The following is a 144,179-nucleotide window of genomic DNA, read 5'->3' on the forward strand; positions in this document are numbered from 1 at the left end:
GGGTAAGAAGTAGGACAATACATGAAGCTCAGTTTAACTTGGCCTCTTTATCTAAAAAGTTAACCAGTTGAGTGTTTTCCTAGTTTTCCCATAGCTTTGGAATCTACTCAGTGGTTAAGGGGACAAGAACAAGTCAGGATGTCTTGTGGAAGAGAAAAGGCAAGGGTCTAGATTGGTAATCAAGGAACTGCATATAAAGGGTACTGGATATCTGAGCAAAATATAATCTAGTGGACAAACCCCGTTTTGATGCCATTGTCATGTAAGGAGACCTTGGGATTTACTTAACCTTTTTTTTTTTTTTTGCGGTACGTGGGCCTCTCACTGTTGTGGCCTCTCCCGCTGCGGAGCACAGGCTCCGGACGCGCAGGCTCAGTGGCCATGGCTCATGGGCCCAGCCACTCCGCAGCATGTGGGATCTTCCCGGACCGGGTCATGAACCCGTGTCCCCTGCGTCGGCAGGCGGACTCTCAACCACTGCGCCACCAGGGAAGCCCTACTTAACCTCTTTTAAAGATTTCCTTATCCCTAAAAAAAAAAAGGCTGTCTTTTAAATCTACCTACCTATCTTTAAGGAATGCTCATCCAAATGACCATCTTAAAAAATAAGGCCTAATATAAAACAAGGCAGAGCAAGAACTTATGTTAAATAATCCTCTTTTCTTGTGTGACACACTTTAAGCATAGCTTAGAATTCTAGATGGATGGAGATTCGATTGATTTTAGCTAACCTCAACTAGGAGATGTGGTCATCTACAATAGTTTTTAAGAATTTAAAAGCAGCAAAACTTTGTGTCCCCTCAAACACCTTATCTGTAAGTGCTATGAACCAAATTGTGCCCCTGCCACCCTAATCCGTGTTTAAGTCCTCACCTGCAACATGATGGTATTTGGAGATGGGGCCTTTATGATGGGATTAGTGTCTGTATAAAAGGGGACAACTGAGAGCTTGCTTCTCTCTCCACATGGGAGGAAACAGTGAGGAGCCGTCTGCAAGCCAGGAAGAGCTCTCATCGAAACTGAGAACTGAACTAGCTAGCGCCTTGATCGTGGACTTCCTAGCTTCCAGAACCATAAGAATTTATACTGTTTAAGCCACCCAGTCTATGATATTTTGTTATGGCAGCCCAAACTGCCATACAGTGGAACTGCTCTAGAGAAAGCAGAGAGGAACTAAGCTGAACCTGCTTTGTCTCCTCCTCATTCTGGGAATCCCAGAGAACTGCAAGATACAGTATGAAAAGAAATTATTTAATGCATCAACATAAAAACCTGCCCTCATTGAGAATACTGTTCAAATGCGATAGGAACAAACTCTATGAGAAGGCCCAAATTCTCTTCTGGTATTAGAATTCTATTGCCTTGTCTTATCTAAAATAAATGAGCTTATAGTTAGGATTCTATTTTGCAAAAGGACTGTTGCAAAAGGACTAGTGCTAAGTTTTAAAATGGTGGTAAAAAAAGAACTTGCTTGTGTCAGGTACCCAGGCAAGAATGTGTTGGTCAAAGGAATGTCATTTCACGATGGGAAACCCCCAGCCCTGCTCCAGAGTGATCTTATATTTCAATACCTATTTCACAGCTCCACTTTAGGTGGGTACTTTTAGGAGATACGTTAAGACATCAAATGCAACTTTAAAAATTTATGTTTTTTTTGTCCAAAGGCAAAAAGCAGAAATCCTTTCCGAAAACAGAATATACCACAAATTATTCACTTGTTTATAGCCCCACGCACAATGGGTTTCAAGAAAGGCTAGCAAACCTTTTCCTGTGGAAAGAAAACAGCAACTATATACCAAGTTTAATAATGTGGTTATTTTCTTTCATAAAAGAAAGCGGGGTGGTGGCAGCAGGGGCAGATAGGGAAAGGTCCCTGACTTCATGTGTAGATAACTTGGTTACAAAGCAAGGCTAGCTTTGAAGGGAGAAAAGGAAATCCTCACAGTGGACAATGTGTTGCTGAAAGATGGTTTGTGGAGGAGGGGTTGTTCCCAGGCAGCCTGTTTAAATGCCTTAGTGAATGGCAGATCACATACAGAGGGATGTCTCGGGCTGTTTTTCTTTCTCTCTTTATGACAACAAATTTGCAGTTAATCAAGCTTTGGACTTGCTCTGGGAAGCCCAGAATTGGGCTTAAAGATTAAAAGAAATGGAAAAACTGTGAAACCATGAAAATACATTTAAAAAAAAAACTTTTCAGGTGTAATACACAAAAGCAAACAAGTTTATCTTAAAAAATATCAAGTATCACATCCATAGACTATTCCTAATTATAATTACGTCTTAAAGCAACATTTGTCTTTGTTTACAAATACAGCAGCAGGTGATAAAACCTAACATCTCAAACAGATTGCTTACAATTCATAATACAAACAAATGTGTATGTGTCAAATCACATTTTAGGCAGTTTAACTTAAAATGCATAGACAATTACATACATTAAATTTGTCATTATTAAGTCAATGAAAAAAATCACAATATCAAGAAAAAATACAAAAATATCAAGGGAAAAAAATGCTTTATAGAACACGCATAAGAAGTCAAGTTTACTTAATGGCAATAAATCAGGATCTACTAATCAGTGACAGGCAGTGAAAGTGCCTTTATCCAGGGGAAAATTACAGGAAAAACATCCCATTACTTTGCACTCTTGATAGTTGCACTGACAAACTCTACAGTCTTGAAAGCATTTTCTTACTTTAAAAAAAGGTATGCCCTACTTTGTTCTTTAAATGCTCAAAGGCTAGTCTATAAATTCCACCAGCGGCAATACTAAAATATGTTTGTCCAGGTAAACTAATACTGGATGTACTCATCAATTCTGTAATGCCTCCCCCTAGGCTGTAAGCCTCTGAAAGACAGGCATTCTCTTCGTCTCTGTATCTCTGGCATCTGGCAAAGCACCTGGATCATTGACATCTGAGTGTCTGCTGAATGAATGCAGTTTTCAGATGCTGTCTATTGCCAGAAGCTTGCATGGCCATTTCTTTAATACTGATTATTTTATTGGCAATTTTTGTTATACTTGGCAGAATTCTGAAAATAAAACAGTGTCTGTCTTCAATACTAAATATTGCTTTATTAAGATAAAATTATAGTCTTCCCTGAAAGCCACCCACCACTTTCTATGCACAGTACAGTGGATCAGTGTGATTCATCTGAAGCAAGCCTTACGCTTTTCAAAAACTTGAACACTTGAAGGTCTGTGCTTAGGTTGAATTTCCAAGGTTTATAAACCAGGCATTTTATAAATCTAGCACTAGATTATTCAGGGTGAGGAAGGAAGACATTGGCATGAATCTTTTGGAAGTGTAGGCAACTGATTGATATGCAAACTAGGCACAGTATTTTAACTGAAACTCTGAGTAGAGCTATGTTGATACACACGAATAATTTCAAAAGCTGTACATCTGACTACAACAGGTAGCACTAATAACTGTGAGGTAAAAACAGCAGGGGAAAAACTGACTTCTTTCCTAGAAAATATTCTAGTATCCCATTGTAGTGGTATGACAGACCAAGGCCCAAAATTCACCGCCTTTCTTCTCTGCCCTTTTATTATTCTCTACTGAAAACAATAAACAGTAAAACTGACAAAGAATGAAGGAGGCCCTTGGGTAATTAAAAAAAATGTATTGTCTATTCCCAAATAATCAATATATCACTTTACAGAAAACAGGGCTATGGAGTCACAGCTGTAAACAGCCATCTTCAAAAGCATGAAAAAGTGTCAGGCCGGGTCCAGTTCAGACAACCCAAGGCATTGTAAGCACTCCTTTAAGGAGCCTTCATTCTCGAGGACTGAGTGTGTGAATGAGGACCTAAGGTCTATACTTTAATTTTTCATTGTCATTTTTAGGCTCAAAATTTCAAAATCTAAGATTCTAACTTCAGAGACACTATTTCTCAACACATCTCAACTATCTCCATCAAATTTATCTTAAAATTCCTGCTCTGAAAGTCCAAATGGCAGCATATTCCGTACTTCATATCCCTTTAAGACCAAACATACTTTCTAACAAGCAGTCTCTTCCACAAACCAATCTCAGCCTAGCATAACTTGTTTTAAAAGCAACATTATTCCCTTGTAAAGACAAAAACCTTCTTAGATGCTTTCCTCCATTCCTCCCTTGAAACAACTTCTGCTTTTCTTAACTCCACCCTGAACCTAAAAATACCTTTTGCCCCCAAGTACCCACAAGAATTGAGATGCCCCTCCCTCAAGTTGAGAAATGATGCTTGAAAATTAAAAAGAATGTAAAAGTAAATTCTATTCCCTTTGATTTCAATTCTTATATTTAAAAAAAATTTCCCAAAAATCAGTTGGAAAATCCTCAAAAAGCCAAGTTTAAAACGGCAGTATCATCTAGGACACACTGGGCAGTATGGGTCACCAGCAGTTGATATACTTATAAGGGGTAATAATTCCAAATCTTGTATTCATGGCCCTTTAAATCCTTTAGCATAAGATTTTCTCTGATAGTAAATGGTCTCCACAATAAGAGATTCCCAAACTTGCTACCTATTCTTCTTGTAGTCAAACGTTATCCTCTCTAGTGTTAAATATTTTATCTAAAGCCAGAGTTGTCAACTTATTCCAAGGTAGGACAACCAAAATAACCAAAAGGAGAGATATCTTTGCTGCCATCTCACTTTGCCTTTCATCCCTCCAGAGTTAGCTGACATTATGATATTGATTGATAAGTTAAGCTATGACACCTTCTAAGGCTACTGCCTTATAAACTGAAGGCTACAACAGATTCCAAGAGTGTTGCAGATAGCTGCCACTTGTCCCTGCAAAGAAGTGAAAGAAAGACTGTGCCACTATGAAAGGGCTGTCTAACATTCCCCAGTCTGAAAATATCTAAACAGATTAGTTTCAATTCTGAAAGCCTGAATCTATCATCTACTTAAGGGAGGCCTAAAGACTGAATGTTCCTCTCAAAGGTGACAATCTTGCTTTCTTAAAAGGAGGTAGCTATCAAACCATTAAATTGGCAGCATTTGGCATTCTTGACATTTTAACTGTAAGAGAAATAAACTACTAAATATTTTATTTCTAAGCAAAGGTAAGAGCTCCAGCATAAATCTCTCATATACTGGTCAAGAAAGTCACAATACATTTTAGGAACCTAATGAATACATTCAAAATTTGACAAATAACATGGTCAGTTCTATCCCAAATCTAAAAATCGGATTTAAAGATAAGGTGCCAAAAAGCTATTCTGGAGGTTACAAACACCACTTATTTTTAAGTAACACAGTCACACTGCTTTAAACTCAATTGCAGAGATCTACACTTTATGATTATCCTCAGTGTCACAGCTAGAGAATAATTTTTGAGGATGGCACTCATTCTTCTACCTATTTACCTGTCTTACCTGTCAACAAATACAGAACTGAACTGTCAGCCATAAGCACGTTACAAACAGATCCAGGAAAACTATGCAAGAGACGATGACATAGCTTAACCAGACTCTGAAAGACGTAATGTGTTTCGATCACGCTTGTACAAAGAGAACAGTCATGTCTGTATGACTAAGGTTCTCTAAACATAACTTCTGTGTTTGTGATAGACCCCTAGAGTGTGCCAGTTTTCTGCATCAGGATGGAATGAAGGGAAGTGCTCCTTCTAAAGAACCGAGGGGGAGGGGACTACAGGAAGACTCCTGTAGAAGAGTGTTTTGTAGGACTGCAAATTACTTGTTACTATGAAGCAGTTCCTAGGGTCTCTTCTAGTTTGAGGTTCAAGACAAAGGAGAGAAATATTTCCGTCCTTGAGCTCTTTCCGAAGTAATATGGACACATCATAATCTATTCTACAAGTACAAAGAGATCACCAATTCTCTAAGAATATAATTTACATATACATGTTAGCCTGCATTAAAAAGAAAACAGTTTCCATAAAGGGCAGATTTTAGAGCTGTATGACCCATATGGCTAAAAATAAATCAGGTGGAACTCAAAATGAAGTTTTTACTAAAAGCTCAAGGATAAAAATGAACTCAACATCTGACAATAATTACCAAGTTTTAAAATGTATATCCAAAAGATAACCTCAGAAGGACCAGGTTTATTTATCCTATAGATAGAGCAGCTCAAGATGTTGAGAGGCATCATTTGTTTAAATTATGACAATGTGATTGTTTTCAAAGTGTGTTTATTTAGGGGAAAAAGTGATAAGTATTTAGTTTCATAATTTAAACAAATCGAAAATTTGTTTTAAACAAATTGTATCAAAGAGCTATTCAATATACTTAATTACTTTAACTTTCCATAAAAACCGAATAAAAATCACATTTGAATGATTTACTTTTACATTTTTATCTGATTGTTTCCATCAGATGTACTATACATCCAAGCACAAGAGGCAGATATCTTCTGAGAGGTGCAAGAGTTGTTCTTTCATGAATGCCCTCTAAGAATAGTGAAACAGCAATTTTTATATATGCATTCAAGTGCATATATATATATGTACTTCAAAAAGCAAAGCGTCATCTCTTCATCCATTGTTAACTTAATGGTAAGACTGCAATAGAAAAAAGAAAAAGTAAACTTCTAGATTTTGTAAATGGAGTTGATTAACTCCTTGCTGTGGCTTAAAATAAACTTATTGCTTAATAAAGCCAAACAGCTAATCATCTTATTCTGGCATACAATTTACAAAAATAATTTTTTAAGACAATATATAGAGAGCAAAAAGTTACACTAATGAAAAGAAGTTTTAGGGGCACTTTATTAAGGTATTTCTCCTTTACAATTGAGGTGGATGTTTGATTAATCTGGCTGGAGATCTGATTAGTACTTTGTTAAGAATAAATAGATTTTTTCGCCCCTATGGAGCATCTGACTTGGCTCAGTTCATAGGGAAACAGGGTGCTTTTCTATTTGGTCATACGCCCAAGAAAGGGTCCTCAACTAAGATGTCAACCCTACTCCAGCCTGGCTGACAGTAAAGCACACAGCATTACATATAATTGGCAATGCAGAGATTGGTATAATCTTGAGATCAGTACTGTTAAGGATCTAACAAAACGTTGGCTGAGAAACACTATGGACAGTTGCGTGAAAGATGGGCAATGTTACACATTCACTGCCCTGGATTCTCTAAAAATCTACCTCTATATCTAGCCAGACTGGCAGAGATTACTTTTAGTGAACTTGTGCTTTGGTGTGATGCTATAAAACAGTACTGAGAAATGTTAAAAAAAAAAAAAAAATCCAATGAAACACATCTTTGAGTTTACCTCAAGGATGCTGTTGAGGACACTGCTTACTACATTACAAAGTCTTTGGGGATATTTGGGGAATTTTTCTATTTTTAGTACCAGGAATATTGTTTTCATCCTTTTAAATGCTTTACCTAAGTTTACCTGAAGTTTGAAAGTTACTCTTTTTTAATATACACACACCTTTTTAAAAAAGGTTTAAAAGCTTTCTAATCTTCCATCCGAAAGTGGAGACAATCTTTCAGTTGTGCTTATGGGACTATTACTGCATGTTAAATAACAAATTAAACACTCACATGGGGGCCACCGGGCATCGGTGGAGCACCGGAAGGTCCTGAAGGCACTTGAAAAGGATTGTTGGGACTGGGATAGAGTCCTGGTGTGGGATATGATCCTGCAGGGGCAGGATATGGCGCTGGTGGTCCCCAGGCTCCTGGTGGAACAGTGCCCCATGGAACAGGTGGTGCAGCCCCTGGTGCTTGGGGAGGAGGAGGGGCGGGATATGGCCCTGGAGATGGATATGGCATATTAGGGGTAGGATACTGCCCTCCCATTCCTGGTGCCCAAGGTCCAGAAGACATGGATCCCCATGGACCTAAAGGACCAGCTGCAGCTGGATCTGTGGGCGCACCATAGGGTCTTGGAAGCTCTGGAAAGGGCATATTTGGTGTCGGATATGGCCCTGTGGGGCCAGGGCCTGGCACAGTTGGGGCTGGATAAGGACCACCAGGTGGGGGGCATGATGGTCCAGAAGGAGGAAAGGGTGCAGGGGGTCCTGGAGGTGGTCCGGTGGGAGGCACAGAGGGATACATTCCTGTTGGTGCTGGTCCAAAAGGCACAGTGGAGGGTGTTGCACTTGGTGGGAGTCCAGATGGCACAGAAGGTGGAGCACTTGGGTTATTCCAAGGGTTGGAACCTGGCCAGCCTTGAGGAGGTTGGCCGGGTTTTGTATTGCTCACAGCAGAGGTTTTGGCAGGGGAGTGTTCAGGTAGCGCATCTGCCAACTGGAATACAAAACAGGCGTGTCTTACTGACCTTATTCAGGGACAAGCAATGCCAAACATAATTACAAACCCATAAAGGATAGTAAGCTATAGGGTCAGGGATTCTTCAAAAGCCAAGCTGTTCAGTTTTTTAAAAAACAACTCATTTAATACAAAATTTAGGAGTTACCTCAAACAGCAGCTTTACAATGCAAATTCCTCAGAGAAGCTCAAGTTTTCTAAATACAACTGATTAACACAGTGTGATCTCGATCCTGGCTTTACCTCAAACAAGTTATATACCCTCTCTGAGCTTCAGTTTCCTCATTTTCAAAACAGTTTAGGGTTAACCTGAGGCCTAAATGAGATAACTCATTTAACGCACTTAACACAGTGCCTGGTATGTAATTTTCAATAAATGTTGGCTATTATTAACACTATCAGGTTAAAAGAGAACAGAAGTAACCCTTTAAAAAATTTTTTACTTAAGGATTCATAAAGAAATAAATACGACAGAATGCATTTTCAAACATAGCTAAGTAAATTAGGGCAAATCATCTATCAAAATCACATGCTAAAAAAACAAAAACAAAAACAAAAACCAAGAGTCACAAAATGCATCTCTTTTACATTGGAAGACTTAGGGCCCACAGTTAGGACCATGTCTTTTTTCTAAGAGCCAAAAAACTTATGAAGAGTAAATGCATCAACTTACCGAAAATTCATCAGACATTTTCCTAAAAACAAGACCAAACAAACAAAAAAAAAAAAAAAAAAAAGAAAAAAAAAGAAAGAAGGAATATTTCAAAACCAGTGTTTAATTTCTTATATATTCTTTAAGGAACTATGCATACACTATTTTTACTTAAATGGAATCTTAATCATTTATATAATGATTTTCTTTATATAGGAAAAATTTCCATAATAGTTCATACACCTCTGTAAACTTCATCCCTTTTTACTGGCTGCACATCATATAAAAGTGATCCATAATTTAGTTTACAGTCTCAAGTTGGTGGCAGTTTAGGTTGTTCACAGTTTGAATTGTTTTAAACAATGACACAGTGAACATCTTTAAACACCTATCTTTTCGAGTCTATCACCAGGAAAAAGTACAGAAGTGAAATACATAGTCAACAGGTAAAGTCATCTAAGATCCATCTCAAAAAGCCCATGCCAATTTACACTCTACCTTTTTAAAACTCCTCTTCACCACTGGATGTTATTAAATTTATAAATCATTTTCCATTATAATAGGTTAAAAATTGGCATCTTGTTTTAACTTACATTTCTTTAAGTGGAAAGTAGAGCACCATTTAAATTTAATACCACATTTAGACTTCTTTTTCTGTGAATATGCTCATGCCCTTGGACCACTTTTATCAATTTTTATAACTGAAGTATAATTCACTTTCAATAAAATGCACGGATCAGTGTTCAGGTAAACAAGCTCTGACAGTTGCATATGCCCCTGTAACCATCCAAGACAGAACATTTCCTTCACTCCATAGGTTTACTCATGCCACATTCCAATCAATTCCCCTTTACCACTCAGCAATCACTTTCTTAGTTTTCGCTTGTTCCTTGACTTCACATCAATAGAATAACACAGTATGAACTCTATTTTGACTTTGATCATTTTACTACTTAGTAGTACATCTTTTTTTTAATGCGTTGTAAGACATTAAGGAAATTAGATGTCTGTCATATGAGACAAAAAAAAATTCACCTATGCCTCTAATAGTACTTCTATGGTTTAACTTGTTTAAAATCTTTCTGTTCTTTCAAACAACAATTACTGAATAATCTATCTTATTTCAACAGACTTGACAAGCTACTTTTTTTAAAAAATTTATTTATTATTTATTTATTTTTATTTTTGGCTGCGTTGGGTCTTCGTTGCTGTGCATGGGCTTTTCTCTAGTTGCGGTGAGGGGGAGCTTCTCTTGTTGCGGAGCACAGGCTCCATAGCACAGGCTCCATAGCGCAGGCTCAGCAGTTGTGGCGCACAGGCTTAGTTGCTCCACAGCATGTGGGATCTTCCCGGACCAGGGCTTGAACCCATTTGACAAGCTACCTTTAACACATTATACAGTTGCTATTGACAACAAACACTGTATATACATACATACACACATATATGTAAATATATCATGGAACAGGCACCATGCTAAGTGCTTTAGGTGTATAATCTCGTTTAATAGATGCAGATTCTATTACCACTCCCAGTGTACAGCTGGAGAAAAGGAAGCTTAGCAAGTTACCCTGTTTAAGGTCAGAGCTCGTGACAAGCAGAGAAGAGATTCAAATCCAGGTATCGTCTGACTGCAGAGCCAAGGCTCTTTTTTTTGTTTTTTAAATATATATTTTAAATAAATTTATTTATTTTACTTATTTATTTTTGGCTGTGTTGGGTCTTCATTGCTGTGCATGGGCTTTCTCTAGCTGTGGTGAGCAGGGGCTACTCTTCTTGGCGGTGTGTGGGCTTCTCTCGTTGTGGAGCACAGGCTCTAGGCACGCAGGCTCAGTAGTTGTGGTGCATGGGCTTGGTTGCTCCGCAGCATGTGGGATCTTCCCGGACCAGGGCTCGAACCTGTGTCCCCTGCATTGGCAGGCAGATTCTTCTTTTTTTTTTTTTTAAATAAATTTATTTATGTATTTTTGGCTGCATTGGGTCTTCGTTGCTGTGCGCGGGCTTTTTCTCTAGTTGCGGCAAGCGGGGGCTACTCTTCATTGCGGTGCACTGGCTTCTCATTGTAGTGGCTTCTCTTGTTGTGGAGCACGGGCTCTATGTGCGTGGGCTTCAGTAGTTGTGGTGCTTGGGCTTAGTTGCTCTGTGGCACGTGGGATCTTCCTGGACCAGGGCTCAAACCCCTGTCCCCTGCATTGGCAGGCGGATTCTTAACCACTGCGCCACCAGGGAAGCCCCCAGAGCCAAGGCTCTTAACCACCAAGTCATAGAGCCTCCATCATTTCCCAAAGGTATTGTGAACTCTATTCTTTCCTACTGATCCACACTATAACATCTCATCTTATCAGGGCAGCTTTAAATTTTAAACAAATTTTATGACCTACTATTACTGTTTATTTCAGATTTTCCTGAATATTTTCATGCTTATTTTTTTCTAGATCATTTTGTAAAAAAACAAAACAAACAAAACACAACAACACAACAAAAAAACATTAAATTTACAGATTAATTTAGGGGACATTTCATACATTTAAAGTATAAAATATTCCCATTCAAGAACAAGGTATGTCTTTCTAGTTCCCATCACTGTCATTTATTATCACTCAGTAGTTATTTTTTTTTAAATAAATTTATTTATTTTACTTTTGGCTGCGTTGGGTCTTCATTGCTGCGTGCGGGCTTTCTCTAGTTGCTGGTAGCGGGGGCTACTCTTCGTTGCGGTGCATGGGCTTCTTATTGCGGTGGCTTCTCTTGTTGCGGAGCACGGGCTCTAGGCACGCGGGCTTCAGTAGTTGTGGCACATGGGCTCAGCAGTTGTGGCTCATGGGCTCTAGAGTGCAGGCTCAGTAGTTGTGGCACACGGGCTTTGTTGCTCCGCGGCATGTGGGATTTTCCCGGACCGGGGCTCGAACCCATGTCCCCTGCATTGGCAGGCGGATTCCCAACCACTGCGCCACCAGGGAAGTCCCCACTCAGTTTTTAAAAATCAAGACTCCTACACATTTTTTGAGTTAGATTTCTAAATGGTAAACGTTTTCTTGTGGTTGTAAATTGGTTCTTCCATTATATTTTCTAATTGGTTGTTCATATATGGGAAAGCCTTTCAAATTTTAGTGTGTTACTTTTGTAAGCAGTGACATTATTGAATTATTTTATCCTGAAAGTCTCTCAGTTGACTCTCTGGAATCTGCAGATAAAGGATTATGTCATTAGCAAAAAATCATTTTACCTTCTCTTTGCAGTATTTACACCTCTTTTCTCTTTGGCCTAAGCGAGGACTTAAACAATGAAATATTAAATAAGATAGTGTGAGCACAGCAGTCTTCTTCTCAACTCTCCTGGCAATGCTTCTAATGTTTATATATGACTCATTTTTAGTTTTGAGATTTAAAAAAAATTACAGTAAGGAAGTTTCTATCTATGCCTATTTTGCTAAACTTATTTATTCCTATTTTGCTAGTTAAAAATAAAAAATCCAACACTGAATTTCTTCAGATGATTTTTTTTGGCATCTAATGAGTTGATCTTGCAGTTCTTCTCCTTTGTCCCATCAATCACAATATAGTTACATATATATTGCTTAATATTGAGCCATCCTTGCATTTACAATTTTATTATTTATGATTTGGTTATCATGAGGAATGATAAAGAAAATGAACAGGAAGCCTACTGCTGCAACTGCTATAACCCTGCTCTTAATTCATAATATTAAAAAACACATCATGAATGTATAGCAAATACAATTACCTAGTCATTTCCATGTTAAGGTTTGTTTTATACTAAAATGTCACATCACACAATAGTAAATTCTTAGGACTAAAGTTTATCCATGCACAAGTTTAAAGTCTACCTAAGACTAACATTCTTTTCAAACAGGGTGAGCCTTTTCGAAACAGAAAATAGTTCTGTATCAAAGTTCACACTAATTCTGGAGCAGAAAACCTAACCAACTAAGCAACTCAATGAATTTCACGTGGTCTTACAGTTTGCGTTTTCAGAATTACTCATCTCCCTCTTAGTTTTTGAAAAACTATAGTTAATTAATCATAGCATTACATTAAAATATATTCCATTAGTTAATAATATCAAACTGATTCACAACTCTGGCTTTCAAAAGTTTAAATTCAAAATCAAATCCTGGAAGACAGAGGAAATAATAAAGCCCTGACCAAAGGGATTAGAAATAAGTCACTTCCTGTTCTACAGAACTGCATAGTAAAGTGACCTGCCTAGAATAAACAGTGTTCATATTAATTGGAAACATTCCAATTTATTACTTGGAGAATACTTTCATCATAAAAAGGTTAAAAAATAGAGTTGGGGGCTTCCCTGTTGGCGCAGTGGTTGGGAGTCCGCCTGCCGATGCAGGGGACGCGGGTTCGTGCCCCGGTCCGGGAGGATCCCACATGCCGCGGAGCGGCTGGGCCCGTGAGCCGTGGCCGCTGGGCCTGCGCGTCCGAAGCCTGTGCTCCGCAGCTAGAGAGGCCACAACAGTGAGAGGCCCGCGTACCGCAAAAAAATAAAAAATAAAAAAATAAAAAATAGAGTTGGACATCACTATTCCAATATGAGAAGAGTTGCAGAATGTAAAAAAAAAAACACCACAAAAACCCCTAGATTTTCTTATTTCTTTTTTTTGGCCGTGCCGCGTGGCTTGTGGAATCTTAGCTTCCCCACCAGGGATTGAACCTGGGATCCCAGCAATGAAAGTGCCAAGTCCTAACCAATGGACAGCCAGGGGATTCTCCAAACCCTAGATTTTCTAAAAAACGATTCTCAAACATATGGATTATGCTAATTAAGATGAGGCCAATGCAACCTTGAACTAGGAAAAAAAAGTGTAAAATCAAGGAAGATTTTAATTTTCTTTTCAGAATAATCTAAAGCTATCACTTCCAAAACTTTCTGTTAATACTTTATGGCAGTACATGTGTGAAGAATAATCACTGTATTTTTATTTTTTTAAATTTTTGGCTGTGTTGGGTCTTTGTTGCTGCGTGTGGGCTTTCTCTAGTTGTGGCAAGCAGTGGCTACTCTTCATTGCGGTGCATGGGCTTCTCACTGCGGTGGCTTCTCCTGCTACGGACCATGGGCTCTAGGCGCGTGGGCTTTAGTAGTTGTGGCACGAGGGCTCAGTAGTTGTGGCTCCCGAGCTCTAGAGTGCAGGCTCAGTAGTTGTGGCGCACGGGTTTAGTTGCTCCGCGGCATGTGGGATCTTCCCGGACCAGGGCTTGAACCCATGTCCCCTGCGTTGGCAGGTGGATTCTAAACCACTGCGCCACCAGGGAAGCCCAATCATTGTATTTTCTGAGGAGCAATTTTAAAACAAGAGTACAAAATTTCTTTCAACATGCACTAGAAAAGTAAAACATTTCTGTAAGTGTATGGCCTTTAGAGTAAAAATGGTAATTCCATCATGGGGAGGTTTAAAAAAAGTTGAACTCCATAAATTACTAGTGACTATTGGAAAAGGAATATTTCAACAGGCCATCAAATTGTAGTGGAGTCATAAACAGTATGGGACTACACAGTTATGAAACATGGACACCAATCCTTTTATCTGAATCTTTTGACAAAGGCAAACTTTTTAACCAGAGACCATCTTCCCATCAGCAAAACAGTTATAATTCCCGACTACTTCACAGATAAGTAAAATATTTAATAATCTACAGTTATAAACAAGTAACACATTTATTAAGAGTCACTAAGGGAAATCAGGATTTTTGCATGGTTTTGTTTAGTATGGAGAGAGGATACAGTAGTGGTAATATATTGTACTGAAAATATAAATTTTGAATGAGCATATAGGATAAATTTTAGTATTGGCGTTTATCAGATACACTCTAATTTACATTTGGGCAACTCAAGAAATTGGGGATCTACAAGTTTTTGAACATTTTAAATTACTTAAAAACATGTAATTAAAAAATTTTTTTTCCCACAACCTCATGTCAGCCGTATTTTCTACACTCAGATACTTATTGGAACATAGGTGCCAGTACTGCGTTGGGCCTTGGGGAAATGAATAGTATTGCGTGGAATAAACGCTTAAAGGCGTTCACAGTATGGCGGAGAACTACCATTTAAACAGCAGGTTACCTGGGGTAAGCGCAGGGCTCTATGGGAGCACCTCAAAAAGCTCCTAAAGGAATCAAGGAAAGGAGTATCAGACAAGGAGTCCCGAGGAGTGGTGCCTTTGCAGTCTGGGAGAACAATGAGGTGAAGAGCTACGATAGGCCCTAGGGAAAGGAGAAGTTTGTGCAAAAGCTGAGAGGGGGACAAGGGATCTGTGGGAAGTGTAAGCCAGCAGTGCCCAACCTTTTCAGCACCAGGGGCCGGTTTCACGGAAAGCAAATTTTCCACGGAAGCGGGGGTGGGGGGAGGGGATGGCTCAGGCGGTAATGCGAGCGATGGGGAGCGGCAGATGAAGCTTTGCTCGCTCACCGCAGCTCACCTCCTGCCGTGCGGCCTGGTTCCTAACTGGCCACGGACGCGCGGGTCCGTACGGGTCCGTGGCCTCGCGGTTGGGGACCCCTGGTGTAAGCACTTCCAATTGGTTAGAATGTAGAAAATGGAGGAATATGAAAGCCTTAGCAGAGAGTCTCTAGACCAAGGTTTGAATGTCTCTGAGTCAGCTCACCTGAATGAACCTGTTACTTCAACTATAAAGAACGGACCAGTAACAGGAGAGACTAAATGGGACTGGTAAATCAAGTGCCTATAATAAAAGTGCCCGGAAAACAGACACATTATCTTGTCCTCCTCTGTGTGTGGGCATATTGCTTATGGTTAAAAAGAGTGAACGCCAATAGTATAACAGACTACGTAACACTGCACTTCACTGGCTGGCTCTGAACAAGCTGAGCTGTGCCAACCCCAGAGGTGAAAGTAGACAAGAGTAGCACCCACTTCATAGATTTGCTGTGAGACTTACATAATAAACAACTCTCTTGGTCACTGTCTGGCACATAGCGAAAACTCAACAAATGTTAGCTTTTACAAATTGCTACGATAGGTCCACAAACCTTTATCTACAGTTCTCAGTTCAGAAACCTCTAAAAATGAAAGAAATGCTCCCAGGTCTGGCATAAAACTTACTTGGTGGCAAAACCTGACCTGAGGCTATTTTACAATTTCCATTAATTCTCCCCTATTCGCTGAACAAATATTACTGTTGGATTAGAGGATGCTGCCCCGACTCTGCTGGTGTGATCTCTCATCTTTGCACCTTATTGTCTTTCTAAAATCTAAAGATAAAATCCAAAGATTTCTGAATTCCAAAACACACTGGTCCCAAGGATTTCGGTTAAGGGGTTGTCTCTGGGTCTCCGTTCCTCCTGGAGATGGGAAAAGGACATTCTAGTACACACAGCTCAAGTTTCTGAAACAAACTAATTTTGAATAGGAGGTTCAAGACACCAGTAGCAAGAAAAATGTCTGTTCTCCCTGCCCAAAGAACACTCCTAAACAAAGAACTTCTGAAAGATTTCTGAAGGCTACCTTCCCATGTAATGAGGCCCATACAACCACCACGTGTACGAGTATTTCTTTAGTAGCAATGCTATAAAAAAATTTTTTTTCAGTCAGGTGAGTACGATTCGATGCTCCAACATTAGAATCCTCATTTATTAAAAGCACTACGCTTGGTTTTCAGAAGAAAACGGTCTAAAGCCACCAAGTGCTCCTAAATCCTACAAAAAGGGAGTATTACAGAACTCAACACTTCTCATCGTTTCTGTCATGGGTATTCATCTAAGGTATCTGCTAGCAACTCCTCTAGAAAATAATGACCAAAACGTCACAATGCGAAAAATCTTAAACTAGCGTCACAGACTCCACCAAGAATCTGTTTAGGCCTCCCTCTCCCTTTCATTGGAAATTACTGAGTGGGGGAGGGGGTCAGGGCCAAGGGGCGGGAGGCCGGCAGCCCTAAAGGGCCAAACGAACAAAAGGAGTCCGGGATCAACCGGAGCGAACCGGCCTCCGAGCGGGTCGCGCCTGCCCGGGAAGGGGTGGGGGAGGGGCCAGGCCGCTCCCCGCCCCGCCCCCAGCCAGGCCTGACGTCACGCGCGGAGAAACCCATCGGGCGCGACGTCACCCGCCTCCGACGCCTTCTCCTTGGGGGGCGAGAGGGCCGACATCCCGCAGCCGGGAGGAAGACGACAGGGAGAAACCCTTAGCCCCCGGCCCCCAAAGAAGCGACTCAGGCATCTCCGTTACTGCGCCCGCGTCCCGCTTGGGCGTGCTCCTTTGCTCCCCTCCACGACCCCGCCAGCGCCGAGGCAGCCTCACCCGGCAAGATCCGAACCCGCAGCAAGGTCTAGAAGCGGCGATGGGTCCGAGGGAACTGATCGCTGAAGAACTGAGCGCAGCCCGACCGACAGCAGCGGCGACGGAGATGGGGGCGGCAGCAGCACCAGCAGCGCGCGGCTCCTCCTGGCGCCGGAACAGGAAGCGCAGAGCTTCGAGCGCGCTGCCCCCGCCCGCGCTCCGCCTCTCCTCTGGTCGGCCGGGCCCGGCCGCGCGCGCTCCCTACAGGGCCCGGGTGGCACTGCGGCCCGCCCGGCCCCGGCGGCGCGGCTGTTCCTTGCGCTCGCTCCCGGGCGGCTGTTTTCTCTCGGTGGGCGGGAGGAAAGAGCCCCGATGTTCCGGAGTTCTGAGCAGTCTGGAGGAAACGCCAGTGGCCGGTGGCGTTCTGGGCACCCTGGCGGAAATTGTTAACTTGTCTCCTGAAGAGAAGGTTGAAGGCAGGTTCTGGATTCCCTACGCTTGCGGTCTTTAGGGCCAGGCCTCGAAGCTGGCTAGGTGAGAATGCAGCCTAACCCCGGGACATGGATCCGTTGGCCAAAATTGGAGAGAGCTATAAAGCAATACAGGAAGGGGAAGACGTTTGCAAATGGCTTGACAAATCGATATTAACTAAAGGAACGGATGTCTCTGCAGATTTTTTTCTGATCAGTATTTCTTCTCCCACAGTTCAGTTTTCAATAAACCTTTACCTACCTACTCTATGTCAGGCCCAAAAGATGATGGATTGACACGTGGCCCCAGCCGTCAGGGAACGTGCTAGCTACTAATGAAGATGTCATAATTATGTGGTGTACAAAATATACACACATAACATACATATATTTTAATGTAAAACTTAAAACTATGCAATATTCTTACAACATTTTACTTCTTTGTTTTCATTTGCTGTTAGTGGATCGGTGGGTGGACATTTTATATAAACTTCTTAAACGACTTGTTTGGGTTTACTCCACAGCACACATAATTCTCATTCTGAAAAATGAGCAACAGAGAAATTTCAAATACCTAAGCCTGGGGAAGACATGTTTTTGGTTAGGGGCAGTGGTCTATGGAAAATAATACCACTAGTGTGAACTACCTACCCTGCCCTAATGGGAGGCAGTGAATCAGCAGTGCCTTGTGGCATGTGAAGCAGTGCCATAGGAAGCCTGAAGCAACAGTAAGTCAGCAACACAGTGCTATATTTAAGTTTTTGATATTTTGCTCATCATAGGGCCTTTTGTTTTGCATTAATTCTGATTTTTAAATGTTGCACACAAAATTTTCATTACTGAGTTTATGGTCAAAAAAAATTTGTGCCCACGTTGTGTCTCATTCTACTCCTGGTCACGTGCATTAGAGTGACCAACAACCTCCAGCTTTTCCCATGTTCCCAGTCAATAACCGAGCATGGCGGGAGTTCTAGAGGTAGGCCATTCCTGTCCCATGTGGGCTCCTACAGGTAACCTGTTGGGAACTACATCCACGCCTAGCATTTTTAGAACTACATTGCCCACCCTACCCAATGCTTCCTTCAGTTTCTTTCACAGATGTCAGACATGCAGTTTGGTATGATTTCCCCACCTTCTCCTGCTCTCTTCCCCTTTATTCTTTTGTCTGTGTGTTTATGTGTGTGTAAGCCCAGAGTCTTAACCACTGGACCGCTAGGGAAGTCCCATTCTCATTTATTCTTCATAGGTGTCCATCCCCCTCCAATAAATCTCTTGCACATTTAATCACATCTTGACATGTTTCTGGAAGACCCAAAATGACACAAAAAACTGAAAGGAAAATGTGTAATACAGATTTTAAAATTTCTCATATATAAAGTTGAATGTGCCAGGTAACATACAGTACAATGTTTTTAAAACTACAAAGCTTTTGGATTTTATATATGAAGTTTTAATTAATAAGAAACGAAAATTTATTCAGATCAATTTATTTGAACTCACATCCAAGAAGAAACATTCAACTTCAGGATTAGAAATAAAAATGGGAACACTCTATTTCTTTTTGGGTAAGGGGTGGATATAAGCCTGATAAGAGTACTAATAGCTTTGTGAAGTTACTACTTAAACTCTGTATATTCAAGTATATATCGAGTGCGTACTTGGTTTATACAGAATTTATCCAATTCTAGCAAAGTCAGAATACTTTAAGTAAATCTCCTTGAGTTTTACACTCTCAAGTCTGAAAGCTTAGATTTGATTATAACCATGGCAAAAGTGATTATCTTTACTTCCTGCAAATGTAATCAACTTTTAAAATAACTTAGGCAAACATCAATTTCACACAAACCTTATTAAGGGTAGGAGGAAATTGCAACTGTTCATCTAATTGCAGAGTCTAAACCATAAATTCAAATTGTACCATTATCTTTATTGTCAAATCAAGTCAAGAAAGCCTATTACAGGCTAAAAGAAGTGAATGTGAATCTGCAGGGTCCACTAAGGGAATACGTTGAAAACCTATCATCACATTAGTACTTAACAGCTGTACAGAAATTATTTTCAAGTATGCTCCAAGGGTCACCTCTTAACTGAAGAATTAACCTTCAGGAAGTCAAGAGACAAGTATTATTATCTATATTTTATGTGCTAGGAAATGAAAGTAAACAAAGATTTAGGATTGAGTAATCTATTCAAAATTAAAAAGTAAATTAAAAAGACTGGCTTTATTTGAAACAGGAGTCATGTGCCTTAAATTCCTTTCCATTGGGTTATAGCCATTAGTTTACTATTCTATTTAGTCTACATTTCTATTTAAAAGCCAAACCATTTCCAAAAGTTACCTCCATTTTGTCTCCAATATCTAATGTGTTAAGAATAGTATAGACAGACTCTTGTAGTGTTGCTCATTTCTAGTAGACCATTAAAAAAGGAAAACCTCTTGTGCTTTCTGTTCTTTAGAAATAAAAATGGATGTAAAACTGATTATGTAAAACTAAGATTGTAAAGATTTTCTTCCAAAGTAGAAACAATAATCTGCTTGACTTAAAATCTTTTATTCATTTGGGCATTAAATTACCTAACACACAATCTATTTTACATTTAAACACTGTTTCCCTTGTGTTATCTCCAGGAATATTATATAATTAAGTCCACTTCCTGTTAAATTTGCTCTACCAAAATCAATATATAACCTATTTGACTCTGATTATAGCTAAAAGTGACAAAAAAGACTTTTAATGCAAACTAAGAGTATATTTGTAAGAGTTAGGTCTCAAGGCTTTTGTTTCATAGGAAGGAAGCTCTCTATTACATGGATCTATAAAATGATCCAAACTTCAGACAGACAGGAAGCTGATAACTTGATTTATCTTCCTAATGGCTTTGGCTCATGAATAAATGATAATGGTTTGTGTTTTTCTTATAAAAAGAAATGTAATTTGTGTAATGATATGAGTCCTATTTGCCACATTTGCTCTACTTTTCTAAAAAGGATTTCTAATGACTTAGACATTCTTTATATTATTTACAATAAGAAGTCAAAACTTTTAACTGAAAGCCATTTTTTTGACCACAGTTTGCCATTAGCTGACATTCAGGAAGGAACACAGGTCTGATCACCAAATCAATAAATCTAGCCACAGACTGACTAAAAGCTTCCTTTAATCTTCTTCCTATTAGGTCTTCCTTTAAATTAAACCCTTCCCTCTGTGAATTATTTAAGTGAATGGCATGGTTATAGAAAGATCAGATATGATTCTTCATACAAAAATGCTCAAGGAACCTAAAAAATCCATTCAGCATGTTTCAGGAATTATAGTATGAATCAAGATGCTGTAGCTTAAAAAAGGAGAGGGGGGCTTGGGGGTATTCCTGAAAGCTTCAGAGAGAAATAGAAAAGTCAAGTTTATTTCCTGGTTAGGGCAGGATGATTCCCAAAGCACATTTAAGTGTCTGGTCCAGACTAGCTATTAGTGATCAAGTAGTCCCCTTTCACTATCAAGGCTTTCCCCTGAGGTAATGCCTAAAGTCTTAATTTTAATATTTTATCTTGTTTCTTTTAGCCCCATCCTCTCTCACCAATAAGGGCCACACATTCCCACCATGCTGAACGCTTTCTCAACCCTGCAATTTACACTTTTCAAACGCTCACCATGTCCAACTTAGTTACAAAATTTATTGGGTTGGCCAAAAAGTTCGTTCGGGTTTTTCATATACGGAAAAACCCGAACGAACTTTTTGGCCAACCTGATACATTTGTATCTCCCCACATTGTTCCTTTCAAAACTTATACTCATTTACTTATACATAATTTCAGTAATTACATTTTTAATGAGTTAAGTTTCTGAATACCGAATGCTCTTCCAAATGTGTCCACAAGTCACTGAGAAAGGGTTAAACCTTTCTAAATTCCAATTCCTTCACGCTTTAAAAAATGTATTATTACTCTTCTTTTTCCTTCATGGTAAACAATTCCTTTCTCAAATCTTACATTTCTACTTTCCCGATTTCTTTTCTGTAGCAAATACCAAAGGAAAAAATACAAACCGTTTCAGCGTAAATGAGTCTCCTTCCTGCTCTCATTTATTAGATCACCTACTTCAAGGCTATATAAATGGCAGTATTTTGAAAATGTTAACAGCTATCAATACCTTGAAGGTGAAAAAATAAGAAAGCCAGAGAAAATATATCACAAGCAACCAGTTTGAATATACGAAAGGCTACTTAGATCTTGATTTTCATATAAATACTAATTTTTACCATTATAAAAGACAATGTAATATTTTTCTTTATAAAATTACCTTTTAACAGAATATTCACTAGCTAGTCATTCCTTAGGTTCTTCTGTATTGATAAAAAGTTATTTTTAAAAGAAAAATATTTAAAACAATATTGTTTCATAGAAACAGAAAGTCTCAATATCAAATTCTGATAAAAAACTATAATTATGGGTAGAGTCTTACCATACTATTAATTTTCTTTCACCAAAGATGGACATTTAGGAAGTGCTATATTGGTAAATAAGATAAGCTTCTCAGTGATCTACAAAAGCGCCACAATAAAGATGAGGTAGTATGAGACTGTCCCACTTTTGTAAAAGGGAAATATCATCTTTAGAAGAGATATTTATCCTGACACTGGTGTTGATATCCCGAGCCTCATCACTGCTAAGAGAGGTGCCATTTTAGTAGCTAACCCTCACTGGAACCAAGACAATCTTGAGATCACTGAGAAAAAAATATGTTAGAAGACAATGGTAACAGATTTTAATTTTGTGATAATTGCTAAAAAGTTATTTTAAAGCAATTATTTTTAAATGCCATCTTTATGTTATCAGCAGAACTGCAGGAAAGGGAAATGCTACTTCAACACAAAAGCAATGATGCTTAAGAAACATCTATTCTAACGTGGAAATCTAAGTCAAATTTCTTTCAATACAGGTAGAAGCAGCTTCCTACTAGAGCTAAACTAGCATCAAGAAATCAGTTACTATGATATTAAAAATGCCAACTTGTACAAAGGGGTAGACAACTCACCAGAAGGAATAACTGTCTAGGATATTTATTATTCACTGATTCTTTAAAAAAGAAGAGTAGGCTATCATTCCATCTATCTTATTATATAACATTTCTAAAAATACTTCCCCGTTCTGGGGATGTTAAATTCAAAATATTACGCCTGGTGCCCAGTATTGTTCAGTATGGCATAAGCCACGTATCTCTCAAAATGTTTCCTTTTTGAAGCCATACTAAAGACATGTTAGTTCTGAAAATAGGAATAATTATCTGGAACCTGAAGATCAAAACCATTATTAAGCTCCCTGAATACTGAGCTCCACGTTTACTTCTTGAATCTTTATTCAAGCTCAATTCAAAATAATGAAAAACTACCTAGTTCTCTTTGGTTACCAATGGAAATTTGTGGCTGTTTATATAAACTGTGGCATCTCTCCAAACTAACAGGCTCAGAGTTTCTAAAACAGAGCTAAGCAGAAGCAACAGTTCATAAGTAAATTCAGAAAAACCTTAGTTGCTTTATTACTTTAGTAACTACTAGTTACTAATAGTGTTACCATTATTTTTAAAGCTTCCAGTGAGAAAGGAACAATACTTATGTTCTGAAGATGGTAACTCTTCCTAGTTTGAGAGAAAGATCTACTCAAGGAATAATAAATGACCATGCCACATTATAGAAGAATAAATTCACCCCCAAAATATCATGTCCTCATTTGATTCTTACCGACCTGATTAATCAAATTTAGTAATTCTGCTTTACAGTTAATATTTAAAATTAAAACACATGAAGTTTGATTTTAAGCCATTTTGCTAACCTTTAACATCCCTATTAGTAAATTATAGAAGTCAATTACATTAGTATGGATTGTAAATTACAACACACTCAGCTTTACTGAAGACTTTTAAACCAAATGAAAAGGATGATGGGGAAACTGTATCCTATGTATAGGAATGCCAATGGCATAGGTTAACAAAGCATTTTATATGTAAGAAAGGACAGGATTACTTTTAAAGAAAAGTATGAAATACAGATTATTTAACTGTGTTTGCAATGCCTACCAAACTTCAAATATCCCTGGATCATATGCAAATTACAGTTAAGAAAAGAAAAAAATTAAGTATACAATCTACATGGTAAAAACAAAAACCAAACACCTAGTCAAAAATATCCATTAACTCCTAGTGTGTAACAATTATTAAACAATTATTATTGTTAAACAATTATTGTATCCTAAGAAAAATAAACTGATCTGGAAGTAAAATTTAGGGCATAAGTTTATTTTGGACTTTAACTGCCCCTGTAGAAAAATTCAAAGTGGCATAATAAGAAAAATAAAATATTAAATGAAAATATGTATATAATCACTCCTGTGTTCCTACCCTTTTCCTAGCATTGCTGTTCTGGTGCATCAATCCTGAGTACTCTAACTTTTGATTTATAGTGATATTCTTTCAGATATAATTTCATGGAAGAAGGAATTGGAAGGGCATCAATGCCATCATAAGTTGTACAGTTACAAATAACTGTTCTGCATATATGCTGCAGGGGAAAGGGGAAAGTCCGAATTAAAGGAGTGGATAAAAGTGGTTCAAAGAACATACAGGCACTCGGGTCCTTATAATGCTCTAGGAGCCCAGTTATGTCAGGAGAATGGAAGACACAAGGATCATGTGCATCAAAGCTAAAGTTGTGATTCCACTGTTCAATTCTAGCATGAAGAGAACGACTATAGCGTCTAAAACTAACGGAGAATAAATAGTCTTCCTGTGCTGAATCTCGCAGTAAAAAGGTACCCTCTGGTTTTCCTTCTAGTAGAGCTTCAGCTGCATATTTATCCATAACGCCCCAGTAACATGGATTATTATTGATCTGAAGGAGGTCTGGTACAAGACAGTGGACATAATCAATCTGGGTATGGTACTTAGGAGGTGTTTCCAGTTGCAGGGTTTCTTCATCAATTTCCCATTTGGGTTTGTTTCTTTTCCTGGAACTTGTGCAAAGTGTTATAATTTCATCATCTGAATCCATATCACTATCTTCTATACTGTTATTTGAAGCCAGGTTCATTATAGAGCCAGTCCCAGGACCACCTCTACCCGAAGAATCGTTATTGGTTATGACACAGGGCTGAACACTGGTATGTGAGAAGCAGTTGACCTCTTCCATGTTTCTTCGTTGTTTTAGTTGACCATCCCTCAATTCAGTCTGAGACAAGTCTGTGCTTACCCATTCATCTGATTTGGGACTTATAGGAGCAGTGTGTCGTTTAATAAAATGCCACCTAAAGGCTAAATCTGATCGAGGTGGGAAAGGACACTTATCTAACATGAGTTCACTGATATGAATTTTTCTTTTAGACGGAAGCCCTGAAGAGTGCCGACTACTACAATTCTTTATTGGAAAACACTGCCCCACAGCATCTTGCAGCTTCTGTTTAAGAGATCGGCCTAAAAATCTATGCCCACAGGAATGATCTAAATCCAACTCGATAGATGAACAGCTGTGCTTCCTTTCTTGGCTCCTTAAAGGAACTTCAGTTTTCTCTATAGCACTCACTGTTTCAGCATCTGAACAACTTTCACTCTTTTTTGACCAAGATAACTTCTTTCCACTCCATACATAACCATCCTTTCTGTCAGCACTTCGACTCCGACTAGTTTTGGGCCTTACATCTACATTTTTACTATTACTTTCACTATTTTCTGCCATTTTAACAAACTGTCCACAAATTCCAGTGTTATAAATACTGCTCTTTCAGTTTTTCCGGTAGAATGTTTCTTCTGGGCACTTTCTGGATATATCTAAGGAAGAAAAAGATCATTAATCGTTTGTCATTAACATTGTATAGATTATATATCAAACCCCAATTATACATAAGATGAAAAGATGAAAAAGGATAATACATTAAAAACAAACTATTAGAAATGCTGGAAGGCAGTTCCAAGATATTTTGTTCCCACCTAAATAAACTACTTTACCTTATGCTAATAATTCCATAGTGCCATGGAGTCAAGAATCTGAGTTCCTTTCCCACAGCTAGTTTCGATGTGAATCAAAAAAGCTAAGCATCCTCTCAGCCAAAATATACATCTGAAATATGAACAATTTCCGGTTTTGAGGTACATCTTATGCCCATCTCTCCTCCCCTTATTTTTTAATTTCACAGCAGACCAAGAAATTCTTTGTTAAGAGATGAGAAACCTATGAGCTGGTGTATGATGACCACTACCCTCCTTCTCTCTGTTTTCTTTCCTATTGATTGAAAATATGAACAGTTTTAAGTTACAAAAGCTGTTAAGAATTTATTAAATAAATAATCATCACTGAATACTAGGAATGTCATGCAAGAATTCCCAATGCAATTTTTGTCAACTCATTTAAATATCTGGTCAACTTCACTATCAGTCTAGGCAGTTTGTAGAAAATTTGGAATTGGATAAAAATTTGTTATTTTATACACACATACACTTCCTTATATTCTTTTTTTTTTTTTTTTTTTTGCGGTACGCGGGCCTCTTACCGCTGTGGCTTCTCCCGCTGCAGAGCACAGGCTCCGGACGCGCAGGCTCACCGGCCATGGCTCACGGGCCTAGACGCTCCGCGGCATGTGGGATCCTCCCGGATCGGGGCACGAACCCGCGTCCCCTGCATCGGCAGGCAGACTCTCAACCACTGCGCCACCAGGAAAGTCCTATTCTTCTTGATAATTTCAAAAAACAAGCAGATAAAGTTCTATAGGGCAATGCCTTTCCTATGAAATTGGCTAGCTATACTAGAATTTATAATGTAAATAAAGTTTTATTAAGACTAATAGTAATGATTGGTCATAGGTAGAAACTACTTAACTATTCTTAGATGGAAAAAGATTTAAGCCCAGAATTGGGGGGAGGGATTCTATAATCTCAAATATTTTACAAATGAAAGTTGAATTTTGAGACTGAGAAAATCAGTTGTACTCAACATTCTGATCATGATTAAGCTTCTGATTATATCAGAGGAACATTAACAATCCCAATAGGGTTTGAAACAAGCATCTGCAGAGGCAAATATAATTGGGAAGTGCTTAAAAGTGTGAACTAATGACACAGGCTTGCCATATAAAGTACCCCATTACTAAACAATGAATAGCATGGGGTGATTATACGTATTATTTTGATTTAGTGAGCTCACTGGTACGTAATAATTTAAAATCCACAGGGAAAAAATATTTGAAAATCTAAATTTGAAAGAAACATCATCACTTAGTATACCAAAATTATATTCAACAGCATGCTTTGGTTGTTCATTGACTAAATTCCACTGAACAAAAATAAACAGGCAGAAGCTACAAAGTAGGCTGAAGTATATGAAGAGTCAGTGATCAGAAGAGACACTAGTTACTAACAGCTTACACTTGTATTTTTCAAATAAAAAATTAAAAAGGAGCCCCAAGCAGATATTTTTTTGTTAACACTACATACTTTCAACTTTTTTATTCAGCATAATAATGTGAAAAGTTATCATGTAAGGTTTAAAATACCTGGTGTTTTTATTTACTTTAAAAATATGAAAGTAGCAGATTATTAACTCTATGATCAACTTTACTCCACTGGGTGTGAGCATCTTCATCTTCCTTTATTTCTATATCAAAGCTAAGTCTGTACCTCTGCTCTCTCTCTCTTTTTTAAAAACATCTTTATTGGAATGTAATTGCTTTACAGTGGTGTGTTAGTTTCTGCTGGATAACAAAGTGAATCAGCTATACATATACATATATCCCCATGTATCCTCCCTCTTGCGTCTCCCTCCACCCTCCCTATCCCACCCCGTACCTCTGCTCTTGATGACATTCCCACCTTTACCAGGGCCTGCTTCCATTGCTAGCTCTTAACTTCTCTCTGCCTTCAAAAACAACCAAGTCTCCTATAAACTGTTTTAGTGATTCCAATGCTTCCTTTAGTTATAATTGCTGCATTCCATATTAAATTTCTTAATGAGTAGTATAACTTGATTTCCTCTCAAAAAGAAAATAGTTTTGTTTTTCTCTAATTATAAAAGAAATAATGATCCAGTTTAAAATAGCTATGTGAAAATCTTTTTGCTCCATCTTTCTCTCAGAAGTCAGCCCAAAACAAGGGAAAATGAGAAATAAAAACAAACCTCATCTTCAATGAAACTAGCAGATATCCATAACCTGAGTGACAAAATACAAGGACAGAAAATGAACAGAGGAGCAATGACTGACTCAGCAGTGGAGAGGAAGGTGACACCAGGCACAAAGGCAACGTTGATGAGAAGCAAGCCAACAGAGCAGGCAAAGTCCAGGACACCCAGAGGTACGAGGTGCTACAGAAAGTATGGATGGAGAACAGGGCAGAAAATGGGGAGGTAGGTTGAAAATTTGCATATGTGCAGTTAGATGTCTCTGGTTGTTACTCTCATACTTAGAGGAGATGGGAAATTTATCAATATTATTTGGAGAAGCTGAACCAGAGAGGTTCAGGACTTTGGATACTAGGCATGGTGAGGATAGATGGGAGGCTTGGGACTAAAATCAGAAAGAAAATTCCCTGCTTCCTTCTTCCATCCAGCTTCTAGAACTCCAGCAGCCAAACTTACACCTCCTAATAGGAGACTGGAAGATACTATGCTGGAGAAACAGAATGGCCAAAGAGAAAAGACCTATAGATGCTGATAACTGGAAATCCTCCAATAAGAAGCTGGAGGGCCACCCAAGCATGCTGTGAAGCTCATCCATCCATAAGCCCAGCCTACTTACATAGTGCTTTCAGGCAGCACTGCTGTGCTTCATTTACTCTAGAATATGGCATGTCACCAGACTTTTGAGGAAAGCCTCTAAAATAAACAAGCGAATAAAACAAAGAACTTGGAGAAAAAAGTAACCATGAAAGCAGCAGGTAATAAAATAGATCTCTTCCAAGTTAAAAGAATATATTATACCAATGAATAAAATGAGGTAGGGACAATCAGAGAATAAGAAAAATTTGGAAATTAAAACCATGATTGCAGGAAAAAAATTATTCAATAGGAAAGTTGGAGGTAAGCTGAGGAAATAATAGGAAAGAGGAAAAAAATGGTTAACTAGACAGAGAAGACAAGAAAATTAGAGGATCAATACAGACTTCACAGAAAATACCAAAATGGAGAGGGAAATTATGAAAGAAAATATATTAGAAAATTTCCCAGAACTGAAGGACATGAGTCTCCATACAGAAGGAGCACAATGAGTGCCCTGCACAAGGGAAAATACACACCAAGTTACATTATTCTAAAATGTTAGAACCCTAGAGATAAAGAGGTGATACCGAAGTCTTCCTACCTTATAGACAACAATACTCTAAGTATTGTATGCTTATAAATCTGTTAAAGAGTAGACCTCATGTTAAGTGTTCAATCAATCGATTTATGTATGTAACCCAGCCAAAAAAAGAAAAAAGGCTTCCTGAGGGGAAAAAGTCACAAAGGACTGTAAATAAAATAACATCTGTTTTCTCAACAGTAACAGTGGAAGCTAGAGGATAGTTTCCAACCTTGAAGATAACCAGCCTAACAATCAATCAAATAGGATAAAATAAAGAAATTTTCAGACATGAAAGTAACAACAATTTTACCTCATATTGGAGGATGTGCTCTTCTAAAATAAGAGTGTAAACCTAAAACAAATGGCATAACATAGGAAACAAGGTATTTAACATATGAGAAAGGAAATGTGAATTCCTGGGATGCTTAAGAAGGGAAGTTTCCAGACAACAGGGTGTTTGGCGCTGCTGGAGAGCAACTAGTTCGTATAACCACATAAGGACGTAAGGCTCTTTGTGTAATAAGAGAATAGAAAGAGAGTAAGGAGGCTAAAAGAGAGGTAAATCCTCATCTATCAGAAGAGGAACTCAACCAATAATGTCTAATAATTGATGCATCAAGAGAGAAGTATAAGCATATGATTTAGAAATGTGAAGATAAATACCAGAAAGACAAATTATGAAAGTAGAAGCCTTTGAGATGGGTAGGAGAGGAATGCGGCATTACTTAGCTTATCTAAGCTTTTCAGCTTAATTTAACTTGAACCTATGTACACATATCATTTTGATGACCATAAATAAAAATAACAGTACTTTATACTCACTGTGAAAAATTCAAACTTAAAGTTATGAAGAAAAAAGTAAAAACTATCCATAATCCTACCACCCAGCAGTAACCGTTATAACATTTTCAGTATCTCTATACATGTACATGACAAGGATGCAGTTCCATAGCACAATGATGGCAGACATTACAAATATGGTTTGAGCCCAGTTTATTTTGTACTAGCCATATGACCTTGAAAGCTCAGTTTCTTCATCTGTAAAATGGAGTTACTGATGCTATCTATTTCATTAGGCTGGTGGGAATTAAATGAAATAATGTATGTGAAGTATATACCTAGCTCAGATTCTAAATGTATCAAGTATAAAATAAAGTTTAACATATTTTTTCTTTTTTAAAAAAAGAAACAGATATTACATATGTTTTATTATAGCGCCCAAGCCAGTTTTATAGAAATGGTTCATAAAGGAAAAAAATCACAGAAATACCTCTGTCTCTAGCCCATGCTAACTATAAAATTTATGAGCAAATATAATTTTCAGGATGATAACTAATGTTTCAAAATGAAAAAGGATCAATACACTAAATACAGCTGAAACTCAACAGACCATGAAGCTACAGAACAATTTGACATTTTCCCTCAGAGTACTGATTTCCAGCCTTACTCTATACAAGTTTACATGCTAACATAACAGATTTACTTTAGCAAGGCTTACCAACTTGTACATAATAGGTAGCAATCCATCAAGTATCTCTGGATTTTAGGTTAATTGTTCTTACGTATGCTAATGCTGCAGGGATCCATAAAATAAAGCAAAAAATGCCATTGCCCTAGATGAATTTTCCACACATTTACCTATACTTAAAGAGTTAATGCATAGAAAATCTTCTTTTGACTGGTTATCTTTTTGTATCTAAGAACTACAGCCTTATATAAATTTTACATAGCATTCTTGTGATAGAAAACTGAGTTCATGCTTCAGAAGTCCCACTTTTATAAATTGTTATGGTAAAAAATATATTTGGTGGAGCTCCCCTGGTGGCGCGGTGGTTGGGAGTCCGCCTGCCGATACGGGGGATGCGGGTTTGTGCCCTGGTCCGGGAGGGTCCCGCATGCCGCGGAGTGGCTGGGCCCGTGAACCATGGCCACTGAGCCTGCGCGTCCGGAGCCTGTGCTCCGCAGCGGGAGAGGCTACAACAGTGAGAGGCCCGCGTACGGCAAAAAAAAAAAAAAAAAAAAAAAAAAAAATTATATATATATATTTGGTAAAATATACCGTATCACTATATGGGCCAGAATGTCACTTAATGTTGTAATCTTCAAAGTAGGAAGAAAATTTAACTTCTATTTATACTTGCCTAAAAATTAGAAAACTTAAAATTTATGAATATTGAATATATGATTGACAATGTTCCCATCACTCATTGTGAGATGGTTATTTGTCTGATGAGGTGCTATTCCTGAGGGAAGAGTGGGAGCTCCAAAAAGCTAAGGACTTGATGGCAACCCTCTCCATTTCTTTGTGCCCTTTTAGTGCACCGCAACTGATTCCATGTTGCTGGAATACATTTGTGGATTATATTATCCTAGGTAAGAGAATCTTTGCAATACTTTGTAAATAGACACAATCACAGAAATTTTATAACACACGAGGTTTGCTAGTTATTTCAGGGCAAAGTACTTAAGTTGCTGAAATTTTAAGACAAGTTATGTATTTTTCTTTTACAAAATGACAAGTGTTCTAAGTTTGATGACCTTTATTGGGATAATAATTGGCTCTGAGAAGCTACTTAGCAGATACATTAAGAAAAAAGGCAAAACAAAACATTTAACTGGTCTCTTCATGGTTCAGGTAACTTAAAAAAAAACTTATGCTATGGTGAGATCTTTTTAGAAAAAAAGATATTCAGAATTTCCTTCACTATCCCATGATTTTATTACAATAATGATAAAAATGCATCATGTATATAACTCTCGCATCTTTACACTTTAAACAGATGGCAAAAGATCTTCTAATCTCTTCCAAAAGTTGCATTAAATCAAAATTCATAAAATTAAAAAAATTCAATCACATTTCTCTCAATAAAAATAACATTATTAATTTTTTAAACATCTTTATTGGCGTATAATTGCTTTACAATGTGTTAACATTACTTTTAGTGAAAAAATTTTTTTATTTTTAAAGACTAAAAATGAGTTTTAAAAAAGTGCTTTTGGTGTCTTGCCTATACATGTAAAATCTGAATGTTAAAAAAAAAAGTGTAAGGTTCTGAATCTGAATGAGTCCTTTCAAATACCCTATCATTAATCGTTGGAATTTTATACAAACTTCATAGAAATGAAGTAGAAGATGAGATACAAAATGGAAAAAAAGTGACTTTAATACCAACTTTATGTAGTATAGAAATCAACGATGATACTTTGAAAAATGTTCACAAATCAACAATCTTTGTTAGTAACTGCAAAGAAGCTTTTTTTTTTTTTTTTTTTAAAGAAGGTGAAAGAATCACTTGGGAGAAAGTGCTTTGACTCTTGATTCAATAATTAATTTTTTATGAAGGCATCTAAGTTACAATGCCCTGGGGAATACACAGTGACTTTTTTTTATTGTTATTTCTTAATGAGCAAGAGGCAAACGTCTAAAGCAAGTTTATTTAAACCTTTTTCAAAAAATCAAGTTCTCAGATTCACTAGCCATTTGATCCCAGGTTCTATAATCAATTGCACTGAACAGTGATAAACGAATTAATACCCAATGTGACCCTTCTATGCTAACAACAGATTTAAATAACATTTAGTTAGTACTCTTGAATAAGGTTGGGAAGGTGATTTTAATTCAAATTCCTTGAAAACTTTTTTAAAAGCCAGTAATTAAAGGGTTAAACTTCATTCATCTAGAAACTGCATTGTATCTCTATGATGTTGGATAACAGAGCATTATTGTACATATTAATCATTCATTGAACTACTGTGTCTACAATGCTGATGTCTACCTAAGGCCAGAATTCATGTAAATATTAAATTTGATGTTATAAAGAATAATTTACTATACTACAAAGAATTCACAAATAACTTATTATTCTGGTAGTTATTTAACCCTGGGAACTACCTTATCAAATCTATGATTCCAAAGTTTACCTGCCATTATGTGTCCCCAAAACTCCTTGAATGCATTCTGATCACAGTCCATGTTATTTGAATTGGATTCTGTGGGTTAGAGCCCTTGATGTTTGATCATAGCCTAATATTTGAGTTGGATTCTATGGGAACACTTAAGAGTCCATGAATGGAATATACTGGATAGTACAAGAGAGGTAAATTCCTTGGAATGTTAATAAAAAAACATACAAAATGGGTTTGTTCAAATGAGAAACATCTCTGAAGTATAAAGTGTTTTTTTCTCATTACGAAAGCAATACAGGTTCATTTTCCAGTAAATATTTTAAAATATCTCCTTTTTCATGCCCCACACACACACACACACACACACACACACACACACACTGATTAGCACCACTACACCCTTCCTTCCCTTCTCCAAACTTTCTCCACTTACTTTCCTAATTATATTTTGCTTAAGTCAGTGTCCCCCAATCTGAACTCCTGTGTACACTAGTGCTAAAAGATGTTAATATACACATGTTCTAGAGAAACAGAGGTTTCCTTATTAAACAAGTTTGGGAATCACTTCCCCCCTGAAAGATTACAAGGCACCTTCAGCAAAAGGTTCCAAGAGGTCCTTCAGTTAAGAAACCTGCTTAAGCCACAGTTTCCTTTATTTAACTCATCATAGAGCCGTTTTGTGGAAGAAACTGTGGGAGAAACATTAACTTGGGCTAACATTAAAATAAGTGTACATTCCCTGAGCATGCTAGCTAAAGATTAAGAGAAATGTCCAGGACCTGTCACCGAAGAGGGTTAATTTAGTGTGAAGAGGGAACAGAAAACTAAGAGCTGGCACTATAAACTTCTAAAAGTGCAAGAACCAGGACTTCCCTGGTAGCACAGTGGTTAAGAATCCATCTGCCAATGCACGGGACACGGGTTCGAGCCCTGGTCCGGGAAGATCCCATCTGCCGCAGAGCAACTAAGCCCATGTACCACAACTATTGAACCTGCACTCTAGAGCCCACGAGCCGCAACTACCGAAGCCCGCCCGCCTAGAGCCTGTGCTCCGCAACAAGAGAAGCCACCGCAATGAGAAGCCCATGCACCACAATGAAGAGTAGCCCCTGCTCGCTGCAACTAGAGAAAGCCTGTCCACAGCAATGAAGACACAACGCAGCCAAAAATAAAAATAAAATAAATAAATTTATTTTAAAAAATTTTTTTAAAAATTAAAAGCGCAAGAACCTTAACAGAATCTTAGAAACCAGAATATTTAAGATATTCAATTGTGACTCTTAGAGAATAAATTGGATTGTACAGATGTACTTCTTCCTTTCAATTTGTAATTTTTTAATTATAAAAATAATATATGCTCATTATAAAATATATGGAGCATTCAGAAAAGTTCAAAAAGGAGGAAAAAAACCTGTAATTCAATTACCTAGAGGCACTCAATTTAGACATTTTGGCCAATTTCCTTGTAGTCTTTCTTCCTATGAGTACAATTTAGTCTAAAGAGGAAATTTTTAAGTTATAAAGATCTATAAAAAATTAACAATCTAGTTTTTCACTATACCATGTTTAAAAATGAAGCATGGTGCAGATGAAACAACAGCATGAGTTGCTAAATCATCAAACATGATCTAAAATTTAGACTTTGTCACTTACTAGCTATCTCTCCTGACTTTTAGAATCTCATTTAGCTTCAGTGTTCACATTGTTAAATCTGGATACCGTCAGCTGCCCCATGTTTTTCCTGCCAGGATTAAAATCTATGAAAACAGCATACATTGAGCTTAATGAGAATACATACTACGTTCTGTAATACGTTGTCTTCTCAGAACCTTCCATGTAGAATAAGCTAATTTCTAAAAATGAGAGATGGGAAAGTGGCAAAATTAAGGAAAAAGAATGAAAGGAAACAAAGGCTACATATAAGGCTAGAAAATCCGGACAAAAACATCTCAAAAGCCTGAGGCTGAGGATGCTTTGGCATTTGTGAGATATCATAAAGCACTTTCTATTACTCCTGATACTAAACATGCTCTTTTAAAAAGTGTTTTTAAGCTTTAAATTCTTGAAAAGTAGTATGGGTGTAAATAACCAAACTTAATTATAAAAAGTTTGTAATTTCTTACAAGCTAACTTAGTAAATAAACAGGTTTCAACAGTAATAGTAGGCAAAGTTTTTTTTTTTAAAAAAACGATCATAGATTATTCTTTTCATTGCTTTATGATAACTACGTCTGCTTACATTTAAGCTTGGGTAACAAGTTTTACCTACAAACTAGTATAATGTTATTCTAGAATTAAATAAAATTGTTTTCATGTTCTGATAAAACTAAATTCTAAGTTTTATGGCAACAGTTATGACTTGGAGAGGCAGTATGGTAGACTACTTGGATCAGAAGTTAATAGACCTGGGTTCTATTTCTAGTTCAGACAGTTGGTTAGGTGTGTGACCTTGGACAACTCACAACCTTTCTGAGCCTTGGTTTTTTTCATTCATAAAACAATGATTATATCTGTCTCGCCGTAGTAAGGATCCACTGCCACTGTAACAACACAAGAGTCAAATATTAGCCGTCTTTGGCCAGCGGAACTGGGTAGGTTGAGAGTAGGACTTTCCTGTATTCCCTTTTACACCTTAGAAAGTTTATACATGCACAAGTATTATTTACCCCCAAAATAAATTAAATAGGCTGGTAAGATTCAGGACACTTTCAGAGATATAAAAATCTTCAGATTTCTAAACTGCCTTCAATGTTTTTTTTTCAATACTCTGTTCTCAGTTTTGTTATTACTCTCTTCTTCTAGCCTTATGTTTCATAGGATTAATAATTTTTACATCAAATATCAATACATATTTTATTAAAAAGGAATTTAAAAACTCCTCTCATAAGGCAATACTGATATGCCTCCTGGATAAACTAAGATTATATGACATTTATAGATAATACTGCCACAAGTAGAACGGTAATATATTCATGCTTTCTCACCCTATTGTCCTTGAGAACAACAATATTTGGGAGCCTAAGGGTACTATGAATGGTCACAACAGAGAAATGGTAACTAACCTTCACTGCAATCGAAGCTGCGACCTTGGCATGATTTTCAGTGAGTTCATTCAGCTATCCACTCCTATGAGACATGCACCTGACACCCACATTGGTGACGGACAGCTACACTGGTTTCTTTTTAAAAGCTATATTATCTTAAATAACCAGGCAATTTAAGATTTAAGTTACACATTTCATTACCACACTATTAGTCTTGTACATATTATTTGAATGTCTGTTTCCCTCACCAAGATTGTGAATTCACTGAGGACTTTAAAATTTGTCTTTTTAAAATCTGACTGAAATAGAAATGGACATGTGAAAACATACTGGCAAAAGCAAGAATACATCTTTTAACAGTTGAAAAAATTTAATGGATAATGATTCAAACAACTCCATTTTAAATGAAACCATTAAATGCCCACCCAAAGTACCCCATTAATAACACAAGACAATTAGTTTTATACATCCATGAGTGTCTTCTATATATGGAAGAAGGTGTCATCTTCATTTTAGAGATGAGGAATCTGACATTCAGTAAAAGTAAAGAAGTATATTCAAGGTCACACGAGTAACTGTCAGAGTCAAAATTAAAATCTAGGATTGTTCAACTCTAAGGCCCAAGCTCTTTCCATACATGTGAAATTTGTAAAAAAACAAACAAACAAACAAACAAAACAAAAAACCCTATGAATCAAATGTGTTCATTGCTAAAGCAGAGTGAAAGGAGAGAAGCGCAAACACCATTCATAGTTTTGAAGTCACATGGTGTTAACATATTTTATAGTTACGGCATTTTATAGCTATAAATCTTGTTCCAAATTGGCAGATTCTTCTTATGCTGAGCTCTGAAAAGCACTACACTGAAATATCACGATGATTTATTTGATGTATTATCGGACTTCTTCTTGAACCCCAGTCTATCCAGTGATATTGGATTTAAAAAAAATTAGAAATCAGTCTATCTAAACAACGAATGCTATCCAAATAAAATTAAGTCACTCGGAAAGAATCATCTCAGGTATCTTTTGCTCTTGTGGGAAATCAAGGATAGGTTGGTTATTTTTCCACAAATCCCAAGTTCTTTTTCAGCCAACCACTCTTCCTCTTCATTCACGTACCAAACCTCAGTGTCTAGCAAGCCTATTTGGAGCCCTAGTACTCAAAGCAACACCTTTCACAATGCCACCACGGTAAGAACTATACCACGGTTTGTCTAAATCTGTTCGCAAGTTTTCCCAATGGAACTAGACTGAAAAACAATGGGGAAAACTCTACAACAGAAAAACGTTTCTCTTATGTCATAAACAAGTTCCGATTGAGAATAGAAGGTGGGTAGCACGAAAAATATCATTGTGAAGGTTTTCATCAGAGACAGGTCTCCCAACATGGAGAACGTGAAGACCCAAGCAAAGCATAAACTTAATGGCCAAGACCTTAGCAAAGATTGTAAGGATCGAATGAAGTATTCAACAATATACTTTAGTTCTAGCTCTTCTTTTACATCTAAATATGCACTTCAGTGAACTTTAGGTGGGGTTTGAATAGGGAAACCCGAATTACTTTCTTCTTAAGGGATATATGTAAAATGTCCTATAGAGTAAGCATTAATGTACACGCCAGACCTCCAGGAACCATGAACTGAGATTAAGTCTTCCTTCCTTTACCGGTATAGAAATGACAAGATGAAGGCGCCAAGGATGCCAAGATTAAAGGCTTGAGAAGGGTCTCAGCTTCCTTTTCTCGAAAGAACATGCCCAAACATCTCGTTCTCTAGCCGGGTCCCAAGGAGGGGCTGGACCCGTACGGGGACCCGGATATGGCTGCCTGTGAGGAGCGCCCGGAAAGTAGAAGCAGACCCCACTGGGCAAGGCCAAGCAGCAACCACCCTTCCCCCACTCACCTCTCGGAGCGCAGTTTAACTGGGGCTGTCCGAGTAACTGCCGCCATCACCACCGCCATCACTCTGGGTGCTCGCTAAGCTGGAGAAGGGAGACCCAACCACTCCGGCACCTCATGTAGGTCCTCTAAGACTGATGCCTGCCTGCAAGCCCCCACCCTTCGGTGCGGGGTTCTCATCTCAGACGTCGCAGTCACCGCCCCCACCTGCTTCGCCGGCGCTGCCGCCACTTCCGTGTTCGGGTCCCTCCCTTTCTTCCTCACTCCCCCAGCAACCGGCTTTTTCCCTGCCGGCGGGCGCGCAGCTGACGCCACCGCCCAGCGACCTGGGTCGGGACCGCGCCGGGCGTGGGCGGGCCGGCGCAGGCGCAGTGTGGGAGCACGCCGAGCGCGGGAAGCTCCATGCACCCGTGCTGCTCCTCCACCGGTGCTGCTCCTTGTCGCCTTTCCTCAGTCGCGGAGCTTCGGTGAGTGCTCCCTCCCGCTGCCCGCGTGCGTGCAGCCCAACGAAGAGAACCGTGTCCTCTTCCCGGCTTAGTGTCGGACAGACCCATCCCTATTCCCTGTTTGTGCCCCTCGGGTGGGGGAAAAGGGGCTGCCGAGGGCGTGTCCCGCAGGAGACTAACCTCCCTTCTTCCTGTTCAGCCCCCGGCTTTCCTGTCCTTTAAAATAATACTGACTTTTATAAAACATTTTCAGATAGGTAAAGGAAAAAATGCCTGCTACAAAGAAGCCGATGAGATATGGGCACACAGAGGGACACACAGATGTCTGTTTTGATGATTCTGGGAGGTAAGGTACTTTGAGAAACAAGAAGAACGTTTCAGGTGTGAATGTTAGAAGTTATTCTTGTATGTCATGTAAGCAGTTCTGCCTAAAATTACTCATCCAGATAGAAATAAGGTTGATATCTAAAACGGCACATAAATGTTCTTAGATTTACTGTTTAATTCGGACCAGCATGGCAGTTTTAGTATATCAAGAAAGCCAACGAGTGTGAAATCTTACTTCCAGAGGAGTTGGAATGATATGAGCTTTCCCCCACATTTCCCCTTTGTTCACTTCCTTTCTGCATCTCACATTATCAGTTATTTTGTCAGAACGGTAGCTGCCTGCTTGTCAAATTTAGTGGCCCATTCTAACTTTTTGGTATTTTATCCTCCCTTGCCTTTTGTGATGCTCTTTTCTTTTTAAAATTGTTTTTAACTTTCTGACAGCTTTTTTTTTCTAATTTATTTCCTCTGCTTGATTCCTAAATGATGATATTTTCTCAGGATTATTCTAGTCCCTGTTAGAGGGGTATAATCAATAAACAATCTGTGCGAGGAATATAAAAGAGTTTTATTTGAGCCAAACTGAGGACTATAGCCCAGGAGACACAGATTAAAGAAGCATTTGAATTGCATTCTGTCGGACTACAAAATGGGGGAGGCTTATAACAGCACAGACTGCAAAATTACATGTTGTTTGTGAGAATTATAATTGGAGTTGCAAGAAGTAAGGGTGCTTGTTAAGTAAGGATTAGGGTCCAATATGGTTGCCTAGTTATAAGGGGAGACCTTGAGACCATAAGGTTGCAGTTGGCAGCTGCTCTCAGATATTGTTTTGAGAACAGCTGGTGGTATCCTTGAGTATGATACAGTTAAGAAAATTCAAGTTCTTAGTAATGTAGGAACGTGTCTAAAACCGTATCCACAATGGCCACCCAGCTCCATTATTGAATGCCTGAACTGTAGTTACTCCTTTTTGATTTTTTTTTTTTTTTTTTTTTTTTTTGCGGTACGTGGGCCTCTCACTGTTGTGGCCTCTCCCGTTGCGGAGCTCCGGACGCACAGGCTCAGCGGCCATGGCTCACGGGCCCAGCCGCTCCGCGGCATGTGGGATCTTCCTGGACCGGGGCACGGACCCGTGTCCCCTCATCGGCAGGCGGACTCTCAACCACTGCGCCACCAGGGAAGCCCTGTGGTTACTTTTATTCCTACAGTAAATGACAAAACATTGTAGGAAGAATGTTCAGACTACTCCAAAAGCCCTTCAAAGGACTTCTTAACTCTAATTCTTCCATATGTTTCTCATTAATTCCGCTATTATTTCATTGCAATTTCCCACTGTCGTCTCCAGCTGGCACCTGTAACATCTCCCTCGGTGCACCTAGCTGATACACCAAATAGCCAGTAGCGACGGGGATATGAAATGCTCCTCCCATCACCACTGGAGACGGAAAGAAATTGCTCTTTCTAGCGGCTCTTGTCTGACTCCAGTTTTTTATCAGTTAACACCTATTGTCCTTGAAAGGAGGTGTTATGTTACATCAGGAAAGGGTTGGAAAGGGAGAGATGGGTTATCACTGGTTGTCTTTCAGATTTACCTACATGTTGAGGTGAGAACACTATTCATTGCACATGTTATACTACCAAACAAGATCATGACAGAAGCTGGAAGTGCAAAGAAGTCTGTCAAACTCACCAATTTTGATTCAACTAATACTAATGTGTTTTTAAGTGAAAAATCAGGACGAATGCCAAACCAGCTGGATGCATAAATCAGGAATGTCCTGGGCAAACTGAGACTTATAGTCCTCTTATTTATTTCTTATAGAACCGAGACCAAGGTCCTTACTCTGGCCTTAAGGTCATCTTAAATAGGATGACCCCAATCTACTTTTTTTCCCCTCAATTTCCTGGCCTGCCTGCTCCATGTAAACTCCCCTATGCTTTACTAACTTCATATTTTGGTTCATGTAGTTTTGTCTGTTTGGAACTGTCCTTTTTACCAATCTCAGCATATCCAGTCCTACCTGTCCTTTAATTTCCCAATGTAAATACTTTTCTTATGAACCCTTCTGATTTTCCAAGTGGGAATTAATTTTTGTCTTCTGAACATCCATAGTTTTTTATATGGCTTCTCTTTGCCATTTACCTTTTTAAAATTATTATTTATTTATTTAGGCTGCACCAGGTCTTCACACAGGACCTTTGTTGTGGCATGTGGGCTCTTAGTTGCAGCCTGCAGGTTTCTTAGTTGTGGCCTGTGGGTTTCTTAGTTGCAGCATGCGAACTCTTTAGTTGCGGCATGCATGCGGGATCTAGTTCCCTGACCAGGGATTGAACCTGGGGCCCCTGCATTGGGAGCACGGAGTCTTACCCAGTGGACCATCAGGGAAGTCGCACCATTTACCTTTTTTTTTTTTTTTTTTTTGTGGTACACGGGCCTCTCCCGTTTTAGAGCACAGGCTCTGGACGCGCAGGCTCAGCAGCCATGGCTCACGGTCCCAGCCGCTCCGCGGCATGTGGGATCCTTCTGGACTGGGGCACAAACCCGTGTCCCCTGCATCGGCAGGCGGACTCTCAACCACTGCGCCACCAGGGAAGCCCCCCCTTTTTTTTTTAAATGTGAAAATCTCGTTTTGTGTGTGTGTGTGTATGTGTGCTTTCTTATGACATTAGCTTATTTTCTTTTTTTTTACATCTTTATTGGAGTATAATTGCTTTACAATGGTGTGTTAGTTTCTGCTTTATAACAAAGTGAATCAGTTATACATATACATATGTTCCCATAGCTCTTCCCTCTTGCGTCTCCCTCCCTCCCACCTTTTTTTTTTTTTTTTTTTTTAAGTACCAATGTTTTATTTGGGTGATGCACTCTCAGAGCATTGAGAGTGAGAAAAGGGACTCGACTCAGGAAAAATGGGAGGCAATGCCAGGTGATAGATTGAGTCTGCTTCATGACAAGCCTGGAAGAGGCACAGAAGGTGTGTCCACTGGCTACTTGGGAGGTCTCCCCACTGGGAGAAATGGTGTCTTGCACCAGTTCAGGGAAGGGAGGGAAGAAGAGGGAATTTATCGTCCTGGATTTCTCCCATCTCCCATTAGTTAAATATTACCCCAGGAGCACTAACTCTTCCACATTCCTGGGTTGCTAGTGGGTACTTGAGGTGCCAGATCCCATGTCCAGTGGGGGCATTCCATCCAAGTCTGCAAATGATGGGAGGAGGCAAACTCTGGGCATGAGGCTGGTGAGTGCCGGAGAGAATCTGATTTTGTACATAAGATGTGTTCACAACAGTCCAATACTGTTTTTCTTTTACCAGAAGAGAGAATCTGACATAATGATCAAAGACCTTTCCCAAAGTCACATGGCTAGTAAGTGGTAAATTCAGGATTTGAACATAGTCTGTCTCTGGAAACTGTCAAAGACCAAGATAAGGAACTTGGATTTTATGTAGCAGGCAAAGGAGAGTGGCTAAAGGGTTTCAAGCTGGGAGTGACATAAGATAAAGAGCTTTTTATAAAGCTCCCAATCTCTACTTTGCTCCATCTTCCCATGTGGCTGAACTTGGCACAAAAGTAGGTGGCCCCAGAGATGTGAGGACACCCAAGACAGTTTTTGAGGAGCCCCAACTAGGTCCAGAGCTCATATGGGCTTCCACACTGTCTCATAATCTTTCTGTCTTCATCAAAGCCTACACCTACCAAAGAGACTAGCTGGTCAGAGGCAGGCAGGATCTGAGCAGAGAAGCCAAAATGAGGGGAAGAGCAGATTGACCTAAAGACCAGAAGCAGGAGGACCAGCCAGCCGTACGTCCACTGTCAGCCGGTGGGTCTGGGGATGTTGGCACCCGCATACGAGTCCTTTGGTGTTGCCTGAGATGGTCAGATCTCATGAATTGTCGGCCGCACTGGTCACATTTACGTCGTCGGTATTTGCTGTGTATCCGAGTATGTCTTCTAAGTTCGTTGGAACGGAAGAAGGGCCAAGTGCAGTCTTCTCACATGCATTTATAGGGCCTTTCACCTGTGTGTTTGCGTTGGTGACTCACGAGGTGGGAGTGCTCAGTATAAGCTTTTTCACAGTTCTCATAGTCGCAGCGGTAAGGCCTTGAAACTGGGGGTGTTCTCCTGGGAGCCCTTTCTTGGGCCCCGGAGTACTGCTCTGCTCTCTGTGGAGCAGGTAAGGGCTGCTTAGGTAGGAAGGGGTCTTCCTGGGAGACTGGCTGTCTCACAAGAGAGCCCTGGGATTCCAAAGCCAGCAATAATGGGGATCCAGCTGGGGGCATCGCAAAGTTGTGCGGTTTCTAGGAGGCAACATCTGATCCAAAGAAGGGAGCATTGCCGGGGCCTCAGTGGAAGGCATGGTTGGATCCAATAATGTTTTAGGTGTTAAAGGGCCTCTGTTAAGAAGTTACTGTTGGGAGGCCAGAATAAGGCATTGTTCACATTCTGATGTGGGACATCATTGGGATTCCACTGGCAGGTGAGAACTGGCGGCCCATTGGGGGGCATCCTTAGATTCCCACCAAAGGTCGGGGCCACCCCTGGAATACTGGGCTCTCCTAAAGGCATCACCTGGGGCCCCTTGAATATCATCATTCCTGGCTGGGCAGGAGACATTTCCTGAGTGTAAATCATCTGGGAAGGAGTGAAAGTCACTTGAGGGCAGTAGCTCACACCGTAGTCAGGCAGCGACGTACTGAAGTGTGGCCCCATTTCACTGGCATTCTGCCTGGGTGCCTCAGCAGAGACCAAGGGGATCCTCTCCAGCTCTGTGCACTGAGGAGCATGTTGAATGCCTGATGGGCCATGATTCCAAGAGGTGTGCACTCCACTGCTTCTGGAAGATGAAGACACGTCCAAGATGGACATTGACTTCTCAGTATCCTGAGTGGGAATGCTGTGGGCAGGTCTCTGAACTGGTGCAGAGCCACATGCCACTGGCTTAGGCCCTTGGCTCCCTGCTCCATCTTAACCTGGGATCAGTTGCACATCGAGACTCCACCATTTACCATTTTATTTTTGTGTTTTATTTGCTTTTGTATGTGCCCAGAGAGGACACATACCGAATGAAGAAAAGCACTCAGAAAACAATTTGGGAGTTGACAGATAGCCATTTGAATAATCGCCTTTGGATAATTGAGCTCTTCCATTCATCCATTTATTCATTCAACATTTATCAAAGCTTCTATTTGTTAGAGACTACTTTGTGCTAGAGACACAATGGTAAGCAAAGTAGACCTGGTCCCTGTTGTTACAGAGATTACATTCATTTTTCTTACATTGTTACAAATGTATAAGGAATTTTATGCCAAGGAGAAACTGTAGGAAGCATAAATTTACCTTTCATTTTACAGAATAGGAGGTTAACAGTCCTTGTTATTGAGGTTTATGTATGTAAAATGAGGAAACATATTGGCTAATACCTTGATTTTATTAGAAAACAGATAAAGTAGCATTCCAAAAAAATTAATAAGCCTAAAACGGGGTGACTTTTTAACGAGTGTGTTTCCTTCACAGTTGTATTGTAACTTGTGGAAGTGATGGTGATGTGAGGATTTGGGAAGACTTGGATGATGATGATCCTAAGTCCATTAATGTTGGAGAAAAAGCATATTCATGTGCTTTGAAGGTATTAAAACAATTACAGCAACTGATATGAAGTGTTACTGCCATGTGATGTTTTATACATGGATGAAAAATACTTTTATAGAAGTTTTGAATATAGATAAACGTTTTCATTTCTCTTATGAAATAATAATATTTAAAAATGTGTAATAATGCCATAATTTGCCCAAAACTTTTACAGGTAAAATCTGAATGGTTTATTAAAGGTGATTAATGGATAGTAATGATGAGCCAATTAAAATATATGCAGGAAATTATACTTTATCTTTTAAGAGATTTAAATGTATCTTTTTTTTTCTTTGAAGGAAAACTCAGTGCAGTTTCAAATTTTTAGCTCACTAATTCAGATAATGAGGAATTGTACTGGAAGAAAGGACTGTTTCATTAACTTTTTCAAGATATATACTTATTTCACATTTCTAATGTTTTATGTAAAGTAAATATAAGAATGAGATGTACTTGGAGAATGGAGATATGTTTTCAGAAGGACTTTGCAAACTAACTATCTAACCTTTTTATTTGTGATGAATTTTAAGTTGAGTGTATTGTATTTGGATAGGAAAAAAAAATCTTTCTACATAATTCATATTTTTTTCAAACCCAGACTCATTAAGGTAGATGAGATGGTCTTTAGATACTTTAGATGCTTTTTAAAAAATGGTCATATATAATGGAAAATGCATTCCTAGGAGAAAAAATATAAATGACTAATGTACATTAAATATGAGCTAAATCTCACTAATAAGTAAAGAAATGCAAATTAAACAATTGGATTTTTTTTCCTGTAAGATTGACAAGGATGAAAAATATTCCTGATTCCAGTAATAGTGAGGGCTTGGAGAAGTATTTATAAAGGAAAAACAACTGTTTTCCTGTGTTTCTCCTTTACTCTCACACTACCATGCTCACAACACTTCTGACACCAGATATATGGGTTTTTCCCCATATCAATAAGTTCTTTGCAATACTGGGTGTCCTACAATTCAGTTCAATTTTGACATTAACTGGAGTTAGCTCAGACCTCACAGGTTAAGGTCTCAGTCCCACAAGACTATCCCCCACTTCAGACACCAGTCGCGAGTATTAGGTCCCCAGATGACCTACAACTTCTGTTCAGCTTGGCTGCAAATGGGGATTTCCATGACCCCCTCCTTGGATAAGATCATTTGCTAGAACAGCTCACAGAAATCAGGGAAATAAGTTTACCAGTTTATTACATAATAAAGGATACAGATGAACAGCCAGATGAAGAGAACATGGGGTGAGGTCTGGAGAATGGAAATGTGGAGTTGGGGTGCACCACCAACCTGGAAGCTCCTTGAACCCCATGTTATTGGGATTTTTATGGAGGCTCATCACATGGGCATGACTGATTATTAACTTCATTTCCAGCCCCTCTCCCCTTCCTGGATGATAGGGGTGTGGGACTGAAAGTTCCAAGCTTCTGATCATGACTTGATCTTTCTGGTGACCAGCCACCATCCTGAAGCTATCCAGGAGCCCACCAAGACGCACCTCATTAGAACAAAAGACATTCCTATCACCCAGAAAGTTCCAAGGGATTTGGGAGCTTTGTGTCAGGAATCAGTCAAAGACCAAAGTTTGGAACAAAAGATGCTCCTGGTGCTCTTATCACTTAGGACAGTTCAAGGGTTTTAGGAACTCTGTGCCAGGAACTGAGGGTAGAGACCAATATATATTTTCTGTTTCACAGTATTTTCACACAACAGTTGCTGGAAGTATAACTGATGAACTTTTTTTGGAATAAATGGATAATGGTGTATCACAGTTAGAATGCACACAGTCATTTCTGGCTATTTACCCTAAGGAAGTACACACATTCATTTCTGTGGACAAGAATATTAGTAAAACCATTGTTTATAATAGCAAAAGAAACAATTGAAGTGTCCCTGAATAGAGAATACATTTTATAAATTTTGGTAGTCATATAATGTAATACTATGCAGCCACTAAAAAAATGCGAGAGTGCTGTATACCTTCATTTGGAAAGATGTTTACAATTAATTGAAAAAATGAAAAATAGAGTTTCATAACAGTCTGTTATAGAATAGTCTTATGTTTGTTAAAATAAAGGATTTAAGTACACAAATATTTGTAATTTGTATATCTATAGAATAAAGTTAAAAAGACTTAACCCCAACAAGTTAATGGAAATTGCTTCACAAGAGTAGGAAAACTCACTGTCTGCTCAGGACAGTTTCGTGGTTTTTTTCCTACAATAAGTATGTACTGCTTTTGTATATGAAAAAGACTTTAAAGAAGAAAAAAATGAAAGTGGACTTATGGTAGTTTCCTAGGGCTACGGTAACAGGTACCTGGGCTTAGGATTTAGACATGTCTTTTAGGGGCCACTATTCAACTGACTACAAGGCTCATATTCAGTGCTAAAATGTTTGGCTTTAGGAATGGAGTTTATAATTCTTCAATGAAATGATGTTACCAAATAGCCATGCAAAGTTGACAATTTCATTTAAAGCATAATTGCTTATAAATACGTAAATACATACTTTATGGATTCAGTGCTATAGGGAAGTACAATTAGGTGCTTTATTTGAGGACAAAGCAGAAAAAAAATCACCCTCCAAAATAGTGAAACTGGGATATATCAACATATTTGTAGGTAGTAATAGTTAACACTTGCATAGTATTTTACGTTGTCTTTAACAAAGGTAAGGAGAGGTATGTGGAATGATCTCCATTTTATTCTTGGGAAAATCAAAGCTCAGAGGAAAGTCAGATGACATAGTTAGGAACACAGTGGGCCCAAGTCATCCTGTGCTGGGTTCCATTCCTCCCTATCCACCAGGGAGAAGAATAGTCTGACCAGATCCGGACCACAGCTCTGATCCTTTGCATGGTTTCTTTTTTTAAAATTTTTACTAGTTGACACCGTATACTGGTAGTGATTTGGTTTCCCAGTAGATTTGTTTGAAAATGACTTCAAAGCAAGGCCTTTATTCAGATCTCCCAGGTGAGTTAGTGCTGTTATATACTTTAACATTTTCACATGAATAGAGGGCTAGTTAAAGTTTTGTTAAAGAATTACCAGGATTATTTACTAGAGCTAACTGAGGATGTTTAGTCAGTATTCTACTAAGAAATCTGTCTGTGAAGTAAAGCACAGCCAAGGTTGCAAAATTTCTGTACATGCACACAAGTAAATAGTTGGTGTTTCTGCAGTTTTGCCAAAGAACACTTAGCAGTATCAGTGTTGTGTTGAGTTGGTTATAGCATATTGTTGATTCTCTTCTGGTTTTCACATTTAAATTATTGTTAGCTTAACTTCAACATTATGAATTTAGTTTATTATGGATTTAATTATATACAGTAGTTGCAATGTAGGCATAAACAGTATTTTTCACCAGTTTTCCAGTAATCGAACTTGAAGGTGTTTATCACAGTTCAAATTTGAATCATCTGAACTGTTATTTGAACAAATGTACACATTTCCCCAAATGTTGCTATATAGTAACATGTCATTGTATTACCAGGTTCTTTTCCCATTAGAATGGGAGCAGATGCTGTAGATAAGCTAAGGGTCCTAAGTGCGCAAATATGGCTGAGACCTATTGCTATAGGGTAAAGTATGTTCATTAACAAACTTGAGTAGTTTGTTTCTTTTGGTAGTTATTTAACAGAAATTAATAAATTGACCATATGATATATCGAATTGTGTATGAGGTTGGTAGACTATGATTTAGTGCATCAGGACTTAATTCCTCCTGGGTAAGTAATAAAATTAAGGTGGTAGGGCAGATCCCTGACCTTTTATGATTCTTAGCTAAAAGCTGTGCAAAACAACAGTGTTTGCAGATCATTTTCGGATCCTAAAACTTTCTATTTAGTGTTTTTAAAACACTAAATAAACACTGCGCTTCCACTGCAGGGGGCACAGGTTCGATCCCTGGTTGGGGAACTAAGATTCCGCACGCCCTGCAGTGCGGCCAAAAAAAAAAAAAAAAACAGGAGCCGTGGATTTATGGATTCGCATTTAGACTTTACCCTACTCTGAAAACACATCTAATGATTGTTTTCTGGAAACACAGGGCAATACTAATTGTGTCCATTGTGCTCTTCCCTCATTGAGATTAGCTATGTTTTCTTGTTCTGAGTCTCCTTCTTATGACATTTGGGAATCCACAAAAACACTATTTAAATATTTTTCTTGCCAGAAGTACAAGAGAAATCAGAGGCTAAAAGTTTGGCTGATGAAGAGGGAATTAAATTTTCTAAAGGCAGCAAGTAAATTTTTCTTGCTAATAGCCATTTCAGAAAAATTATATATTGATTATTTTTCTCTTGACATGAACTACATTTATAAGTTTTTTTTTTTGTTTTTTACCGGATTTTTAACTATGGAGAGACTCCCAATTAATTAACTAATTTTTGCCAATGTTTCTTTCATTTTTCTTTTAGAATGGGAAATTGGTCACTGCAGTATCTAACAATACTGTTCAAGTGCACACGTTTCCTGAAGGAGTTCCAGATGGTATATTGACTCGCTTCACCACAAATGCAAACCATGTGATCTTTAATGGGGATGGTGCAAAAATTGCTGCTGGATCTAGGTAAGGCTCTTTGATATCAGAAAATGAAATAATATTAGAACAAAATGGCCTCATTCATTGGATTCAGGGTAACATTTTCAGGACTCTGTACCGTCTTTGTTGTTGTTATTTAATTATTATATTCAAGTCTTCTTTCTGGTAAAGGTTTTTGATGACAAACTTGCGCTTCTTTGTGAATTGAGGTATATTGCTTTGCCGACAGCCTGCTCAGTAAATGCTGGAAAAGACTGGGGAAAGATGATAGTTGGATACAAAATTTTAAAAATTATTTCTGGTACAACCTAGACTGTACAATCAGGATTTTTGTTGTTTTTCTTGTTGCTTATTTGTCATAGGAAAAAAATGTAATTGATGAATTGCTGAGTTGGAGTAAAAGGCATAATGCTTTTAAAAATGGTTGTGGCTGTAATTAGATTAGCAAATAATAGAAGCTTAAGATCTAACTAAGGAAGCCACTTTCTAAAAGTATTTATATTTTAACATGAGAAATCTTGAGTTATGTTTTTAGCATCTTTATAGACCAAAACTAAAAGGTAATATGGGTGCCAAATTTCACATGTTGCTATAAAGAAATTATGGCATTTACTCATTACTTTGAAATATTTGGGTCATAGCTTTTGAGAGTCTTTTGTATTGACATTTATTGATGTACGTTACACTTGTTCTTAGTGATTTTCTAGTCAAAGTTGTGGATGTGGCGGATTGCAGCCAACAGAAAACATTTCGAGGACATGATGCCCCTGTTTTAAGTCTTTCCTTTGACCCTAAGGACATCTTTCTGGTAATCATTTTTTTCCCTCTCTTTTTGCATTTTTTGCGAATATGTTTAAAACTGTGAAAGAATTAGCAGAAAGTTTCACACAATTGTTAAAAGCCTCTTTAATTTATCAGTTGAACCAGTCTCCATATAGTATTATGGCTGTAACTATAGAGAAATCTATTGTTTTATTCTGCAGGCATCAGCTAGTTGTGATGGATCTGTAAAGGTGTGGCAAATTTCAGATCAGGTAAGCTCATCAATTTGAATTTAAAGCTTTTTGCCTACTTCCATCATATATTGGACGTTACATAATGTATTATTGGACCAAATTAATAATTCTTCATAGTTTGTTTCTTTTGAGTAGCATTAAATACTGGTTTTGTGATCAACTTCCCCAACAATCTAAGCAAAAGTAAATATGTTGACGACTAATTGATTCTGTATCTAATCATAAAGGGAAATTCAATCATTATATATTTATAAGCTAACTACCATATGTTGGTCCCCAGATGTTGGGGATACGAAAGTAAGGCATGGGCCACACTTGATTTGGAGAGTCACATAACTTACTCTGACCCAGCCTGGTAATAGCTTTAAAGGAGGTATGGAGAAAATGCTTTCTGGATTGGCAGAGGGAACAATGAATTCTTCCTGAGGCAATCAGAGAAGGCTTGGCATTTCTAGGAATGATGTAGCTGATGAGGAAAACATCCCTCACAGATATGCTTCAGCTCATAGCCACAGTTTCTTCCCTCACTTTTGAACTATTTAAAAGGATTGACTTTGACACCTTAACATTTCGTAGTAGATCTCTCAAGTTTATTTTCATAGTTACTTTAAGATTTTAATGTATTGGGGTTTTTTTTGTTTGTGTATGTTTATTCGGTGAGTATACTGTTTGCTTATTCTACATAGGAAATACTCCTATTTGAGTTAATTATTTAAGACTTGTGCTCTTTATAACTGTGAAAAACATAAAGTAACTTAGGTAAATCAAATATTATAATTAGGTTAAAGTGAATTAAGTTGCTTTTTTCCGAGCTATCTATCAGTTTGAAGAAACCACTTATTAAATGTACTCAGTGCTGCATATCTTTTTTGGAAGAATTTTCATAAGGGGAAATAAATTTTCTTTTTTTTCTTTTGGCATTTTATTTTTCATTTTTATTTATTTAAAAAGATTATTTTTCAGTCACAAGACTTACATTTTCTTTTTTTTCCTAAATCAGACATGTGCTATCAGTTGGCCACTGCTGCAAAAATGCAATGATGTGATAAATGCAAAATCAATCTGCAGACTTGCTTGGCAGCCAAAAAGTGGGAAGGTGAGTGACTCTTATTTTGTTTTTTGTTTTGTTTTGTTTTTAAAATATTTATTTATTTACTTCTTTGGTTGTGCTGGGTCTTAGTTGCAGCACACAGGCTCCTTAGTTGTGGCATGCGAACTCTTCAGTTGTGGCATGCATGTGGGATCTAGTTCCCTGACCAGGGATGGAACCTGGGCCCCCTGCATTGGCAGCACAGAGGCTTAACCACTGCACCACCGGGGAAGTTCCTTATTTTGTTTTAATTATATGTTCCAGTCCTTGTTATCTTTGAATGAAAGAATAGTTTTTTTAATTGTAACTATTTCATTTAGATTATAAATTTTAGAGCTCCAAGCAAATTAATTATTGAAATGCTGTAAGAAACATTTCAACTTTTTAAAGGTTCTTTTTTGAAGAGTACATTTGGCAGGAATGAATTGATTTTAACTTTTTCTTTACATTCATGTTTTTTTGGTTTTTTGGGTTTTTTTTTGTGGTATGTGGGCCTCTCACTGTTGTGGCCTCTTCCGTTGCGGAGCACAGGCTCCGGACGCGCAGGCTCAGTGGCCATGGCTCACGGGCCCAGCCGCTCCGCGGCATGTGGGATCTTCCCAGACCGGGGCATGAACCCGTGTCCCCTGCATCGGCAGGCGGACTCTCAACCACCGTGCCGCCAGGGAAGCCCTACATTCATGTTTAATGGGGCAACTTTGGAAACAGTCTTGTTATATCAACTCTTACTACTAGTGTTTAACATTTTGGAGGTACTAGCTGATACAGTTAGACAATAGAAAGATATGAGAGGTTTGAAAGAAGGGAAGGAGAATGCTCATTATTTGCAAATGAAATGCTTATATATGAGGAAATCCCAAGAAAATCAACTGGGGGAAAAATATTACTAATAAGAAAATTCAGTAAGGTAGTTGGAAGCAAAATTAATATACGAAACCTATAGTCCTATATACAAACAGTAGCCATTTAGAAAACATGGTGAGAGAAAATAATGCACTAACTGTGAAATCAAAAAAGATTTTAAAATTTTAAAAAAAGATAAAATAACTAGGAATAAACTTACCAAAAAATGTGAAAGAGCTATGTAAAGAAAATTTAAACATGCTACAAAGAAGAGTAAAAGAAGACTTAAATAGAAAATATGTATCCCATTCTTTTTCGTTATTTATTTATTTATTTATTGAGGTATAGTTGATTTACAATGTTATATTAGTTTCCGGTGTACAGCATAGCAATTCAAAATTTTTATAGATAATATTCCATTTAAAGTTATTATAAAATATTGGCTATATTCCCTGTGCTATATAATATATCCAAAAGGATAAGCTAAAAAGCTTATTTATTTTATACATAATAGTTTGTATCTCTTAATCCCCCACCCCTGTTTTGCCCTACCCCCTCCCCTCTTCCCACTGGTAACCACTAGTTTGTTCTTTATATTTCTGAGTCTCTTTCTGTTTTGTTATATTTATTCATTTTATTTACTTATTTTTATTTTATTTTTTAGATTCCGCGTGTAAGTGATAGCATACAGTATTTGTCTTTCTCTCTCTGACTTATCTCACTAACCATAATACCCTCTAGGTTCATTCAAGTTGTTGCAAATGGCAACATTTAGAAAAACACATAGAAAAATATATCCTATTCTTAGAAATGAATTTTTGTTATAAAGATGTCAGTTCTTCCCTGAATTATCTATAGTTTTGAAGCATTCAATATAAAATATCAGTAAGATGTTTGGGGGGACCAAATAGAACTGATTCTAAAGCCATATGGAAAAGCAAAAGTCTTGAAAAACAAAAGTGGTAAAGTCTAATTCAATCAGATATAACATTATAATGCTATGGGAATTAAAAGTGTGATACTAATTCATGAATAGATATCTATTAAACAGAGAGATAGATCCAGTATATATGGGAATTTAGTGTATTATAAAGGTGGAGAAAAGGAGATTTAATAAATGTACTGGCAAAGGGCATGAATACCAGGAGGTGAGAATTACTGAGAACCATCTTGGAGACTTCCTATCACATGGTGAATCTCATTGTATAGGTATTTGCTGTATCATCTTTTTAACTTCTCTGCATATGTGAAAATTTCCAGAAAAAATTTATAAACTCAACAATATGAAAAGTAAAAAAATAAATATTTCAGTGTCAAAGGACAAATGATAAACTGAGAAAAAGTTTGAAACAATATGACAGAGCTAATTTCCTTAATATTCAAAGAGTTCTTATAAATCAATAAGATCCCAGTAAAAAGATGAACAAGGACATGAGCAGACAGTGTACAGAAAAAGATACACAGATGGCTTTTAACATATGAAAATACATGCAACCTTTCATACTAAAAGAAATACAAATTGAAATATGATTTTCTATTTTTCATTTGTCAGATGGTCAAAGATCAGAAGTTTGATATATACTGTGTGGAAGAGGATGTGGCAGTTTTTATTAGAATGAATGACCAGTAGTACTAGTTCTAGGCATATATTCTATAAACATATTTATTCATATGCACTACAGAGTATGTATAATGAAAATGTTGTATCATTTATAGTAGCAAAAGATTGTAAACATCCTGAATGTTCATTAATAGAGAACTGGTTAAATAAACTGTGGAATTTATTCCTGAAAATGGAATACTCTGCAACTGTTAGAATGAGGTATATCTGTGTGTCTTCACATGGAATAATCAGTCTTTAGATATATTAAAAACATCAAGCTGTAGAGCAGTAGGTATAGATAGTAGATAGAATGCTACTGTTTAATTGTGTGTCTACTTGTGTATAAGTACATATGCATTCTTATATGGTCTATGCTTATGTTTTTTGCCTTTGGGAAGTAGAAATAGGATTTAGTGATTGGAGGGAGACTTTCTTTTCAATGTATGATCTTTTGTGTCATGTAAACTTTTAAGGGTACATTCTGCACTAAAGTGATAGTTGGGAAATCCAGTATGTATTTCTTCTTTGCTTATGAAACAATCTAATTAATTAAAAAAAATTTAAACATAGTTTTACTATTCATAAATAATACATTTTTCTTTCTTTTTTGATAAGCATGGAAAGAATATGTCAGTTTTATTTTCTACTAATCTGTTTTTTGGAAGTATATGTAAGAAGATAAGTTTCCTTTTCCAAAGATATTCAAAGTATTTTGGCTCTGTTTCTCTCCTGCCAGCAAATAAGATGAACTTTTAGATCCAAAGGGCTTATATTCCTTAAGAAATAGTGTTAAAAATATTAGTGACTATAAGTTCTCTGTCTTTCAGTGCAAGCAATAATGATCATCTCCCATTCTTTTTTTTTTTTTTTTTTTTTTTTTGTGGTACGCGGGCCTCTCACTGTTGTAGCCTTTCCCATCGCGGAGCACAGGCTCAGCGGCCAAGGCTCACGGGCCCAGCCGCTCCGTGGCATGTGGGATCTTCCCAGACCGGGGCACGAATCCGTGTCCCCTGCATCGGCAGGCGGACTCAACCACTGCGCCACCAGGGAAGCCCCATCACCCATTCTTTATCAAAATTTTAAGTAGCTTTCTGAGTTTTGTTAGTTGCCAATTAAAATACAAATTTGCTTTTATGTTTTTTAGTCTTATTTAGATGAATTTTCTGCTTTTTTTCTCTTTAAACTTAATTTAGTGTAAACTTTTGTTTAAATCATTTATCTTTCCTAATAGTTACTAGCAGTTCCTGTGGAAAAATCTGTTAAGCTATATAGAAGAGAAACTTGGAGTAATCAATTTGATCTTTCAGATAATTTCATCTCTCAGGTAGGTTTTGTAAGTGATACTTTCAGTAGGCTAATGGGAATAGTTAATGCATACTTGTCTTTAATACAATTACAGCTAAATATTGTTGGAAATGGAGAACAACTCCGGACTGCTGTGCATGTGTCCACCTTTTACCCCTCAGCCTTTCTTCACTTAGTGAATAACTAGTAGATAAGTCTTTGCTAGGTCCTATCTGACCTTTCTCCTTTGTGAAATTTGGTAAGAAAAATCTTTTAATTTATAAGAAGTCAAATTTAACCCTAGCATAGTATTAGAATAGGTAATTCTCACATTATTAGTAATATTTATTGTTAAGTGAGTTTCACTGAGACTTGTGACTATGGACACTGGAGTTTTAGAGCAGGAAAGGTTGTTAGTCTGTGTTTCTTTCTCTCTCTCTCTCCCTCCCCCCGCCCCCTTCTCTCATGTATACCCATTTTGCAGTTAGGAAACAGAGACCCAGTAGGTCAGCAATGGCTTAGTACGATTCACTTCACTTCCTAGTTCTCTTCATCTTGATGGTGACTGCTAAGAGGATAACTTGTGTTGTCTTTCTTTCTAGGATAAAAACATTTTTTAGCTTTTGCTTTTAAAATTGTGCTAGTGTAATTTTCTTGTGATAAAGTAAAAGCTGCTATTACTTTGATTGTTGAATATTATTGAAAAAGAAAGTTAAAAAGTAAGCAAACTTTGTCTTGCTGTTTATGTATCAGATTTAATTAGAAATTGCATACAATAAGGGTTATAAAAATTTGAATTTGGTAATAAAATGAGTTTTTAGTTTTAAATTATATGAAATTATTATTTATTTATTGTTTTTCTTTACTAGACCCTAAATATAGTAACCTGGTCTCCTTGTGGACAATATTTAGCTGCAGGGAGTATTAATGGTTTAATTATAGTTTGGAATGTGGAAACCAAAGATTGCATGGAAAGGTATGATTCAGTAAATCTTTTGTCTCTTTTTTGCTTATTTCTATTAGATGTTTGTTTTTTTATTATTAAACATTTCACATCTGCAATCATTAGATTGTTAAAATGCAGACATATAGCTATGTTTATCAAAACTTTTTCTAACTAAAATTTACCTAAAGAAATGTATAGCTTATATTTTCCTTGACAGTGTTTTAAGAATTCACTTTTTAATTTTTAGGGTGAAACATGAGAAAGGTTATGCAATTTGTGGCCTGTCATGGCATCCTACTTGTGGTCAAATAGCTTATACTGATGCAGAAGGAAATCTGGGAGTCCTGGAGAATGTTTGTGACCCCAGTGGAAAGATGTCAAGCAGTAAGGTAATAAGTAATAGGGTAGAACAGTTTCTTCAAAGTCTTTCTGTGGTCATATGAATATGGGAAATACCACAAACTACATTACTTTCTTTGAAAATTATAATTTATGTTATTAGATGTTCAGTAATGCTCTATCACAAAGAACGTTTAAACTTGTTTAACCTAATGTTTCCCAAATACGTTTTACTAAGGAACTTCTTTCCCTCCATATAATATCCATTAATATTTCATGGCTTTCCAAGGAATACCTTTGTGAAAAACTAATTTTTTAGTATCCTGGTGTTCTGGGTGTTTTTAGTTAAATAAATGTTTTATAGATGAAAATTAGTTAATAACTGTAACTTAGTTTAGCCTAAGTTTTTCTGTCATGAATTCCCTTAACTCTTAGAGCTAACTATATACTTCTTATGCTTAGCTGCACAGCCTGACTGAACTGCTTTAAACAGGCTGCCTTGTTTTATATTTCCTTGTTTTTGTTCATTATTTCCCCTGAGGTGCCACTTAGCTTGCCTGAGTCCTCAAAGATTCAGATCCAGGGACACTGGGTACAATTGAGTGGTGTTGGGTGAAGGAGGAATACTGTACTGAAAAGGATTAAATGAAAATGTATATACTTGAACGTTGAAATTCCCAGCTCACTTTTCATACTTGGCTCCCAGAGTGTTGTCAGCCAGTCTTATGTTTTTCAGGCAGGAGATTGGAAGATCTTTGGGGAATCCATGTAAGAAAAAACCAAAAGAGAGAAATTCTTTATTTTATTTTATTTTTATTGAAGTATAGTGATTCATAATTTTTAAAGGATGTACTCCATTTATAGTTATTATAAAATATTGGCTATATTCCCTGTTGTACATATCTTTGTAGCTTATTTTATACAGTATAGCTTGTGCCTTTTAATCCCCTACCCATATATTGCCCCTCTCCCCGCCCCTCTCCCCGCCCCTCTCCCCACTAGTTTGTTCTCTGTATCTGTGAGTCTGTTTCTTTTCGTTATACTCACTAGTTTGTTATATTTTTTATATTCCACATGTAAGTGATATCATATAGTATTTGTCTTTCTCTGTTTGACTTATTTCTCTTAGCGTAATACCTTAAGCTCCAAGTCCATCCATGTTGTTGCAAATGGCAAAATTTCATTCTTTTTTTATGGCTGAGTAGTAATCCAGTATCTATCTATCTGTCTATCTATATCACATCTTCTTTATCCATTCAGCTGTTGATGGACACTTAGGTTGGTTCTATAACTTGACAACTGTAAATAATGCTGCTATGAACATTGGGGTGCATGTATCTTTTCCAGCTAGTGTATTTGGTTTTTTTCGGATGTACACCTAGGAGTGGAATTGATGGGTCATATGGTAGTTCCATTTTTAGCTTTTTGAGAACCCTCCATACTGTTTTCCACAGTGGCTACACCAATTTACATTCCCACCAACAGTGTAGGAGGGTTCCCTTTTCTCTACATTCTTGCCAATATTTGTTATTTGTGTTCCTTTTGATAATAGCCATTCTGACAGGTGTGAGGTGATATCTCATTGTGGTTTTGATTTGCATTTCCCTGATGATTAGCAATGTTGAGCATCTTTTTGTGTGCCTGTTGGCCATCTGCATTTCCTCTTTGCAAAAATGTCTATTCAGCTTTTCTGCCCCCCCCTTTTTTTTTTTTTTTGCGGTACGCGGGCCTCTCACTGTTGTGGCCTCTCCCGTTGTGGAGCACAGGCTCCGGCTGCGCAGGCTCCGTGCCATGGCGCACGGGCCCAGCTTCTCCGCGGCATGTGGGATCTTCCCGGACCGTGGCACGAACCCGTGTCCCCTGCATCAGCAGGCGGACTCTCAACCACTGCGCCACCAGGGAAGCCCTCTCCCCATTTCTTAATTGAGTTGTTTGTTTTTTTGATGTTGAGTTGTATGAGCTGTTTATGTATTTCAGATATTAACCCCTTATCGGTCATATCATTTGCAAATATTTTCTCCTATTCAGTAAGTTGTCCTTTTGTTTTGTCAAAGGTTTTCTTTGCTATGCAAAAGCTTTTTGGTTTAATTAGGTTTCATTTATTTATTTTTGCTTTTAGTTCCTTTGCTTTAGGGTTCAGCTATGAATAGCATTTACATGGTCATAATAAATCTAAATACTGTAAATTGATCCAAGCAAAATGAGAATATATCTATATTGGGTGGACAGGAGTAGGAGAATGGTGTATATGCATACAAGGGAAGTAGTGGTGGTTGAAAAATGGCACCAAATCCTCATCTTTCTTAAAGAAAGAAGTTAGTAACATCTATTAAATAGGTAATTAAAACTGAAAAATCAAAAAATTTCACTGGAATATGATTTACAAGTGTGGAGGAAGGTATCAAAAGAAACAATTGAGAGCAGAGAAGTAAGTCGGAGGCTGTGCAGAGGATTGTTTTCATTTTTATACTAAATCTTATAACACTGACTAATTTATATGCATGTCTAACGTTGATAAAAAAGAAAATTAAATTGAGAAACAATTTTTAGTTCAACAACAATGTCGTGTTGTATAGCACAGGGAACTATATTCAGTAACCTGTGATAAACCATAATGGGAAAGGATATGAAAAAGAATACATATACATATAACTGAATCAACAGAAATTAATACAACACTGTAAATCAACTGCGCGTCCGGAGCCTGTGCTCCGCAATGGGAGAGGCCACAGCAGTGAGAGGCCTGCGTACTGCAAAAAAAAAAAAAAAAAAAATTAAAAAAATTTTAGTTTAAAGGTCACCTCTTATAAAACCTTAACCCTTCTATCCAGAATTGCCCACTCTCTCCTTTTTGCTTTTACTCCTCATAGTACATGTTTCTGTTACAACACCGCTCACCGTAAGTTAAAACCCTCATTTTTGATAAGAAAGTCCGAAAAAAGTTTGCGCAGGCTCAGCGGCCATGGCTCACGGGCCCAGCCGCCCCGCGGCATGTGGGATCTTCCCAGACCGGGGCACAAATCCGGGTCCCCTGCATCGGCAGGCAGACTCTCAACCACTGCGCCACCAGGGAAGCCCCCTCCCGAAAAAAGTTTTTGACCAACTTGAGTACATAAGCTTTTAGGACTATGGATAAAATAGTTAAATATCTTCTTATAGCATTTATCAATAGTTATTAATTATTCAAATCATTTGTTTAAACATATGAATTTAGAAGTATTTTTTTCTGTTCTCTCATTTCTTTAAATGTCAACTTTCCAGAACACAGTTATATGCACTTCCATCTAAAAGATTTGTGATATAGTCCCTTTTGAATCCATTAATGGTGTTCTCATTAGACTTTTATACCCAACTATAAGTTTCCATTGACTTAACATTGTACAGTTTTTATTCATTCTGTAGGAATAATTGTGATCCTTACAATGTATCTGCTTACTATTCACTTTTTAAAGTGATCTCAAAAATTGTTTACAGTGACATTCAGTACTTGCAATGATATGTTCATGTTCCTAGGAATCAATGATTAATGTTGGATTTATTTGCCACTTTTGTTTTTCTTTTGGTTCTATTTGTTTACTTCTATAAGCATCAAAAAGTACCCCAAAGACAAGCTTTAACTGAGATCATTTAAAGTAAACATCTTACCTAAGCAGTATCTTGTTCAAAATAAAAGTAAATGAGAGAATATCTTATAATGAGAGACTTTGTAAGTACTCATAGGTGACTTCTTTTCTGGAGAATGATTGTGAGGAATAAAATTTTGCTTTATATTTGGGTATACACATGTATTTCTTTACATGTCTGTTTTATACTTCCACCTTATCCGTAGACTATAGGCATTTAAAGTAAGGACTAGGTCTTATATGAATATAATACAATCCTCATAAACATATTTGTTAATTATTTTTACCAAGGCACTTGCTTACTTGGTAGAGTTTATAGGCGCATATTAAAAGATTGCCTTTTGAGTAATTGTGTTTATCTAAGTAGTTCACTAATACTTTCTAATTTGTATTAATTTGTTCAAGGTATCTAGCAGAGTAGAAAAGGATTATAATGATCTTTTTGATGGAGAAGATGCAAGTAGTGCTGGTGATTTTCTAAATGACAATGCAGTCGAAACCCGCTCTTTTTCAAAACGGATTATAAATGATGAGGAAGATGATGATGACCTCATGCTGGCTTCAGGTCGTCCTAGACAGCGAAGTCATATCCTAGAAGATGATGAAAACTCAGTTGGTATGAATTGACTTTGTGAATGTGATGATCCATCTCACTGATCAGTATTTTCAATTTTTTATTAAAACTATTATTTAGAGTCAGTACTGGATTGGTAGAATGTAGCTATAGCATTAAATACGTATGTTGAAAAAGGTTTCAAAACAATGATCCAAGCTTCTGCTTTAGCAAACTAGAAGAAGAGGAAATTAAACCCCAAGCGAGCAAAAGGAAGGAAATGATAAAGAACAGAATTCAATGAAATTGACAACCAAAAGCTATAGAAAAGTCAGTAAAACCGAAAGCTTATTCTTTGAAAAGATCAATAAAACTGATAAATCTCTATCCTGATTGATCAAGAAAGACACAAATGACTAATATAAGAAATGAAAGGGGTATCATCACCGTGTATCCCATAGACCTTCACTATCCAATATGATAGCCACTAGCCACTTATGGCTTTTGAGCACTTAAAATGTGGCTAGTTCAAATTGAGGTGTGTTTTAAGTATAAAATGCAACCAGATTTTGAAGACAGTACAAAAAAGAGAATGTAAAATAGCTTGGTCATTTTTTACATTGAGTACATGTTGAAATTATATTTTAAATGCAGTATATTATTACAATTAATTACACCTGTTTCTTTTTACTATTTATGGCTACTAGAAAATTTTAAGTTACGTATGTAACTCACATTATATTTCTGTAAGATAGCACTGCTATTAATAACAAAAGTTTAATAGGTGAATATTATGAACAACTTTGTGTCCATAAATTCAACAACTTAGATAAAATAGATAAATTCTTTGAAAGACACAAACTACCAAGCTAACTCAAGAAATAGGTAAGCTGGCCGCAACTAAAAGATCCTGTGTGCTGCAACTAAAGATCCCACACGTGGCAACTAAGACCCGGTGCAGCCAATTAAATAAATAAATAAATATTAAAAATTTTTAAACAAAAAGCAATAAGTAACCTGAATAGTTTGGTATCTGTTAAAGATACTGGGATTGTAATGAAAAACCTTTAAATAAAGTGACTGTTATAACTTATATGCTAAAATTAACACATTTGAACATTACCAAGTGAAATGCCAGTGTACAGTGGTAAGTTGTGCTGCATTTAAAGCATATAGGGTTTATAGGATAGCACTCCTCAAATGTTTGGTTTCAGGAGCTCATTACATTCCTAAAATTTTTTGAGGCCCCCAAAGAAAATTGTTTGTGGAGTTCTATTTATTGTTATTTACTATGTTAGAAATTAAAACTGAGAAATTTGAAAAATATTCATTTTAAAGTAACATTAATAAACTCATTATATGAAAATAACATTTTTTATGAAAATAAAACAACTCTAGAAAAATGATATTATTTTACCATTTTGCAGATCTTAGCATAGAAGACAGCTGGATTCTTTCATGTGCTTCAGGATTCAGTCTACTGCCATATATTTGTTTTTGTTTGAAGTATGTGAAAAAAATTTAGCCTCACACAATATGTAGTTTGAAAAAGGAGAAGTATTTTAATAGCCTATTGAAAGAATTGCGGATATTCTTCTTCGATGTTGCACCAAAACGCAACAAATGATAATTTCTTAAAGATTACTTGCAATGTGGAATCTGAAAACTTTTCGGTGAACTTTTCAACTCTATTATTACATTAAAATCCATTGGTCTAACTTGAATGGATCTTTTACCATGTTTGATTTTTTCACATATGCATTGTTAATTTGGAAAATACTGTTTCCTGAGCTTTGCAGACCTTCCTAATATTGACACGTTATCCAGAATAATATTTGTTAGTATCATTGCCAATCTCATCAGAAGTTTTTAAATATTACAAAGCAGTCAAGCTCATGGTGGCAGATACAGGTTTTTCACTATTCTGATTTTCACTTGAAAGCTCCAGTTTTATCATTGACCACAAATTCTGTCAGTTATTTTTCTTAAATGACCAGCTCACTTCATTTTTAAGAAAATGTTTGCCACATACTTGATAAACCATAGTTTATCTGGTATTTCCAATAAAAATGGTGTTACATGAAAAAATTAGCTAGTTCAGCTTACAACTCAACTGCAGAATTGCTTTTTTTTTTGAGACAACCATCACAGTTCTTTTTTTTTTTTTTTTTTAATTTTTTGGCCACACTACACAGCATGTTTTTTTAAAAAATTTTTTGACCGTGCTGCACAGCATGTGGGATCTAGTTCCCTGACCAGGGATCAAACCTACAACCCCTGCATTGGAAGCACAGAGTCTTAACCACTGGACCACCAGGGAAATCCCCCATCACAATTCTTTATGCACACTTCCCATTTTAACACAGAGAACATTTTTTAAAAATCTATGCAAAGATCAAGATTTAATAAAATTAATATTTTTACTATTTTTACTACAATTGGTTAACAATATACTGACTACTAATACAGATTGGTGCCACTGCTTTGATTCATGCTAAGGTACCAGCAGTTATACCCTCCATTGCTTTTGAATGATCACTGCAAATGTTAACACAGTGAAAGAGGCAAATAGTATTAAAATGTTAGTATTACTAAATATGAATGGACAAGGTTATTAGATTTCGTAATGCTTTTCTTTTTCAAGGTAATAGGTATTTATGATTCTCTAATTATAATCCTTTGTTTTCTAGACGTTACAATGATAAAAACTGGTTCTGGTTTTCTCAAAGAAGAGGAGGAGGAGGATCAGGCAGGCAGCATTCACAATCTACCAGTTGTAACATCCCAAAGGCCATTTTATGATGGTCCTATGCCAACGCCCCGGCAAAAGCCATTCCAGTCAGGTTCTACACCCTTGCATCTCACTCACAGATTCATGGTAAGCCTTTCATCTACATGTAACTTTAAAATAGTTTTATCTCACTTTTAAGCATTTTATCTCACTGTAGTTAATTTTGTGTGGTAAAAATATTTGTTAAAAACCTTGGTTAACTGACCTGGAACACTTTGATTGATTATAATTTTGTGCTTGATTTATTTTATGGTTAACTCACAGTTTTAATCTTATTTCAACCTTATTATTGAATGTTGTGTTAAATAAAATTCTGCTTTGCAAAATGACATATAATGAACATAATAAATGTGACTGTATATCTTGTAGTACCTCTTGGCTATACTTCCAAACTTTACTTCTCATATTAGTTTTTATATAGGAGATTGTACTGATTCCAGCACACTAGTTAGAAGGTGTTTTTTAGAAAGCAACCACTGGTATGGTATACTATTAGAAGGTGATAAGTGCTATGAAGAAAAAAGCTATCTGCCCCTTTTCCCCATGCCAATGGAATATATTCTCCAGAAGCACAGAGATTTTTCTGTTTTGTTTACTGATAGCACTTAGAACAAGGTATGGCACAATAGGCATTCAATATATATTTATGGATGAATGACTATATTAACTTTTTGTTTTAAGTTTGAGAGCTAAAAAAGTTTAATATTTTTATTTGTTGATTATTTGAGGTTTTCCACTGAGGACTTTGACAGTTGTCCTTCTTAAATTGTATGATCCTGGCATAAATTTGTAGATAAATATTAAAGGTGATGTTTTATTAAAAAAAAACAACCTTTTTATTGCCATCAGTAATCATCATCAAGTAATAGATCTTAATTTTTCTAATGTTATCAAATACTTTATAGTTGTATTTGTGGTAGGGGAAAGGAAACACTAGGACCTACCCTGCATAGTGTGAGCCTGTAGTGTACATGAGTGGAAGACAAGTTTTCCAAATGGTATCAATTTATGCTGCCTTTTTTTTTTTAATTCCTGTTTTGTGTGTGTGTGTGTGTGTGTGTGTGTGTGTGTGTGTGTTTAATTATTTTATTTAGTTTTGGCTGTGTTGGATCTTCGCTGCTGCGAGGAGGCTTTCTCTAGATGCAGCGAGCGGGGGCTACTCTTTTGTTGCAATGCACGGGCTTCTCACTGCGGTGGCTTCTCTTGTTGCAGAGCACAGGCTCTAGGCATGCGGGCTCAGTAGTTGCAGCACATGAGCCCTAGAGCATGTGGGCTTCAGTAGTTGCAGTGCAGAGGCTTTAGGGCTCATGGGCTTCAGTAGTTGTGGCACGTGGGCTCAGTAGTTGTGGCTTGCGGGCTCTAGAATGCAGGCTCAGTAGTTGTGGCACACGGGCTTAGTTGCTCCATGGCACGTGGGATCTTCCCAGACCAGGGATTGAACCCGTGTCCCCTGCATTGGCAGGCGGATTCTTAACCACTGAGCCACGAGGGAAGTCCTATGCTGCCTTAAAATGTATATATTTGTGCCATAACTATAAACCAGTTAGTTGGACCAAAAGAAATATGCAGTCATATTTGTAAGTAAATACATTTTTGAAATGTTTTGTTTGATGAATTTAATGGTTCAGTTGTCCAAAGGTGAATTGTAAAGTATTTTTTTATGACAGTAATATAATTTTTTAAAATATTAGGTAAAATATTCCATTTGCTAGTAAATAAGTATATATGTACCTTCTTCTCATGAGGAAGAGAATAATTAGTAATTGTTGCTCCGATGTTACTACTGTTACCTGAAACTATTTAGAGGTAAGTAAGCTGTGGTTGCTCCCATAACTTAATCCCTGATACAGACTACATTATTTGTTAATTTGTACTATTTTAGTCTGTTGATTCTAAGAACTTTACTCTTTCTCAGACTTGTATTTAACCTTACATGTTTGTAGGTGTGGAACTCTATTGGAATTATTCGCTGCTATAATGATGAGCAAGACAATGCCATAGATGTGGAGTTCCATGATACCTCCATACACCATGCAACACACTTAGCAAACACTTTGAATTATACAGTAGCGGATCTTTCCCATGAAGCTGTTTTGTTGGCATGTGAAAGCACTGATGAACTAGCAAGGTAAATTCAAGATTATTAGGAAGAATTTGTTACTGTTGAACTGTTGTACTAAAATGTTGAAATTCAGTACAAAAAGTTTGTAAGACAAAAAACAAAATTATGTCTTTTATAGTATGGAATTTCAGAAGGAAGAGTTTAGTACAAATAGCAGCACACCCATAATACCTCAGAACATATGTCTGTTTTTGCTTATTTGTCCCCTTCTTACATAAGAGTAATAAACGGATTAATTGTAAACAAGCAAGCTTAAGTAGTACAGAATTTTTAGAAAATGAAAATTCCCCCCAGAATTCTACTCTCAGATATAACTACTGTTAACAATTAACAGTTAATCTAATCCCAGCCTTGGACAACTACTGATGTGGGTTTTGTCACTATAGATTAGATTTGAAACTTCTCTTTAAAAAAAAAAAGGAAAAACACACTAAAAATGTTATTAGTACTATTTGTCATTTTGACTTTTTAACTTGAAAACCTTTAACTTAGATATATTGGTTGGTTGCTAGGTAGGTAGGTAGATATAGAGACAAGAAAATTATGATGGAAAAGCAGTGGATGCAGAATCTGTATTTTTTTTTTAAAGAAGAAAAAATATTTTATTCAGCTTTGTTATTTCAGCCAGTTTGCCCTGTTAATTTTTTCAGCTGATCATAGTGCTCATACACTTGATCATAGATTTTACTAACTCCCAGGTGATTTGAAATTAAAATCCTTCTGACTGGATATATTAGTTCCTCGCTGCTCAAATTATGGTCCACAAACTAGGGGCGTGGGTCACGTGGGAGCATGTTGAAAACACAGCATCACAGACCCAAACCCAGACCTTCTGAGTCAGAATCTGCATTTTAACAAGATCCTCAGGTGATAGAGTATGCATTAAAGCCTGAGAAACATCAAATTGGGTCATTTTAATATTTTAATTGGTTTCCTAATTTACACATTGTAAAATCAACTCCATACTTTATTATTGAATTAAATCAGTTTACTAAAATAATTGCTGTTGACTCAGTGTCTCTAACTCAGAATATCTTACATAATTAGAACATTTATTTCCATGGCAATTTTTTTAAATTGAAGTATAGTTGTTTTACAATGTTATGTTAGTTTCTGCTGTATAGCAAAGTGATTTAGCTATACATATGTATACATTCTTCTTTATATTCTTTTCCATTATGGTTTATCACAGGATATTGAATATAGTTTCCTGCGCTATACAGTTGGACCTCAGTGTTTATCCAATTCTGTGTATAATAGTTTGCATCTACTAACCCCAGACTCCCAATCCATCCCCTCACATCCCTCTTCCCCCTTGGCTCCATGTGCAATTTTGATTTCAGATTGTTAAGATTGTTATGGTTTCCTGATTGATCATTGTTCTTCTCTTTGTTTTCCTAGATATATTATTTCAGAGTCATATACAATGTTATCCTTTTATTTATTTTATTTTATTTTTTAAATATTTTATTGAAGTGTAGTTGATTTACAATATTATGTTAATTACTGCTGTACAGCTAAATAATTCAGTTATATATATTCTTTTTCATATTCTTTTCCATTATGGTTTATCACTGGATATTGAATATAGGTTCCTCTGCTATACAGTAGGACCTTGTTGTTTATCCATCCTGTATATTCTAGTTTGCATCTGTTAATCCCAAACTCCCAATCCTTCCCTCCCCCACCCACCCTCCCGCTTGGCAACCACAAGTCCGTTCTCTATGTCTGTGAGTCTGTTTCTTTTTCTTGGATATGTTCATTTGTGTTGTATTTTAGATTCCACATATAAGTGATATCATATGATATTTGTCTTTCTCTTTCTGATTTACTTCAATTAACATGATAATGTCTAGGTCCACCCCCCCACCCCTTTTTTTTCCGGCTGAGCTGCGTGGCTTGGGGGATCTTAGTTCCCTGACCAGGGATTGACCCGCATCCTCAGTAGTGAAAACGCGGAATCTTAACCACTGGACCGCTAGGGAATTCCCATCCCCCTTTATTTTATTTTTATTTATTTATTTATTTTGGCTGCATGGGTCTTCGTTGCAGCATGCGGGATCTTTTAGTTGCAGCACACGGACTTCTTAGTTGTGGCATGCATGCCGGATCTAGTTACCTAACCAGGGGTAGAACCCAAGCCCCCTGCTTTGGGAGCGCGGAGTCTTACCCACTGGACCACCAAGGAAGTCCCTCATCTCTCTTTATTTTAAATTTGAATTTTAAATTACTGTTTAGGAAGTCAGTACTGCCTCTGATTCTAAATACTATGGTATCTACATTTTGAAGCTTAAGTTTCATAATAACTTGCGTGTATGTAAATATGCAAAGAAAAAAGACTGGAAACACAAATCAGATTGTTAGCAGTGGTTGGTAATCTTGCTGGTGGGATTATGATTTTTTTTTCTTTTTCTCTTTGTTCTCCCATATTGAATTTTCTTTTCTGCAAAGAGAGGACTCTTGCCTAACATTCTGATGCTTCCTTCCTTTTTAAAAATTTGGTTGTGATTTTTGTGTGTATTTGCAGCCTAGGATCACACTCTGCTGATTTTATCCTGCTTTTTTTCATTTAACATTATATTGTGAGCATTTTCCTGTATCTTTAAATATTCTTCAGTAACATGACTATTAATGGTTTTAACGTAGTTCATTTTAAGGATATTTCATAATTACTTTCTTAAAGCCATTTTTGTATTATTTGTGTGTAATAGAAAAATAAACTATTTGATTGTTACTGGGTGTAATGATTAGTTATATATATATATAAAATATCAAATGTGAAAGTTTGTTTCTGTCTTGTTTTAATTTTTAGCAAGCTTCATTGCCTGCACTTTAGTTCATGGGATTCAAGCAAAGAGTGGATAGTAGACATGCCTCAGAATGAAAATATTGAAGCCATATGTCTTGGTCAGGGATGGGCTGCTGCTGCCACTAGCGCCTTGCTCCTTCGCTTGTTTACCATTGGAGGTGTTCAGAAAGAGGTCTTCAGTCTCCCTGGGCCTGTTGTGTCAGTGGCAGGACATGGAGAACAGCTTGTCATTGTTTATCACAGAGGTAGATTTTTTCTACTATTTTATAGTTTTACCATGACCTGAAGTAAAATGGAAATTACTTAAGCTTTTTTTCTCTCTGTTTTGGATTGTATCTCCTTTTGCATTTATTTTAGTATTTGAATCAGTATAATCTTTGTACAGAATTTTGTTGTATTCACTAATAGCAATGAAAATGAAAACATTTTATTTATAGAAAAACTGTACTATAGAAAGAATTCTAAGGTAGAGTTTGGTTAATTGCTTCCATGTCTATATCTTATAAGAATCATCAGTTTAAATGCCTCAAAAAATAAACTCCTCGTGTGAAGGACCAAAGCAACTTTGAATGTGACTTAAAAAGTTGTTGCCTCCTTTTCCTCACTTCATATTCTGTCCTCAGTCCCCATCGCTGTGCTAAGGCTGGTTTTATTAAGGTTAGCGACGATCTTTTTATGCTTATTTATTTAAATAATTCCACCAGAAATACTTTCTTCTCTTGGCTTCTGTGATGTCACTCGCCCATTTTTTTTTCCTTAGGAGCTGATAACTCTTTCAGCTCCTTTGCTGGCTCCTATTCCTATGCCCCCCGCTTAGCTGGAGTACTCCAGGGCGCAGTCACAGCCCCCTTCTCTTCCTTTCACTAGGTCAGGAGCTATTAGTCTTTCGACTGCTTAGCCCTAGTGAGAAATATATTCTATGTTGCTATTCTATACATACCTGCAGATATAACTAGAATGAAAGTCTCATGGACAATATTTACTCTTTGATTTCATTTTTCTTTAAATTCTGGTTGTAACTCTGGATTGATTTCATGACTCACAGGTCAAAAAATGCAGTTTGAGAAACTACTTTGGGATATCTCATTAACACCCGTGGCTTTAATACATCTATATGTTCATGACTTCTAAATTAATATCACCAGCCCTACCCCCTCCTTGTGTCTCCAGACTTACATATCCAATTGCCGACTTGAAATCTCTATGTAGAGTTTTGATATTTATCTCATACTTAACTTGGTCACAATAAAGCCTCTGGGCTTTCTTTTTCCCTCCAAACTTGCTTCTTAGTTTTTCCATTTCAGTAAACGGCATACTATCAATCTAGCTACTCAAGCCAGAAATGTTAAGAGTTATCCTTTCTTTCCCTCACATCCCCACATTTCTGACTTTGTCAGCAAAGTCATTATCATGTCAGTTCACACAACGCATTGCACATCTGTCCCTTTTTATCTCCCCTAAAACCCCAGTGCAACCCAGACATCATCTCTTGGACTGTTGGAATAACCTCCTAACTAGCTTTTCAGCTTCAATTCTTGCCTGCCACAATCCATTCTCCATATAGCAACCTAGGTGATTTCTTAAAAACAAATCCAATCACTTCCCTCTTCTGCTCAGAATCCTCTGATGTCTTCCTATTGCTTTAGAATAAAAATCAAACTTGTTATCCCAGGTGGCAAGGTCCTACATGATCTGACCTTTGCCTGCCTCTTCAACCTCATCTCTTACCACTTTTTTTCTTGTTACTGGTTCTGGCCCTACTGGCTTCTTTGTGTTCTTCAAACTCACCAAGCTCGTTCCCAACTTAGGCCCTTTTCATTAGCTTTTCCCTGTCTACTGTAGTGCCCCTCCCCCTATCGTTTGGATGGCTGACTCCAACTTGCAAATCATATCTCGGTTTAAATTTCACTTTCTCAAAAGGCCACTTTTGTCTGTCCAATCTAAAGTAGCCACTCAGCCTGAAACTCTGTATCACATTAGTATTTTCATCTTTGATCATGACACTTAGTATTTTCTTTCTTTTTATATTAGTTTTTCCTCTCCTACCTGAATATGAGTTTCATGAGAACGCTGACTTTGTCTTGTTTACCATTGTAGCCTCAGTACCTGGTACAAAGTAAGCTCTCTTTAAATACTTCTTGAGTGAATGAATTACCACTTATAAACACTTTATATAAATAGTCCACGTAACATACTATTCTGCTTCTAATCCCTGAATGGTGCCTCAGGTAAGTGGATTATCTATAAAAAGTACTGCTAATTTAGGAATTTATCACAAAATAAAATTCAATTCAGAGAAAATAATTTAAACTACATCATAGCTAAAAAACCTTTGATACCTGATTTATATTTACATTTTCTCACTAGGTACAGGATTTGATGGGGATCAGTGCCTTGGAGTTCAACTGCTGGAGCTGGGCAAAAAGAAAAAACAAATTTTACATGGTGATCCTCTTCCTCTTACAAGGAAATCCTACCTTGTATGGCTTGGCTTTTCAGCTGAAGGCAAGATAAATTCATTTATATTAAAGTCATTTCTCAAGAAGAAAATTGCTTCATTATTTATTCCTAATTAATTTGCTTAAAGATAAATTGTCTATTTTATGTTTAAATTTATTTATTTTAATATATTGGCAGAGCTGGAAACTGGAATTTCCAGGCGAGGTAGCCACTGTTTTATGTACAAGATCTCTTCATCAGAATTCTGATTAGAAAACTTACAAAGAGGGAAATAAATTTTTCTGAAAGTTTATTAGCTAGCAAAAAGGAGATACAAATCCAGTGTTCAAGTTTTGGCTTTTTTAGCAGATTCTACGTGAAAATCAGGAATTTTCTACTGATTTCCACTATAGTAACCACTAACCACATGTGGCTATATATAGAGCACTTGAAAAGTGGCTAATTTGAGTTGAGATGTGCTATAACTATAAAATACTCTCCAAGTTTTGAAGGCTTAGTATGAAATTTAAAAAATGTAAAAATTTTCAATAATTCTTTTATATTGATTACATGTTAAAATGATAATATTTTGGATATATTGGATTTAATAAAATATATTATTAACTTCACTTTTTTTTCCCCTTTTGTCATGTGGCAGGAGGAAATTAAAAATGACATTTGTGGCCCACATGATATTTCTGTTGAACAGTGTGCTGTTGTAGACTCACTTAACAGTGGGTTATGACAGATGATTTGAAGGACACTGAGGAGTACCTTATTTTAAGGCACTTGTTAACCCTGTCTTCTGGCTTAAATATTTCTATTATTGGAGATTCATGCCCTTTAATTACATCATTGGAAACTCCAGTTTGTCTTTAAAAAAACCCAACCATTTCTGGATGTGTTTTCTATTGGGATATTAATTAGTCACTTATGCTTTAATAATGTGACCATTAATAACTTCCATTCATATCGCTTTATTTTTTTCTCCCAGTTACCAATCAGATCTAGACCCTGAGGAAACTGCTGTTTGCAGAGTAAGAGGGGTGTGAAGTCGCAGATAAAAAAAGGATAATTAGGGAATTTGCCATGTACTTCCTGAAATGGGAGCAGAGTAGGTGGGAAACAGGGATGCTTACTTGTTTCCTAGGTAAGTCTAGGAGCAGAACAGTGGGGAACTGTTGGGGAACAGAACAGTGACAAGGCCGAGAGAGGGGGGAGGAAGAAGAGTACTAAAGACAGATTTCTCTACATCATCACCTTGCATTAGGTTCTCCTCATTTTTCCAAGTCTGTCTTGACCAAGGAAACTTCAGACTCAATTTTAACTTCTTTACTGAAATTGGCTTTGAAAAACTGCTGTATTCCAGCAGGTGGCATAGTTTTCTCTGAATTGATCAGGGTTTTTTTTCCTCTTTTTTTTGGATAAATTTTAGTCACATCACATGCAATTTTTTTTTCCTTTGATTCAGTTAGGTCTTACTCTATGTGGTTAGTGAAATTTTATGGGAAATAATCGTGGATTATTTGCCTTTTGGGTTTTGGGAGGATTTTTTTTGTTTGGGTTTTTTGGTTTGTTTTTTGTTTTGCTTTTGAATTGAAAGTTGATTGATTGGTGTGTGTATTTGAAAAAGGTTATTTAACAAATATGTAGCTATGTTTCCAAGTGATTTGTTTTTCTGTTGGTATATAGGTACCCCATTTTACGTGGATTCAGAAGGCATTGTTCGAATGCTTAACAGAGGACTTGGTCATACATGGACTCCTGTATGTAACACAAGAGAACACTGCAAAGGAAAATCTGATCACTACTGGGTGGTTGGTATCCATGAAAATCCCCAGCAACTGAGGTGGGCTATTAGAAAATGCTTAGTTGACTCTTTTTAAAAAGTACTTTGAAATTCTTTATTATGCTTATCTTTAAAGGTATTTTTAAAATCTTTAACCTTAGCTCATTTACTTGCTTTCCATATTCACTAAATTAGGAATTTGTTTACATTCACTTTGAAGTTTTCAACCAGTTGCTTGACTTGGAACCTATTGAGCAAAATAGAAACTAAGGGAATTCTCTGGAGGTCCAGTGGTTAGGACTCTGCGCTTCCACTGCAGGGGGCATGGTTTTAATCCCTGGTCGGAGAACTAAGATCCTGCAAGCCGAGCTGCATGGCCTAAAAAAAAAGAAAAGAAAACAATTTTATTAGTGTGACTAGCATTATTTCAGCCAGATAGGGAGGGGAGTTTGGGGTAAACATCACATTTCATCTTTTATTATAGCCTTTTATTTTAAACTTTGATTTAGAATTGAATATATAATTTAGTTGCTTTTTGAGATTTTTAGCTTAATTATTGTTATAGGGGAGTGGGCTAGTAGAAATTTAGTAGTTGACTGCAAGTGTAGAATTCTCAGTACATATAGTCTCTATTCAGTATTGTGTTGAGTATTTACCTCTTTTTTGACACCAGATATCTTCTTGGTCTAAAAGACTGTCAGTGACATTGGACAGATACTTGGTGAACAAAGAAGTCTCTGCTTTCATGGAGCTTATAGTCTGACTGGGGAGACAGATAACAGAAACAACGAAATATTAATTACTATTAGAATAAATACTACTCATTAATCTGAGCAGACCCATGATAAAGAATAACAGAAGAGCATTTTCTAGATAGTATGGTCATAGAAGACTCTTTTTTTTTTTAATAAATTTATGTATTTATTTATTTATTTTTGGCTGCATTGGGTCTTCGTTGCTGCGTACGAGCTTTCTCTAGTTGTAGTAAGTGGGGGCTACACTTCGTTGTGGTGCACAGGCTCTAGGCTTGCGGGCTCAGTAGCTGTGGCACATGGCTCAGTAGTTGTGGCTTGCGGGCTCTAGAGCGCAGGCTTAGTAGTTATAGTGCACGGGCTTAGTTGCTCCGCAGCATGTGAGATCTTCCTGGACCAGGGCTCGAACCCGTGTTCCCTGAATTGGCAGGTGGATTCTTAACCACTGCGCCACCAGGGAAGTCCCAGTCATAGAAGACTCTTAATGGAGGTAGTATTTAGAATGAAACCTGGTGGCCAAGGGGGTCTGTTATGGAAGAATGGATTGGAAAGCAATCCATGAAGAGTAAACAGCATGTACAAAGGCTGTGAGTTCAGAAAGAACTTGGTGTGTTTGAGGAATTAAAAGGATGTAAACATGGCTGGAGTACAAAGAAGCAAGAGGTAGCAGGGAATATAAATCCAAGTTGGTATCAGTAAGTTAGACATAGGCTGCATTATAGGCCATGATAGAGAAGTTTGGATTTTCTTCGAAGTATAACAAGAAGTCATTCAAGTGTTTTATCCAGGGGAATGATATAATCTGATTTACACTATAAAAAGAAAAATGTATGTGGTAAATGGATTGGCAAGGGTAGGACTGGAAGCAGAGAGACCAATTTTTCAACCAGGGGTTTTTCCACTCTTCTGGGGATGTTTAGAAATGTGGGGTATTGTTTTTAGTTGTCACAAGGATTAGGACTTACTCTATCATTCGGAGTAGGCTGGAACTAGTGTGGGGAAGTGGAAATGAAGAGAAGCAGATTCAAGATAGAAACAGGATTTGCTGGTAGTTTGGGGGTTGGGAATGAGAGAAGAATCAATGACACCTACATTTCTAGTTAAAGCTACTAGATAAAGAGTTGTACCATTTATAGAAATAAGGAAGATAAAAATGAATACTCTCTTGGGTGTGTTAAGCCTGCACAATATCCAAAGGAAGATATCAAGAAGGTATTGGGGGCTTCCCTGGTGAAGCAGTGGTTAAGAATCCGCCTGCCAATGCAGGAGACATGGGTTTGGGCCCTAGTCTGGGAAGATCCCACGTGCCACAGAGCAACTAAGGCCGTGCGCCACAACTACTGAGCCTGCTCTCTAGAGCCTGCCAGCTACAACTATTGAGCCTGCATGCCACAACTACTGAAGCCCACGCACCTAGAGCCCGTGCTCCGCAACAAGAGAAGCCTCCGCAATGAGAAGCCTGCGCACCACAACAAAGAGTAGCCCCCGCTCACCGCAACCAGAGAAAAGCCCGCTCGCAGCAACGAAGACCCAAAATGACCAAAAATAAATTAATTAATTTAAAAAAAGAAAAGAAAGAGAAAATGCTTAAGTTTAAAAAGAAAAAAAAGGAAGGTATTGGAATATATGATTCAAACTCAGAAATTTTGGCTGGTTATATACATTTGGGAATCATCAGATTATAGAAGGTATATAAAGTTATAGTAATAAATGAGAAGAAAGAGACAAAAGGTATCAGTCCAACCCCAAAGAAATTCCAGCATTTAGAGGTCAGTTATTGGAGTAGAAGCTTTTGAATGAGAAAAAGGAAGATTAACTAAGCAATTAAGAGAAAAATCTCCTGAAGAGGGTCATGTCATAGAAACTGTAAGTGGAGACTATTTCAAGAAGCAATAATCAGAAAGTGAAATTAAAATGGCTTTCAAATATATGAAAAGATGATTGATGTCACTTGCAGTAAGATTAAACACAAATGAGAACTAAAAAGAGATTTCTCTTTTTACCTATTAAATTAGAAAAATCTGAAAATTTGATAACACTCTTAGCTGGTGAGGCTGTGGGGAAATAACCATGTTTATGTATTGCTGATGGGAGTGTAAGTTGGTCACAATCCCTGTGGAAGGCAATTTGTCAAGAACTATCAGAATTAGAAATGCATATGCCCTTTGATCCAGTGAATCTGTCTTTAGGATTTATCCTTCTGAAAAACTAGTACTTGCTATTTGAAGTATAATCCATGGAAAAGAACACATATAATAAATGTTGGCAAGGGTGTGGAGAAAAGGGAACCCACATATACTGTTGTTGGGAATGTAAATTGGTACAGCCACTGTGGAGAACAGTATGGAAGTTTCTTAAAAAGCTAAAAATAAACCCAGAAATGACGCAGAAATTCCACTGCTGGGTATATATCTGAAGAAAACCAAAAACACTAAGTGGACAAGATTCATGCATCCCCGTGTTCGTAGCAGCGTTATTTACAGTTGTCAAGTTACGGAAGCAACCTAAGTGTCCATCAACTGCTGAATGGATAAAGAAGATGTGGTATATATACATGATTTTTTTTTTTTTGCAGTACGCGGGCCTCTCACTGTTGTGGCTTTTCCCGTTGCAGAGCACAGGCTCCGGACGCGCAGGCTCAGCGGCCGTGGCTCACAGGCCCAGCCGCTCCGCGGCATGTGGGATCTTGCCGGACCAGGGCACGAACCTGTGTCCCCTGCATCGGCAGGTGGACTCTCAACCATTGCGCCACCAGGGAAGCCCTATATGATTTTTTAAAAGATATTTTATCAGGTGTAATGAGAGGGAAGAAGATAGGTGCAAATGCAGATAGATTTAGTGGATGAAAGGTGACAGGAATTCTTGTCTGATGCCTTCTGTTTTGGTGGCAGATTTTGAAGCAAGATAGAGGGTATTTTTGAAGGCATTGGTTGGCAGTGTGGATGTTTGAGAAGACATAGTCTTCTTAAAGAATATGAAATTGAGCTTAGTAGAAAATCATAGAGGAATTGCTCGTTATTATTTCTGTATGTCGTGTGTTTTCAAAGTCTCCAGATAGTCCATTATTGACATATTTAGTATCAGAAGGAATTTATTAAACTTTTAAAAAATTCTAATTAAGTTTTGGCTGCGTTGGGTCTCTGTTGCTGCACACGGGCTTTTCTCTAGTTGAGGCAAGCGGGGGCTACTCTTCATTGCACTTCACAGGCTTCTCATTGTGGTGGCTTCTCTTGTTGCAGAACACAGGCTCTAGGCACTCGGGCTTCAGTAGTTGTGGCTCGCGGGCTCTAGAGCACAGGCTCAGCAGTTGTGGTGCACGGGCTTAGTTGCTCTGCAGCATGTGGGATCTTCCAGGACCAGGGCTCAAACCCGTGTCCCCTGTATTGGCAGGCAGATTCTTAACCACTGCACCACCGAGGAAGTCCCTAGTTAACTGTTTCTAACAGTTCTCAGAGTGTAGGTTGTTCTCAGGGATATTTTTACATGTCTGTTTCCAGGAATCAAGTTTTTAGTAACTTGAATGAAAGAATTCATATTTTATCTTAATCAGAGGTTTAGTTTTTAACCTAGAAGGATTTTTACTGTTCCATCTAATGTTTATTCAAGTAAGATGATTCATTTTGTTTGTTAATATTATTATCTTAAGGAAGTACATGAAGTTATTCATTTGCAATGAATAATTTTGGTTTTTCATTTAATATTAAAACTATTTTATCAAGTTCAATTTTTACACCCCCTAATAATTTGTACAGCTGGCTTTTTTTTCTTACTTGCTTTATAGTTAAGATCTGTGAAGTTTTAACTCTCGTTAAAAGACATGATAATTACAGCTGGTAACATTTAACTTAAATTCAACATGGGAGGGCTTCCCTGGTGGCTCAGTGGTTAAGAATCCGCCTGCCAGTGCAGGGGACATGGGTTCAAGCCATGGCCTGGGAAGATCCCACATGCCACGGAGCAACTAAGCCCATGTGCCACAGCTACTGAGCCTCCGCTCTGAAGCCCGTGAGCCACAACTACTGAAGCCTGCACGCCTAGAGCCCGTGCTCTGCAGCAGGAGAAGCCACCGCAATGGGAAGGCCGTGCACCACAACAAAGAGTAGCCCCTGCTCACCACAACTAGAGAAAGCCCGCATGCAGTAACGAAGACCCAACGCAGCCAAAAATAAATTAATTAATTAAAAAAATTTTCAACATGGGATAAAAAAAATAATGGACTCTAAATTACAGTTTTTAGACTTGGAAGGATTTTAGAAATTGTCTAGGCCAGTGGCTCCTGACATTTTTAAGCATAAGAGTCCTTTTATATGTCAAAGCATTTCATGAACTACAGATGATAGCAGCTTGTACAGTGAGTATCAGTTGATAGAGAAAATCCATAAGAGCAGGAAGTTTCTATAGACCTAAAGATTATATTTGAACCTAAATTTGTATTATAAGTTACATCATGTACATGCATGTGAAAATTCTAGTACATAAAGTGGAAACTCTTTTATTCATTCTGCAGACAGTTCATGGTGCCCTTGTGAATGCATGGTCATTTTGCAATAGCTCAGCAGCCCTACAGGGATAAAAAAATGAGAACCACCAGTTTCTTTTGGTCTAGTTCCTGTGCTCTGCCTTTACTCCTGGTCCTTTTCCCCAATTTTTACAGGTGAGAAAACTGAGGCCCAAAAAGATTAAGTAACTTGGGATCACACAGCTAGTTAGTAGCAAAAAAGTTCTTATATTTTCTCTTGAAATACAGGAACAGTGGAAGTTGAGTTGATAAATAGATTGAAAGAATAAACTTATTCCTTAAGGACTGGCTTATTCTAGGGGAATAATTGAATTACTGAGGGGAATCTCATACAGCTGACGTTTGAAACACTGAGAAGATAATGCTGAAAAATATATGTACTTGTATATACTGTGATAAATTGATCAGAATGTTTTTCATTTTTTCCTGGCTTTATTCTGGAAGAATCAACTTGAATAAGAATGTTTTTCAAAGATTGGAAGTTACATTTCTCATTATGGCCTACTGCGCTTCTCATACCAGCTTTCCTTACATTTAGTCACACGTAGAGGATGGTTAATTTCCTTTCTATTGTTAGAGAGGTCCGTGAAAGCCCAGGGAAGAAAACTGTACAACCATCTTTAGTAGCCGGCTGCTGTGTTTAATGAGACTTAGTTATCCTTGCTATCAAGAAATTTATTCTTGGGCTTCCCTGGTGGCACAGTGGTTGAGAGTCCGCCTGCTGATGCAGGGGACACGGGTTCATGCCCCGGTCTGGGAAGATCCCACATGCCGCGGAGCAGCTAGGCCCGTGAGCCTGTGCTCCGCACCGGGAGAGGCCACAACAGTGAGAGGCCCGTGTACCGAAAAAAAAAAAAAAGAAATTCATTCTTATATTTATTTAAATCTCACACTTCCGTTTGCTCTCAGTGTTCATGGTAAAGATAGCAAACCACTTGCTCCTCTGGAAAGGCATCATTTCATAATGGTCCAGTGCTGGAGCCTGCTGCAGTATCCTGTGCTCACTGTGTAGCTCACTGTGTAGCCCTGGCCATGACATTTAGACTCTCTGTGCCTCTGTTTCCTCATTTCTAAAACCAGGATGAAGCTAGTACCCATCTCACAGAACTACTGTGAAGATGAAGTGTTGTAGGAGTACTTAGAACAGTGCCTGGCCCTTAGTGAGTGTTCATTGAATGTCAGTTGTTAATAACAACAGTAGTTTTCTTACCGTCACTACTTTAAGGCCTTGTATTTCATGGTTAATGATTATCTGTTTCTATAATCTTTCCATTTAAAATACATTTTCTAACCCAGATTCAGCAGTATTTATGCTTTCTTTTTGGTGAGGAAATACATTTTGTTAAAAATAATTTAAAATAATTTTTTTAAAAATAATTTTTAAAAAATTCATTTGAATCAGTACAAAACACCTGCCTTTAATTACTGATGTGTAGCATATCTGATTTCCTACCTCTGTTTGAAATGAACTTCAGTTTAGCAGAAATTGTCTTTATGGTTTCCTCTGAAGATTTTTTTTATTGTCACCATTGGTTAATACATAACTGAGAGTTTACTAATTTTCGTGCCACAATCTAATTTGCTTTCTACAAACATCAGTGTTCCTTTTCTCTTTAGTTTAGTTTTGTTTTTTACCTTATTCTGCTTTATTTTTTGATAATAGAACATATTTATTTAACGATATTTTATGCAGGCACTTCATATCAGGCATTCTCTTTGGTTTTTAAAAACTCTTAAGAGTTATTTAATGCCCTTGAAAACAGACTTTTTTTTGCAAGTTATGTTCATTTAACAAAGCATTTGCTAAAAGTACTGACTACATGTCCTATGCTACATGAAGATAAATTGGGCCAGCAGCCTGGAAGAGTTGGCTGGTAAAATCATTATCTACTCCTGAGTCAGTGCTCTAAAAGAGTTAAATCCCCTCGAACACTGAAAAGAGTCCCATGCAACACAGACGACAAGCAAAACTCACTAACTCTTAGAAACTTATTCTGGACATTGGCCCCCGTTTTCTCCAGTTTGATATTTTTCAACTCTTTAATATAAGAGAACAAATTTTTTGATTTGTTTGGAAAGGAATTGAAGTAATTTTGTCTCCTTAGTAAACTGTGGTTTATTTTTTCACATTTTATCCTCCGAATGGTTTAGCCACAGTTTCCAGGAAACTCATTCATTGTAGGCAGAACCCATCAAATTAGCAGTCAAATGAGTTTGTTTTTTCCTCTTCTTCCATGAAAGAGATATCTAACAGAGAAAAGGTCATTTTACTTCAAGTCTTTAAAGCTAAGAAAAGGATAAGAAATGTGAATTGGTGCTATGCTTTGATGTAAATGTGGCTTTAAAAAAGCTATTAGTAAAATCCTTATCAATTTTTCTTTATGATAATCGCTTACTATGACTAAATAAAGTATTCGAGTTGTAAAATGTTTTTAAACAGTCTAAGTCACTTTATAGAAAAAAGAATGTTGGGCTTCCCTGGTGGCGCAGTGGTTGAGAGTCCGCCTGCCGATGCAGGGGACACGGGTTCGTGCCCCGGTCCGGGAAGATCCCACATGCCGCGGAGCGGCTGGGCCCGTGAGCCATGGCCGCTGAGCCTGCGCGTCTGGAGCCTGTGCTCCGCAACGGGGGAGGCCCGCATACAGCAAAAAAAAAGAAAAAAGAATGTTAAGGCAATTAAGATTACTCCCAATGTTCCTCCTAGTTTTGTTAATGTACATATATGCATATGTAATTGCACTCGTCCTTTCTGAATGCACATGTTCTGTCTTCCGTTTTGCATGACTAAAATGGTTTTGTGAATAGGTGCATAACAATTACTACAAGAGGTTTTTCAAATGCTCAGTATTCACATTGCCACCTCATACTATGTGGTGAAAACCACTGATTTATGTGAAATCATAAAAGGGGAGGAGGTAGAAAGAAATGAGGATTTATGTTAAAAAATATTGTAACTCTAAAAACATGTTTGTTTTTATTATATTTTCGCAAAAAGAAGGAAAGGGAGTATTTAAATCTTACTAGAAAGGGAGCCTATGTAATATTCCTGGGTAATGCCACTTATTTATTTTTTAACTATTCTAGTGGACATTTGATAATATTAGAAGATATTTATGAAAAAAATTTTAAACCTAAGGGCCTAATTTCTACTTAGTATTTTCCTTCAAGAAAGTCATAACTTAAAGCCCTGATTAAAAGGCTGTATTACCGGATGGCTGTTAGTAAGCATTGAACAAGGGTGTATGTTTTTTAAATGACTTTATGAAAGTTAGAAAATTTGTCTATAGTACTTAGAGTGTGTAATTATGTTTTTCTTATGAATAATTTGGAGTAAATACATTAAAAGAATATTCTGCATGTATAAATCACTCTGATGAATGGATACTTTTTAATTCATAAATTGCATTAGTACTCAATCCTGATGGGCATATATGAGTGCCTTACATATTCTAGTCAGAAAAGTCCTTGCCAAGGGAACTATTACCGCATAAGGCAACCCTTCATTTAGCAGAGCAGATGTACAGTATAACCCTTTTATAATGATAATGGATTTTCTGCTTCACTCTCACCAATATCTAATAATAAACACTTATTGGACATTTCACCCTCTTTTTCTCTTATATGACACTTTCTACCAACAGTACCAATATTTCCAAACTGAAGAATGAAAGTGAATATGCTTTATCAGCATTTTATCTTAGGGCGATCTGTTTTATAATATGGATCCCATGACAAGTGTTTACGGCACAATTTCTGTATTTTGGAAGTGGGCATTTTGCTAAGGAAAATCTGAAAAGAGCTGATTTCACTTTTAGTGATTGTTAATTTAATAAAGCTGATGTGAGGAGGGATTTTTGAAGTCCTTGAAGTACGTGGAGGGATAATTTTGATACTTAATCAGGCCTAAAGTACTTTTTTAAAAGAGGAATCTTTTGTATATTATTAAGCCAGCTATTGGAATATTATTATTCCAAGTTACTAACTTTTGGAAAATTTATAATGTAGCAGTTTTTATGATATTTTGGAAAGTTTTTATGGTGAGACTGTTTCTTTCCTGACAGGTGTATTCCTTGCAAAGGTTCCCGATTTCCTCCCACCCTTCCACGCCCTGCTGTAGCTGTATTACCCTTTAAGCTTCCTTACTGTCAGACTGCCACAGAGAAAGGACAAATGGAGGTATGCACAAATCTTACCTTGACACTCTGAGTTTGATAATACCCTGCCTGTGACACAGACATTTAAAATTATTCTGATGACCGGTGTTGAGTATTCATTACTTTATAATTAAAGAAATAGCAGTAGCTGTGAGGGAGGAGGGCTGCTTCCAGGGACTTTATCTAAGAGGTAAATGGGTGTGACTGTCAGGGCCTCCCTAGGGTAAGGCGCTCACTCTCGGGCTTGGACAAGTGCCTAAGAGGACAATGCCTTCATGAATTTTGTACCCTTAGGTGCCAGGCTTGCCTCACCTTACTCCTAGCCCTGCGTCATCAAAAGTCATTCGATATCTTGCAGTTAGTTATTCTAAACAAGAAACAAATCAGCTTATAAAAATCTATTTTACCAAGTTCTCTGAGCATCAACTATGATAGCTAGGAAACTTCAAAATGCTATATACAGTTGACCCTTGAAGAACATGGGATTGAACTGCGTGGGTCCATTTATAGATGGGTTTTTTTCAGTAGTAAATACTACAGTACAGCACCATGCAAGACTGGTTGAATCTGAGGGTGCCGAACCTCAGATATGGAGGAACCGCGTATATATGGAGGGCCGACTATAAGTTATATGCAGATTTTCAACTACACAGAGGGTAGGCACCTCTACCTGCTACATTGTTCAAAGGTCACTGTATTTCCCTTTTTTTTTTTTAAGAATAGAAGATAAAGTCAAGCCATAATATCACATTAGAATTGTAAAATAAGCTGTAGAAAGGAATATTTCAAAAAATATTTTATTCAGAAACTGGTGTCATATGATAAATGTTTAACACTTGCGTGGTATTCAGCTGATAGTTGGCTCTAAGCAGTTTTTCCACTTTTGCAGGAACAGTACTGGCGTTCAGTTATGTTTCACAACCACCTTGATTATTTAGCTAAAAATGGTTATGAATATGAAGCGAGCACTAAAAATCAAGCAATAAAAGAACAACAGGAACTTTTGATGAAAATGCTTGCGGTGAGTAAAATAAGTATAGTGGGGAAGAAAAGTTAATTTTTTTTCTCTAGGTTGAATTTCTTAATGGTATGTGAATGAGCACCAGGTTCCACAACCTAGAATTCCTAAGTTGTATCTGGTGGTGTTTTTCTCCCTTAAAAGTTCTGTTTTCCAGTTCACGTTGCAGATGAAATATTTACGACATTGCCTTGTATCTAATATCATAGGAAGAAATAAACTCTTCTGGTGCTACCTCCCTGTTTTGTTTTTGCCGACTGGTCTGTGTTTTAATAGGCCCTGTAGGTGATTCAGATGCTTATTAATAAAGTTGGAGGACTGGCCCTAGCTCCTGCTCTTATCATGTGCAGCAAATAAAGTTTGAGTGTAGACTTTTAGGTCTGCAGGCTGAGCAGCCTTAAGAACTTTGATCAGGCTTTTAGACATGCCTGCCTTTTGTTATCCTCTTAGGTAAAAGTTTGTCTGTAGCCAGTGACCAGGTTTGGTCCCCTGGATATTTACATACATTTATCTTTAGAGATAAAAAACTTTTTGAAACATAAGATTCATAAGTTTGTGTCCTCATTCCAGGTTGGCTTATGAGGAGGAGTATAATGTAATTTCTTCTGTGCTCTTCTTGCACTAGACTGTAAACACCTTGAGGGCAGTGACCATGTCCTGTTCACTAATGTATGCCAGGCACTGATGTAGTGTCTGATACATAGTGCACCTCAGTATTTCCTAAGAGAGTAAATGGCCCAGACTTTCCATTTTAAAGTTGAGGAAAAAAACTTCTGAGGGCAAAGTGATATCTGAGACCACAGAGCTTATTGTAACTTGTCTCCAAAAGGTGATATTCACTACTGTCACCTCTATGCAACACTGCCTTGCATTTAGTATTAAAGAAATTTAATTAGTTTACTATAGAGTAAGTTTTGTTCCATTCACAAAGTCCCATTTGTACACCAACATGAACTAGTAACCTTTTTATTTTCTACAACATATGTAAGGAAACATGTTTGATTTATTTACCATTTAGCCTTAGAGGAGCTTTTCCGCTGGAGTGCAGTGTTCCTCAGCAGGGTGCTAGTAGCATCCTGTTAGTTCTTTAGCATTCCTGCCCCCAGGCAAATGCCCATAGTTCCACCTAATTACTGGGAAAACCATACTATCATTTCCAAATGCCCTCTGAGGCAGAGTACTACCCTGATTGAGAAGTACTGCTTACAGATAAGTGATTCTGGAAAACCTGAGAAGGACATGCAGGTAAATATCTAAAGCATCTATGCTGATGAATCAGACTTGACATGTCTAAGTAACAAAGTAATACTTCTGTGAATTATGAGACCTTTAGTAGTCTTCAAAATATTAGTTTTCCTCACATTGTACTTCAGTTGCCTCACTTAGAGTCGTCAAAATTCATACCAAAAGAAAAAGTCATGATAAATGAATGTTTTTCATTTTATATTGTAAGTATAAAAAATAGAGCAAGAAAAAGGAGGTTGTTTGCTAATTTGGAAGTTGTATAACTGTTTCTGGTAGTTAGAGATCATAGACAATCATACTTAAAAAGCTAATGGGTAAATCTATTTGCCCACCCACATTCACTTAGTAGCATTTGTGTGCCAATTCTAGGCAAAGTAATAACAAATCATTTACAATTTATTCTTTCTTTCAATTTGCTACCCTGTTTTGTGAGTGCAGGTGATGGAATGGGCAGGAAAACAAATTTAGGAGAACCATTTTTGAATTTTTAAATAAATCTCTTACTCTCCTTGCAATCAATAACTTGAAATGATATGTCATATTTCATTGTTGATTGTGAAATGCACCAGTATTTTACTTATTTAAGTCACTAAGACAGAAAGAAATGCTTCCATTTAAACTGACTCACCATCAGTTGTAAGATGGTTCTCAACTTCAGAGACAGATGTTAAAATGTGTAAAAATGTGCCTCTTAGAATTAGGGATACAATATCTAGAAGACTTTTCTCAGTTCTACTAGTGGTATCATTCTTTTATTTTTAAAAAGTTTTACTCAGCATAATTTGACTTTTTCCCCCCTTTTTTTCCTTTAGCTTTCTTGTAAACTGGAGCGGGAATTTCGTTGTGTGGAACTTGCTGATCTAATGACTCAAAATGCTGTGAATTTAGCCATTAAATATGCTGCTCGTTCTCGGAGATTAATTTTGGCCCAGAGACTTAGTGAACTGGCTGTAGAGAAAGCAGCAGAATCGGCAGCCACCCAAGCTGAAGAAGAGGAAGAAGAAGAAGAGGATTTCAAAAAAAAGTTGAATGCTGGGTAAGAAATGTTTGAGTTTTACCATCCTGAATATTGACTTGGTCTTTTTATAGCCCTTTATTGAATAATATCATTGTCTTTTAGTTACAGTAATACTCCTACAGAGTGGAGTCAGCCAAGGCTCAGAAATCAAGTTGAAGAAGATTCAGAGGATACTGGAGAAGCTGATGATATAGAAGAAAAACCAGAAATACATAAACATGGTAAGATAACATCTTGAAGGCAGTTGAAAGATGAGATGTGTCATGTGTGTGACTTCTCCCCTTTTACTTGGCTGAGGGAAATTGAATACCCATACTTTTTCAAGACATCTTTCCTGTCTGATTGTTGATTACAGAAGATGACTTTATCTTCCCATTTACATTGTATTGTTTTATCTTAATTATTCTGTAGGAGAAAACCCGTTTTTCAAAAGTGTAAATTCCTCTGATATGCCAGCTATTAAGTCAGGTAAGAAAATTTGGATTTTGTAATATCAAGAAAATTTTGAAGTAGTCTTTACAGTGATACATCTACTCAAATACACCTTACTCTTCAGGGCCTGTTTTGTTGTTGTTGTTTTTAATCAGAAATGTTTGTGAAACAGTGGTCATTTAACAAATACTTATTAAATGCCTATTTTGTGTCTAGTATTTGCCTGGGGTGGGGGGCTACAGTGGTCAAGTAGACATGCATGTTTGATCCCTGAATAAACATTATAGTACCAGCTGGCTTTTAAAAGTATACATATATATATATATATATGTTTGATTTTAATATACTTTTACATGTGTACAGATTATTGAAAGAGCATATAACAGGTAGCTGTAATCTAGTCAGTGGTGGGGGATGGTTTGGGACCCCAAGGAAGGCCTCATGGAATGTTTATTTATTTTATTTTATTTATTTATTTATTTGTGGTACGCGGGCCTCTCACTGTTGTGGCCTCTCCCATTGTGGAGCACAGGCTCCGGACGCGCAGGCTCAGCAGCCATGGCTCATGGGCCTAGCTGCTCTGCGGCATGTGGGATCTTCCCAGACCGGGGCACGAACCCGTGTACCCTGCATCAGCAGGCCGACTCTCAACCACTGTGCCACCAGGGAAGCCCTATTTTACTTTTTAAATTTATTTTTGGCTGCACTGGGTCTTCATTGCTGTACGTGGGCTTTCTCTAGTTGCGGCGAGCGGGGGCTGCTCTTCCTTGTGGTGCGCGGGCTTCTTATTGCGGTCGCTTCTCTTGTTGTGGAGCACGGGCTCTAGGCCCGCGGGCTTCAGTAGATGTGGCACACGGGCTTAGTAGTTGTGGCGCAGGGGCTTAGTTGCTCTGCAGCCTGTGGCATCTTCCCAGACCAGGGCTGTAACCCGTGTCCCCTGCATTGGCAGGCAGATTCTTAACCACTGCGCCACCAGGGAAGCTGCCACGTGGAATGTTTAAAGCAGAGATCTAAAGGATGAATGAGTCAGCCAGGCAAAGGTGGGTGGGAGCAGAAGCAGAAGAAAAGCATGTGGGCTTAAGGAACAGCATGTGTGAAGACTATAAGAGAGGCTTGAAGAGCACAGAGAGCAAAGAGGAAGTGGTGCTGAATGGTTTTGGAGCAATGAGCAGGAGCCGAACCTTGCAGATCCATGTAGGCCATGGTAGGATTTGGACCTTTATTCTGAGGTTGCTGGGAGGCTGTTGTAGGTTTCAATGAGGAGCAGAGTATGGCACACTGTGAAGAGGAGGACTGCGTATAAGGAGACTTCTGAGGTAGTCCCAAGTGAGATTGAATAGACTGGGGTGGTGGTGATTGCTGGTAGAAAGCATGGGAGGAATTGAAGAGGTGTTTCTGAAGATGATATAGAGAGGATGGAAGTTCCGGGTGTGAAGAATAACTGTCAGTTTCTGGCTCGAGTACTTGAGTGAATGATGGTGCCATTTACTGAGTCAGGAAACACTAGGAAAACGTGGGTTTAGATAGGAGGACGATGAATTACTATTGGCTGTTCAGGAAAGTAGTATCTCTGGGATGGAGATATAAAGTGAAAATTGTTGACCTAAGTATAGCAGTTTAAACCATGGGTATTGGTGAGTGAGCACTGGGGGAGGATCAAAGTGAGGAGAAAAATGAGGTTAGGCCTAGAGAGGAGGAGGACGAACCATCAAAAGAAAGTGAGGAAGGAGGTAAGCCAGGGAATGCGGTATCTCAGAAGTCAAAGGGGAGATAGTATCAAGAAGAAAGGAGCACTCCGCTGTGTGGAATGCTGTGGAGAGGTCACACAAGGTGATGGCTGGAAAAGACCCACCAGTTTTGGCTGCATAGGGTTTACTGAGTTCTTAGCAAGGGCAGATTCTGCAGGGTAGTAGGGCTGGAAGCCATGTATTGGATGGAGGAGCATGTGAACAGTGAGGAAATGGGAATAGCTGTGTAGACAACTCTTGAGAAATTTGGCTGCTTAGGGGAGGTGAGGGAGAATTATGTGGGGGGCGAGAAGGGGATGTGGCAGAGAGCGTGTTTGGTTTTTGTTTCTTTAAGTTGGGAAACTTGAGCCAATAAAGAAGGAAAAGTCAAAGATGACACGTGTAGCCATTGATAACACAGGTTTCTTGAAAAGCAGGAGTGGGTGGGATCTAGAGCATTTGTAGAGGAATTATTAACTAGCTAAAATACACGTTTTTCAAAAGTGTAAATTCCTCTGATATGCCAGCTATTAAGTCAGGTAAGAAAATTTGGATTTTGTAATATCAAGAAAATTTTGAAGTAGTCTTTACAGTGATACATCTACTCAAATACACCTTACTCTTCAGGGCCTGTTTTGTTGTTGTTGTTTTTAATCAGAAATGTTTGTGAAACAGTGGTCATTTAACAAATACTTATTAAATGCCTATTTTGTGTCTAGTATTTGCCTGGGGTGGGGGGCTACAGTGGTCAAGTAGACATGCATGTTTGATCCCTGAATAAACATTATAGTACCAGCTGGCTTTTAAAAGTATACATATATATATATATATGTTTGATTTTAATATACTTTTACATGTGTACAGATTATTGAAAGAGCATATAACAGGTAGCTGTAATCTAGTCAGTGGTGGGGGATGGTTTGGGACCCCAAGGAAGGCCTCATGGAATGTTTATTTATTTTATTTTATTTATTTATTTATTTGTGGTACGCGGGCCTCTCACTGTTGTGGCCTCTCCCATTGTGGAGCACAGGCTCCGGACGCGCAGGCTCAGCAGCCATGGCTCATGGGCCTAGCTGCTCTGCGGCATGTGGGATCTTCCCAGACCGGGGCACGAACCCGTGTACCCTGCATCAGCAGGCCGACTCTCAACCACTGTGCCACCAGGGAAGCCCTATTTTACTTTTTAAATTTATTTTTGGCTGCACTGGGTCTTCATTGCTGTACGTGGGCTTTCTCTAGTTGCGGCGAGCGGGGGCTGCTCTTCCTTGTGGTGCGCGGGCTTCTTATTGCGGTCGCTTCTCTTGTTGTGGAGCACGGGCTCTAGGCCCGCGGGCTTCAGTAGATGTGGCACACGGGCTTAGTAGTTGTGGCGCAGGGGCTTAGTTGCTCTGCAGCCTGTGGCATCTTCCCAGACCAGGGCTGTAACCCGTGTCCCCTGCATTGGCAGGCAGATTCTTAACCACTGCGCCACCAGGGAAGCTGCCACGTGGAATGTTTAAAGCAGAGATCTAAAGGATGAATGAGTCAGCCAGGCAAAGGTGGGTGGGAGCAGAAGCAGAAGAAAAGCATGTGGGCTTAAGGAACAGCATGTGTGAAGACTATAAGAGAGGCTTGAAGAGCACAGAGAGCAAAGAGGAAGTGGTGCTGAATGGTTTTGGAGCAATGAGCAGGAGCCGAACCTTGCAGATCCATGTAGGCCATGGTAGGATTTGGACCTTTATTCTGAGGTTGCTGGGAGGCTGTTGTAGGTTTCAATGAGGGGCAGAGTATGGCACACTGTGAAGAGGAGGACTGCGTATAAGGAGACTTCTGAGGTAGTCCCAAGTGAGATTGAATAGACTGGGGTGGTGGTGATTGCTGGTAGAAAGCATGGGAGGAATTGAAGAGGTGTTTCTGAAGATGATATAGAGAGGATGGAAGTTCCGGGTGTGAAGAATAACTGTCAGTTTCTGGCTCGAGTACTTGAGTGAATGATGGTGCCATTTACTGAGTCAGGAAACACTAGGAAAACGTGGGTTTAGATAGGAGGACGATGAATTACTATTGGCTGTTCAGGAAAGTAGTATCTCTGGGATGGAGATATAAAGTGAAAATTGTTGACCTAAGTATAGCAGTTTAAACCATGGGTATGGGTGAGTGAGCACTGGGGGAGGATCAAAGTGAGGAGAAAAATGAGGTTAGGCCTAGAGAGGAGGAGGACGAACCATCAAAAGAAAGTGAGGAAGGAGGTAAGCCAGGGAATGCGGTATCTCAGAAGTCAAAGGGGAGATAGTATCAAGAAGAAAGGAGCACTCCGCTGTGTGGAATGCTGTGGAGAGGTCACACAAGGTGATGGCTGGAAAAGACCCACCAGTTTTGGCTGCATAGGGTTTACTGAGTTCTTAGCAAGGGCAGATTCTGCAGGGTAGTAGGGCTGGAAGCCATGTATTGGATGGAGGAGCATGTGAACAGTGAGGAAATGGGAATAGCTGTGTAGACAACTCTTGAGAAATTTGGCTGCTTAGGGGAGGTGAGGGAGAATTATGTGGGGGGCGAGAAGGGGATGTGGCAGAGAGCGTGTTTGGTTTTTGTTTCTTTAAGTTGGGAAACTTGAGCCAATAAAGAAGGAAAAGTCAAAGATGACACGTGTAGCCATTGATAACACAGGTTTCTTGAAAAGCAGGAGTGGGTGGGATCTAGAGCATTTGTAGAGGAATTATTAACTAGCTAAAATAAGGCACCATTCTTCCCTGGTAACAGGAGAAAAGAAGAGATCTCTACATATTGTATCTGTCTATTTCATAGTGGCAAATTGGGATAGTTCCCATCATCTAATAGCTTTTATTTTGTCTTAGAAATAGGAAGGAGGTCATATATAGTTATTAATAGTTTTAAAGTTGCAAAGTACATTATTTTCATATAATACAGATTAAAATATTCCATAATTCTTATAGAAGTCATAAGTCTTCTGAGTTTTACCACTATTAAGTGAGGGTTTCTTTCTTACGAAAGGTGCAGTTACCTCTAGCAACCAAGGACGAATAAACCCCTTCAAGGTAAACTCTTTCCAGTGATGTTTTCTATTATTTAAATACATTTCCATACAGAGAAATATTTCCAAACTACCAGACGACCCTCCCCAGACTTAAGAGGCATTAAAGACTGCAACAGATTAAATTTTAAAATATTTAAGTAAGTAAATATTTTAAAATAAACAAAGATGAAAGCAGCACTAGTTCCTGCTTGGACCAGGAGTTACATTTTCTGCTTATCTTCTGAGAACCTACAGTTTTGAAGGTTTTCAAAACTTGGGGATGTGGTATTTGGGAATATGCGCATCAGTCTTAATTTGGATTATACCAAATATATTCATTTCCGAAGGCGAGACTACAATACAAACTTAACAGAAATTTAAGGGAAAAATAAATCTCTTGGCATTTTTTTTCTTCTTTAAACATTAAATGCTAATATTAGTTTGCTTTGTAGGTATCAGGCAATTCCAAAGAGCCATCCATTTCAGTGAATTCAGTACGTTCAACTAATATTTTAGACAATATGAACAAATCATCCAAGAAATCTACTGCACTTAATCGAGCTACAAATTATGAAAAGTCTCCAGTTATAAAGCCTCTGGTTCCAAAACCAAAGTCTAAGCAGGTATGATTTCACCTGCCCCCATCTGCAGTACACAACTCATAGTCTGTCTGTCTTACTTTAGTTTTGTTCACTCTTTCGGGTATGAGACAGGAGGCTCCAGTTGTTTATAAGTGATTGTCTAATGAGGGCAATGGTTCTCAATTCTGGTTTTGCATCAGAATCACTTTTTAAAAATATGTAGACCCAGGACAGGGACTCATGCATCTATCTGTATTTTTTTTCATTTTCCAAATGGTTCTGATGCATGTCCCTATTTAATGACAGCTGGTTTAGTACCTAGCCCTAATCTTTCCTTGTTTTGTATTCTGATTTTGCCTCCCAGATTGTGTCCCAGTTTTGGTATTTTATCACAGATTTGTCATCAGTAAAATAGACCTATCATTTGTAATTTCCATTTCATATAATTTTATTCATCTAGAATACATGAAATTTGAGGTACAGTTTTTTGGGGTTTTGTGTGTGTGTTTATACATGTTTATTTTCAACAGAGAACCTCTCGGGACTTCACATGTTGGTGTAAGAATTCTAAATAATTATATTTCTCCACATTTTTCAAAATTCGCTTGTAACATATAAAATCATACTAGATTTTGTTGCGGTGTTCATTATGTTTGTTTTTACAGGCATCTGCAGCATCCTTCTTCCGGAAAAGAACTTCCCAAGCTGATAGGACTGAGGAAGTAAAAGAAGAAAATCCTAAAAATCCATCATCTGAAACCCCAGCTATGTGTCCTCAAAACACTGAAAACCAAAGGTCAGTACATAGAGAAATTTAGTGGTCTCAAGATGTAGTATTCCAGTAAAAGGCATACAGAAGTAGCAATACAAAATTATGTGGCCCTATTATTCATTCATGTAAATAATACATTGGCACAGGTAGTAGGCATTCTGAACACTTGTAACTTTAGGGAAGCCACAAATATTGATTAATGTCTATTTATATTACTTATTAAAGTATGCTTTGATAAACTGCATACATGTTTTAAATTGTGGATACGTTTTGCTGGGACACTATATTTTATAATTAGTTCATTTTTTCATTTGTTTGTTTTCAAATCGTTAGTATAGTTACATGGGAGAAACACAGTCAAAAGATAGAAAGAGATTTGTGATGAAGAGTAAATCTTTTCCCTACCCACCCAGTTTCCCCTCCACAAATAGTCACTGCACAAGTTTCTTATGTAGCCTTCTGGAAATATCCTATGCATGTACACTTAGATTTATCTGTTTTTTTTTAGTTTTACAGAAATGGTAGTGTACTCATTGTTCTGTGCCTTATTTTTTTCATTTAATAGCTTTTGCAGATGATTTCTTATTACTACATGAAGAGTTTCTTTAATCTTTTTACTTCCATTGAATGGCTATACCATAATTTATTTAGTTCTCTACTGGTGGACAAAAGGTAGTTGCTGGTCTTTTGCTAGTACAAATAGTAGTACAGTGAATAACTTTATATGAATATTATATACCTATAGCTGTAAGATGGATTCCTGTGTGGTTCAAGCTAATGTACAATTGTAATTTCGATAGATATTGCAAAGTTGTTTTGCATGGATGTTGTATTATTTTATACACCCCCAGCAATATGAGAGTTCCTATTTGTCCATATCCTGTTTGTCCACCAACTCCTTGTTACCAAATTTCTTGATCTCTTGTATGCTAGATTTATTTAAAATACATCAGCTAAATTGAAAAAGTCACCGTTTCATTTTTAGTGTTATGTATCTCATTTAACCAATATCTGATGTTAACCAATTTAATTTGAAGGGATAGCTGTGGTTTTTATTTTTTCCTATTTTGTTCTGAATTTAATTTAGATATTAAACAGTGAAATTTTTATTTAAGAAGATTCCATTTTTTATACTATCAACAGGCTATACAGAAAAAAAGTGCTCAGTAAATATTAAATGTTTGCATTAAATCTTCACTTGTGACCTAAAGACAGTTTATGTCAGAACTGAAATCTAATGAAACTGACAAGTATGCTGTGTCCATGCTTTACATAATAATGGTACAAGAAAGGACCCACACTCTCAGGTCAGCTGTGAGGGCAGGGGTGAGGAGCTTGAGAGAAGTCATGACGATTTCCAATAGCTGGTTTGGGAAATGGAGAAAGGCTACCAAAGATACATGGAAGGGTTATATTGGGCTAGAGGGGCGAAGTAGGATTGGAGACCTTGAGCCTGTCAACATTCATAAAAGAGTTGAAAGTTCAGAGTTTTGCTGCACTTGGAAAATACAAATGTGAGTAATCCCTTTGAATTGATCTTATAAAGGATTTTTTCAGCTCATTATTCCTGCAGTCTCTAGGCAGTTTTAAGTAATATGTAATTATGAATATTAACAAGTGTAATTAACTGTGTCTCTCTTACTTTATATATAGGTATGCTAATGGTTAATCACTAGCCTGAAAAATCATGAAGCACTTTTAAGACTGTCTTAATTATAAAATTTTTTTACATAACTGCTATTTTAGGCCAAAGACCGGGTTCCAGATGTGGCTGGAAGAAAACAGATGTAATATTTTGTCTGACAATCCTGACTTTTCAGATGAAGCAGACATAATAAAAGAAGGAATGGTTCGATTTAGAGTATTGTCAACTGAAGAAAGGAAGGTAAGTAAGGATAATTGTATTGAGAATGAGACTTTAGTGAATTCCCAGGGGTTTTTTTTGTTTTTTTTTTAATTGGGGTATAGTTGTTTTACAGTGTTGTGTTAGTTTCTACTGTACAGCGAAGTGGAGTTCCCTGTGCTATACAGCAGATTCTTATTCGTTATCTGTTTTATACATATTAGTGTATATATATCAATCCCAATCTCCCAATTCATCCCCCCGCCCTCACTTTCCCCACTTGCTGTCCATACATTTGTTCTCTACATCTGTGTCTCTATTTCTGCCTTGCACACCAGTTCATCTGTACCATTTTTCCAGGTTCCACATATATGCATTAATATACGATATTTATTCTTCTCTTTCTGACTTACTTCACTCTGTATGACAATCTCTAGGTCCATCCACATCTCTATAAATAACCCAATTTCATTCGTTTTTATGGTTGAGTAATATTCCATTGTATATAAGTACCACATCTTCTTTATCCATTCCTCTGTTGATGGACATTTAGGTTGCTTCCATGACCTGGCTATTGTAAATAGTGCTGCAGTGAACATAGGGGTGCATGTGTCTTTTTGAATTAGAGTTTTCTCTGGGTATATGCCCAGTAGTGGGATTGCTGGGTCATATGGTAATTCTATTTTTAATTTTTTAAGGAACCTCCATACTGTTCTCCATAGTGGCTGTGTCAGTTTACATTCCCACCAACAGTGCAAGAGAGTTCCCTTTTCTCCACACCCTCTCCGGCATTTGTTGTTTGTAGATTTTCTGATGATGCCCATTCTAACCTGTGTGAGGTGATACATCATTGTAGTTTTGATTTGCATGTCTCTAATAATTAGTGATGTTGAGCAGCTTTTCATGTGCTTCTTGGCAATCTGTATGTCTTCTTTGGAGAAATGTCTATTTAGGTCTTCTGCCCATTTTTTGAGTGGGTTGTTTGTTTTTTTGATATTGAGTTGCATGAGCTGTTTATATATTTTGGAGATTAATCCTTTGATTGTCCGTTGCTTCATTTGCAAATATTTTCGCCCATTCTGAGGATTGTCTTTTTGTCTTGTTTATAGTTTCCTTTGCTATACAAAAGCTTTTAAGATTCATTAGGTCCCATTTGTAAGGATAATTGTACTGAGATGGGGACTTCAGTGAATTCCCAGGTTTTAAAAATTCTTAAAGAAAGTGCCTTTTTCTGTTTTTAGAAATTGAATACATTCTGATAAACTCTTGGTGGAGAGGAAATACAACAAGCAAAATGTCAGCTTTGAACCTATGGATATGTAATAATTATTATTTAGTGCTGATGGTTAATTTTTTGGCAGATGTACTGCTTACATCTGTATAAGTTTCTGCATATTGTAAGTTAGGGGAATACCCCAAGAAAAAGTGCATTACTTATCAAAAGCAAAAAAGATTAATAAGTAAAAATGAAATTAATTCACATTTTGGGACTACTACTCTTAAAGTCCTTGTAAGCAGAATTTCTTAAAATGCTGTTTACTTACACATTGAATACTAAATGAGAATACTGCTTTGGGGGGAAAAATCTGGTGTTCTGTTCATGTGGAAATTAGGACAGGTGGCTTGTACCTATTGCTCCTCATGTCAGTTTCTGCCATGTGAAAGAAGGCTAAGAGCAGCTTTCTTTTGCAAGGGGAAGGATTGTGTGTGTTGTATCAATAAATCTCAGACTTCCCTTCCCTAGGAATGACTGCGTGCAGCATGGGCACCTTGTGACATAGTTACTTACTTTGATAAGCTGGTTTTTACGAATAAAACTAATGCAAAATTAGAAAGCTAGAAACTGGTCTTACCACCTCTAGCCTCCTTTAGAATCTCATTAGCATCTTTGTATTTCTCATTTTTTATAAGTATTTATAAAAGGATAAAAATTGTGAAGAATTAGATAAAATGACATCTGAATGAATAAGACCTTATTAGGAAAAGAGGAAGAGATTTGGCAAAAGTTGTGATTGTGTTCTTGAATACTTAAAAATGTAATCAATATTTTTAGTGTAAACCTTAAACATTTCTTAAATCCAGTCTGTTAATGTGAAAAATACTACAGGTCAAATGGTCCCATTTCAACAACAATGACTAGGAAGGAAAATAAAGTAGGAGGAGGAGGAATTGTTACAGATTAAAAGAGGTTTAAGAGGTAAATGAAATGAGTGAAGCTTGTTAGGTTCTTGCTTAGTGAGTGGAAACCAATCCCAAAAGAGTGTATACTGTATATAACGTTCCTGATATGACAAAGTGATGGGGATGAAGAACAGAGAACTGATTGCCAGGGGTTAGGGCCTGGGAGAGGAGTGGGGTGGGGCAACATGTGGGATCCTCATGCTTATGGAACTACTGTTCTGTATCCTGAATGTGGTGGTAAATACACAGCCTACAATAGAATTATACACACACACACAAACAAGTAGAAGTAAAAAAGGGGATTTTATCAATGTCAATATCCTAGTTGTAATAGCACACTACAGTTTTGCAAGATGCAACCATTGAGGGAAACTGAGTAAAGGGAACACGGTGGCTTTCTGTATTATTTCCTACAACTGCATGGAAATCTATAATAATGTTAAAAGGTTTTCTTTCTAAAAAAGTACCTGCAGTTATAGTGTTTTGCACTTAATATGCTTAAATACAAGCAGAGTTTAGATCGAAATATTATAGAGGTAGAATGTAAATTTTTTACCGTGCCCTGCAATTAAGTAATAAAAGATTTGTTTAAAAAAAAAAAAGAACCCTTAATGATTAGTTTAACAATTCAAATGCTAATTATGCTGCTTTACATAAAGGAATGTTGCCTGCAAAAGTAACGAAATCATGTCCTTCCTATTTCTTTGTTAGTGCCTAAAAACTTTTCTCCTGCAATATTTTTATAAAGGCATGGGCTGCCAAGGCCAAAGGAGGAACTGCAAGTGATGGAGCTGAAGAAAAGAAACGAAAACGTGTGGTCGATGATAGTCACGAAACTGAAAACCAGAAAGAAAAAACGAAGGAGAATCTGAATTTGCCTAAAAAGCAAAAACCTTTAGATCTTTCTACGAATCAGAAACTGTCAGCTTTTGCATTTAATCAGGAATAGAGTAAGGAAGTATACTTAGGAAAGTAATGGATTTTTTACTCATCTTTGATGAATCTAGACCTTTTAAAAAAAATCTTTAGGAAACTCTTTATATATTTTTAAAAGAGTTTAAAGACTGCTATTTGTCTTTATAAGATACTGTAGTAATTCTATTGGTGTAGGTAGCAGGGCATCTGTAAAAACTATCATCTCTTCAGATTGCTCTGCCCCCAAATGGAGGGCCATTCAGAAGCATTGTGGTCATGGTCACTGACTGGAGGCCACTGTCATGTCCCATTGGAAGCTGATCTGTTTTTGTTTCTTACCTTAAAAATCATCAAAGCCAAGGTCTTAAAACCTCTGAACATTGAAGTACCTTGTAGGGTTTTCCTTGTTTGGTTCATGTCATGTACTGGGAAGTACTACAAAAGTCCTCTTCCCAAGTGTGCTACCATAGACTGCTCTCTATGTCTATACTGGCCCCAGGGGACCATGTTTTTTTTTTTTTTAGTATGGGCCCTAAACATGTAAATAATTTTGTAGATGAGACCTTTTGTTTGTTTTGGCAGTTTCTTCATATATTACCTTTAATTATTTGTGTAGCCTTTTTTTTAAAATAAAATTTTTTCACATTTCCATATTTAGCTTGATATGGTCTTCACATTGTATTTCCATGAAATGGAAGTATTTCTAGAAAATATATTTTATATTTATTACCTTAATTTCTACCACCCCCCACCCTATTACACAGTATACACACAGAAGAGAATTGAAGATACTGTTTTGATAGCATTACAGCCCAGCGCGTAATGTGCTCCTTGTAAGCTACTCTGGTTATCAGCATCAGCAGTGCTTTTCTGAGCAAGTCTTTGAAGCCTTGATAAGAGAGTGGTTGAAGAGTAATGGAAAGTGTTTAACTCCTCTTTTATTTTGAACAAACAAGATTTAATTAAGTAGTTTATACATTTTTTGGTTAGTATTCTAAGCAGAACTTAATACAAATGCAGCCACTTAATGAGGGCAAAGTACAAGGGGTGAGGTTGGGGTAGAGGGATAGTAGTAAAATAAAATCAGGTGGCTCAAAATCTAGGGTAGTTTTATAGGTTGGAAGGAACAAAATATGTTGAAAATTTAGATGTATAGGAGCCAAAGGATATTCCTTGTCTCATGATGATTAAGGTTGCGAAGGAATACATTTCTGATTTTTTAGTTAGTACCTGGTATTGAGAAACATTGTAGCATAGAGGTTAGGAGCACAGATTTCAAAGCCGGACTACCTGGGCTCAAAGGACCACTGCAATACTACCAGCTAAATAACCTTGGGTAAGTTCTAGCCTTTGTCCACTCATCTGTAAAATGGGTATATTAATAGTAACTACTTTAGAGGGTTGTTCTGAGAATTAAATGAGGTAAAAGCACTTACCTGGCACATAGTAATGTTTTATATACATATCAGCTATTGTTACTATGCTGTTGGCTGGTTCATCTTGCTTTGTCATTAGGTTTGATTCTGAATTAATTATGTATGAATTAATTTTGATTTCAAGATCCTGAAGGAAAAGTTTATTTATATTACTTTGGAAAGCATGTTTATAGACATGTATTTTGTTTTTACTTCCTCAACTTGCTTATTACCACAGTGTATAATACTTAAGGATATAATCCTTGAGTGTTATATTTCAGATCCATAGGAACCTGATAACACTAAGGATTTTCAAAAGGTTTTTTCTTTCTTTTGTTCCTTTGACCACGCCGTGCGGCATGCAGGATCTTAGTTCCCCGACCAGGGATCGAACCCATACCCCCTGGAGTGGAAGTGTGGAGTCTTAACCACTGGACCACCGGGAAGTCCCTGCAAAAGGTTTTTTTAATCTCCTACTTTTGTTTGGTTGAAGGAAGGTTTTTGTATTGACCTGGTTTAACTTACAAATCAGAACTTTGAAACCAAGAAATATCATACTTATTCCTTTTCTATATAATATTAAACTTCTTTTAAGAAAAAAAAATCTTTGGGACTTCCCTGGTGGTCCAGTGGGCAAGACTGCACACTCCCAATGCAGGGGGCCTGAGTTCAATCCCTGGTTGGGGAACTGAATCCCACATGCTGCAACTAAGAGTTCACATGCTGCAACTAAAATCTGGTGCAGCCAAATAAATAAATGTTAAAAAAAAAATTCCCCCAAAGTACCCTTTTTAGCCTTCCCCCCCGCCAAATCTAGGATTAATCAAGAATGTTGAATTGGGACTTCCCTGGTGGTTCAGTGGTTAAGAATCCGCCTGCCAATGAAGGGGGCACATGTTCGAGCCCTGGTCTGGGAAGATCCACATGCCATGGAGTAACTAAGCCCTTGCACCACAACTACTGAGCCTGCGCTCTAGAGCCCATGAGCCACAACTACTGAGCCCGTGTGCTACAGCTACTGAAGCCCGTGCGCCTAGAGCCAGTGCTCTGCAGCAAGAGAAGCCACTGCAGTGAGAAGCCCGTGCACTGCATCAAAGAGTAGCCCCCACTCACCACAGCTAGAGAAGGCCTGCATGCAGCAACAAAGACCCAATGATGAAGACCCAATGCAGCCAAAAATAAACAAACAAAATATTTTTTTAAAAAAGAATATTGAATTGTATTTAATTATTAGAAGTATATACTTTTTAATACAAGAAAGAGTGAGGAAGAACATCATCCCTAATCCTAATATCCAGAGATAACCACTGTTAACATTTTAGTGTATGTCATTAGGCGTTTTTCTGTATATGTGTTTTTTGTTTTTTGTTACATAGGTGTGCAGTCCAAATTCATGCTGAGTAGAGGCGTAAAGGAAAAAACAAAACAACTCAAGCCTGCAGTTTAAAGTGTGGCCTTTTGCTTGTAGTGTTCCTGTAATTGACACCAATTTCTACCTACTCTGCAGCTGTGTCATAAAGGGCAAAAACGTATGGAGTAGAAAGTAAACATAATGGAATCAGAAAGCCAAAAGTTGGTTCTTTGAAAGACTGATAAATTAGAAAAATATCTGACAAGATTAATCATGATACAAAGAGAAAAGCATGAATAAGTAATATTAGGAATGAAAAGGAAATTATTAACTACAAAAACAGTACAGATTTTTTAAAGGTACGAGGCTTATGATGGTCAGTTTTGTGTGTCAACTGGCTAGGCTACAGATGTTATTCAGTCAAACACCAACCTATGTGTTGCTGTGAAGGTATTTTATAGATTGTCTTAAAGTTCATAATCAGTTGACTTTAAGTAAGAGATTATCCTAGGTAGTCTGCGTGGTCCCAACTCAATCAGTTGAAAGGCCTTAAGAGCAGAACTGATACTTCCCTGAGGGAGAAGAAGATACCACACCTGTAGATCGCAGCTTCCACTCAGGCCTTGAGATTTTTCAGCCTGCCTTTCCTGGAGGTCTCCCCTATGGTTTGGGATTTCAGACCTGCCTTCCAGCCTCCATAATCATGTGAGTCAATTTCTTGCAATAAATCAATCTATATATTCCTACCGGTTCTGTTTCTCCAGTTGAACACTGACTAATTCGAGACTTTTAAACAGCTTTCTGACAGTAAGTTGGGAAATTCTGATGAAATGAACAAGTTTCTACAAAAAAGACTAAAATACTTAGGAATAAATTTAACAAGTGCAAAACTTATTCTTTGAACTATAAAACATTGTTGAAAGACATACAAGAAGACCCAAATAAATGGAAAGATCCTGTGTTTAGGGAGCAGAAGACTTACTAGTGTTAAGATGGCAATACCCCCCAAACTGATCTACAGATTCAATGCTATCCTATCAAAACCCCAGCTGGCTTCTTTGTAGAAAATGACAAGCTAATCCAAATGTTCATATAGAAAATCAAGGGACTTGGAATAGCCAAAATAATATTGAAAAAGAACAAGTTAGAGGATTCATACTTCCCAATTTAAAAACTACAAAGCTATATTAATCAAGACAGTGTGGTACTGGCCTGAGAATAGACCTACAGATCAATGGAATGGAGAGTCCAGGAATAAACTCTCACACTTAGAGTCAGTTGATTTTTGACAAGGTGCCAGGGCAAGTAAATGGGGAGAGGATAGTCTTTTCCACAAACGGTGCTGGGACGACTGGAAACATGCAAAAGAATGAAGTTGGACCCCTCTCTCACACCATATAAAAAAATCCCAGCTGTATCAAGACATAAATGTAAACTAAAACTACAAGTCTTAGAAGAAAACATAGGTGTAAATCTTTGTGACCTTGGACTAAGTAATGGTTTCTTAGGTATAGCACCAGAAGCACAAGCAAAATAGGTGAAGTCAACATCATCAAAATTAAAAATGTTTGTGCTTCAAAGAACACCATCAAGAACGTGCAAAAAACAAGCCACAGAAAGGGAAAGGTTTTTTGGAAATCATATATCTGATAAGGAACTTGTAACTAAAATGTATCAACAACTCTTAAAATATATCAACATTTCTCCAAAAGACAATATACAAGTGGCCAATCCGCACGTGAAAAGATACTCAAGATCCTTAGGCATCAGGAAAATGCAAATCAAATCACAAAGAGATACAACTTCACATCCACTAGGATGGCTATAATGAAAAAGATGGACAATAACAAGTGTTGGTGAGGATGTGGAGAAATTGGAACCCTCAGACTTTACTGGTAGGATGTAAAATGGTGGTTTGGCAGTTCTTCAAAAGGTTAAACACAGAGTTATCAAATGACCCAGCATTTCCACAACTAGGTATAAACCCAAGAGTAATAAAAACATGTCCACACAAAAACTTGTACATGATTGTTCAGAGCACCGTTAATCTATAATAGCCAAAAAGTTAAAACAACCCAAATGTCCATCAAGTGACGAATGGATAAACAAAAGTGGTATGTCCATACAACGGAATATTATTTGTTAATAAAAAGAAATGAAGTACTGATACATGTTACAACATGGACAAACCATGAAAACATGCTAAGTGAAAGAAGCCAGTCACAAAAGATTATATTTTATATGACTTCATTTCTATGAAATGTCCAGACTAGGCAAATCTATAGAGACAGAAAGTAGATTGGTAGTTGCCTTGGGCTGGAGGTTAAGAGGAAAGGGTGGGTGGCTGACTGCTGATCGGTACAGGGTTTCTTTTTGGAGTGACAAAAATATTCCAGAATTGGATAGTGGCAGTGATTGCACAACTCTAAATTTACTAAAAACCACTGAATTGTACACTTTAAGTGGATGAACATATGGTATGTGAATTATGTCTCTATAAAGTTGTTATAAAAAAACTGAATCAAGGTACAAACTTCCAGTTGCAAAATAAATGAGTCATGGGTATGAAATGTACAGTGTGAAGAATGTTGTCAATAATTGTGTAATATCTTTGATGATAGATCATAACTAGATTTATGTGATCATTTTGAAATGTATAAAAATATCAAACCACCACATTGTGTTAATGGGAACCAACAAAGTATTGTAGGTCAATTATACTTCAAAACAAACAAACTTATAGACAAAGAGATCAGATTTGTGGTTACCAGAGGCAGGGGTGGAAGGGAGGGGAATTGGATGAAGACAGTCAAAAGGTACAAACTTCTAGCTGTAAGATACAAATAAGTACTAGGGATGTAAAGTACAACATGATATATATAATTAACACTGCTATATGTTATATCAATATATGGAAGTTAAGAGAGTAAATCCTGAGTTCTCATCACAAGAAAAATATTTAATTTCTTTAATTTTTTATCTATATGAGATGATGGATATCCATTGAACTTATTGTGATAATTACTTCGTGTTGTAAGTCAAATCATTGGTTTTTTTTGTTTTAATTTATATTTTTATTTTTGGCTGGTTGGGTCTTAGTTGCTGCACGCAAGCTTTCTCTAGTTGCAGTGAGTGGGGGCTACTCTTCATTGCAATGCGCAGGCTTCTCATTGTGATTGCTTCTCTTGTTGCGGAGCACAGGCTCTAGGTGCACGGGCTGCAGTAGTTGTGGCACACAGGCTCAGAGTTGTGGCTCGCGGGCTCTAGAGTGCAGGCTCAGTAGTTGTGGCTCACGGGCTTAGTTGGTCCACGGCATGTGGAATCTTCCTGGACCAGGGCTCGAATCCATGTCCCCCGCATTGGCAGGCGGATTCTTATCCACTGCGCCACCAGGGAAGTCCAAAATCATTATGTTTTACACCTTAAACGTATACACTACTGTACATCAGTTATGTCTCAGTAAAACTGGAAGAAAAAAACTGACTCAGAGAAATAGAAAATCAGAATAGTCTATAACCAATTTTAAAAATTAGTCTATATTTAAAATTCTGGGTGAAGAGTCAAGTTCTATCACAGTCAAGTAAAAGTTATAATCTTCTACAAATTATCTAGTATAGCAGCTGTCATACCCTTGATGTTGAAACCTGACAAGGTTAGTTTTAAGAAGGAAAATTTTAAACCAATCTCACTCATGAACGTAGAAGAAAACTCCTAAGTAAAAATTTTAGTAGACCAGATCCAACATTGTATTAAAAAAGATACTATTTAGTTACCCCATTGACTTAATCACAAGAATACAACATTGGTCTAACATTAGAAAGTCAGTTAATGTTGATTAAAGAACAAAAAGTGTCTTGCATAAAGCATGTATCTTGTTTAAAGGGATTTGTGCATTCTGGTTTTTTCTGACACTGTATGGAATTAACTTTGTATGTTACTGAACCATTTCACCCAAGGGCTCATAAACACATTAATGTATTTTTATAATGAGGGTAATAATATAAGCATAAATTTAAACTACTGCCAAACTTTTTTAAAAAGAGAAGAATGCTATTGTTCTTTTAGTTGTAAATTGTATTTCATTTAATAGACCTCTGTCTGCTGTTTTCTCCGGGTATATTTTTCTGTCGGATTGTATGTGTCTCTATTATATCAATAATTGTAGATGCTTGTTGATCTCACCAAGAGACCCAGGTTTTCAAGGTCAAGAGCTGTGTTGGTGGCGTGATTGGCACAGTCGATACAGTGTAATCTTTGGAACTTGGTAGGCTTAGGGTTTATATACTGCCTCTGCCACTGGAGCCATGTGGCTCTGGGAACCACTTAATCTCTCTAACTCCTATGGTCCTTGTAATAAAAATGACAGCAATTTTTTGCTCCGACCTCCTTCTCAGAGAACCATCCCAGGATAGTCACATATCACTTGCTGTCACTTCCGCAGGCCACACTGCACCAGAATTGCATGACTGACCCCAGTATTCAGTGATCCCATCTCTCTCCCTGATATTTGGAATTTGGACACAGAAGCAGAATTCTTTAATCTGAAGAACTGAGCTGCACAGGGATGTAGAGGCAAGTGTCATAGCAACAGCAGGGGAAAGCTAAAGTTGTGGGAAAGCAGAGAAACAAGTGAGCAGAAGAAATACATCTAGTGAAAGTGGAAAAGTGAGGAAAAAATTAAAAACAAACAAAAATTGTCAGGTCAACGTTATCTCAGCTGCTTTTGTGGCCCTGGTAACAAAAGTCCTAGAGAAAGGAAGATGAAGAGTGGCACTCCAATTCTTCAAGAATAGCGTGGAGCATATCAGTGGCAAATAAAGTGTTCACCGAAGGTTGGAAACTGGCCCCCACAAAGAGTGTTCCTCTCTGAAAACAGCTGGATTGGAATTGATATAGATGGGTTTTCTAAACAGGGAGGAGTATTAATGTGCTTCAGTGAGATAGAGACTCTTCATGACATCATTTCTCCCTCAAATGTTATAGCAGCTGATTAAAAATAGTAGCTGGGCATATCTAGAATATATGAAGAACTCACAAACTCAGCATTAAAAACAAAACATATAATCCAATTAGAAATTAGGAAAACACATTTCACTAAGAGGGTATACAAAAGGCAAACACATGAAAAGATGTTCAAGAGCATTAATTACTAGAGAAGTGCAAATTGAAACTACAGTGAGATTTCACTGTACACCTATCAGAACAGCTAAAATGAAATATAATGATAACACCAAATACAAGTAAGGATGCAGAGAAACTGGATCACTCATGTTGCTGGTGGGAACGTAAAATGGTACAGCCACTCTAGAACACAGTTTGGCAGTTCCTTTCAAAACTAAAAGGGACTTACTGTATAACCAGCAATTGCCCTCTTAAGCACTTATACCCGAGAAATGAAAACTTATTTTCACACAGGAACTTGTGCAGGTTTTTTTTTTTTTTTTTTGGGTTCGCGGGCCTCTCACTGTTGTGGCCTCTCCCGTTGCGGAGCGCAGGCTCAGCGGCCATGGCTCACGGGCCCAGCCACTCCGCGGCATGTGGGATCTTCCCGGACCGGGGCACGAACCCGTGTCCCCTGCATCGGCAGGCGGACTCACAACCACTGCGCCACCAGGGAAGCCTGCAGCTTTATTTTTAAAAGCACCAAACTGGCAACTACCCAAATGTCCCTCAATGACTAAATTTTAATCTATAGTACATTCATACCATGCATGGTATACTACTCAGCAATGAAAAGGAACAAACTATTGATGAAAGCAACAATTTGGAATAACCTCAAGAAAATTAAGCTGAGTGAAAGAAGGCCAATCTCAAAAGGATGTTTTGATTCCATTCCACTGCATGATTCCATTTATATAACATTCATGAAATAATAGAGAGATGGAAAATATATTAGTGGTTGCCAGAGTTAAAGATGGGGCAAGGAGGGATGTGGCTATACAGGGATGAGTGAGAGCAAGTCTTGTGGTGATGGTATAATTGAGTATCTTGATTATGGTGGTGGTTTCACAAGGATTTACACATGATAAAATTACATAGAGGTACACACACACACAAGTAACTCTGTACTGGTAAAATCTGAATAAATTGTACAGATTATTTCAGTGTCAATTTCTTGGTTTTGATATTATACTATCGTTCTGTAAGATATTAACACTGGGAGGAGATATCTGAGGATATCCTACAACTGGAAATGAAAAACCCTAATGAGGCATTTGTAGCTAATGGAAGAGAATTTATATTCCTGACCCCCAACAGGGTTATAAGCTCTTTAAGAGCAGACCTGTGTTTCCTTGTATTGTCAGAACCTGGCACAGTGCCTCTCCTAAACAAGATAATCAGTATGTTTCTCTTGTCAACACTGATAAAGGATTTTGAGCTCACAAATGAGAAATCTGAATGTTCTTTGTCAATATACCAAGAAAAATATTCATTATATTTTTGAAGTCATTTTATGATTAATTTGCAGAAGAATAAAGGGATAGTAAGAAGAAAACTTTATTAGGAATGTCCACAAGAATTAAAACATACCAAACCTCTTCAACTCAAACACCGGTGCACAATCAATAAAAAAGATGAAAGAATATCATCATACATCATTTTGACAAAACAAGACGGTCCAAGTTCTTATCACAAAATATTGCATGATGACATGCTTCCTGTCAAATGACTAACTGGATGAAAATACCACATTGCTTTTGTGTCCTTAGGAATATATAGGTCACATTAATTCTTGAGTTTGAGAACAATTCATCTACGATAACTTGATCTGAAAACTCATAACCTGAGATTCCATTTATATGACCAATTCCACCATCATTAATAGAGTCTAGGGTGCTGCTATTTGTCTCCTTGCATTTATCTTCTGATTCATCTAATAACTTTGAAACATCTTCCCCTGTCAGTTTCCTTTTTTTTGCCACTATGGATGGAAAATGAAAAATTCTGAATTCTCAACTTGTTCTATGAAATCTTAAAGCAAACTATAAAGATAATCCCTCCAGTCTTCTTCTTTTCCTTCTTGAAAATGAGGGAATACTTTGGGCATTATAATAAGAAAACTGCAATATAGCATTTTTGTAGACATTGCATCATCCTTTTAGGTGATTCCATCATTTTTCCATTTTCTTATAATTTAATTCCTTTTTTAAATATAGCTGGGAAAAATTGAAGTATATGATAAAAGAATTTCTTAGGGCTTCCCTGGTGGCGCAGTGGTTAAGAATCTGCCTGCCAACGCAGGGGACACGGGTTCAAGCCCTGGTTCAGGAAGATCCCACATGCCGCGGAGCAACTAAGCCCATGTGCCACAACTACTGATCCTGCACTCTAGAGCCTGCGTGCCACAAATACTGAAGCCCACATACCTAGAGCCCGTGCTCCGCAACAAGAGAAGCCACCGCAATGAGAAGCCTGAGCATCTCAGCAAAGAGTAGCCCCTGCTCACCACAACTAGAGAAAGTCCGCGCACAGCAGCGAAGACCCAACACAGCCAAAAATAAATAAATTTATTTTTTTAAAAAAAGAATTTCCTAAGTGATGAAATAGCAAAATCTGAACTAAGAAAAATGAGATCAGTAAAATCCCCTAATGTATCTTAGATTTATAAAAGCGTCAGTGGCCCATATGGTAATCACCAGGATAGAATGAATTTTATTCTATTTTTTAAAATTAAATTTTCCCTTTGTTATTTGGAAGACCTCTAAGAAAGAAAAAGTCAAAAGATTACTCCTTACAAATAGTTAGAACTGCTCCAAAAGGACATTTAAAAACAAATATCAGGTCCAATGGAGCCTGATGGTATTCCACGGGTTAATGATGAATTACATCATTAACATATGAACAAGTTCCCTACATATGAACGCGTTCCGTTCCTAGAGCATGTTCGTAAGTCCAATTTGTTCATAAGTCCAACAAAGTTCGCCTAGGTACCCAACTAACACAATCGGCTAATTTGCTTTGGATAACAAGGCTACAGAGACGCTGTTGGTTGCCTACCTAACAGCCTTTCCCTCTTTTTACTTAGTGTAATGGCACCCTCATTTTGTTTTGTAACAGCAACAATTGATGTAAGCCATTCTTTGCCAGCAGTTGGTCTTTGGGTGGCTGTGTTTTAACCAAAGAAATAAGGAGAAATCTCCTGGGGTGGGTGGCGGTGGGGAGCTTCTTAGAAAGTCTTCCTCGCTGACAAAGAGGAGGAGGCGGTTTCATTTTCCCTGCTGTGTTTGAACACTTGATGCTCAGAGCGACAGCAGCCATCTGTGTCTGGAAGGGCAGGCACTGACAACATGCTGAGAATGACTAAGGAGGAAGTCGGGGAGAGCCTGGGTCCTTGATAACACTCTTGAGTCTCCCATCCATGCCTACAATGCCACCTCCAGGACTCTGGTTAAATGAAACAATGTGTCTGAATTGTTTAAGCAGGTGGTTCTCAACCTTGGCTGCACTTGAGAATCCCTCTCAAGGCCCAAGTCATACCCCAGGCCAATGAAATCAGATTTCACCATGTAGGAGTCAGGTTTCCCAGGTGATTCCAATGTGCAGCCAATTTTGAGAACCACCAGTCCAGGCCACTTTTAGTTGGGTATTCCATTTTTGGCAGGAAAAAAAATATCCTTCATGATACAGTTTCTGATTGCAAACATTTATTTCAGCCAGATAAAACTCAGATTCCCCAAATGGTGAAAAGATCAGAACCAGTTTGTTTTCTCATCAGTTTTGGTTCATCCATCTGTGAAACATTCATAACATTGCAGTTAATTTCCACAAAGACTTGGATGACTGGCTGGGACAAATGTACAGTAGCAGTCGTGATGCTAAAAATACAAATACACCCAGAACAACAAAGAAACATGGCTTTGCACAACTCTGCTAAGCTGTTCCATTCCCTTTGTCTTTATTGTAATTTCCAGTTTGCTTTTTTTAATGCTGATATCTTCTGGCAAAATGGTGGCCACCAGTCTTACAGGCAGCAATGTCTCTGAGTTTTTCAGGTGTAAAGTAATCAACTGAAACCAGGTCCCCCTAAAAACGAGCTCCCCTGAAGAGTTTATGGTTAACCTCTCTGTACAAAATTTTATTCCCTGTCTTGTCCCCTCTGACCTCAGTCCTGTGCATACTGAAGACTAATCAACCAGAGTCAGAGGACTAAAATTGCTGTTGTCAATAACATCGTTAATGTGCTAAAGTTGCTGTTGTCAATTACTTATCTCTAACATACAGGTTGTTTTCTCTAGGGCAGGATGAGCTAACAGATCACCCGGCCATTGGACCCTCAGACCAGAGACTCATAAACTGTAGGCATCCAGACTCTTGAAACTACGATTAAGAAATGTCACAGGGACTTCCCTGGGGGTCCAGTGGTTAAGACTCTATGCTTCCAATGCAGGGGGTGCTGGTTCGATCCCTGGTTGGGGAACTGGGATCCCACATGCCACTTGGTGCAGCCAAAAAAATAAAAATGTCACAAGACAGAGAAAGACAAATATCATATGATAGCACTTATATGTGGAATCTTAAAAAATGATACAAATGAACTTATTTACAAAAATGAAATAGACTCAACAGACATAGAAAAATAACCTCTGGTTACCAAAGGGGATAGAAGGAGGGTGGGATAAATTAGGAGTTTGGGATTAGCATATACACACTACTGTAATATAAAATAGGTAAACAACAAGGACCTACTGTATAGCACAGGGTACTATACTCACTATCTTGTAATAACCTATAATGGAAAAGAATCTGAAAAAGAATATATATATGTATAACTGAATCACTTTGCTGTACACTTGAAACTGACACAACATTGTAAATTAACTATACTTCAATTTTTAAAAAATGAAAGAAAGGAAATGTCACAAGACGATACTTAATCCCAGTTTCTTTGTTCTTCCCATTTAAAACCCCCTAACTCAAAGACCAGGTGGCAATGGATCTGAGGCTTGTCTCCCACTCCCTTGCTTGGCGCCCTGCAGTAAGCCCTTACTTTGCTGCAAACACCTGCATCTGCCCACAGGCACACAAGCCCTTGCTCAGTTAGGCAACCAAAGGGCATCAGGAGACTCTCACATGAGGAGCTCTTCCATCAAGATCATAAACATCTATCATCCCCTCTCACATCTGTGTTCTTACTGAGATAACAGCTATAAAACACAACCAAGCCAACAAAACAAAACAAAAACAGGGCGTAGCAACACTTTCTATTACTCTAGTGTTTTAAGACCTGTGTCTGAAAACTGTCAAACTGCTTGCTGAATTACTGACCATGCAAAATTGTTTTCCCTTTGCCTCCAGAGATCCCACAAAACAATGGAAAAGAAATGAATATAGAAAGTAAATAAATCCACAAAATTGATGATGAAGTGAAAGGGATGAGGGACATCCATGAATGAGAGAATTCAGTAAATTTAGGAGGACAAAAAGCGAGGGATGCCCAATGAAGCAAGGCAGGGAAATTATAACCTAGGCCAGCTCTTTTCTTAACTGGCCTACTAATCACCAAGAGAGCTCATTAAAATGCAGATTATGGTTCAATAAGTCTAGGGTGGGGCATGAGGTTCTGCATCTCTAAAAAGCTCCCAGGTGATGCCCCTGAGGCTCTTCTGGTCCGAGGACCGCCTGTTGAGTAAGTAACAAGGGAGAATATATAAGGAGGGGCTATGGCCCAGGAGGGCACAGCCTGCCCTGTGGAACATCAGAGAGGCTTCCGATCAGGGCAGGGGTGAGGTGTGGGGCTGGAGCCAAGGAGATTAAGTCTGTATTTCAAGGGTTGAGAATCCATTACCATAGGGTCCAGACAGGTAAAGGGAAGAAAGCTAGTACAGTTGCACCCTAGGCCATTGCTGTAGAATTTGAGCCCAGAGTTACCCAATCTTACCATTTTCAGTAGAAGACAGAAATCTAAAATTTGTGTGAAGTCTCCTGAATTTGTTTCATTTTTGGCAACTAATTAAAATGGAAGGCTATTCTAAAGAAAGTGAGCAAATTTCCTAGGGAGAACCAGAGCAGTGAGTTCTGGTATTCCGAAGGCAGAGGTGGGGGGCTGAGGGGGAGGCGGAGGGTAAGGGAGTGGTGTTCCTGATGCTTACAAAGACTGAGAAGGAAGGAATAAGCCAGAGACAAAACACAGATGCCAAGACAATGACTGATCAGCTAGTAGCCAGGAGTTGGAAAATCACAAAGATACGATTCAGGGATTTGGTGGAGGTAAAAGGTAGAATCCCACTTCAGTTTGACGCAGGGAACTTCTCCACTAAGTGACCGGCGGTCATGATCCCACCCTGCGGAGAAGGACTCCTAGCATGCTACTTGGTCACATCGTCATGGAAATGTAAGTTATTAGCTTTCCACCTTGTAAGGTGAACTCATAGACAAATTATGGACGTTTGAATGGTGCTTCTAGAACAGAATGATAATGTTATATATTGACAATGTAAAAGTAAAGGTACAGCCTTTAAGTGAAGGGAAGAGGGTAAGGAATTAGAATGCTAATATCCTCTGCTTACTAAGCAGGTCATTTCACTTTCCTTGGTGACTGGAGCCAAAGTTGAGACTTAAGTATGTTGATTGAAGATACAGAGGTGACTAGAGTAAGAACTAAGAACAATGATATCACTAAGAGAGAGAGGGATTAAATGGGCTAAATTCTTGTTTTTCATGTTGGGAACTTAAAACTAAATGTCCAAAGTTGATTAGTAAGAAATAGCAGTAGAAGCATATTGTTTTGAGATGTGTGGGTTTGGGAAAAACCCAGAGCAAAAAGTGTTGCTTAAAATACGCCTCTGGGGGCTTCCCTGGTGGCACAGTGGTTGAGAGTCTGCCTGCCGATGCAGGGAACGCGGGTTCGTGCCCCGGTCTGGGAAGATCCCACATGCCGCGGAGCGGCTGGGCCCGTGAGCCATGGCCGCTGAGCCTGCGCGTCCGGAGCCTGTAAAAGGCATTTCAGAATCTTTGAAAAGTAGCTTTCAATAAATTCCAAATGTGGGCTCCAAATTACAAAATTGTGTTTGGGATAACATCTAGATATTTGAAGCCTAAAGAGAAATAACAGGTCCTGTGCTTTGCAGGAAAACATTAAGATCTGCTTGATAGCTGAGAGGGACAGGACGGGCAGGCTTGGTGGGAGGCACTGAGCTGACCAGTGCAGAGCCCCGAGGTGCCGCTGTGCTGTGGTCTGTGATTCTGCCAGAGACAGAGCTGGCAGGGGCTGAGGAAGGCAAGCTTGACACTGCTGGATCAGGAGATAACATTCTCCACTGACTGTACAACTTACATTCCTTTAGCTGCCCCCTACACATTGGGCAAGATCGTAACCTAATTGGACATCTGTTAGGAAAAGTCCAACTGTTCCTTTTCCGTTTATTTTGATGGGAAATGAATCCTGTTTAAAACATACATTTATCAATAGCATTTATTGATTGCTTAGCGTATGAGAGGCACTGATCTCACATCTTCTTGAGCTGGGGTCTCTTATTCCCATTTTACAGATAAAGAGGCTGAGTTTAGAAGCTAAATAACTTACACAAGGTCACATTGTTTGTACTTTAGATTTTTATGTAAGTACAGAATAAGCAAAAATACCTTACAAGCAAACAGTAATTTACTTATCAATACAAATTGAAGACCCTTCTGCTGTACAGTGAAGTGAATCAGTTATACGTATACATATATCCCCTCTTTTTTGTATTTCCTTCACGTTTAGGTCACCACAGAACGTTGAGTAGAGTTCCCTGTGCTATACAGCAGGTTCTCATTAGTTATCTGTTTTATACATAGTAGTGTACATATGGCTGTCAGTCCCGATCTCCCAATTCATCACACCCCCTTTTCCCCCCTTGGTGTCCATACATTTGTCCTCCCTTTTTTTTTTAATTTATTAATTTATTTATTTTCGGCTGCTTTGGGTCTTCGTTGCTGCACACGGGCTTTCTCTAGTTGCGGCGAGCTGGGGCTACTCTTCATTGCAGTGCACGTGCTTCTCATTGCGGTGGCTTCTCTTGTTGCGGAGCACGGCCTCTAGGCGTGTGGGTTTCAGTAGCTGTGACACGCAGGCTCAGTAGTTGTGGCGCATGGGCTTAGTTGTTCTGTGGCATGTGGGATCTTCCTGGACCAGGGCTTGAACCTGTGTCCCCTGCGTTGGCAGGTGGATTCTTAATCACTGCACCACCAGGGAAGCCCCATACGTTTGTCTCTTAAAGTGATTGTCCTTGAGCGATAGTCAGTGATGAAGTACTCTATCGTTAATAGATTTTATCAAATTAACTGGGTAGTAAGCCAGTTTTTTTAAAAAGTAGCTATGAAAGTTTTGTTGTAACATGGAAAAATTAATATAGTGGTAAAAGAAAAAAGTAGATTGCCAATGGAATATAAAAATACAAAATAAAACCACCATTTGTACATAGGAAAACTATTAAAAAGAAATATAGCAAATTGATAACATGGTGGTGAGATTAGGGAATATTTTAATCCTATCAAAAATAATTGTCATCATTTTTCAAATTAAAAAACCTATACATCATTATTAAAAATATGATATGTTTGCTTAGCAATCACAAAAACCTATTTGATGAATATCAAAGTAAAAGTCTTGCCTGCAGGGATTCAAACAACATAAAATTTTTTTAAAAAATCAGACTTGGAAGGATAAACAGAATTTAAAGTGAAGAATATTTACACTTAAAACATGGAAAATTCATATACTGTTTGCTAAATGGTTTAGCAATAACTTGACTGTTACTTTGCTTTAAACGTATTTGCCAGCCTGCTCCCAGTGGAAAGAAAGAGAAAATGTCAGGGTAGACCCTTGTTCAGGAAAATCAGATTATTTCCTGGGTCTCTTCTGATCATCAGCAATAGTTGTTGAGGATTCACTGAGGGTACTCCTTTTGCTTCTGGTCAGAAAACCCTAGGAATAAATCTGTTCTGCTCTGTTTGCATGGCACAAAAATACCCACCCAGCTGCTTTCAAAGAGACTGTGGTGGCCTCAGCTGATGGCTCTTTGCTCAGTGTTGTAAAATCCCAAGAGGAAGACGGTGTATAAACATAACCTTTGCTCAGTTTCCCTGTAGCCAACATAATTCTAATATTTATGGAAGGTTGCAAGGAGCCGCTTGATGCAGGAGCCAGGTGACCATAATGACAGAGAAAATTCACCTGAATTGGCTCAAGATGTGTGTTGCCGGGAAACTATGTCCAGGGGCAAATAATCGTATTGATTCCCAGGAAATGATGACACTAAGTAAGTGAATAGACAGGTGCAGCCACACAAACACCCTTTAGGCTTTTTTTTTCTTTGAAAGACGAAAGCCTTGGTCTCGTTTTGTTTTAAAGCTGAAGGAAGATTTTGAGGACAAAGAGGCATAAGGAATGATCATTTACTATAATCATCATCATAATTATTACTTATGGTACTTTTGCAAGGTCCTTTGCATACATTATTTCTAATTCTCAAAACAACTTTTCCCTTTTTGAAAATGAGGAGATTGCAGCCCAGAGAGATTATTTCCCCAAGGTCACACAGTAAAGGGCAGAATTAGGATGTGGAATCCAGGTCTGTCAGACATCAGCCTGGACTATTTTTACCATATCTGCCAAATGGTCATTTCCTTGTGGTCAGAGGAAAATATTAAAATAAAAGAAACTAGGGCTTCCATGGTGGCGCAGTGGTTAAAAATCTGCCTGCCAATGCAAGGGACACGGGTTTCAGCCCTGGCCCAGGAAGATCCCACATGCCGCGGAGCAACTAAGCCCATGCGCCACAACTACTGAGCCTGAGCTTTAGAGCCCGCGAGCCACAGCTACTGAGCCCATGTGACACAACTACTGAAGCCCGCGCGCCTGGAGCCCGTGCTCCGCAACAAGAGAAGCCAAGACAATGAGAAGCCCGCGCAACGCAACGAAGAGTAGTCCCCACGCACCGCAGCTAGAGAAAGCCCACACTCAGCAAGGAAGACCCAACACAGCCAAAAATAAAAAATAACATAAATAAATAAATAAATTTTAAAAATAAAAAAATAAAAGAAACTACTTTGTGGGCCCAAAAGGATGTTGAATATGGCCTTAAATTTTGTTTATGGAAATGAGTTGGATGTATGTTTGCCAGTGAAAATTTTTTCTGATGTTTTCCTGATAATACAAGAGGAAAATATTTTGGGTCCCAATTAGATTTCAAGTGTGTAGAGGGTAGGATCACATTTCTCTTGTGTCCATGATGCCTATTGCAAAATGGGAGCAGATGGAAATAGCAAAGCCTCCAAGGTTGACGTCAGCTATGTGTCACTTGCTAGCTGCATGACCTTGGGGGGGTCCCTTACATCATCTGAGTTCCATCTACATATAAGGATAACAGTACCCATGTTGCAGAGGTGTGTAAGGGATCTGAATTCTACTTCACAATCCTGGAGGCAGAAATCATGTTGTTTGGGGCTTCCCTGGTGGCACAATGGTTAAGAATCTGCCTGCCAATGCAGGGGACACAGGTCCGAGCCCTGGTCTGGGAAGATCCTACATGCTGCGGAGCAACTAAGCCCGTGTGCCACAACTACTGAGCCTGCGTGCCACAAGTACTGAAGCCCGTGTGCCTAGAGCCCATGCTTTGCAACAAGAGAAGCCACTGCAATGAGAAGCCTGCACATGGCAATGAAGAGTAGGCCCCGCTCGCCGCAACTAGAGAAAGCCCCCGCGCATCAACGAAGACCCAACACTGCCAAAAATAAATAAATAAAATGAATAAATTTATAAAAAAGAAAAAAGAAATCACGTTGTTTTCTAAATCAAATTTAACCTGACTTCAGCCCCTATGTCAAGGTGGAGCACTCTTTTCTTGGAGGACTACACCAGAATGGGGTGTTGAGGTGGGTGTTTGAGGGGGTATGGAAAATAAAGAAAGGTCTTTATTACTCAGTCCACCTGCTTGCTGCTGAGATGCTTGCCATCTAAGCTGTCTGAATCCCCGTAAGAGAGGCAGCTCCACGCCTCCTCGGAAGCTCAGATCCCACTCTGCCTCACTGCTGCCTCCAGGGCCACGGCTCGTGGTGGCCAGTCTTTGGGTGGCCGGAAATAGCACTGTTCAGGAGTGGGCCTAGAGCTTCTACCACCCGGAGAGATTCCCCCCAAACTCCTCTTCCTTCATCCAGGGAAGAGTTTCCCAACACATGTGGGTCTGTTACTACCACATCATAACATGATTTCAGAGGTACACTGAGACAGAACATTTCTTTTTTCTTTTTTCTTTTTTGGATGCACCACACGGCATGTGGGATCTTAGCTCTCCGACCAGGGATGGAACCCGTGCCCCCTGCAATGGAAGGGCAGAGTCAACCACTGGACCACAAGGGAAGTCCTGAGACACAAGCAATTTTTATTTTAAGGGTTATATATTTACTTAATGTGTATTAACAACTTGAGTTCATATATTAAGCCCATGATATATGTAGCTTCCTTTAAAAATAACTTTAAGTAAAAATGTGAGTCAATATTGAGTACATAATAATAGTACCACCAGTAATAGCAGATATTGCAAAAATCTTACAGGGCTCTGGGGATGCCTGGGATGTGGGAAGCATTTGTCTAGGCACAGAGCTGTTCAATAGAAATATGTGAGCCACAAATGCAAGTCACCTATACAATTTAAATTTTTCTAGTTAGCCACATTAAAAAAGAAATAGGTGACATTAATTTTAATAATATATTTCATTCAACCTAGTACATCCAAAATATTATCATTTCAACAGGTAATCAATGTAAAAATTATTGATGAGATAGTTTACATTTTTTAATACTAAATTTTGAAACCCAGTATGTATTTTACACTTATAGCATGTTTCTTATTCAGACTAACGATATTTCAGGTGCTCAAGAGTGATATTGGCTAGTAGCTACTGCACTGCACAGCACAGGTTGAGGGGAAGTGAGGTTACATGCTGCCACTTAAGTTTCCAAATCCCACAGTGGTTGTCACCAAACATTTTTGCTCAGGTACCTCCAAAAGAATTTTAGAAATCTATGTGTCCGTCTACCTTTTCCCTGCCTCACACATACACTGTTAGACTGATTACTAAAAGTTTTATAAGTTTGTAGTTGTAAAGGATATTTTTGCAGTGTATTTTATTTTATTTTTTATTTTTACTTTATTGAAGTATAGTTGATTTACAATGTGTTAATTTCTGCTGTACAGCAAAGTGTTTCAGTTATATATATATTCTTTTTCATATTCTTTTCCATTATGGTTTATCACAGGATATTGAATATAGTTCCCTGTACTATACAGTAGGACCTTGTTGTTTATCCATCCTATATATACTAGTTTGCATCTGCTAATCCCAATGCTTCCCTAGCCCTCCCCCCTCCCCCTTGGCAACCACAGTCTGTTCTATATGTCTGTGAGTCTGTTTCTTTTTCATAGATATGTTCACTTGTGTCATATTTTAGATTCTACATATAAGTGATATTATGTGGTATTTGTCTTTCTCTTTCTGACTTACTTCGTTTAGTATGATAATCTCTAGTTTCATCCATGTTGCTGCAAATGGCATTATTTCATTCTTTTTTATGGCTGAGTAGTATTCCATTGTATATGTGTACCACTTCTTTATCCATTCATCTGTCGATGGACATTTAGGTTGTTTCCAAGTCTTTTCTTTTTTTTTTTCCAAGTCTTGGCTATTGTGAATAGTGCTGCTATGAACACAGCAGTGCATGTATCTTTTTGAATTATAGTTTTGTCTGGATATATGCTCAGGAGTGGGATTGCTGGATCATATAGTAATTCTATTTTTAGTTTTCTGAGGAACCTCCATACTGTTTTCCACAGTGGCTGCACCAACTTACATTCCCACCAACAGTGTAGGAGGGTTCCCTTTTCTCCACACCCTCTCTAGAGTTTATTGTTTGTAGAATTTTTAATAATGGCCATTCTGACTGGTATGAGATGGAACCTCATTGTTGTTTTGATTTGCATTTCTCTAATAATTAGGGATGATGAGCATCTTTTCATGTGCCTATTGGCCATCTGTATGTCTTCTTTGGAGATGTGGTGTATTTTAAACACGAACTTTAAAACAAAACCAGAACAGCATTCTGAGAGTAGCCAATGGAATGTAAATACATAGTAGTTTGTTACCACCATCCAGTTAAACAAATTATTGAATAAGTTCTTCTTTTTCTTCATTTTTCTCCTTAAATTTACATTTCCATTTCTCTTCCCTCTACTGAACTTTATTCAACATTCTTTTTTGAAAGTCTCTTGTTGATTGCCCTTGTCAAGCCTCTGTGGAAAAAGAATTTGTGTATAATTTTTTAAATAAATTTATTTATTTTTGGCTGAGTTGGGTCTTTGTTGCTGCATGCAGGCTTTCTCTAGTTGAGGCGAGCGGGGACTACTCTTCATTGCAGTGCATGGGCTTCTCATTGTGGTGGCTTCTCTTGTTGCAGAGCACGGGCTCTAGGCATGTGGGCTTCAGTAGTTGCAGCACGCGGGCTCAGTAGCTGTGGCACACGGGCTTAGTTGCTCCGTGGCATGCGGGATCTTCTCGGACCAGGGCTCAAACCCGTGTCCCCTGCATTGACAGGCAGATTCTTAACCACTGCACCACCAGGGAAGTCCCTTATTGATGTATAGTTGATATACAATATTGTATTAGTTTCAGTTGTACAACATAGTGATTCAAAAATTTTATAGATTATATTCCACTTAAAGTTACTATAAAATATTGGGTTGGCCAAAAATTCCTTTGGTTTTTAAGTAAAAATAAAAGACACATTTTTCATTTTCACGAAGAGCTTTATTGAACAACGTATTCACTGTTCCATTATCTTCTGCAACTTTTCTGGCAACTTCATAATTCCATCTTCCCAAAACTTTTTATCCTTTTTTTTTTTTTTTTCGGTACGTGGGCCTCTCACTGTTGTGGCCTCTCCTGTTGCGGAGCACAGGCTCCGGACGCGCAGACTCAGCGGCCATGGCTCACGGGCCTAGCTGCTCCGCGGCACGTGGGATCTTCCCGACCGGGGCACAAACCCGTGTCCCCTGCATCGGCAGGTGGACTTTCAACCACTGCGCCACCAGGGAAGCCCAAACTTTTTACCTTTTTGAGCAAAGAACTGTCCCGGGTACCTTTTACAGTCTTCCAAGTAATTTACATTTTTTCCATTAAGAGAATTTTGTAAAGACCGAAATAAATGGATATCCAAAGGTGCAATGTCTGGTGAATAGGGCAGATGAATCAGAAGTACCCAGCCAAGCTGTAACAGTTTTTGCCTGGTCATCAAAGAAACATGCAGCCTTGCATTATCCTGATGGAAGATTATGCGTTTTCTGTTGACTATTCCGGACACTTTTTGTTGAGTGCTGCTTTCAGTTGGTCTAACTGGGAGCAGTACTTGTTGGAACTAATCATTTGGTTTTGTGGAAGGAGCTCATAATAGAGGACTCCCTTCCAATCCCACCATATACACAACATCACCTTCTTTTGGTGTGGTTGGTGGTGGTTCATTTCACTTGCTGCACGGTCTCTTCTCTTCCACATTATTGTGCGGTATCCACTTTTCATTACCCATCACAATTTGTTTTAAAAACGGAAAGTTTTCGTTACTTTTTAAGTAGAGAATCGCATGAGGAAATATGGTCAAGAAGGTTTTTTTCACTTAACTTACGTGGAACCCAACCATCAAAGCGATTAACATAACCAAGCTGGAAAAATGATATTCAATGCTTGATTTGGATATTTTGAGTATGTCGGCTATCTCCCACGTGGTATAACGTTGATTGTTCTCAATTAATGTCTCGATTTGATTGCTACCAGCTTCAACTGGTCTACCTGACTGTGGAGCATCGTCCAGTGAGAAATCTCTAGCATGAAACTTCGCAAACCACTTTTGACATGTTCGATCAGTCACAGCACCTTCTCCATAGACTGTACAAATCTTTTTTAGCGTTTCAGTTGTGTTTTTACCTTTCTTGAAATAATAAAGCACAATATGCCGAAAATGTTGCTTTTTTTCTTCCATCTTTAATAGTAAAATGGCTACACAAAGATTCACCAACTTTGATAATTTTTTTTTAATGCACGCTGATGTGACAGCTGTCACAATACAATCTAACAAAATTGTTTCAAATGAAGTTACAGACAACTAAGCGCTACTAGGGCCATCTTATGGAAAAAGCTGAACGAACTTTTTGGCCAGCCCAATATTATAAAGTATTGTCTATAGAGTCCCTGTGCTGTACAATATATCCTTGTAGCTTACTTGTTTTATACATAGTAGTTTGTACCTCTTAGTCCCCTACCCCTATTTTGCCCCTACCCCATTCCCTCTAGCACTGGTAACCACTAGTGTGTTCTCTATATATTGGAGTCTGTTTCTATTTTGTTATATTCGTTTGTTTGATTTCTTAGATTCCACATAAAAGTGATAACATACAGTATTTGTCTTTCTCTGTCTGACTTATTTCAGTAAGCATAATATCCTCCAAGTCCATCCATGTTGTTGCAAATGGCAAAATTTCATTCTTTTTTTATGACTGAGTAGTATTCCTATATATATATGTGTATATATATATATATATATATATACACACACATATATAGGAACATATATTCCTATATATATATCTGATATATATATATATCATATCTTTACCCATTCATCTATTGATGTACATTTAAGTTGCTTCCATATGTTGGCTATTGATACTCATCATCATCATCCTGCTATGAACATTGGGGTGCATGAATCTTTTTGAACTAGTGTTTTTATTTTCTTTGGATATATACCCAGGAATGGAATTGCTGGATTATATGGTAGTTCTAGTTTTAGTTTTTTGAGGAACCTCCATATTGTTTTCCATAGTGTCTGCACCAATTTACATTCCCACCAACAGTGTACAATGGTTCCCTTTTCTCTACATCCTCGCCAACATTTGTTATTTGTGTTCTTTTTGATGAGAGCCATTCTGACAGCTTTGAAATAATATCTCATTGTGTTTCTTTTTTTCAAGTAAACTTTTTATTTGAGTGTAACATACATAAAGAAATGTACACAAATCATGGGTGTCAAAAAGTAAGTACACCTATATAGTTTGCTCACAGATAAAGAAATAAAACATGACTAGCACCCAGAAATACCTCTCAGGGTCCTGTCCCAGTCACTGGGGTCTCCCAAGGGGATCTCACTGTGGTTTTGATTTGCTTTACCCTGATGATTAGTGATGTTGAGTATCTTTTCATGTGCTTGTCGGCCATATGTATGTTTTCTTTGGAAAAATGTCTATTCAGGTCTTCTGCCCATTTTTTAATTGGGTTGTTTGGTTTTCTGATATTGAGTTGTATGAGTTGTTTATATGTTTTGGATATTAACCCCTTATTGGTCATATCATTTGCAAAGATTGCTCCCATTTGGTAGGTTGCCTTTTTGTTTTGTCAATGGTTTCCTTTACTGTTCAAAAGCTTTTGGGTTTGATTAGCTCCCATTTGTTTATTTTTGCTTTTGTTTCCTTTGCCTTAGGAGACAGGCCCCCAAAATATTACTATGACTTATGTCAAAGATTGTTTAACCTATGTTTTCTCCTAGGAGTTTTTTGGTTTCTGGTCTTCCACTTAGGCCTTTAATCAATTTTGAGTTTATTTTTGTATGTGGTGTTAGAGAATGTTCTAATTTTATTCTTTCACACATAGCTGTCCAGTCTTCCCAGCACTACTTATTGAAGAGACTGTCTTTTCTCCGTTGTATATTCTTGCCTCTTTTGTTGTAGATTTATTGGCCATAAGTATGTGGGTTTATTTCTTTTCCATTGATTTATGTATCTGTTTTGTGTCAGTACTGTACCGTTTTGATTACTGTATCTTTGTAATATCGTCTGAAGTCAGGGAGTATGATACCTCTAGCTCTGTTCTTCTTTCTCAAGATAGCTTTGGTGAGTGAATGATTTTTAATATTAAAGGTAAGCTGGTAAGAAACTAGAATTTGATTTTCTTTCTGTTAAGAGGACAGCGTTTTCTTAGAATATTGATCTGCTTTTGATAACAGATTATAAAGTTTTTTTTTACTTTTTAAGTAATGTGTTGTAACTTTCTGTATTTGCCTTTGAAACCTTTTATTGTCACTTTGATTACATGAATAAATATTGTTTCGCAGTGACCTATGATCCTATTTGACCAAGTGTTTAAACAAATTTTGATATCTTTGACAAACTTTCTGCAATTAAATTCTAAATGAAGTCCTTTTGACCTCTAGCTAACTTTGGGATGTTTCAGAGGGCCCTGAAACATCTCAAAAGAGCAATATTAAATTAATTAGTTTTATTTAGTATGTTAAATTACATGGGAAGCATTGTCAAAGGGTGTTGGTAAACCTTCTTAGGTTATATTATGTGGATAAACATTATTAATATAAATGTTCTAGAAATTATATGAAATTTCTGAAATTCAGATATGTCCTGATATAATATTACCCATCACAATTCTAGTTATTATCTTAAAATATTGTATATTGCAGAAATAACCAAATTTCTTTGTCAACTGCATTGTGATTAGATCTTTAACCATGCCATTTTTGTTATTTATAAACAGTTATTGTTTTACTCTGATGCTTTTGCAAAAAAGCCTCATCTTCAAGAAGATTCATAGAATGGACTTTTTGACATATATAGTTTTCTGATAACTTTCAGATCATACCACTGAATTGGGCAAGAAATTACAGAACACTAATGAAAAACTTGATGGCTCTGTAAAACTGCTAAAAGAAGACCAAGATCAACAAAAATTAATCACATGGAACTGAATAAACTGATGAATATGATTATAATTTTTATGACTCTTTGTCTGAAATACTAAATTTTTGTTCTCCAAATATAAAGAAACCTTTCCTTTTATACTATGACTAACAGCAATTTAGTAAATGATGCATTTGTAAGCAGAATTCAAACATTTATCCCTACCTGATTCCTCCAGAATTTGGAAACTCTTAGTGAATATTCTTATTCTCATGGCAATATAGTTATTTACATAAGTTCATTAAGAATCTGTCTTCTTTATTATAATAGGACACATTTGGGAACATTGGTTATATTACCAAGGCTTTGACTGGAATGTCGTATTTGAGAAAGACATGCATAGACTCAGATATGACTGGATGGCTTTAAGGAACTAAGGTTGACTTTATGAAGCCATAAAGCCCCTTGGAAAAAGAGCCTGGTACCTTGCTTACACGGTTCCCAGCAGCCTTACCAGGTGAGTAAGGGAGAACACTTCCCAGCAGATACAGGAACCTCAGGATCTTTGGGGGACCTTAAGAAGAGAGGAATTGACCCAAATCTATAAGTGTTACAGACAAGTCTGATGGCATGTTCTTGGCATGGTCTCCTGGTCTCGAGAGGCATGTAAAAGTTCAATCTGGGGATTCCTTATGAAACGTGCACGCAAAGCAGATTCAAAAGAACCTCTATGGTCAATTGCTTTTCTTGCTGGACTTATATAAATAAGCAGGCCAAGTTTAATGAGACTAAAATTATTTTGCAAACAAATTTGTCTTCATTTGGCTATCTTTGATAGAACTGAGGCTGATTTTAGAGAGAAAAAATTGTGTTTCAGCAGAAACTATATTAGACACTTGTGGATATTAGATTCTAGTTGTTAATCATCTTTGAGGTTTTCTTTTTTTTTTTTTAACATCTTTATTGGGGTATAATTGCTTTACAATGTCTGTTAGTTTCTGCTTTATAACAAAGTGAATCAGTTATACATATACATATGTTCCCATATCTCTTCCCTCTTGCGTCTCCCTCCCTCCCACCCTCCCTATCCCACCCCTCCAGGCGGTCACAAAGCACCGAGCTGATCTCCCTGTGCCATGCGGCTGCTTCCCACTAGCTATCTACCTTACGTTTGTTAGTGTATATATGTCCATGCCTCTCTCTCGCCCTGTCACAGCTCATCCTTCCCCCTCCCCATATCCTCAATTCCAGTCTCCAGTAGGTCTGTGTCTTTATTCCTGTCTTACTCCTAGGTTCTTCATGACATTTTTTCCCCTTAAATTCCATATATATGTGTTAGCATACGGTATTTGTCTTTCTCTTTCTGACTTACTTCACTCTGTATGACAGACTCTAGGTCTATCCACCTCATTACAAATAGCTCAATTTCGTTTCTTTTTATGGCTGAGTAATAGTCCATTGTATATATGTGCCACATCTTCTTTATCCATTCATCCGACGATGGGCACTTAGGTTGTTTCCGTCTCTGGGCTACTGTAAATAGAGCTGCAATGAACATTTTGGTACATGACTCTTTTTGAATTTTGGTTTTCTCAGCGTATATGCCTAGTAGTGGCATTGCTGGGTCATATGGTAATTCTGTTTTTAATTTTTTAAGGAACCTCCATACTGTTCTCCATAGTGGCTGTGTCAGTTTACATTCCCACCAACAGTGCAAGAGTGTTCCCTTTTCTCCAAACCCTCTCCGGCATTTATTGTTTATAGATTTTCTGATGATGCCCATTCTAACCTGTGTGAGGTGATACATCATTGTAGTTTTCATTTGCATTTCTCTAATAATAAGTGATGCTGAGCAGCTTTTCATGTGCTTCTTGGCCATCTGTATGTCTTCTTTGGAGAAATGTCTATTTAGGTCTTCTGCCCATTTTTGGATTGGGTTGTTTGTTTTTTTGTTATTGAGCTGCTTGTAAATTTTGGAGATTAATCCTTTGTCAGTTGCTTCATGTGCAAATATTTTCTCCCATTCTGAGGGTTGTCTTTTGGTCTTGGTTATGGTTTCCTTTGCTGTGCAAAAGCTTTGAAGTTTCATTAGGTCCCATCTGTTTATTTTTGTTTCTATTTCCATTTCTCTACAAGGTGGGTCAAAAAGGATCTTGCTGTGATTTATGTCATAGAGTGTTCTGTCTATGCTTTCCTCTAAGAGTTTGATAGTTTCTGGCCTTACATTTAGGTCTTTAATCAATTTTGAGCTTATTTTTGTGTATGGTGTTAGGGAGTGATCTAATCTCATACTTTTACATGTACCTGTCCAGTTTTCCCAGCACCACTTATTGAAGAGGCTGTCCTTTCTCCACTGTACATTCCTGCCACCTTTATCAAAGATAAGGTGTCCATATGTGCATGGGTTTATCTCTGGGCTTGCTATCCTGTTAAATTGATCTATCTTTCTGTTTTTGTGTCAGTACCCTACTGTCTTCATTACTGTAGCTTTGTAGTATAGTCTGAAGTCAGGGAGCCTGATCCTTCCAGCTCCGTTTTTCGTTCTCAAGATTGCTTTGGCTATTCAGGGTCTTTTGTGTTTCCATACAAATTGTGAAATTTTTTGTTCTAGTTCTGTGAAAAATGCCAGTGGTAGTTTGATAGGGATTGCATTGAATCTATAGACTGCTTTGGGTAGTAGAGTCATTTTCACAATGTTGATTCTTCCAATCCAAGAACATGGTATATCTCTCCATCTATTTGTATCATCTTTAATTTCTTTCATCAGTGTCTTATAATTTTCTGCATACAGGTCTTTTGTCTCCTTAGGTAGGTTTATTCCTAGATATTTTATTCTTTTTGTTGCAATGGTAAATGGGAGTGTTTTCTTGATTTCACTTTCAGATTTTTCATCATTAGTATATAGGAATGCCAGAGATTTCTGTGCATTAATTTTGTATCCTGCTACTTCACCAAATTCATTGATTAGCTCTAGTAGTTTTCTGGTAGCATATTTAGGATTCTCTATGTATAGTATCATGTCATCTGCAAACAGTGACAGCTCTACTTCTTTTCTGATCTGGATTCCTTTTATTTCCTTTTCTTCTCTGATTGCTGTGGCTAAAACTTCCAAAACTATGTTAAATAAGAGTGGTGAGAGTGGGCAACCTTGTCTTCTTCCTGATCTTAGTGGAAGTGCTTTCAGTTTTTCACCATTGAGGATGATGTTGGCTGTGGGCTTGTCATATATGGCCTTTATTATGTTGAGGAAACTTCCCTCTATGCCTACTTTCTGCAGGGTTTTTATCATAAATGGGTGTTGAATTTTGTCGAAAGCTTTCTCTGCATCTATTGAGATGATCACATGGTTTTTCTCCTTCAATTTGTTAATATGGTTTATCACATTGATTGTTTTGCGTATATTGAAGAATCCTTGCATTCCTGGAATAAACCCACTTGATCATGGTGTATGATCCTTTTAATGTGCTGTTGGATTCTGTTTGCTAGTATTTTGTTGAGGATTTTTGCATCTATGTTCATCAGTGATATTGGCCTGTAGTTTTCTTTCTATGTGACATCCTTGTCTGGTTTTGGTATCAAGGTGACGGTGGCCTCGTAGAAGGAATTTGGGAGTGTTCCTCCCTCTGCTATATTTTGGAAGAGTTTGAGAAGGATAGGTGTTAGCTCTTCTCTAAATGTTTGATGGAATTCGCCTGTGAAGCCATCTGGTCCTGGGTTTTTGTTTGCTGGAAGATTTTTTTATCACAGTTTCAATTTCAGTGCTTGTGATTGGTCTGTTCATATATTCTATTTCTTCCTGATTCAGTCTTGGCAGGTTGTGCATTTCTAAGAATTTTTCCATTTCTTCCAGATTGTCCATTTTATTGGCATAGAGTTGCTTGTAGTAATCTCTCATGATCTTTTTAATTTCTCCAGTGTGAGTTGTTACTTCTCCTTTTTCATTTCTAATTCTATTGATTTGAGTCTTCTCCCTTTTTTTCTTGATGAGTCTGGCTAATGGTTTATCAATTTTGTTTATCTTCTCAAAGAACCAGCTTTTAGTTTTATTGATCTTTGCTATTGTTTCCTTCATTTCTTTTTCATTTATTTCTGATCTGATTTTTATGATTTCTTTCCTTCTGCTAACGTTGGGGTTTTTTTGTTCTTCTTTCTCTAATTGCTTGAGGCAAAAGGTTAGGTTGTTTATTCGAGATGTTTCCTGCTTCTTAAGGTGGGCTTGTATTGCTATAAACTTCCCTCTTAGAACTGCTTTTGCTGTATCCCATAGGTTTTGGGTCGTTGTGTCTCCATTGTCATTTGTTTTTAGGTATTTTTTTATTTCCTCTTTGATTTCTTCAGTGATCACTTCGTTATTAAGTAGTGTATTGTTTAGCTTCCATGTGCTTGTATTTTTTACAGATCTTTTCCTGTAATTGATAGCTAGTCTCATGGCATTGTGGTCGGAAAAGATACTTGATAGAATTTCAATTTTCTTAAATTTACCAAGGCTTGATTTGTGACCCAGGATATGATCTATCCTGGAGAATGTTCCATGAGCACTTGAGAAAAATGTGTATTCTGTTGTTTTTGGATGGAGTGTCCTATAAATATCAATTAAGTCCATCTTGTTTAATGTATCATTTAAAGCTTGTGTTTCCTTATTTATTTTCATTTGGATGATCTGTCCATTGGTGAAAGTGGGGTGTTAAAGTCCCCTACTATGAATGTGTTACTATCGATTTCCCCTTTTATGGCTGTTAGTATTTGCCTTATGTATTGAGGTGCTCCTATGTTGGGCGCATAAATATTTACAATTGTTATATCTTCTTCTTGGATCGATCCCTTGATCATTATGTAGTGTCCTTCTTTGTCTCTTCTTATAGTCTTTATTTTAAAGTCTATTTTGTCTGATATGAGAATTGCTACTCCAGCTTTCTTTTGGTTTCCATTTGCATGGAATATCTTTTTCCATCCCCTTACTTTCAGTCTGTATGTGTCTCTAGGTCTGAAGTGGGTCCCTTGTAGACAGTATATATATGGGTCTTGTTTTTGTATCCATTCAGCCAATCTGTGTCTTTTGGTGGGAGCTTTTAGTCCATTTACATGTAAGGTAATTATCGATATGTATGTTCCTATTCCCATTTTCTAAATTGTTTTGGGTTCGTTATTATAGGTCTTTTCCTTCTCTTGTGTTTCTTGTCTAGAGAAGTTCCTTTAGCATTTGTTGTAAAGCTGGTTTGGTGGTGCTGAACTCTCAGCTTTTGCCTGTCTGTAAAGGTTTTAATTTCTCTATCAAATCTGAATGAGATCCTTGCTGGGTAGAGTAATCTTGGTTGTAGGTTTTTCTCCTTTATCACTTTCAGTATGTCCTGCCACTCCCTTCTGGCTTGCAGAGTTTCTGCTGAGAGATCAGGTGTTAACCTTATGGGGATTCCCTTATGTGTTACTTGCTGTTTTTCCCTTGCTGCTTTTAATATGCTTTCTTTGTATTTAATTTTTGACAGTTTGATTAATATGTGTCTTGGCGTATTTCTCCTTGGATTTATCCTGTATGGGACTCTCTGTGCTTCCTGGACTTGATTAACTATTTCCTTTCCCATATTAGGGAAGTTTTCAACTATAATCTCTTCAAATATTTTCTCAGTCCCTTTCTTTTTCTCTTCTTCTTCTGGAACGCCTATAATTCCAATGTTGGTGCGTTTAATGTTGTCCCAGAGGTCTCTGAGACTGTCCTCAGTTCTTTTCATTCTTTTTTCTTTATTCTGCTCTGCAGTAGTTATTTCCACTATTTTATCTTCCAGGTCACTTATCCGTTCTTCTGCCTAAGTTATTCTGCTATTGATCCCATCTAGAGTATTTTTAATTTCATTTATTGTGTTATTCATCGTTTCTTGTTTCATCTTTATTTCTTTTAGGTCGTTGTTAAATGTTTCTTGCATTTTGTCCATTCTATTTCCAAGATTTTGGATCATCTTTACTATCATTATTCTGAATTCTTTTGCAGGTAGACTGCCTATTTCCTCTTCATTTGTTCAGTCTGGTGCATTTTTATCTTGCTCCTTCATCTGCTGAGTGTTTCTCTGTCTTCTCATTTTGCTTATCTTACTGTGTTTGGGGTCTGCTTTTTGCAGGCTGCAGGTTTGTAGTTCCCTTTGTTTTTCATGTCTGTCTCCAGTGGCTAAGGTTGGTTCAGTGGGTTGTGTAGGCTTCCTGGTGGAGGGGACTAGTGCCTGTGTTGTCCTGGATGAGGCTGGATCTTGTCTTTCTGTTGGTCAGGTCCACGTCTGGTGGTGTTTTTTGGGGTGTCTGTGGACTTATTATGATTTTAGGTAGCCTCTCTGCTAATGAGTGGGGTTGTGTTCCTGTTTTGCTAGTTGTTTGGCATAGGTTGTCCAGCACTGTAGCTTGCTGGTCATTGAGTGAAGCTGGGTGCTGGTGTTAAGATGGAGGTCTCTGGGAGAATTTCGCCATTTGATATTATGTGGAGGTGAGAGGTCTGTTGTTGACCAGTGTCCTGAAGTTGGCTCTCCCACCTCAGAGGCAGAGCCCTGACTCCTGGCTGGAGGACCAAGAGCCTTTCATCCACACGGCTCAGAATAAAAGGGAGAAAAAGTGGAGAGAATTAGTAGAAGAAGAAAGAAAGAAAGAAAGAAAGAAAGAAAGAAAGAAAGAAAGAAAGAAAGAAAGAAAGAAAGAAAGAAAGGAAGGAGAAAAGAAGGAAAGAAGGCAAGAAGGAAAGAAAGGAGGGAGGGAGGAAGGAAGGAAGCAAGAAGGGAAGAAAGGAAAAAAGAGAGAAAGAAAGAAGATACAATAAAATAAAATAAAGTATAATAAAGTTATTGAATTAAAAATTAATTATTTAGGAAAAAAAGGGACGGCTAGAACCTTAGGACAAATGGTGGAAGCAAAGCTATACAGACAAAATCTTACACAGAAGCATACACATACACCCTCACAAAAAGAGGTAAAGGGGAAAAAATCATAAATCTTGCTCTCAAAGTCCACCTCCTCAATTTGGGATGAGTCATTGTCTTAAGGAGGGAAGGAAGGAAGGAAGGAAAGAAAGAAAGAAAGAAAGAAAGAAAGAAAGAAAGAAAGAAAGAAAGAAAGAAAAAAGTTATTAAAATTAATTATTAAGAAAAAAATTTAAAAAATTAAAAACAATGGACGGATAGAACCCTAGGACAAATGGTGGAAGCAAAGCTATACAGACAAGATCTCACACAGAAGCATACACATACACATTCACAAATAGAGGAAAAGAGGAAAAAATCATAGATCTTGCTCTCGAAGCCCACCTCTGCAATTTGGGATGACTCATTGTCTAAAGGAGGGAAGGAAGGAAAGAAAGAAAGAAAGAAGACAAAGTAAAATAAAATAAACTTATTAAAATAAAAATAATTAAGAAAAATTAAAAAAAAAAAAGGAAGGATAGAACCCTAGGAAAAATGGTGGAAGCAAAGCTATACAGACAAAATCTCATACAGAAGCATACACATACACACTCACAAAAAGAGGAAAAGGGGAAAAAATCATAAATCTTGCTCTCAAAGTCCACCTCCTCAATTTGGGATGATTTGTTGTCTATTCATGTATTCCACAGATGCAGGGTACATCAAGTTGATTGTGGAGCTTTAATCCGCTGCTTCTGAGGCTGCCGGGAGAGATTTCCCTTTCTCTTCTTTGTTCTCACAGCTCCCAGGGGCTCAGCTTTGGATCTGGCCCCGCCTCTGCGTGTACGTCACAGGAGGGCGTCTGTTCTTCGCTCAAACAGGACGGGGTTAAAGGAGCCGCTGATTCGGGGGCTCTGGCTCACTCAGGCCGGGGGGAGGGAGGGGCACGGAGTGCGGGGCGAGCCTGCGGCGGCAGAGGCCGGCATGACGTTGCACCAGCCTGAGGCGCGCCGTGCGTTCTCCCAAGGGAGTGGTCCCTGGGTCCCGGGACCCTGGCAGTGGCGGGCTGCACAGGCTCCCCGGAAGGGGTGTGTGGATAGTGACCTGTGCTCGCACACAGGCTTTTTGATGGCGGCAGCAGCAGCCTTAGCGTTTCATGCCCATCTCTGGGGTCCGCGCTTTTAGCTGCGGCTCGCGCCCGTCTCTGGAGCTCCTTTAAGCGGCGCTCTTAATCCCGTCTCCTCGCGCACCAAGAAACAAAGAGGCAAGAAAAAGTCTCTTGCCTCTTCGGCAGCTCCACACTTTTCCCGGACTGCCTCCCGGCTAGCCGTGGTGCGCTAACCCCCTTCAGGCTGTGTTCACGCTGCCAACCCCAGTCCTCTCCCGGAGCTCTGATCGAAGCCCGAGCCTCAACTCCCAGCCCCGCCCGCCCCGGCGGGTGAGCAGAAAAGACTCTCGGGCTGGTGAGTCCCGGTCGGCCCTGTTCCTCTGTGCGGGAATCTCGCCGCTTTGCCCTCCGCAGCCCTGTTGCTGTTGTCTCCTCCGCGGCTTCGAAGCTTCCCCCTGCGCCACCCACAGTCTCCGCCCGCGAAGGGGCTTCCTAGTGTGTGGAAACCTTTCCTCCTTCACAGCTCTCTCCCACTAGTGCAGGTTCCATCCCTAATCCTTTTGTCTCATTTTATTTTTTTTTCTTTTGCCCTACCCAGGTACGTGGGGCTTTTCTTGCCTTTTGGGAGGTCTGAGGTCTTCTGCCAGTGTTCAGTAGGTGTTCTGTAGGAGTTGTTCCACGTGTAGATGTATTTCTGATGTATCTGTGGGGAGGAAGGTGATCTCCCCGTCTTACTCTTCCGCCATCTTCCCGGAAGCCAAGAAATATTTAAACAAAAAAGTTTTTAAAAAATACATGTAGTAGAGGAAAAATATTAGTTTGAGTTAATACAATATTCTTATTTATTTATTTTTTTGGTTGGAGTATAGTTGATTTACAAACGGAATTCCTTTTAGGGAGGAAAATTACCTACAATAAGCAAAATATCTTTTGGGAGTAGAAAGTACATGTTCATCAGCACTGAGCTAGGCTGAGGTCTGGAGTGGTAAACTGACTAATTCACAGGATAAATGGACAGGAACGAGATGGTTCAGGTGGTAGGCAAACAGAGCTAAACTTGAGAAGAGGGGAAGTGGTAGGAGAGGGATCCAGCATCTGGAGGGAGATGTGAGCCCGAGTGGGATTGAAGAGGAATATGGCCAAAGGCTGTCTGCTATTATCTACAATGATGTCTGCATATTTTGTACTATGTCAGAAAATTCTTACTCAATAGCAGTTGTGGGTATATGACTGTTAATACACTAAAGTTATCACTAAAAATTTGACTTGTTACTTATAACTGTTGTGTTTAGGTTTAACTTCATATAACCCAACCCCCTAAATAGCAATGGTTGTAAATACACAAAAGATTAGTTTCCTCTCTTGTAAAAGTTCTGAGGTAGGCAGTTCAGGACTCCTGTGGTTGCTCCACAATTATCAGGGACCAGATTCCTTTTATCTTTCTGATCTGCCACCATTAGTGCACTCATTTTGAAAGATGCCTCATGGTCCAAGATGTCTGTGGCACTGCTAGTCATCACCTCTGAGTTCCAGCAAAACAAAGAGGAAATGGCAAAAGAGCTTGCCCAGCTGTCTGTCCCTTTTTTTTTTTATAGACAGCCAATATATTATTTTAAAAGATATATTTCTATTCACTTACTAATCAGTCTCCTTGAATTTGACTTTTTTAAAATTTTTTTAACATCTTTATTGGAGTATAATTGCTTTACAGTGGTGTGTTAGTTTCTGCATTATAACAAAGTGAATCAGCTATACATATACATATATCCCCATATCTCCTCCCTCTTGCGTCTCCTTCCCACCCTCCCTACCCCACCCCTCTAGGTGGTCACAAAGCACCAAGCTGATCTCCCTGTGCTATGCGGCTGCTTCCCACTAGCTATCTATTTCACATTTGGTAGTGTATATATGGCCATGACACTCTCTCACTTTGTCCCAGCTTACCTTTCCCCCTCCCCAGGTCATCAAGTCCATTCTCTACATCTGCATCTTTACTCCTGTCCTGCCCCTAGGTTCTTCAGAACCATTTTTTCTTTTATTTATTTTTTTTAGATTCCATATATATGTGTTACCATATGGTATTTGTTTTTCTCTTTCTGACTTACTTCACTCTCTATGACAGACTCTAGGTCCATCCACCTCACTACAAATAACTCAGTTTCATTTCTTTTTATGGCTGAGTAATATTCCATTGTATATATGTGTCACATCTTCTTTATCCATTCATCTGTCGATGGACAGCAACTTAGGTTGCTTCCATGTCCTGGCTATTGTAAATAGAGCTGCAATGAACATTGTGGTACATGACTCTTTTTGAATTATGGTTTTCTCAGGGTATATGCCCAGTAGTGGGATTGCTGGGTCATATGGTAGTTCTATTTTTAGTGTTTTATGGAACCTCCATACTGTTCTCCATAGTGTCTGTATCAGTTTACATTCCCACCAACACTGCAAGAGGGTTCCCTTTTCTCCACACTCTCTCCAGCATTTATTGTTTGTAGATTTTTTGATGATGGCCATTCTGACTGGTGTGAGGTGATACCTCATTGTAGTTTAGATTTGCATTTCTGTAATGATTAATGATGTTGAGCATTCTTTCATGTGTTTGTTGGCAATCTGTATATCTTCTTTGGAGAAATGTCTATTTAGGTCTTCTGCCCATTTTTTGATTGGGTTGTTTGTTTTTTTGATATTGAGCTGCATGAGCTGCTTGTAAATTTTGAAGATTAATCCTTTGTCAGTTGCTTCATTTGCAAATATTTTCTCCCATTCTGAGGGTTGTCTTTTCGTCTTGTTTATGGTTTCCTTTGCTGTGCAAAAGCTTTTAAGTTTCATTAGGTCCTATTTGTTTATTTCTGTTTTTATTTCTATTTCTCTAGGAGGTGGGTCAAAAAGGATCTTGCTGTGATTTATGTCATAGAGTGTTCTGCCAATGTTTTCCTCTAAGAATTTTACAGTGTCTGGCCTTACATTTAGGTCTTTAATCCATTTTGAGTTTATTTTTGTGTATGGTGTTAAGAAGTGTTCTAATTTCATTCTTTTACATGTAGCTGTCCAGTTTTCCCAAAACCACTTATTGAAGAGGCTGTCTTTTCTCCATTGTATATTCTTGCCTCCTTTATCAAAAATAAGGTGACCATATGTGCGTGGGTTTATCTCTGGCCTTTCTATCCTGTTCCATTGATCTATATTTCTGTTTTTGTGCCAGTACCCTACTATCTTGCTTGCTGTAGCTTTGTAGTATAGTCTGAAGTCCGGGAGCCTGATTCTTCCAGCTCTGTTTTTCTTTCTCAAGATTCCTTTGGCTATTCGGGGTCATTTTTGTTTCCATACAAATTGTGAAATTTTTTGTTCTAGTTCTGTGAAAAATGTCATTGGTAGTTTGATAGGGATTGCATTGAATATGTAGATTGCTTTGCATAGTATACTCATTTTCACGATGTTGATTCTTCCAATCCAAGAACATGGTATATCTCTCCATCTGTTTGTGTCATCTTTAATTTCTTTCATCAGTGTCTTATAATTTTCTGCATACAGGTCTCTTGTCCCCTTAGGTAGGTTTATTCCTAGGTATACAATGGTAAATGTGTGTGTTTCCTTAATTTCTCTTTTAGATTTTTCATCATTAGTGTATAGGAATGCAAGAGATTTCTGTGCATTAATTTTTTATCCTGTTTCTTTACCAAATTCATTGATTAACTCTAGGAGTTTTCTGGTAGCATCTATAGGATTCTCTATGTATAATATCATGTCATCTGCAAACAGTGACAGCTTTACTTCTTCTTTTCCGATTTGGATTCCTTTTATTTCTTTTTATTCTCTGATTGTTGTGGCTAAAACTTCCAAAACTATGTTGAATAATAGTGGTGAGAATGGACATCCTTGTCTTGTTCCTGATCTTAGTGTAAATGGTTTCAGTTTTTCACCCTTGAGAACGATGTTGGCTTGTCATATATGGCCTTTATTATGTTGAGGTAATTTCCCTCTATGCCTACTTTTTGCAGGGTTTTTATCATAAATGGGTGTTAAATTTTGTCAAAAGCTTTTCTGCATCTATTGAGATGATCATATGGTTTTTATCCTTCAGTTTGTTAATATAGTGTATCACATTTATTGTTTTGTGTATATTGAAGAATCCTTGCATTCCTGGGATAAACCCAACTTGATCATGGTGTATGATCCTTTTAATGTGCTGTTGGATTCCGTTTGCTAGTATTTTGTTGAGGATTTTTGCATCTATGTTCATCAGTGATATTGGCCTATAGTTTTCTTTCTTTGTGACATCTTTGTCTGGTTTTGGTATCAGGGTGATGGTGGCCTCATAGAATGAGGTTGGGAGTGTTCCTCTCTCTGCTATATTTTGGAAGAGTTTGAGAAGGATAGGTGTTAGCTCTTCTCTAAATGTTTGATATAATTCTCCTGTGAAGCCATTTGGTCCTGGTCTTTAGTTAGTTGGAAGATTTTTAATCACAGTCTCAATTTCAGTGCTTGTGATTGGTCTATTTACATTTTCTCTTTCTTCCTGGTTCAGTCTGGAAAGCTTGTGCTTTTCTAAGAATTTGTCCATTTCTTCCAGGTTGTCCATTTTATTGGTATAGATTTGCTTGTAGTAATCTCTCATGATCTTTTGTATTTATGCAGTGTCAGTTGTTACTTCTCCTTTCTCCTTTCTCATTCTATTGATTTGAGTCTTCTCCCTTTTTTTCTTGAGGAGCCTGGCTAATGGTTTATCAATTTTGTTTATCTTCTCAAAGAACTAGCTTTTAGTTTTATTGATCTTTGCTATTGTTCCCTTCATTTCTTTTTCATTTATTTCTGATATGATATTTATGATTTCTTTCCTTCTGCTAACTTTGGGGTTTTTCTGTTCTTCCCTCTCTAACTGCTTTCGGTGTAAGGTTAGGTTGTTTATTTGAGATGTTTCTTGTTTCTTGAGGTAGGATTGTATTGCTATAAACTTCCCTCTTAGGACTGCTTTGGCTGCATCCCATAGCTTTTGTGTCCTCGTGTTTTCATTGTCATTTTTTTCTAGGTATTTTAAAATTTCCTCTTTTATTTCTTCAGTGATCACTTCATTATTAAGTAGTGTATTGTTTAGCCTCCATCTGTTTGTAATTTTTTTACAGATTTTTTCCTCTAATTGATGTCAAGTCTCATAACATTATGGTCAGAAAAGATACTTGATAAGATTTCAATTTTCTTAAAATTACCAAGGCTTGATTTGAGACCCAAGGTATGATCTATCCTGGAGAATGTTCCATGAGCACTTGAGAAGAAAGTGTATTCTGTTGTTTTTGGATGGAATGTCTTATAAATATCAATTAAGTCCATCTTGTTTAATGTATCATTTAAAGCTTGTGTTTCCTTATTTATTTTCATTTTGGATGATCTGTTCATTGGTGAAAGTGGGGGTGTTAAAGTCCTCTACTATGATTGTCTTAATGTCTATTTCCCCTTTTATGGCTGTTAGCATTTGCCTTATGTATTGAGGTTCTCCTATGTTGGGTGCATAAATATTTACAATTATTATATCTTCTTGGATTGATCCCTTGATCATTACGTAGTCTCCTTTTTTGTCTTTTGTAATAGTCTTTATTTTAAAGTCTATTTTGTCTGATATGAGAATTGCTACTCCATCATTCTTTTGATTTCCATTTGCATGGAATATCTTTGCCCATCCCCTCACTTTCAGTCTGTATGTGTCCCTAGGTCTGAAGTGGGTCTCTTGTAGACAGCATATATATGGGTTTTGTTTTTGTATCCATTCAGCCAGTCTATGTCTTTTGGTTTGAGCATTTAATCCATTTACATTTAAGATAGTTATTGATATGTATGTTCCTATTACCATTTTCTTAATTGTTTTGGGTTTGTTATTAGGTCTTTTCCTTCTCTTTTGTTTCCTGCCTAGAGAAGTTCTTTTAGCATTTGTTGTAAAGCTGGTTTGGTGGCACTGAATTCTCTTAGTTTTTGCTTTTCTGTAAAGGTTTTAATTTCTCCATTGAATCTGAATGAGATCCTTGCTGGGTAGAGTAATCTTGGTTGTAGGTTTTTCCCTTTCATCACTATAAATATGTCCTACCACTCCCTTCTGGCTTGCAGAGTTTCTGCTGAAAGATCAGCTGTTAACCTTATGGGGATTCCCTTGTATATTATTTGTTGTTTTTCCCTTGCCGCTTTTAATATGTTTTCTTTGTATTTAATTTTTGACAGTTTGATTAATATGTGTCTTGGCGTATTTCTCCTTGGATTTATCCTGTATGGGACTCTCTGTGCTTCCTGGACTCGATTAACTATTTCCTTTCCCATATTAGGGAAGTTTTCAACTATAATCTCTTCAAATATTTTCTCAGTCCCTTTCTTTTTCTCTTCTTCTTCTGGGACCTCTATAATTAGAATGTTGGTGTGTTTAATGTTGTCCCAGAGGTCTCTGAGACTGTCCTTAATTCTTTTCATTCTTTTTTCTTTATTCTGCTCTGTGGTAGTTATTTCCAATATTTTATCTTCCAGGTCACTTATCCGTTCTCCTGCCTCAGTTATTCTGCATTGATTCCGTCTAGAGAATTTTTAATTTCATTTATTGTGTTGCTCATCATTATTTCCTTGCTCTGTAGTTCTTCTAGGTCCTTGTTAAACGTTTCTTGTATTTTCTCCATTCTATTCCCAAGATTTTGGATCATCTTTACTATCATTACTCTGAATTCTTTTTCAGGTAGACTGCCTATTTCCTCTTCATTTGTTTGGTCTGGTGGGTTTTTGCCTTGCTCCTTCATCTGCTGTGTGTTTCTCTGTCTTCTCATTTTGCTTAACCTACTGTATTTGGGGTCTCCTTTTCGCAGGCTGAAGGTTTGTCGTTACCGTTGTTTTCGGTGTCTGCCCCCAGTGGCTAAGGTTGATTCAGTGGGTTGTGTAGGCTTCCTGGTGGAGGGGACTGGTGCCTGTGTTCTGGTGGATGAGGCTGGATCTTGTCTTTCTGGTTGGCAGGACCGCATCCGTTGGTGTGTTTTGGGGTGTCTGTGACCTTATTATGATTTTAGGTAGCCTCTCTGCTAATGGGTGGGGTTGTGTTCCTGTCTTGCTAGTTGTTTGGCATAGGGTGTCCAGTACTCTAGCTTGCTGGTCGTTGAGTGGAGCTGGGTCTTAGTGTTGAGATGGAGATCTCTGGGAGAACATTTGATATTATGTGGAGTTGGGAGGTCTCTGGTGGACCAACGTCCTGAACTTGGCTCTCCCATCTCAGAGGCACAGACCTGACACCCAGCCAGAGCACCAAGACCCTGTCAGACACACGGCTGCTAGTGTTGAAGGGTCTCCTGCAGAGGCAAGTGTTGGCTGTAGCTCACCGTGGGGACAAGGACACTCTGTCTGTCCCTTTCAATCAGTTTCCCCACCCATCCGACAACTTCTGTTTGCATTTCTTTAGCCAGAACTACTAGAACTTGTTTCTGTGTGGGAGAAAGATTCAGATAAAAATTTCATAAAAGATAAGAAATCATGAATAATGAGCATCCTTTTCCTGGATTTGTTTTATACTGATCTTCTGTTCAGATTAAAGTTCCATTAAAAAGGAAGGATTGGGCTTCCCTGGTGGCGCAGTGGTTGAGAGTCCGCCTGCTGATACAGGGGACGTGTGTTCGTGCCCTGGACCAGGAAGATCCCTCATGCCGTGGAGTGGGTGGGCCCGTGAGCCATGGCCACTGAGCCTGCGCGTCCGGAGCCTGCGCTCTGCAGTGGGAGAGGCCACACGTGAGAGGCCCACGTACCGCAAAAAAAAAAAAAAAAAAAAAAAAAAGGAAGAATTTAGTGGATTAAGTGGTAAGAGGCAACTACTCAGCAACTTCCCTGCTTGATGAACATCTAATCATTTTTAAGATGCAGATGAAATGTCCCCTTCTCTATGAAGCCCTTTCCTAAATCACCCAGTACCTTAAATTACTTCTTCTGCATTCCCCAAATATTTCACACTTACCTCTTCAACTGAATGTACTATACTGTATTATAATTAGATTTATACATCTGTTTCCTTTAGTAGATGAAAACTTCCTGATCCAACTACTCTTTGTACTTCTCCAACACCTAACATTATGCTTGACACATACTGGACAACAAATGACACATGAGAATGAAAGTAGAAAGGTAGCGGTAGATAAAAACTGAGAAGCTCTGAGAAAAGAAATAGCATAACATATTTAAAGTGTGACCAACTATCCTGGTTTGATCAGGAATCAGGGGTTTTCTGTCATTCCAGGCTTTCAGTGCCTTTTTTTTTAACATCTTTATTAGAATATAGTTGCTTTACAATGTTGTGTTAGTTTCTGCTGTATAACAAAGTGAATCAGCTATATGTATACATATTTCCCCATATCCTCCCTCTTGCGTCTCCCTCCCACCCTCCCTATCCCACCCCTCTAGGTGGTCACAAAGCACCGAGCTGATCTCCTGGGAAGATCCCAGGCAAACTGGGATGGTTGTCACCTAACACTAGAACCTGGTTGTCAACTCTAGAGATTCAAACCCTGAATCAAGCAAGAAAAAAACAAAGTCAAAGAGAGTGGCAAGATCATTTCTCCAATCGTGGTAAACGGAGTCCTTTTCAGCTACAGAAAGGAAGGCTTTGAGGCTGTAAGTCATCAGGAAGGGGTCTGATTACAGGAAAGATTCAGGGTTGTTTTTATTCAAATGTGGGATTTTCCCTATTCAACCCAGAGTTATACAACAGTGATGGATGTCAATTGAAGATTGCTGAGTCAGGTAAATCATGCAGGATACTAACATGATATGATTGACATTTTCATTTCTTTAGGTCTGGCTCTGATTGTATACCTCAGTTGTATTAATTAGAATTAATTAATAGGCTCTGCTGCCAATAATAGCGGTCCAAAATACCAGTGACTTCGGAATTCCCTCACGGTCCAGTGGTTAGGACTCGATGCTTTCACTGCCATGGCCGGGGTTCAATCCCTGGTCTGGGAACTAGGATCCCACATGCCATGCAGTGCGGCCAAAACCAAAAAACAACAAAAAAGCAAACAAAACCAAAACCCCCCCAAAACCCCAAAATACCAGTGGCTTAAACAACAGAGGAGTTTATTTCTCTCTTGAGTATATGACTGGATTAATAAGGTGGCTTTGCTCTGTAATGTTAGCAAAGCTCCAGGCTCCATCCATCTGGTTGTTCCACCATCTCTAGGAGACTGCTCTTTCTACATGGTCCATTATGTTCCCATTCCAGGGCATTAGAAATGAGATGCAGCCTGCGAGGTGTATACATCCCCTCCGTTCACATCCCGCTGACCAGCACTCTGTGGCCTCATCTAAGTGTGAGAGTGGATGGAAGTGTCATTATTCAGAGTGGCCATGTGCCCAGGTTAATAATAGGATCTGTTACTTTAGAAGAAGGGGAGCAGGGATACAGGAATATCTAGAATTCTCTGCCACACTAGTCAACATAGTACCAGCAAATGATTATTCCTCACTGTTATAATAAACACAAACATTACGATTTTGCTTTTCAAAAAGCATCAAGTGTAAACATTAATCATCCCTACAGAGAACCTGCCTCCAGCGGACTATGAGGTCTGAACCCAGGAATCACCTCCTCACAGGTGAGAAGAAGAAATACACAGCCTGGCAAAGCAAAGACTTTAAACACCCAAACTCACAGGGTGATAGCAACTGTCACAGAAGCCCAAAGCCTGGAGTGAGGAGGAGGATGAAGAATGAAGAAAAATATACTAAAGCAAAGTTAGAGTGTAGTAGCTGAGAGCTAGAACACCTGGATTAATCCTGGCTCTGCCACTCACTAATTCTGATTGTGTGATCTTGGACAAGTGACCTAGCTTATCTGTGCCTTCTGTACCTAGAAAACTACTATAATAATAGTTTCCCACCTATGGAATTATTATCATAATAATCATATGTTATAGGATGGTAGTAAGGATTAAATCAGTTAACAAATTTCTTAGAACAGTGACTGGCACATAGAGGGCATTCAAAAACTTAGCTATCATCATTGTCTTATGGTTTCGTCGAGGGCTAGATATCACAAAGTCCAACCTCACTTTTTTTTTTTTTCTTTTGCGGTACGCGGGCCTCTCACTGTTGTGGCCTCTCCCGTTGCGGAGCACAGGCTCCGGACGCGCAGGCTCAACGGTCATGGCTCACGGGCCCAGCCGCTCCGCGGCATGTGGGATCTTCCCAGACCGGGGCACGAATCCGCGTCCCCTGCATCGGCAGGCGGACTCTCAACCACTGCGCCACCAGGGAAGCCCCCAACCTAATTTTTTAATCAATCTGTAAACTGTTTATTTTCCTGGAGCAAGGCATAATAAATTGGCAGATAAGTAACAGTAAAACCAACAAAAGCAAGGTCCTCATTTATGTACATTCTGAAGTGAGACGGATAGAATGATAAGAGTTTCCCATTTAGTTATTCAACAAATTATTTTAATCTTTTTTAAAATTTAATTTAATTTTTATATAGCATGTTCTTACTAGCTATCTGTTTTATACATATCAGTGTATACATGTCAATCCCAGCCTCCCAATTCATCCCACCACCACCGCCCCCCAACAGATTTCTATTAAATAGTTTCCATATGCCGGGTACCATGCAGGGTATTTGGAATCATTCCTCTCATTTATATGCCTTAAGTAGAATGCACTCCATAACATAAAATGCAAAGAAAATATAAAGGATCATTCTTCTTACCCAATAAGAGGTCTGGGTGTGGCAGACCTGGTCTAGAATAACTTGGCAATACTATCAATGAACAAGGTCCCATCTCTCTTCCTCTTCTGCCATCAGAGTGATGACTGACGTACTGCAAGAAAGGTACAGCAGAGAACAGTCTGACCAAATGCTTTGCCTTGCTGAAACAGGGACCACTAGCCTTCCAGGCTCCAGTGGGTGGATCTTTAAAGCCCTCTGTCAAACACTTAGTTTCCCATTTTACTTGCAGCATTCCACTACAGGTTAGGAACTGTGTTTGGCTTCTAATGACAGGGACTCAAACGCCAGTGGCTCAGTAAATTGTTTCCCTTTTCTCAAATAATGGCAAGCTGGGGTGAGGTGATCCAGGGCTGGAGCAGAGGTTCTTCTGTGTCACTGGGGACTCAGGATCTTCGTATCTTTCTGCTCAGTTATCCTGAGCATGTACTTGGGGCACAAGATGGCTAATCCACTTCTGCATGACCTCTGCGTTCCTAGCAAGAGAAAGAACGTGAAGGGCAGGAGGCACCTATAGGCTGAGCACCTATCTTCACCCTTTCAAAGGCCTTTCCCAGAAGTGCCACCTAGCAACGGATAACTCATTGGACAGAATATGTGATCATTGCAGCTCCAGGAAACTTGGAAAATTTGTGTTTTTAGCCAAGTTCAGGCACACTGCCTCTCTGAACTAAGTTGGAGATATTTCGGTAAAAAAAAGAAGGGGAGAAAGAGTATTGGGTAGGCATCTAGCAGTGACTTCCAGAAACCAATGGTCCACCCAGTACTGGGCTTCATCTCACTATATGAAGATGCATGACTGGCTTCTAAGATTTGATCCTGCAAAGGACCAACCATGGTCTTGGAAACATCAGATCAATACAGATTCGCCTATATCTTCCCAGACATCTCTTCTGGTAATAAAGATGTTTTCAATTTATATAGGATTCTTTCTCTGGTTATTTAACAAGTTAGTGGGATTTAAAAATGTATTAAAATTGCTTCAGATCCATCACTGTCATGAATGATGTTAGGAAGTATTTGCCAGAAGCCAAACATTTGAACAGCTTTAAGCACGGCATCAGAAAAACTACAATTACACTCAGGAAAGATCTGCTTGACGTGCGACATCAAAATGCAGTTCCCCGGGCAACTGAGACGGAGATGCATTCAATAACGCAGAGCTTCCAAGAATTGCTAAGATCATCCAGAATTCGCAACACCATTTATTTATTTTTCATTGACAGTTAAATTACCACTTGAAAGCATCTGCTGACTAGCAAACAAATCCTTGACTCTGGATAAACTAGGCATCCTCCAGAAATAACTCCCACGCTAATTGATAGAGGGGATCAGGGAGAAGGCATGAGCCGTGGAAATATGTGGCTGGATGTACAGCCTTGCCATCAGACCTGGCTGTGTTGGACATGGCACTCTTTGCAGATAAATGTTGGTCAGTGTTCAGATCATCTTTGTCTCAGATGACAGAGCGCCAGCCCAGTGTTCTCATCATACATGAGTCTGACAACCTTTTATTGAACTGTGCCATTTCACAATGCCTGGTTGGGAACTCAACAAATAAGGTGTTTACTAGGAAACAATATTCAGCAAAATGCATTGTCTAAAGTATAATTCTGTACTTCCATGATCGGGGGTTGCACCAACTGTGCTTAAAAAAAAAAAACAAAAAACCAAACTCACAGTATTTACAATACAGTATTTACAATACACTTAACACAATCTATTACTGAAAAACTTGAAACAAATCATATTCTTATGGATTTACATTATAATTTCAGAAATATTTTATTTCAACTTCTGATTAGTTTTCAGTTAATAAGAGATAACACTAAGTTTTTTCTGGTCTGTACTTAGGTTCCCTTAAGTAAATTAGCAGTTAAATACTCATTTTCCAAGGGATCTTTCTATAATCAGAATATTCTTTTTGTATTTTAAACACTCTTGCCATTAACAATGGCTAACATTTATCACTCAATTGTTCTGTCTCTAGTACTGTTGCTAAATTCTCTACATAGATTATCTCAAACTCCCACAACAAGCCTATGAAGAATATTCTATTATTAGTATACTCATTTTACAGATGAGGAATCTGAGGCTTAAAGAAGTTAAGAAATGTGCCCACGGTCAACAAGCTGATAACCGATGGAGGCAAGGGCACGAACTCAGGGAGGGTGACACCTCAAATTGTTTCTTAACCACTACATGACATGGCCCTTATTTTTTCTAATTTGTGAGCTTACCCGGTTTTACTTTTTTTTTTAATAAATTTATTTATTTTTGGCTGCATTGGGCCTTCGTTGCTGTGCCTGGACTTTCTCTAGTTGTGGCGAGCCGGGGTTACTCTTCATTGCAGTATGCGGGCTTCTCATTGTGGTGGCTTCTCTTGTTGTGGAGCGTGGGCTCTGGTGTGCTGGCTCAGTAGTTGTGGCTCATGGGCTCTAAAACGTAGGCTCAGTAGTTGTGGCCCACGGGCTTAGCTGCTCCGTGGCATGTGGGATCTTCCTGGACCAGGGATCGAACCTGTGTCCCCTGCATTGGCAGGAGGATTCTTAACCACGTGCCACCAGGGAAGTCCCCAGTTTTACTTTTTAAGTGGCAATAAAGTCTCTAGAATTCTTCCAAAAGCAATGGAAAAAAAAATCACATATGCCTTAGAGGTAACAACATCAAAGAACTTGTTGAATGAATGAATGGAAGCTCCTTGAAGGCAGGGAGTTTTTGTTTCTTTTGTTCACTGTTGGACTCCTTTATGCCTTATACACACCCTGGCATGTAGCAGATGGTCACTGAATATTTGTTGAATGACACCTAATCCTGATGGCATCATGAGGGCAATCTTTCTCCATGTCAGTAGAGCGCCTCTCTGAAATTTAACTCTGCCAGAGTAGATTACAAGCTTAATTTTTGTTAATCTTTAAAACCACAAATATTTTGCACATTGCAGGTGATAGACCAAAAAGGACATATACCTGATTCTGGAACTGACTGAAATCCTGAGTGACTTGGCTCAAAGTGAAAACATTTGGACAATTATATGAAATTTAAAATATCTCCTTCTTGGCTTGGATTCTCAATCTCAATGTTCTCATCTGGTTTGGGATCCAGTATAGAATAGGGGAAACTGTCTCCAGGGAGTCTTCTATCTGTGCCTACTGATATGGACAAGGTTAGATGGCATATGGATGGAAAGAGCCTTGTTGTATTGTAATACACCTGTGGGTGGGCGGGTGGTCCTGAACCAGGGCAGTAAGTGGAGGAGAGGATCCCAGGACTGAAGCTCCACTCCCAGCCCCCATCATCAAGCAGACTAAAGAATGCTTCACATTCAGCTCTCCCTATGAATTCAACCTAAGGCACCTCAGAGTGTGACAGCTTGTGTTGCCTGACCTTTTTTTTATAGCTCATCAGGAAACAGAAGCTTGGATTTTGTCCTCTCTGACCATATTTCCTGTGCTGCAATTAACACGTGGTACACCCAGAGAAGAATCATTGCTAAAACAGCTTTCAGTGTTTTGGTTTTTTTTGGTGGTACGCGGGCCTCTCACTGTTGTGGACTCTCCTGTTGCGGAGCACAGGCTCCGGACGCGCAGGCTCAGCGGCCATGGCTCACGGGCCTAGCCGCTCCGCGGCATGTGGGATCTTCCCGGACCAGGGCACGAACCCGTGTCCCCTGCATCGGCAGGCAGACTCTCAACTACTGCGCCACCAGGGAAGCCCACCTTCAGTGTTTTAAATCAGTGGCATTTACCTGATTGCTCACTGTGGGCATGAGGATCCAATCTTCGGTTGGGGTTCCACATGGCTTATT

General features: G+C 38.2%; 3 protein-coding genes and 1 pseudogene across 6 annotated transcripts; 1 reads left to right on the forward strand and 3 right to left on the reverse strand.

The window, feature by feature from the left end:
* Positions 1-4,970: 4,970 nt before the first annotated feature.
* Positions 4,971-17,419, reverse strand: MAPK1IP1L (mitogen-activated protein kinase 1 interacting protein 1 like). Its single transcript, XM_079912906.1, has 4 exons — positions 17,196-17,419; positions 8,928-8,949; positions 7,526-8,233; positions 4,971-6,529 (listed from the first exon to the last, which is right to left on the reverse strand). Exons 2-4 carry the CDS (start codon positions 8,943-8,945, stop codon positions 6,518-6,520), a joined length of 738 nt encoding a protein of 245 aa, XP_079769032.1. The 5' UTR covers positions 8,946-8,949; positions 17,196-17,419; the 3' UTR covers positions 4,971-6,517.
* Positions 17,420-21,380: 3,961 nt separating this feature from the next.
* SOCS4 (suppressor of cytokine signaling 4) lies at positions 21,381-37,917 on the reverse strand. Of its 2 annotated transcripts, none has more exons than XM_079914759.1 (2): positions 37,812-37,917; positions 21,381-25,458 (listed from the first exon to the last, which is right to left on the reverse strand). In XM_079914759.1, the coding sequence occupies exon 2, from the start codon at positions 25,364-25,366 to the stop codon at positions 24,044-24,046; it is 1,323 nt and encodes a 440-aa protein (XP_079770885.1). In that variant the 5' UTR covers positions 25,367-25,458; positions 37,812-37,917; the 3' UTR covers positions 21,381-24,043. The 2 variants fall into 2 exon arrangements, with proteins under 2 accessions (XP_079770885.1, XP_079770886.1); XM_079914760.1 differs by lacking the exon at positions 37,812-37,917 and adding an exon at positions 26,178-26,316.
* A 228-nt stretch (positions 37,918-38,145) lies between these two features.
* WDHD1 (WD repeat and HMG-box DNA binding protein 1) lies at positions 38,146-97,674 on the forward strand. Of its 2 annotated transcripts, none has more exons than XM_079914757.1 (26): positions 38,146-38,274; positions 38,507-38,599; positions 44,098-44,209; positions 48,643-48,794; positions 49,464-49,575; positions 49,751-49,801; positions 50,784-50,879; positions 54,551-54,643; positions 55,473-55,579; positions 55,797-55,938; positions 59,917-60,127; positions 62,755-62,942; positions 64,799-64,983; positions 67,790-68,031; positions 70,154-70,291; positions 71,918-72,074; positions 81,347-81,461; positions 82,329-82,460; positions 84,515-84,738; positions 84,823-84,941; positions 85,132-85,188; positions 89,874-89,917; positions 90,348-90,518; positions 91,142-91,272; positions 92,995-93,133; positions 96,021-97,674. In XM_079914757.1, exons 2-26 carry the CDS (start codon positions 38,523-38,525, stop codon positions 96,219-96,221), a joined length of 3,396 nt encoding a protein of 1,131 aa, XP_079770883.1. In that variant the 5' UTR covers positions 38,146-38,274; positions 38,507-38,522; the 3' UTR covers positions 96,222-97,674. The 2 variants fall into 2 exon arrangements, with proteins under 2 accessions (XP_079770883.1, XP_079770884.1); XM_079914758.1 differs by lacking the exon at positions 96,021-97,674 and adding an exon at positions 95,199-95,279.
* LOC307182554 (Krueppel-like factor 17) lies at positions 42,353-43,576 on the reverse strand (annotated as a pseudogene). Its single transcript has one exon. The product of its transcript is annotated as a Krueppel-like factor 17 (transcript).
* Positions 97,675-144,179: the final 46,505 nt, after the last annotated feature.

Source organism: Stenella coeruleoalba (assembly GCF_951394435.1).
Source record: "Stenella coeruleoalba genome assembly, chromosome: 2".
Lineage (NCBI taxonomy): Eukaryota > Metazoa > Chordata > Mammalia > Artiodactyla > Delphinidae > Stenella > Stenella coeruleoalba.

Excerpts from the sequence above, each read along its gene's own strand:
- SOCS4 (XM_079914759.1), bottom strand. The coding sequence starts at position 25,366 with ATGGCAGAAAATAGTGAAAGTAATAGTAAAAATGTAGATGTAAGGCCC.
- WDHD1 (XM_079914757.1), top strand. The coding sequence starts at position 38,523 with ATGCCTGCTACAAAGAAGCCGATGAGATATGGGCACACAGAGGGACAC. Across the intron at positions 48,795-49,463 it reads AAAATTGCTGCTGGATCTAG|TGATTTTCTAGTCAAAGTTG; the intron begins GTAAGGCTCTTT and ends ACTTGTTCTTAG. Across the intron at positions 82,461-84,514 it reads TTTTGATGAAAATGCTTGCG|CTTTCTTGTAAACTGGAGCG; the intron begins GTGAGTAAAATA and ends TTTTTCCTTTAG.